The 142405-nt window shown below is 47.0% G+C and overlaps 1 non-coding gene and 43 pseudogenes across 1 annotated transcript; 20 read left to right on the forward strand and 24 right to left on the reverse strand.

Annotated features, from left to right (window-relative positions):
• Positions 1–7107: 7107 nt before the first annotated feature.
• LOC143950087 (5S ribosomal RNA) lies at positions 7108–7226 on the reverse strand (annotated as a pseudogene).
• A 99-nt stretch (positions 7227–7325) lies between these two features.
• LOC143949352 (5S ribosomal RNA) lies at positions 7326–7445 on the reverse strand (annotated as a pseudogene).
• Positions 7446–7545: 100 nt separating this feature from the next.
• On the reverse strand, positions 7546–7664 carry LOC143949776 (5S ribosomal RNA; annotated as a pseudogene).
• Positions 7665–7766: 102 nt separating this feature from the next.
• Positions 7767–7885, reverse strand: LOC143948761 (5S ribosomal RNA; annotated as a pseudogene).
• A 535-nt stretch (positions 7886–8420) lies between these two features.
• On the reverse strand, positions 8421–8539 carry LOC143950005 (5S ribosomal RNA; annotated as a pseudogene).
• Positions 8540–8639: 100 nt separating this feature from the next.
• Positions 8640–8758, reverse strand: LOC143949597 (5S ribosomal RNA; annotated as a pseudogene).
• Positions 8759–9293: 535 nt separating this feature from the next.
• Positions 9294–9412, reverse strand: LOC143949850 (5S ribosomal RNA; annotated as a pseudogene).
• Positions 9413–9511: 99 nt separating this feature from the next.
• LOC143948897 (5S ribosomal RNA) lies at positions 9512–9631 on the reverse strand (annotated as a pseudogene).
• Positions 9632–9732: 101 nt separating this feature from the next.
• Positions 9733–9851, reverse strand: LOC143949405 (5S ribosomal RNA; annotated as a pseudogene).
• A 321-nt stretch (positions 9852–10172) lies between these two features.
• LOC143948079 (5S ribosomal RNA) lies at positions 10173–10291 on the reverse strand (annotated as a pseudogene).
• Positions 10292–14028: 3737 nt separating this feature from the next.
• Positions 14029–14147, reverse strand: LOC143947815 (5S ribosomal RNA; annotated as a pseudogene).
• An 8424-nt stretch (positions 14148–22571) lies between these two features.
• Positions 22572–22690, reverse strand: LOC143948673 (5S ribosomal RNA; annotated as a pseudogene).
• Positions 22691–23705: 1015 nt separating this feature from the next.
• Positions 23706–23824, reverse strand: LOC143948824 (5S ribosomal RNA; annotated as a pseudogene).
• A 128-nt stretch (positions 23825–23952) lies between these two features.
• Positions 23953–24071, reverse strand: LOC143949753 (5S ribosomal RNA; annotated as a pseudogene).
• A 955-nt stretch (positions 24072–25026) lies between these two features.
• LOC143948588 (5S ribosomal RNA) lies at positions 25027–25145 on the reverse strand (annotated as a pseudogene).
• Positions 25146–26629: 1484 nt separating this feature from the next.
• On the forward strand, positions 26630–26748 carry LOC143947882 (5S ribosomal RNA; annotated as a pseudogene).
• Positions 26749–30492: 3744 nt separating this feature from the next.
• Positions 30493–30611, forward strand: LOC143947279 (5S ribosomal RNA; annotated as a pseudogene).
• Positions 30612–34310: 3699 nt separating this feature from the next.
• On the forward strand, positions 34311–34429 carry LOC143949658 (5S ribosomal RNA; annotated as a pseudogene).
• Positions 34430–36079: 1650 nt separating this feature from the next.
• LOC143949598 (5S ribosomal RNA) lies at positions 36080–36198 on the forward strand (annotated as a pseudogene).
• A 100-nt stretch (positions 36199–36298) lies between these two features.
• On the forward strand, positions 36299–36417 carry LOC143950006 (5S ribosomal RNA; annotated as a pseudogene).
• A 535-nt stretch (positions 36418–36952) lies between these two features.
• Positions 36953–37071, forward strand: LOC143948762 (5S ribosomal RNA; annotated as a pseudogene).
• Positions 37072–37172: 101 nt separating this feature from the next.
• Positions 37173–37292, forward strand: LOC143949982 (5S ribosomal RNA; annotated as a pseudogene).
• A 99-nt stretch (positions 37293–37391) lies between these two features.
• LOC143950088 (5S ribosomal RNA) lies at positions 37392–37510 on the forward strand (annotated as a pseudogene).
• A 20008-nt stretch (positions 37511–57518) lies between these two features.
• LOC143948516 (5S ribosomal RNA) lies at positions 57519–57637 on the forward strand (annotated as a pseudogene).
• Positions 57638–58326: 689 nt separating this feature from the next.
• LOC143948521 (5S ribosomal RNA) lies at positions 58327–58445 on the forward strand (annotated as a pseudogene).
• Positions 58446–58546: 101 nt separating this feature from the next.
• Positions 58547–58665, forward strand: LOC143948375 (5S ribosomal RNA; annotated as a pseudogene).
• Positions 58666–60270: 1605 nt separating this feature from the next.
• Positions 60271–60389, reverse strand: LOC143949611 (5S ribosomal RNA; annotated as a pseudogene).
• Positions 60390–60549: 160 nt separating this feature from the next.
• LOC143949066 (5S ribosomal RNA) lies at positions 60550–60668 on the reverse strand (annotated as a pseudogene).
• Positions 60669–60767: 99 nt separating this feature from the next.
• LOC143947764 (5S ribosomal RNA) lies at positions 60768–60886 on the reverse strand (annotated as a pseudogene).
• Positions 60887–61426: 540 nt separating this feature from the next.
• LOC143948788 (5S ribosomal RNA) lies at positions 61427–61544 on the reverse strand (annotated as a pseudogene).
• A 10864-nt stretch (positions 61545–72408) lies between these two features.
• Positions 72409–72527, reverse strand: LOC143948377 (5S ribosomal RNA; annotated as a pseudogene).
• Positions 72528–72629: 102 nt separating this feature from the next.
• On the reverse strand, positions 72630–72749 carry LOC143949573 (5S ribosomal RNA; annotated as a pseudogene).
• Positions 72750–76188: 3439 nt separating this feature from the next.
• On the reverse strand, positions 76189–76307 carry LOC143947805 (5S ribosomal RNA; annotated as a pseudogene).
• Positions 76308–92920: 16613 nt separating this feature from the next.
• On the forward strand, positions 92921–93038 carry LOC143948245 (5S ribosomal RNA; annotated as a pseudogene).
• A 108-nt stretch (positions 93039–93146) lies between these two features.
• On the forward strand, positions 93147–93265 carry LOC143948600 (5S ribosomal RNA; annotated as a pseudogene).
• A 6333-nt stretch (positions 93266–99598) lies between these two features.
• Positions 99599–99717, reverse strand: LOC143944596 (5S ribosomal RNA). The gene has a single exon (XR_013265042.1). It is a non-coding gene; the product is annotated as a 5S ribosomal RNA (ribosomal RNA).
• Positions 99718–100150: 433 nt separating this feature from the next.
• LOC143947627 (5S ribosomal RNA) lies at positions 100151–100269 on the reverse strand (annotated as a pseudogene).
• A 17248-nt stretch (positions 100270–117517) lies between these two features.
• Positions 117518–117636, forward strand: LOC143948983 (5S ribosomal RNA; annotated as a pseudogene).
• A 680-nt stretch (positions 117637–118316) lies between these two features.
• Positions 118317–118435, forward strand: LOC143946186 (5S ribosomal RNA; annotated as a pseudogene).
• A 374-nt stretch (positions 118436–118809) lies between these two features.
• On the forward strand, positions 118810–118928 carry LOC143948221 (5S ribosomal RNA; annotated as a pseudogene).
• Positions 118929–128294: 9366 nt separating this feature from the next.
• On the forward strand, positions 128295–128413 carry LOC143949903 (5S ribosomal RNA; annotated as a pseudogene).
• Positions 128414–128548: 135 nt separating this feature from the next.
• On the forward strand, positions 128549–128667 carry LOC143949772 (5S ribosomal RNA; annotated as a pseudogene).
• Positions 128668–139097: 10430 nt separating this feature from the next.
• On the forward strand, positions 139098–139215 carry LOC143950029 (5S ribosomal RNA; annotated as a pseudogene).
• A 100-nt stretch (positions 139216–139315) lies between these two features.
• LOC143947268 (5S ribosomal RNA) lies at positions 139316–139434 on the forward strand (annotated as a pseudogene).
• Positions 139435–142405: the final 2971 nt, after the last annotated feature.

Genomic DNA, 142405 nt, shown 5'->3' on the forward strand with positions numbered 1-142405 from the left:
TGTCTTCTGTATACACTAGCCTGTTTTTTGTACAAATTAGCCTCTCTGTAGCCGGTCTTCTGTATACACGAGCCTCACTGTCTACTCTTGGTTGTCTTTTGTATCACTAGCATCTCTTTATATATTATCTCTCTGTATACAAAAGCCTCTCTGTATACACTAGTCCGCCTGTATACACTAGCAAGTCTGCATACACTAGCCTCTCTTTGTAACCCATCCTCTCTCTCTGTATACCCTAGCCTCCATCTCTGCATACCCAGGACGTTCTTCTCTATAATCTAGCCTATCTGTATACACTAGCCGGTCTTCTGTAGACATTAGCCTCCCTGTATAAACTTGCTGGTCTACTGTATACACTAGTCCGTCTGTATACACTAGCAAGTCTGCATACACTAGCCTCTCTGTGTAACCCAGCCTCTCTCTCTGTATACCCTACCCTCCATCTCTGCATACCCAGGACGCTCTTCTCTATAATCTTGCCTATTTGTATACACTAGCCTGTCTTTTGTACACATTAGCCTCTCTGTATAAACTAGCGGGTCCTCTGTATACACTAGTCCGTCTGTATACACTACCAAGTATGCGTACTCTAGCCTCGATCTCTGTATACCTTAGCCTCCACCTCTGCATACCCAGGACGTTCTTCTGTATAATCTAGCCTATCTGTATAAACTAGCCTGTTTTTTGTACACATTAGCTTCTCTGTATAAACTAGCCGGTCCTCTGTATACACTGGTCCGTCTGTATACACTAGCAAGTCTGTGTAACCAAGCCTCTCAGTGTAACCCAGCCTTTAGCCTCTCTGTATAAACCAGCTGATATTCTGTATACACTAGTCCGTCTGTATACCCTAGCACGTCTGCATACTCTAGCCTCTCTGTGTAACACAGTCTCTCTCTCTCTGTATACCCCAGCCTCCATCTCTGCATACCCAGGACGTTCTTCTGTATAATCTAGCCTATCTATATACACTAGCCTGTGTTTTGTACACTTTAGCCTCTCTGTATAAACTAGCCGGTCTTCTGCATACACGAGTCTCTCTGTATACCCTTGGATGTCTTTTGTATACACTAGCTGCTCACATACATTAGCTCTCTGTAAACCCAAGCCTCTCTGTATACACTAGTCCGTCTGTATACACCAGCCTCTCTATGTAACCCAGCCTCTCTCTCTGTATACCCTAGCCTCCATCTCTGCATACCCAAGATGTTCTTCTCTATAATCTAGCCTATTTGTATACACTAGCCTGTCTTTTGCCCACATTAGCCTCTCTATATAAACTAGTTGGTCTTCTGTATACACTAGTCCGTCTGTATACACTAGCAAGTATGCATACTCTAGCCTCTCTCTCTGTATACCCTAGCCTCCATCTCTGCATACCCAGGACATTCTTCTGTATAATCTAGCCTATCTGTATACACTAGTGTATACAGACGGACTAGTGTATACAGAGGACTGGCTAGTTGATACAGACAGGCTAATGTGTACAAAAGACAGGCTAATGTATATAGATAGGCTAGATTATACAGAAGAACGTCCTGGGTATGCAGAGCGCTCAGCTTCAAGGGATTGCCATCGTGAGTAATATGAGGGACACTCCTCAACCCCGCCCCCACCTACCAGATCTGACTTTCATCTCCTTGCCCTCTCTGCCCCGGTCATCTGGTGGCAGTTTTATGCACTCCCTGGCCCCCACCCATTCATAATCCTTACCGACCTTTCCTTCCGCTGCTCACAGGAACACACTGGATGACTTGTCTAATTAACCAACTTGTACAAGACACCGCTATCCTCCTGTCTGACACCGGTCTGGCCCCCACCTACTCTTTGCCGACATTGCCTTCTGCAGCTTTCGGGGACACCCTGAATGACTTATTTATTGAGCCTATTGGTACGAGACACTGCTTCCCTCCAGTGTGACTCTGGACCCCCATGGAGGATTAACCCCTTACTGTTTGGGCGGTCCCAGCCTCCCTCTGGATGCTCTACACAGCCCCCGATGGCGATGCAGGAGAGACACTAATTGGCGGGCCCCAGGACTGCTGCTCGGGTGAAGTCTCCCGTTGGATGGAGGGATGGTGGCTCCAGCCCCTTGCCTGCCGGATTCTCCATGCACCGACCAGGGCTGCTCCTCTTTCATCTTGATGTGGTGACCATGGAGGGGAGGAGTTGAAATTTATGGCGTCCGGGTTGTTGCTGGTGTGAGTGCGCTAAAGGACTTGACATTTCCGCATGTTTGTCCCCTCTCCCTTGCTGCCCCTTTCCCTCCCTCCTTCCCCCTTCCCTCCTTCCCTTCCCTCCCCCCTTTCCCCCTTCACTCCCCCCTTTCCCCCTTCCCTCCCCCTTTCCCTCCCCCTTCGCCCCTTCCACCCCCCTTTTCCCGTCTTCCCTGCCCCTTTTGCCCCGGGGTGTGGACGGGGGAGAGAGGGTAAGGAGAGGACAATCTGCCAAAGGGAGAAATGCATTTGTTCGGGGGCTGCATGTACTTTTGGGGTATGGGACGGGGGGTGGTGGATTCCATTCTGTGATGCCTTTTCTGTTGTGATGGGCTCCCTCGTGCATGCCTACGTTTAGGGCGAGCTGAGGAGACCCCTCAGTGCTGACAGTTATATGCTCTACCTTTGTTTAGATTATACTATTGTTTTTTGGTTCTATGATGTTACTGATTGTCTTTTATTTGCATACCGGTATCAGATGTGACATTTACCACTGCCGGGACTGGGGGGAGTAGGATTTGGGGGCTCCCTCTCCGACCTGTCTACCCACCAACCCACGTAGGACAGCACTTTAAACCCAGTGTAAATCTGGTAAGTGCTATAGCATAATTGTGCTGTTTTAGTATACCCTTCCTGTACTGTTGAGTGCGGACAACCCTTAATTTTCCTCTCCCCCTGGGGTTGAGGTGTCCGGCCTCTTTTTCCCCTTACCTTTCCTTCCATTTGCCCTTCCTTTCTCCCCCTTAGTTCCCGCCATCCATTACCTACCCAAAACCTACCTTGGTTCAACTTTCTTTGCTTTTCTCTGACGTCCCCCTCCCCCTCCCCGAGGAGCGATGGCAGACTCAGTCAAGGTCACCTCTCTAAACGTTAAAGGACTGAACTCCCCTGAAAAATGGTGGATCCTCCTGTGAGAACTGAAGACTTCTTGTACTGATGTGGCCTTTATACAAGAAACACAATTTAAAAATACTAGTCTCCCCTTTCTATGGTCGAGATCCTAAGGTCTACCACTCTACTAACCCCTCCTCTAAGACCAAGGGAGTCTTCATTCTGATCTCTAGCAGGCTCCCCTGGGTTCTCCAGGATTCTCTGGTGGACCCTGGGGGCCGATATCTTTTTCTTAGGGGCCACATTGGAGAGCGCCTTTTTACATTTGCCACTGTGTACGCTCCCAATGATCACCAAGATACGTTCCTCAGAACAACCCTGCACAGATTATGTGACTTTCAGGAGGGCCAGTTGATATTAGGTGGGGACTTTAATGTCCCCTTTCGCCATCGGTTGAAACTTCTGCCTCTTGCTCCTCGCTCCTCATTTACTAAGTGTTTACTAAATGACCAATTAGTTGATGTCTGGCGTCTGCAACACTCTGGGGAAAGGGACAACTCTTTTTGCTCTTCCCCTCACAAATCATACTTGAGGATAGACTTCTTCTTGATTCCACATGACCAACTGCACTTGGTGAGCTCTTCCTCCATCGGCCATATTACTTGGTCTGACCACGCTCCTGTAGCCCTTACCTACACCCTCTCTAGGAACCCCTCACCTAGGTCTCTATTCTGGCACCTTAATGAGAGCCTCCTCCAGATACCGGAAGTTTTAGCAGATGTGACCAGGGAATTGGACCTTTATTTCCAAGAAAACTAAACGCAGGACTGCGACCCGGGGATAATTTGGGAGGCTCACAAGTCAGTACTCCGCAGGGTACTTATCAGGCATGGGGCGGGCATCAAACGAACATGGAAGGAACAGCTTGCTAATCTGTTTCGTGAACTTGCCTCTGTGGAAGCCAAACATAAACATGCCCCCTCACGGACCTTAGAGATTGAATTGGGGACACTCTGCACCCAGATTGCTGACCTACTCCATTATAAAGCGAAAGCGACACTCCAGTTTTGTCGTAAATTGACGTAGGAGTCAGGGAACAAATGCAGAAAAATCTTAGCCAGGTCGGTAAAGGAGTTGAAATCTGCCTCTTACATACCCCAGTTGATAGATGAGAATGGCCAGAGGGCCTCTACCCCAACCCAAATAGCCAAAGTCTTTGAAAAATGTTACTCTGATCTCTACAACCTGCCTGATTCAGGGTCCGGACAGGACAATATAGACAGATATGTAACCGGTTCTGGTCTACCAACCCTCTCATCGGACTCACGGGAGTACTTGGAGGACCTGATCACACTGGAAGAAGTCCAGACGGCCGTGGGACCTCCGAAGGTGGGTAAGGCTCCGGGCCCTGACGGATATACCGCACAATACTATAAGACCTTCCTCCCTATTCTCGGCCCGCGCTTGGTGAATTTATTTAATACTCTGAGCTCAAATGGGGATTTTCCTGAGGATTCCCTTAGAGTCCACATCTCGTTGATACCTAAGGAGGGCAAAGACCCGGGCCTATGTGGGAGCTACAGACCCATTTCCCTTCTAAATTCGGTCCTAAAACTATTCTATAAAAATCCTCGCCACGTGATTGGCACATCACTTGCAGTCCCTTATACATATTGACCAGTTAGGTTTTATTCCCACCAGGGAAGATAGGGACAACACCATTAAGGTGCTTACCCTGGTCCATAAAGCAAAGTCATCTGGGACCCCTTGTCTTCTCGTGAGTACTGATACCGAGAAGGCTTTTGATCGGGTCAAATGGACATTCATGTTCTTGGTCCTTCGCTATATAGGTCTGAGTGAACGGATGCTGGCATGGATAAGTAAGATATACTCACGCCCTTCAGCTTAAGTCAAAGCGAATGGGGTGCTCTCATCTCCCCTTGACATCGGGAATGGGACCAGACAGGGTTGCCCCCTGTCGCACTTGTCATTGGAACCCTTTCTCTCCACAATTCAACAAAACTCAGACATAACGGGACTCCAAATGGGTACTACTGAGTGCAAGATATCTGCCTACGTGGATCACATGCTGTTCTCGCTGACGAATCCCAGAGTTTCCTTGCAAAATCTCCTTCGGGAATTCCAGATATACGGGATACTTCTTGAAATCAGAAGCCATGGGGGTTGCAGTCCCCACGCAAACGTAACTAGACTTGCAGTCCAATTTTCGATTTAAATGGACCCGTACAGCCCTTAAAACTTCCCCCCACCCCTTGTCACTAAGATACGCAGTTTGCTTCACGGGTGGCATTCTGGCCTCCATTCCTGGTTCAGGAGATGCAATCTCATTAAAATGAACATACTCCCTAAATTTACCTATCTTTTCCAAGCTCTCCTGATCCAGATTTCAGTCCCGTTTTTTAAGCAAGCTCAATCCTTGCTCACTCAATTTAACTGGGCCCACGAAAATCCCAGACTTTTGCGGTCACAGCTGACATTGTCGAAACAACAGGGAGGGTTGGTTCTCCCTGACTTGTGTCGCTACTACCTGGCCTCCCATCTGGGGTGTGTATTGGACTGGAATCGAAACAAACTTTCTAAGCTCACTCCCGAATTCCGCTAAGAAGCGCCATGTGGTGCTATAAGGGTTTACCCACAGAATTGACGTCACATCCCACTATAGGGGCTTAGTTGAAAGTCAGTCACCTGATCGCTACCCATAACACACTCACGTCTTTGACTTCCCACCTATTCCCTATACGTGGCCATCCGAACTTTGAACCGGGGACCCACTTAGGAATTCCAACCTAGACAATGCGTCTAAATTCGTCATTGATGGAAAATGGCCTTCTTTCTCAACCCTAACAGATCCGACAGGGCTTTTCCAACTGCCTTTTTGGAGAGCGGCGCAACGACATCATTTTCTCCATTCCATCCCCAATCCTCAAACGTTCGCCCGCCCTCAGACGGAGTTTGAGACTCTATGCAGGAGCGAAGGCCCTTTGGCACACATTCTCTCTCAAACAGATTACCCACACTTAACCTGTCTGTCCAACTGGGAAAAGGACCTTAATTGCTAGTTTTCCCCAGCACAGAGACAACGCATTATCACTTTGGCTCTCAAAACCTGGCTGTGCACGAAGATACAGGAGACTAATTTTAAACTTCTCACCAGGTGGTATTTGACACCATCAAAGCTGCATAAATGTTTCCCCTCTTCCTCGAACATATGCTGGAGGTGTGGAGAAGAAGAGGGCACGTTGCTCCACATTTTTTGGTTCTGCCCCAGCTTGGTGGACTTCTGGACAGAGATCCGATGCATAACACAAAAATTCACAGACTTCTCCATCCAGGAAGACGCTGCATTCATTCTCTTGCACCATTCACAGATTCCCATTAAGAAGTACAAAAAAATCTATTTTATGGCATGTGATAAATGCGGAGAAATCCTGCATCCCTCTCTATTGGAAAAAATGTCCCCCCCCTTTCATTACTCACTGGCTTAGGAAAATAGAGGACATAAAAAAAAATGGAGGACTTGATCCTCACATCACAAGGTAAACAAGAATTTTTTTAACAAACCTGGGACATCTGGAATACCTTTATATTCTCGCTGGAAGGATGTCGCCTGCTATCGCCTTAGTGCTCTGAGCTTTCCTTGACTGGCCCCTTGGACAGTGGCTGCCATCGTGTCTCGTCCCCTCTTCTCCTTTCCTGATCTTTCACCCCTTCTCTTTTCTGCCTTCCTCCCCTATCTCTCACCCCCTCCACCCCCTCTCTCTTCTGGAAAAAGTGGAAAATTGGGAATTACGGCCCCACACCCCCCTCTGGATGGATTATGCAGGAGGGACCTGGGGTTTGTGTGACCCTGGATCTTGGTACAGTACTTTATTCGTGCCTCGATTCATTGTGATTGATGGAAGGCAGACTCACAGTTGCGAATATACCTGTATCAAGTATTGTTCAGCTGCTTTTTGCTCTGTATTTCTCTGTTGCATTATGTACTCGGGGGACCATCTTCCCCTGTTTGGAGAAAAAATTATATTTGAAAAAAAAAAGAAGCCTACGACACCTGGTATTCCCAGGCGGTCTCCCATCCTGGCATTAACCAGGCCCGACCCTGCTTAGCCTCCAAGATCAGACGAGATGGAACAGATTCAGGGTGATGTGGCCACAGCCAATACCTTCAGGCACTCTCAACTCTCTTGACAAACGCCAAGATGGTCACCTTGTTAACAAGCAGAAAAAAATAGGTCAACGGCAAACAACATAAAAAGAAGCCTACGGCATCTGGAAATCCCAGGCGGTCTCCCATCCAGGTACTAAACTGATCCCAACCCTGCTTAGCTTCTGAGATCAGATGAGATTGGGCTCTTTCAGGGTGATGTGGCCATAGCAGATTTTTTCAGGCACTCTCAACCCTCTAGACAAACACCAAGATGGTCACCTTTGGTAAACAAAAAAAAATAAACAAGTCAACACCAACAACATAAAAAGAAGCCTACAGCACCTAGTATTCCCAGGTGGTCTCCCATCCAGGTATTAACAAGGCCCGACCCTGTTTAGTCTCTGAGATCAGACGAAATCTGGTGCTTTCAGGGTTATGTGGCAATAGACGAGCTCTTCAGGCACTCTCAACCCTCTTGACAAACACGAAGATGGTCACCTTGGTAAACAAACAAACAAAAAAAACAAGTCAACGCCAACAACATAAAAAGAAGCCTACAGCACCTAGTATTCCCAGGTGGTCTCCAATCCAGGTACTAGCAAGGCCCAACCCTGTTTAGCCTCTGAGATCAGAGGAGATCGGGCACTTTCAGGGTGATGTGCCCATAGGCAATCTCTTTGGGCACTCTCATCCCTCTTGAAAAATGCCAAGATAGTCACCCTGGGAAACAAGCGAAAAAAAAACAGGTCAACGCCAACAACAAAAAAAGAAGCCTACGACACCTGGTATTCCCAGGCGGTCTCCCATCCTGGCATTAACCAGCCCTGACTCTGCTTAGCCTCCAAGATCAGACGAGATGGAACAGATTCAGGGTAATGTGGCTACAGCCAATATTTTCAGGCACTCTCAACTCTCTTGACAAACGCCAAGATGGTTACATTGGGAACAAGCAGAAAAAAATAGGTCAACGGCAACAACATAAAAAGAAGCCTACGGCATCTGGAAATCCCAGGCGGTCTCCCATCCAGGTACTAAACTGGTCCCAACCCTGCTTAGCCTCTGAGATCATATGAGATTGGGCTCTTTCAGGGTGATGTGGCCATAGCAGATTTCTTCAGGCACTCTCAACCCTCTTGACTAACGCCAAGATGGTCACCTTAGGAAACAAACAAAAAAAACAAGTCAACATCAACAACATAAGAAGAAGTCTACAGCACCTAGTATTCCCAGGTGGTCTCCAATCCAGGTATTAACAAGGCCCGACCCTGTTTAGTCTCTGAGATCAGACGAGATCTGGTGCTTTCAGGGTTATGTGGCCATAGGCGAGCTCTTCAGGCACTCTCAACCCTCTTGACAAACACCAAGATGGTCACCTTTGGTAAACAAAAAAAAATAAACAAGTCAACACCAACAACATAAAAAGAAGCCTACAGCACCTAGTATTCCCAGGTGGTCTCCAATCCAGGTAATAGCAAGGCCCAACCCTGTTTAGCCTCTGAGATCAGAGGAGATCGGGCACTTTCAGGGTGATGTGCCCATAGGCAATCTCTTTGGGCACTCTCATCCCTCTTGAAAAATGCCAAGATAGTCACCCGGGGGAAACAAACAAAAAAAAACAGGTCAACGCCAACAACATAAAAAGAAGAATACGGCACCTGGTATTCCAAGGCCATCTCCCATACAAGTACTAACTAGGCCCAACCCTTCTTAGCCTCAGAGATCAGAAGAGATAGGGTGCTTTCAGGGTGATGCGGCTGTAAGCGATCTCTTTAGGCACTCTCAACCCTCTTGACAAATGCCAAGATGATCACTTTGAGAAACAAGCGAAAAAAACAGGTCAACACCAACAACATAAAAAGAAGCCTGCGGCATCTGGAAAACCCAGGTGGTCTCCCATCCAGGTACAAACCAGGCCCAACCCTGCTTAGCCTCTGAGCCCAGACAAGATTGGGAACTTTCAGGGTGTTGTGCCCGCAGGCAATTTCTTTGTGCACTCTCAACCCTCTTGATAAATGCCAAGATGGTCACCTTGGGAAACAAGGGGAAAAAAACAGGTCAACGCCGACAACATAATGAGAAGTCTACGGCACCTGGTATTCCCAGGCTGTCTCCCATCCAGGTACTGACCAGGCCCATCGCTGCTTAGCCTCCGAGATCAGATAAGATTGGGCTCTTTCAGGTTGATTTGGCCGTAGGCACTCTCTTTGGGCACTCTGAAGCCTCTTGACAAAGGCAAAGATGGTCACCTTGGGAAACAAGCTAAAAAAAACAGGTCAAAGCCAACAACATAAAAAGAAGCCTACGGCATCCGGTATTCCCAGGCGGTCTCCCATCCAGGTACTAAACTAGGCCCGACACTGTTTAGCCTCCGAGATCAGACGAGATTGGGCGCTTTCAGGGTGATGGGGCCGTAGGTGATCTCTTCCGGCACTCTCAACCCTCTTGACAAACGCCAAGATGGTCACCTTGGGAAAAAAGTGAAAAAAAAAACAGGTCAAGGCCAACAACATAAAAAGAAGCCTACAGCACCTAGTATTCCCAGGTGGTCTCCAATCCAGGTACTAGCAAGGCCCAACCCTGTTTAGCCTCTGAGATCAGAGGAGATCGGGCGCTTTCAGGGTTATGTGCCCATAGGCAATCTCTTTGGGCACTCTCAACCCTCTTGACAAATGCCAAGATAGTCACCTTGAGATACAAGCGAAAAAAAAACAGGTCAATGTCAACAACATAAAAAGAAGAATACGGCACCTGGTATTCCAACGCCATCTCCCATCCAGGTACTAACTAGGCCCAACCCTTCTTAGCCTCAGAGAAGAGAAGAGATAGGGCTCTTTCAGGGTGATGCTGCTGTAAGCGATCTCTTTGGGCACTCTCAACCCTCTTGACAAATGCCAAGATGGTCACCTTGGGAAACAAGCGAAAAAAAAAAATGAATCAATGCCAACAACATAAAAAGAAGCCTACAATAACTGGTATTCCCAGGTGGTCTCCCATCCAGGTGCTAACCAGGCCCGACTCTTCTTAGCCTCCAAGATCAGACGAGATTGGGTGCTTTCAGAGTGATGTGGCCATAGGCTATCTCTTCAGGCACTCTCAACCCTCTTGACAAACACCAAGATGGTCACTTTGGGAAACAAGCGAGAAAAAAAGCAGGTCAACGCCAACAATCTATAAAGAAGTCTACGACACCTGGTATTCCCAGGCGGTCTCCCATCCAGGTACTAACAAGGCCCGACTCTTCTTAGCCTCCAACATCAAATGAGATCGGGTGCTTTCAGGCTGATGTGCCCATAGTCAATCTCTTCAGGCACTTTCAACCCTCTTGACAAAGGCAGAGATGGTCACCTTGGGAAACAAGCAAAAAAATAAAAAATAAGTCGGAAGCTAGAGACAATACGGCTCGAGTCCTCAGTTTAATCCATGCAGCGCATGTACAGGGAAAGCCCTTGCTTATGTTGTCAACGGACGCGGAGAAGGCCTTTAACAGAGTGGCCTGGCACTTTTTGCAGGCCACCCTGGAACATATAGGTCTTGGCCCCAACATGATGAGCTGGGTAATGTCGCTTTACTCCACGCCGTCGGCAGCGGTACGGGTGACTGGAACCACTTATGTGTCACGTTCGGAATGACCCGAATATTACTGGCATATCCAAACCCTCGGCACACCACAAAATTGCGGCGTACGCTGACGATCTAATTTTTTTCGTCTCCAATCCACACATTTCCCTTCCCAATATACTCGCGGCTCTCCGGCGATACGGCAGCCTATCAAACTATAAAATCAATTGCGCCAAGTCGGCTGTATTGAATATATCGGTCCCGGATGGTGAGGCCAAGAGGCTACGCTCCGCTTTTCCATTCTACTGAGCTGAAAAATGTATACGTTACCTGGGCGTTGACATCGCAGCGGATTTGGCGCAATTGTACCCGCTTAATTTTGTCCCTCTCCTGAATAGACTGAAATCTGATTTGGGAAACTGGCATGCTTTAACACTGACCTGGTTCGGGCGCTGTAATGCATTCAAAATGACAGCCCTCCCGCGGATCTTATACTTGTTCCAGACATTACCAATCCGGTTACCCCCAATTTTTTTCAGACAACTGCAGGTGCTGCTCCGGGACTTTATTTGGGCACGCAAACCGCCCAGAGCCCGTTTGCAATTGCTTGCCAGACCAAAGGACAAGGGGGGTCTGGGTCTCCCAGATCTGAGACAATACTACAGAGTGACTCTGCTAGCGAGAGTCGTTGATTGGCATTGTAATGGCCCACACAAGCAGTGGGTGGAGATGGAGATTGAGGATGGATCCATTCCCCTATTGACCTCCCCGTGGTTCCTGTCCTCCCTACCAAAAGACCTCAGAGATCACCCCGTAGTGGGAGCTACGTTGGCTGTTGTGCGGAGGTTGTTCTGCTGCACACACATTGCTCCCCTGCCATCACCAATGACTCCGGTTATAGGTAATCCAGACTTCCCACCGGGATTTACCAACAAGAAACTGCGACAGTTGACAGTGGTGGGGAAACAGCGTCTGGGAGAGGTGTGGCCCTCGGGAGGGCTCCCGACCACGCAAACTGTCGCCGAGCTTTCTGACCCTCCGCTTGACTTGTTTAGTGCTTATCAACTTTGTCACTTTCTTCTGGCCATACAAAGGGCCCCCTACACTCCTAGAGACCTGACGCCCTATGAATCCATCTGTCACAAAAGGGAACCTGTGCGACACACTCTCTCCCTCCTGTACAACCTATTGAGTAGTCAGGAGGAGGAGTCGACCCCACCATTTATCCACAAATGGGAGGGGGACTTAGGCATCACATTTACCCCACAACAGATAGGGAAGATCCTGCCCTTAGTACATAAAGCTTCCATCGCAAACCAATATCAAGAATCAGGATACAAGATAGTCTCACACTGGTATAGAGTCCCATACCTTCTGAATAAAATGAATAGATCGATCCCAGATGTTTGTTGGAGGTGCAATTCAGATACGGGGACCATGGGACACATTTTCTGGGCATGCTCGGCTTTGAGGAACCTTTGGGTGGAGGTGACCGGGACAATAAAAACTCTCACAAATGTAGATATCGCAGACAACCCAGCTGCGTGCCTTCTACACTTGACCGAACAGCCTGTTCGAAAATACAAAAAAACCCTCATGATGCAACTCCTGAATGCCGCCCGGGCCTGCATTCCCACACTGTGGAGGCAGCCTCAGCCCCCATCCAAGGTGCTGTGGTATTCCAAAGTCAATCATATTCTCCGGATGGAATTGACCCACCACCCTTCACAACACTGAAGAGGCATTTAGTGTTACATGGAGGCCCTGGAGGTATTTTACTGGTACTCGAGACTACATTCGGGAGGTGAGCAGTGCCCCTGTCCCAGAAAACGACTGAACATCTAACGCTTACCTACGTAGGCCATGTCTTTCCTGGGTGGCATTCCCCCCCTCCCTTTTTGTCTTTATTTTTCTTTTTTTCCCCGCCGCCATCCCCCCCCCTCCTCTCTCTCCATCTTTGCACTGTCTTCTCCCCACGTCCTCCCTTTTGACTATGCCTTGTCTCCTTACTAGCCTTTGGGACCCAGAAGAACCCCAGGGTTCTGGACACGACCGGCTCATATTTTACTCTGGTTCACATAGGTCATGATAAGCTGGCTCGCTGTGGTCCCAGTTGTTTTCCATGATTACATTTGTCCGAACAGAGCTGCACTAGTTATACTGTACTACATGTCGGAGGTGGGGTTTCTCTCTTTTCTGCATGAAACTGTAGGACTCCCCTCTGAGAACTCAGAGTTATTTGGCTGCCTATTTTTTGTTACCGTGTAATTGTGACCCTGGGTCATGCTGTATGGTTGACTGTTATATTTATGTTGTTCTACTTATACTTAATAAAAGAATTAAAAAAAATAAATAAAAAAGTCAATGCCAACAACTTAAAATAAAAGCCTATGGCATCAAGAATTCCCATGCGGTCTCCCATCCAGGTACTAACCAGGTCCCAACCCTGCTTAGCCTCTGAGATCAAATGAGATTTGACTCTTTCAGGGTGATGCTGCCATAGTAGATTTTTTCAGGCACGCTCAACCCTCTTGACAAACGCCAAGATGGTCACCTTGGGAAACAAACAAAAAAAACAAGTCAACGCCAACAACATAAAAAGAAGCCTACAGCAGTTAGTTAGCCTAGTATTCCCAGGCGGTCTCCCATCCAGGTATTAACAAGGCACGACCCTTTCTAGCCTCTGAGATCAGCGGAGATTTGGCGCTTTCAGGGTGATGTGCCCATAGGCAATCTCTTTGGGCACTCTCATCCCTCTTGAAAAATGCCAAGATAGTCACCCTGGGAAACAAGCGGAAAAAAACAGGTCAACGCCAACAACATAAAAAGAAGAATACGGCACCTGGTATTCCAAGGCTGTCTCCCATTCAAGTACTAACTAGGTCCAACCCTTCTTAGCCTCTGAGATCAGAAGAGATAGGGTGCTTTCAGTGTGATGCGGCTGTAAGCGATCTCTTTAGGCACTTTCAACCCTCTTGACAAATGCCAAGATGATCACTTTGGGAAACAAGCGAAAAAAACAGGTCAACACCAACAACATAAAAAGAAGCCTGTGGCATCTGGAAAACCCAGGCGGTCTCCCATCCAGGTACAAACCCTGCTTAGCCTCTGAGACCAGACGAGATTGGGCGCTTTCAGGGTGTTGTGCCCGTAGGCAATTTCTTTGTGCACTCTCAACCCTCTTGACACATGCCAAGATGGTCACCTTGGGAAACCAGGGGAAAATAACAGGTCAACGCCGATAACATAATGAGAAGCCTACGGCACCTGGTATTCCCAGGCTGTCTCCCATCCAGGTACTAACCAGGCCCATCGCTGCTTAGCCTCCGAGATCAGATGAGATTGGGCTCTTTCAGGGTGATTTGGCCGTAGGTACTCTCTTTGGGCACTCTGAAGCCTCTTGACAAAGGCCAAGATGATCACCTTGGGAAACAAGGTAAAAAAAACAGGTCAAAGCCAACAACATAAAAAGAAGCCTACGGCATCCAGTATTCCCAGGCGATCTCCCAATCAAGACACTAACCAGACCAGATCCTTCTATGGCACCTGGTCTTCCTAGGCAGTCTCCCATCCAGGTACTAACCAGGCCTGACACTGCTTAGCCTCTGAAATCAGACAAGATCGGGTGATTTCAGGGTGATGTGGCCGTAAGCATTCTCTTCAAGACACGCCCAACCCTCTTCACAAACGCCAAGATGGTCGCCTTGAGAAACAAACGAAAAAAACAGGTCAAAGCCAACAACATAAAAAGAAGCCTATGGGCTTACAGCGGACCTTAAAAGATGGGACCCACTAGCTCTGTCATGGTTCGGACGCTGTAATGTGTTGAAGATGAACGCGATGCCACGACTTCTGTATCTACTACAAGCCTTACCTATCAAAATACCCCAGACTTTCTTTCATGCGGTTCGCTCAATCTTTATCAAGTTCCTCTGGCGCGGCAAACATACGCGTATTGGTAGGGCAATGCTATTGCGACCGAAATTGCGGGGAGGTATTGGCTTCCCGGACCCTGCTCTATATTTTTTTTAAATCAAATAAGTTTTTATTGTAAAACACATATGGTACAAATCAAACATATGAGTAAAGTACAGTCTTACAGTAGCATTGGTTTTTACATCCAAAAGTACCGGTATACAGGAAATATAAAAATACAAATAGGTTCGGTTTGAAGACTGTTGAGACATGGAAAGTATCAAGAAAACGAAAAAATAAAGAAGAAAGGAGGTAAGAAGAAGGAACCAAAAGTAAAAACAAAAGTAACATTCTCTCATAGACCACTCCGTATCAGGAAACAACCTCATAGGTACCTTAAACATATACTGCGGCCCACAGCCCATCATACCGTCCCACTGGTGTCTCCCTACACCCCGTACAATTACCGGATGAGGGAGAGACATAGGATTAGACCCACCCTGGGAACATAACCATTTATGTACCTCCATATACCGGTCCTAGGACCTTCAGTCAACCCTGTAAAAGTCTGTCTTGTATAAGTTGGTGGGGAGCTAGTCCCGGGACCTCAAGCCAACCCCCCCACATGGCATTAAATTTGTGCGGTGCGTTTCTGTGTTGGTATGTTATCTTTTCCCCGATCAGCATCTGGTTCACCTGTTCTATCCATTGCTGCCTGGTGGGAACCCTGTGGGTCATCCACAATCTCGCTATCAATTTTCTGGCTACATATAGTAACCTGATAATGGCTGTATGGGTCGAGGGCGTCAATGATTCCTCATCCAGGGCCCCCAACAGGCAGACCAACGGACACCGCGGAATACTAACAGAGAACACTGAGGATATAGTGTCAAGAATTCCAGCCCAATATCGTTTTAGTTTCGGGCACCTCCAGAACATGTGCATAAGATCCCCATGGTCCCGCATACATTTAGGGCAAAGGGGAGACCCTCTAACACCCCAACTGTGCAGTTTAACTGGAGTTCTATAGGTCCTATGTAGTAAATATAGGTGGGAGAGCCTATGAGAGGTCGATACCGACACCAACGGAGCGGAGGACAAGCAAAGGTTCCAGGTCTCCGCGTCCACGGGCCCCAGGTCCGCCTCCCATCTCTGCCGACATGGGAGACGTGCCGGGTCCTGCACCGCGTCAAGAAGCATAGCATACCCCCTAGAGATCATGCCTTTACGGTCAATCTGCATGAATATCCCCTGCACCACAGGATGGTCTGTTAGAGAGAGCTGCACACTCCGTGCCTGTGTCTGCAGCGCATGACGTAACTGTAAATATTTAAAAAAATCCCTGCGTGGGATGTCAAACTCAGCTTGTATTTCCATGAAGGACTTCAGTACCCGTCCACTATACAGTTGCGAGAGATACTGAAGACCACTCCTACTCCAGTTACCAAATCCCTTGAGCTTAAAAAGTTCACCATAATTAGCATTCCGCCAAATAGGGGTGAGGGCAAGGAAGCCACGTATTCGTAGCAGTTTTTTAACATGAGACCACATGGTATTCAGCAGTATAATAGTCGGGGAACCCCTGTCCATATGAGGGAAGCCTGCCTCTAATCTAGACAATGCTGTGTCCGAGGCGACCGTGTCAGCAAGTATCCTTCGGATCGGGTCCAGGGGATCATCTGACCCCCACCCACCCAGGTGCTGGAGCTGCGAAGCCAAAAAATACATCCTAGCGTGTGGAAGTGCCAACCCCCCTTCGTCCTTATTATGTTGCAAGGTATGTAAACTAAGTCTGGCCGTCTTTCTACACCATATTAATTCCCTAAACTGAGAGTCAATTTTATCGAACCAACGTTTCGGGATCCAGGTCGGGGAATTATGACAAATATAGAGCAACTGCGGGGCCCACACCATTTTAATGAGGTTTACCCTGCCCACCACCGATAACGGTAGTTTGCACCAGATCTTACATTTATCCCTGAACTTAAGTAACAATGGCATAAGATTCAGTTTGGCATATTCCGTCACCTCGGGGGATATCTGCACCCCCAGATACTTAAAGGATGTAACCGTCTGGATCATGCTTGCACAAGGGGGTAAGGGAGCCGTTAGAGGGGACAAGGGCAGCAGCACAGATTTGTCCCAGTTAATCTTAAAACCTGACAGTGTACCAAATAGGGTAATCAGGTTCATGGTGGCCGTAAGGGAACCCTGTGTGTCCCCCAGGTATATAAGCGTGTCATCAGCGTATAGCGATACCACATCTATTCCAGTGGGCCTGCGGAAACCCACAATATCCGGAGCCGATCTCATTCTGGCTGCTAGTGGTTCAAGCGCCATGGCAAAGAGCAGGGGCGACAGAGGGCACCCCTGTCTCGTGCCTCTGTGCAGCACGAATGGGTCGGAGAGCTCCGCATTAGCTCTGATTCTAGCCGTAGGCTTGGCATATAACAGTCGGACCCAGCTAATAAATGTACTGCCCAGCCCCATCCGCTCCATCACTTTCCACAGATAAGGCCACTCAACACTATCAAAGGCCTTAGCCGCGTCCAGCGAGAGGACGGCCTGATTACCGGGGTTATCCACAGGGACCTGTAGGTTTAAAAATAAACGGCGAATATTTAGGGCAGTGGAACGTGAGGGAATAAAACCTGATTGATCCCTATGGATCAGTTTGTGTATTACCAGAGATAATCTCGTTGCCAAGACCCGAGCCAATAGTTTAACGTCTGTCGTGAGCAAGGGGATGGGCCTATATGCGTCCGGTGATGTTGCTACCTTACCCGGTTTTAGAAGTACAATTATGATTGCTTCGTTCATAGAAGCAGGTAGGACCCCCGTCTCTAAGGCATTGTTAAACACTTTTAAAAGGGTTGGCAAAAGAACACCGGCATAACGCTTGTATACCTCGGATGGGAGACCATCCGCCCCCGGAGCCTTGTTATTATGAGAATGTTCCAATGCAGAAGCCAATTCATCCTCCGTTAAGGGGGCGTTCAACAGCTCCCCATCCGACGCAGACAGGCATGGAATATCACAACCATTTAAAAAGTCCACAATCTCCCCATCACCAGGCTGCACCTTAGAGGAGTACAGATCTGCATAAAAGGATCGAAATACCTGCAAGATCCCAGGGGTATCCGAGTGGGTCACTCCCTGCGAATCGCACAGTGAGTGAGTCATAGGAGCGGAACACTGGGCCCTCGCCAGCAGAGCCAGCATATGGCCTGTCGACTCCCCCTCCTCAAAGTGTGTTTGTTGTAGGAAAAACCTTTTATTTTCTGCCAGTTGTAAAGTTACCTGTCTAGACATAGATTGCGCCCCCAACCAAGCCCTCTTAGTGTCCTCCGAGGGGTTGTCAACATAGGCCTGCTCCGACTCTCTAAGTGCTCTACCGACCTCCAGTTCCCAAGCTTTAGTGTTCCGTTTTATATCAGTTATAGTAGTGATAAATTGCCCCCTAAGAAAGGCCTTAGCTGCATCCCAGACTACATCTATAGATGCCGAGCCTAAATTGCCCTGCAGGAAAAGTTTAAGGGCATTTGCAATGGGGTCAGGCTGCGGGAACAGTGCAAGCCAAAAGGGGTTAAGCTTCCAACTCCTAGGTGCGAGGTCAGTAGACAGGGACATCTCAATCCACAAAGAGGAGTGGTCGGATACATGTCTAACCCCATAACCAGAATCTCTAATTAGGGGGAGGAGGGCGGAGTTCCCCAGTCCCAGGTCTATTCTGGACAAGCTCCCAAACGCTGGAGAGCAACAGGAGTATAAACGGGAGTGGGGGCGGGCTCTCCGCCAGACATCAACCAGCCCAAGTTCAGCTAACAGAGCTGCAAAAGGAGTATCGCCATTAGGGTGTGAGGGGACCACAGGAGGAGTTGGAATCTTATCCCACAGGCCGTTGACATAGTTGTTAAAATCACCCATCGCCAACAGGGGTATGCCGGGGAACTGTGCCATGAACCCAGCTAGGCGCCTAAGAATCTCCGCCGAATATGGCGGCGGGATATAAACATTGGCAATAATGCATTGCATAGTAGCAAGCTTACACAGCAAAAAAATGTACCTCCCCCGGATCAATAACCTGTTGGGAGCAAGAGAAACGTGCATGCTGTCTGATTAGAATACTCACTCCTCTTGCATAGGCAGAGTATGTAGAATGGTATTGGTGGATATACAGTCTGGAACCCAGGCTAAGAGTACCCGCAGGAGCAAAATGTGTCTCCTGCAGACACACAATGTCAGCTTTCATATCTTTAAGGTGCCTCAGCACCGCCAGCCTCTTCACCGGACTGCCCAGCCCCCTAACATTCCAAGAAAGAAATCTAATCTTAGCCATCAGAAATACAAAACATAAGTGCAAGTAGGAGTAACCATATTAACAGTCGTAAACCACCAGGGAGGAGGAAAAAGGCAATTAATACACATTTAGCAGCAACTAGCGACTGGGAAGTCGCATCACCTGAGATGTCCCAAATCTGGAGAGAAAAAAGTCCGACAGGAGCTGTCGCAGCTAGGAAGAGGCGCCCAGAGGGGTGCAGACAGGCCAGAAAATAGTCCTTGTCAGTTGCGATCCTGAGAGAGAAAAAATGAACCAAAAAGAAAAAGAAAAGAAAAACAGTTAAACAGCAAAAAACCGTGGCATCTTCTGTATTAAAGCCCATGGGGCTCACACACGGGAAAGATAGCAGAATAATAGGCCCCATCCGAAACTTGGGGGCTGGGGGAAGGCCATGGAAACACCCAGAGAGGACTCTCCCTGATGACAAACGGGGTTTCACATACGCAGGCATGTTGTAGTTCTAGTAGGGTTACAGTGGAACCACAAACCTCAGCCTTCTGCCGGTCCTGCAAAAGTGGAAGTCCAGTCAGCCTGTTTGAAAGTGCCGTTAGCGTGGAGGAGATCTTTGAAGTTTGGCGGCTTTGAGTGCGTTGTACTCCTGGTCAAGCCACTGTGCTGCCGCCGCGGGGCGATCAAAAAAGTGCGTTGAACCCAGGGCCGTAACTCTGAGCCTGGCTGGATATAGCATTCCATATTGAACGTTAAGGTCCCGAAGGCGCCTCTTAACTTCAAGAAATGTTGCACGCATTTTCTGGAGCTCTGCTGAAAAATCCGGAAATAGTGAAATCCTGGAATTCTCAATCTCCATCTTGTCCGACAACCCCCGCGCTTTAGAGAGAATGGTGTCCCTGTCTCTATAGTTGAGGAGTTTAAACAAGAAGGGCCTGGGACGATTGCCCGGAGGTAGGGGGCGAGACGGCACCCGGTGGGCATGTTCCACTGCAAAAAGCGGTGACAAGGATTCTTTACCAAAGGTGGCAATCAACCAATTTTCAATAAAGTCTACCCGGTTTTTACCCTCAACACGTTCCGGAATCCCCAAAGCGCGTATATTATTGCGTCTCATGCGATTTTCCATCTCATCAAGTCGCATAGCGTGCTGTTCAGTAAGATGGCAATTATATTTTAGATCCCTTTGCATGGGGGCCAGGTCATCCTCTACTGTGCTCAGTCTGCCTTCCAATGCAGCCGGTCTCTCTCTGAGCTTTTGCATGTCATGGCGGACAAACGTTATTTCAGCTTTAACCCCTTTAATGTCCTCAGAGAGGGCTGCAATAGAGTGATTACAGGAGGTGACAGCAGTGAATATGTCCCTTAGTGTAGGCTCATTTTCCAGCACTGGGGAGGGGATGGCCTGTGTGTCAGGCCTAACACTGTCCCTGGGTGTACTCACTGTTTGCCATGCTGCAGACAATCCATCCTCATCCTCCAAGGGGACTGTGTCATCTGCCTCAGGAGAGCCTCCAGGGGTAGCTTGAGTAGAGGGCTGGCCAGCCAGGGCATCCTTGTATGATTTACCGCCATAGAGGAGCTTCTGTGCTGCTTCCTTGTATTGGTCTTTGGCTGCACGCCGCGCGCCGGCGCAATCTTGGCCGGGGGGTCCGTCAGCCCCTTCCCTCCGGTATGGCGTCTGGACATCACAGCGGGGGTCCCGGGATGTACCGCGGTGGTCCGGGATGCTTCACCTAGCGGGGCAGGAGGTAGGGGCCCCGAAAACGGCGTTTCAGGGCAGACTGGAAGGATGGAATCACGGATGGCCGGCGGAGCTCAAGGTAAGCACGTCTTCCTACATCAGCCGCTAAGCCACGCCCCCCCCTGCTCTATATTACACAGCAACGTACATGACACGGGTGGTTGACTGGTGACGGCATGGGGAACTGACGCTATGGGTCACGCTAGAGCAGGAGATGGCGCGGGTTCCACTGGCTGGTCTGCCTTGGGCGGGGAGGCCATTGGAGTCCTGTGTGACTACTCACCCGTTAATTGGCCCCTCGCTCGCCGAGATGGATCGTTTTTTTCACCTTTCCCACCTGACTAACTTCCCTTCTCCTATGACCCCAATTATTGGACATCCTAGATTCCCTCCGGGCCTGTCTGACCAGGCCATTACCAGGCAAGCCTTGAAAGGGCTTCTGAGAGCAGCCCTATTTCTTGGACCCACGGGCTGGATTCCCACGGGGACCATACTGCTAGAGCAAGTACCTGTTGCATTGGATAGCTGGAGAGCTAGACAGCTCATCCATTTCCTCGGATCACTACCTAACCATTCGTTCTTCTCTAGACAATTCCACCCCTTCGAGGAACTTTGCCTGGATGATGGCCCAATTCGTGGTTCCCTCTCTAGGTCCTACCAAATCCTGACAGACGCACAATCCTCCACGGATCCGCCCTTCCTAGCTAAATGGAAAAGGGACTTACAAACTACATTCTCCAAACCACAGAAGGACAGAATACTCTTTTTCGCCCATAAGTCGTCACTCTGCAGTAAATATCAGGAGATCTCATATAAGCTGATCACACGCTGGTATCGTACACTGGTGGTGTTGGCCAAAATATTCCCCGGTCAATCTGACCGCTGCTGGCGCTGTGAGCAACAGGCTGGCACCATTCTCCACATTTTCTGGGAATGCCTTAAATTACAAACATTCTGGCAGCCTGTCCTGAGACTCATCCACAAGTTCACAGACATTTCCTTAGCCAATGATCCCACAGCAGTTCTTCTCAATCTAACTTCTATGTCGAGAAAGCGCTATCATAAGTCCTTACTTAAACATCTCCTCAATGCAGCTAGGGCCTGCATCCCAAGTCAGTGGAAACAGCAACTGCTCCAACGGTGACCCAGTGGTTCGCAAGGGTAAATGATATTGAACGAATGGAAGACCTGACTGCCACAATGAGGGATAAAACGGAGGAGCAGGGGAACAGATGGTTCTACTGGAACAGTTGTGCTTTTCGGAAGAATACCTCCGCGAGACATAGTAAGCTCATGGTGATCGTTGAAGATCGCTGTTCCAAACGTTGGACAGCTGATGAGCTGGTAAACCGAGGGCGTCTCTTGCTCCCTGGGAGGGGACCCCACCCTATCCACTCTACCCACGACACCCCCTTACCCCTTCTTTTCCTTTTCTGCCATTTCCTTCCCCAATCTTCTCTTTCCCCTTCTCCCTCCTTTCAGTTCTACTATTTCCCTTCTTAACTCAAAAAAGGGAAAAGAAAATGGTATGTTCCAACCCCATTTGACTACTACACAATACTCTTCCCCTATCTATGGATATTGAAACTCTTCGAGGGTAGCAGGGCTAGTATCAATAATATTTTAAGTGGTAGAGGATCCCAACGAGATGGAGCTTTAATCTCATCTTGATATGACCGCAAAGCTGTACACGTGCTATTCTCCTCGGACTTCTTACCATTGGCTCTGATATCCATGCAATATGATCGTTTGTTTGTAACTATTTGTATCACACATTCTTTGAAGTTGCCTTTGCATTGTATGTCGCATACTACTAAATAAAAAAATAAAAATAAAAATAAAAAAAGAAGCCTATGGCACCTGGTATTCCCAGGCGGTCTCCCATCCACGTACTAACCAGGCCCGACACTGTTTAGCCTCCGAGATCAGACGAAATTGGGCGCTTTCAGGGTGATGGGGCCGTAGGTGATCTCTTCGGGCACTCTCAACCCTCTTGACAAACACCAATATGGTCACCTTGGGAAACAAGTGAAAAAAAAAAACAGGTCAAGGCCAACAACATAAAAAGAAGCCTACAGCACCTAGTATTCCCAGGTGGTCTCCAATCCAGATACTAGCAAGGCCCAACCCTGTTTAGCTTCTGAGATCAGAGGAGATCGGGCGCTTTCAGGCTTATGTGCCCATAGACAATCTCTTTGGGCACTCTCAACCCTCTTGACAAATGCCAAGATAGTCACCTTGAGATACAAGAGAAAAAAAAACAGGTCAATGTCAACAACATAAAAAGAAGAATACGGCACCTGGTATTCCAACGCCATCTCCCATCCAGGTACTAACTAGGCCCAACCCTTCTTAGCCTCAGAGAAGAGAAGAGATAGGGCTCTTTCAGGGTGATGCTGCTGTAAGCGCTCTCTTTGGGCACTCTCAACCCTCTTGACAAATGCCAAGATGGTCACCTTGGGAAACAAGCGAAAAAAAAAACGAATCAACGCCAACAACATAAAAAGAAGCCTACAATAACTGGTATTCCCAGGTGGTCTCCCATCCAGGTACTAACCAGGCCTGACTTTTCTTAGCCTCCAAGATCAGACGAGATTGGGTGATTTCAGAGTGATGAGATCAGAGGAGATTGGGCGCTTTCAGGCTTATGTGCCCATAGGCAAGCTCTTTGGGCACTCTCAACCCTCTTGACAAATGCCAAGATAGTCACCTTGGGAAACAAGCGAAAAAAAAACAGGTCAATGTCAACAACATAAAAAGAAGACTACGGCACCTGGTATTCCAAAGCCATCTCCCATCCAGGGACTAACTAGGCCCAACCCTTCTTAGCCCCAGAGATGAGAAGAGATAGGGCTCTTTCAGGGTGATGCTGCTGTAGGTGAACTCTTTGGGCACTCTCAACCCTCTTGACAAATGCCAAGATGGTCACCTTGGGAAACAAGCGAAAAAAAAAAAAGAATCAACGCTAACAACATAAAAAGAAGCCTACAATAACTGGTATTCCCAGGTGGTCTCCCATCCAGGTACTAAGCAGGCCTGACTCTTCTTAGCCTCCAAGATCAGACGAGATTGGGTACTTTCAGAGTGATGTGGCCATAGGCAATCTCTTCAGGCAATCTCTTCAGGCAATCTCTTCAGGCACTCTCAACCCTTTTGACTAACACCAAGATGGTCACCTTGGGAAACAAGTGGAAAAAAAAACAGGTCAACGCCAACAACATACAACAGAAGCCTACGACACCTGGTATTCCCAGGTGGTCTCCCATCCAGGTACTAACAAGGCCCGACTCTTCTTAGCCGACAACATCAAACGAGATTGGGTGCTTTCAGGGTGATGTGCCCGTAGGCAATCTCTTCAGGCACTTTCAACCCTCTTGACAAACGCCAAGATGGTCACCTTGGGAAACAAGCAAAAAAAAATAAGAACTTAAAAAAAAAGCCTATGGCATCGAGAAATCCCAGGCGGTCTCCCATCCAGGTACTAACCAGGTCCCAACCCTGCTTAGCCTCTGAGATCAAATGAGATTGGGCTCTTTCAGGGTGATGCTGCCATAGTAGATTTTTTCAGGCACGCTCAACCCTCTTGACAAACGCCAAGATGGTCACCTTGGGAAACAAACAAAAATAACAAGTCAACGCCAACAACATTAAGAGAAGCCTACAGCACCTAGTATTCCAAGGCGGTCTCCCATCCAGGTATTAACAAGGCGTGACCCTTTCTAGCCTCTGAGATCAGAGGAGATTGGGCACTTTCAGGGTGATGTGCCCATAGGCAATCTCTTTGGGCACTCTCATTGGAAAAATGCCAAGATAGTCACCCTGGGAAACAAGCGAAAAAAAAACGGTCAACGCCAACAACATGAAAAGAAGAATACGGCACCTGGTATTCCAAGGCCGTCTCCCATACAAGTACTAACTAGGCCCAACCCTTCTTAGCCTCAGAGATCAGAAGAGATAGGGTGCTTTCAGGGTGATGCGGCTGTAAGCGATCTCTTTAGGCACTCTCAACCCTCTTGACAAATGCCAAGATGATCACTTTGGGAAACAAGCGAAAAAAACAGGTCAACACCAACAACATAAAAAGAAGCCTGCAGCATCTGGAAAACCCAGGTCGTCTCCCATCCAGGTACAAACCAGGCCCAACCCTGCTTAGCCTCTGAGACCAGGCGAGATTGGGAACTTTCAGGGTGTTGTGCCCGTAGGCAATTTCTTTGTGCACTCTCAACCCTCTTGATAAATGCCAAGATGGTCACCTTGGGAAACAAGGGAAAAAAAACAGGTCAACGCCGACAACATAATGAGAAGCCTACGGCACCTGGTATTCCCAGGCTGTCTCCCATCCAGGTACTGACCAGGCCCATCGCTGCTTAGCCTCTGAGATCAGATGAGATTGGGCTCTTTCAGGGTGATTTGGCCGTAGGCACTCTCTTTGGGCACTCTGAAGCCTCTTGACAAAAGCAAAGATGGTCACCTTGGGAAACAAGCTAAAGAAAACAGGTCAAAGCCAACAACATAAAAAAAAGCCTACGGCATCCGGTATTCACAGGCGATCTCCCAATCATGACACTAACCAGGCCAGATCCTTCTATGGCACCTGGTCTTCCCAGACAGTCTCCCATCCAGGTACTAAGATCGGGTGCTTTCAGGGTGATGTGGCCGTAAGTGTTCTCTTCAAGACACGCCCAACCCTCTTGACAAACGCCAAGATGATCCCCTTGAGAAACAAGTGAAAAAAACAGGTCAAAGCCAACAACATAAAAAGAAGCCTATGGCACCTGGTATTCCCAGGCGGTCTCCCATCCAGGTAATAACCAGGCCCGACACTGTTTAGCCTCCGAGATCAGACGAGATTGGGCGCTCTCCAGCTATCCAATGCAACAGGTACTTGCTCTAGCAGTATGGTCCCCGTGGGAATCCAGCCCGCGGGCCCAAGAAATAGGGCTGCTCTCAGAAGCCCTTTCGGGGCTTGCCTGGTAAAGGCCTGGTCAGACAGGCCCGGAGGGAATCTAGGATGTCCAATAATTGGGGTCATAGGAGAAGGGAAGTTAGTCAGGTGGGAAAGGTGAAAAAAACTATCCATCTCGGCGAGCGAGGGGCCAATTAACGGGTGAGTAGTCACACAGGGCTCCAATGGCCTCCCCGCCCAAGGCAGACCAGCCAGTGGAACCCACGCCATCTCCTGCTCTAGCTTGACCCATAGCTTCAGTTCCCCATGCCGGCACCAGTCAACCACCCGTGTCATGTGCGTCGCTGTGTAATAAAGAGCAGGGTCCGGGAAGCCAATACCTCCCCGCAATTTCGGACGCAATAGCATTGCCCTACCAATACGCGTATGTTTGCCACGCCAGAGGAACTTGATAAAGATTGAGCGAATCGCATGAAAGAAAGTCTGGGGTATTTTGATAGGTAAGGCTTGTAGTAGATACAGAAGTCGTGGCATCGCGTTCATCTTCAACACATTACAGAGTCCGAACCATGACAGAGCTAGTGGGTCCCATTTTTTAAGGTCCGCTGTAAGCCCATAGGCTTCTTTTTATGTTGTTGGCTTTGACCTGTTCTTTTCGCTTGTTTCTCAAGGCGACCATCTTGGCATTTGTCAAGAGGGTTGGGCGTGTCTTGAAGAGAACACTTACGGCCACATCAACCTGAAAGCACCTGATCTCCTCTGATTTCAGAGGCTAAGCAGTGTCAGGCCTGGTTAATACCTGGATGGGAGACTGCCTGGGAAGACCAGGTGCCATAGAAGGATCTGGTCTGGTTAGTGTCTTGATTGGGAGATCGCCTGGGAATACTGGATGCCGTAGGCTTCTTTTTATGTTGTTGGCTTTGACCTGTTTTTTTTACCTTGTTTCCCAAGGTGATCATCTTGGCCTTTGTCAAGAGGCTTCAGAGTGCCCAAAGAGAGTACCTACGGCCAAATCACCCTGAAAGAGCCCAATCTCATCTGATCTCGGAGGCTAAGCAGCGATGGGCCTGGTTAGTACCTGGATGGGAGACAGCCTGGGAAAACCAGGTGCCGTAGGCTTCCCAATATGTTGTCGTCGTTGACCTGTTTTTTTTCCCTTGTTTCCCAAGGTGACCATCTTGGCATGTGTCAAGAGGGTTGAGAGTGCACAAAGAAATTGCCTACGGGCACAACACCCTGAAAGCGCCCAATCTCGTCTGGTCTCAGAGGCTAAGCAGGGTTGGGCCTGGTTTGTACCTGGATGGGAGACCGCCTGGGTTTTCCAGATGCCGCAGGATTCTTTTTATGTTGTTGGTGTTGACCTGTTTTTTTCGCTTGTTTCCCAAAGTGATCATCTTGGCATTTGTCAAGAGGGTTGAGAGTGCCTAAAGAGATCACTTACAGCCACATCACCCTGAAAGCACCCTATCTCTTCTGATCTCAGAGGCTAAGAAGGGTTGGGCCTAGTTAGTACTTGAATGGGAGACGGCCTTGGAATACCATGTGCCGTATTCTTCTTTTTATGTTGTTGGCGTTGACCTGCTTTTTTTCGCTTGTTTCCCAGGGTGACTATCTTGGCATTTTTCAAGAGGGATGAGAGTGCCCAAAGAGATTACCAATGGGCATATCACCCTGAAAGCGCCCAATCTCCGCTGATCTCAGAGGCTAGAAAGGGTCGCACCTTGTTAATACCTGGATGGGAGACCGCCTGGGAATACTAGGTGCTGTAGGCTTCTTTTTATGTTGTTGGCGTTGACTTCTTTTTTTTGTTTGTTTCCCAAGGTGACCATCTTGGCGTTTGTCAAGAGGGTTGAGCGTGCCTGAAAAAATCTACTATGGCTGCATCACCCTGAAAGAGCCAAATCTCATTTGATCTCAGAGGCTAAGCAGGGTTGGGACCTGGTTAGTACCTGGATGGGAGAACGCCTGGGATTTCTCGATGCCATAGGCTTTTTTTTATGTTGTTGGCATTGACTTTTTTTTTTTTTTTTTTTATTCTTTTATTAAGTATAAGTAGAACAACATAAATATAACAGTCAACCATACAGCATGACCCAGGGTCATAATTACATGGTAACAAAAAATAAGCAGCCAAATAACTCTGGGTTCTCAGAGGGGAGTGCTACAGTTTCATGCAGAAAAGAGAGAAACCCCACCTCCGACATGTAGTACAGTATAACTAGTGCAGCTCCGTTCGGACAAATCTAATCATGGAGAACAACTGGGACCACAGCGAGCCAGCTTATCATGACCTATGTGAACCAGAGTAAAATATGAGCCGGTCGTGTCCAGAACCCTGGGGTTCTTCTGGGTCCCGAAGGCTAGTAAGGAGACAAGGCATAGTCAAAAGGGAGGACGGGGGGAGAAGAGAGTGCAAAGACGGAGAGAGAGGAGGGGGGGGTGGCGGCATGGAAAAAAAATAAAGACAAAAAGGGAGGGGGGGGGGAATGCCACCCAGGGCAGACATGGCCTACGTAGGTAAACGTTAGATGTTCAGTCGTTTTCTGGGACAGGGGCGCTGCTCACCTCCCGAATGTAGTCTCGAGTACCAGTAAAATACCTCCAGGGCCTCCATGTAACACTTAATGTCTCTTCAGTGTTGTGAAGGGTGGCGGTCAATTCTTCCACCTGGAGAATATGATTGACTTTGGAATACCACAGCACCTTGGATGGGGGCTGAGGCTGCCTCCACAGTGTGGGAATGCAGGCCTGGGCGGCATTCAGGAGTTGCATCGTGAGGGTTTTTTTGTATTTTCGAACAGGCTGCTCGGTCAAGTGTAGAAGGCACGCTGCTGGGTTGTCTGCGATATCTAGATTTGTGAGAGTTTTTATCGTCCCGGTCACCTCCACCCCAAAGTTCCGTAAGGCCGGGCATGCCCAGAAAATGTGTCCCATGGTCCCCGTATCTGAATTGCACCTCCAACAAACATCCAGGATCGATCTATTCATTTTATTCAGAAGGTATGGGACTCTATACCAGCGTGAGACTATCTTGTATCCTGATTCTTGATATTGGTTTGCGATGGAAGCTTTATGTACTAAGGTCAGGATCTTCCCTATCTGTTGTGGGGTAAATGTGATGCCTAAGTCCCTCTCCCATTTGTGGATAAATGGTGTGGTCGACTCCTCCTCCTGACTACTCAATAGGTTGTACAGGAGGGAGAGGGTGTGTCGCACAGGTTCCCTTTTGTGACAGATGGATTCATAGGGCGTCAGGTCTCTAGAAGTGTAGGGGGCCCTTTGTATGGCCAGAAGAAAGTGATGAAGTTGATAAGCACTAAACAAGTCAAGCGGAGGGTCAGAAAGCTTGGCGACAGTTTGCGTGGTCAGGAGCCCTCCCGAGGGCCACACCTCTCCCAGACGCTGTTTCCCCACCACTGTCAACTGTCGCAGTTTCTTGTTGGTAAATCCCGGTGGGAAGTCTGGATTACCTATAACCAGAGTCATTGGTGACGGCAGGGGAGTAATGTGTGTGCAGCGGAACAACCTCCGCACAACAGCCAACGTAGCTCCCACTACGGGGTGATCTCTGAGGTCTTTTGGTAGGGAGGACAGGAGCCACGGGGAGGTCAATAGGGGAATGGATCCATCCTCAATCTCCATCTCCACCCACTGCTTGTGTGGGCCATTACAATGCCAATCAACGACTCTCGCTAGCAGAGTCGCTCTGTAGTATTGTCTCAGATCTGGGAGACCCAGACCCCCCTTGTCCTTTGGTCTGGCAAGCAATTGCAAACGGGCTCTGGGCAGTTTGCACGCCCAAATAAAGTCCCGGAGCAGCACCTGCAGTTGTGTGAAAAAAATTGGGGGTAACCCGATCGGTAATGTCTGGAACAAGTATAAGATCCGGGGGAGGGCCGTCATTTTGAATGCATTACAGCGCCCGATCCAGGTCAGTGTTAAAGCATGCCAGTTTCCCAAATCAGATTTCAGTCTATTCAGGAGAGGGACAAAATTAAGCGGGTACAATTGTGCCAAATCCGCTGCGATGTCAACGCCCAGGTAACATATAGATTTTTCAGCCCAGTAGAATGGAAAAGTGGAGCGGAGCCTCTTGGCCTCACCATCCGGGACCGATATATTCAATACAGCCGACTTGGCGCAATTGATTTTATAGTTTGATAGGCTGCCGTATCGCCGGAGAGACGCGAGTATATTGGGAAGCAAAATGTGTGGATTGGAGACGGAAAAAATTAGATCGTCAGCGTACGCCGCAATTTTGTGGTGTGCCGAGGGTTTGGATATGCCAGTAATATTCGGGTCAGAATAAAAATTAGGGGAGACAGAGGGCACCCCTGCCTCGTCCCATTAGTGATGGGGAAAGAGTCCGAGCACCACTTGTTCACCCATACCGCTGCCGACGGCGTGGAGTAAAGTGACATTACCCAGCTCATCGTGTTGGGGCCAAGATCTATATGTTCCAGGGTGGCCTGCATAAAGTGCCAGGCCACCCTGTCAAAGGCCTTCTCCGCGTCCGTTGACAACATAAGCAAGGGCCTTCCCTGTACATGCGCCGCATGGATTAAATTGAGGACTCGGACCATATTGTCTCTAAGGTGACCATCTTGGCGTTTGTCAAGAGGGTTGAAAGTGCCTGAAAAGATTGCCTTCGGGCACATCACCCTGAAAGCACCCGATCTCGTTTGATGTTGGAGGCTAAGAAGAGTCGGGCCTTGTTAGTACCTGGATGGGAGACCGCCTGGGAATACCAGGTGTCCTAGACTTCTTTTTATGTTGTTGGAGATGACTTGTTTTTTTTTCGCTTGTTTCCCAAAGTGACCATCTTGGTGTTTGTCAAGAGGGTTGAGAGTGCCTGAAGAGATTGCCTATGGCCACATCACTCTGAAAGCACCCAATCTCGTCTGATCTTGGAGGCTAAGAAGAGTCGGGCCTGGTTAGTACCTGGATGGGAGATCACCTGGGAATACCAGTTATTGTAGGCTTCTTTTTATGTTGTTGGCGTTGATTCGGTTTTTTTTTCCGCTTGTTTCCCAAGGTGACCATCTTGGCATTTGTCAAGAGGGTTGAGAGTGCCCAAAGAGATCGCTTACAGCAGCATCACCCTGAAAGAGCCCTATCTCTTCTCTTCTCTGAGGCTAAGAAGGGTGGGGCCTAGTTAGTACCTGGATGGGAGATGCCGTTGGAATACCAGGTGCCGTATTCTTCTTTTTTTTTCAAATATATAATTTTATTGATTTCCAGAGGGGTCGAAGCTCCTCAGTACATATAATAAAACATATACACAGGGCAAGGATTACAAGAGAGGCAGTACAAAAACCAAGTCATGAGACAGGAGATAACAAATAGTATTCCGTTGCACATGCAACCAAAAGAAAGAAGGAGAATATTTATTAATAGCCCTTATTAACGTTCAGTTGGAAAGCACCGGAGCACAAGTCAACCCCTATGTCCCCCCCCTGTAAATAAGGGGGTGGGGACGTCCCGAGCTACTAAATAGGGGAGCTCGGGACCAAAAGGTAACAACAGCTAAAGACATAGGGGGGTCAGAAAAGGGAAGAGAGAAAAAAAAAAGGGGGGGGGAGAGAAAGGCAGAGATCAGGCGTAGAAAAGATTAAAAAGGTAAGAACTAGCATGGACACGACGGTGGCCCCAGCCCACCTCTCACTCGAGATGGTGGAGAAGGGTCAGGACGACAATAGACGCTGACCTTCGGCCGAAAATATAAACATGCACCAGATGTCCCAGGTCTTTTTAAAGACTTCTTGTTTGTGTTGCGCTGTGAGAATCACGTCCTCCAGCCTCCACACGTCCTCCACCTTCCTCAACCAATGTGCCACAGTTGGGGGAGAGTTTTGCTTCCAATACAGAGGGATGCACGCTTTGGCCGCATTGAGAAGATGGCAGACCAGGGATCTCTTATATTGTTTGACTGGTGTCGGGGAGTGGTGTAGTAAAAAGTAGGCCGCCTCATTCGTAACCTCATATGTCGTAAATTGCTGAGTGATGCGGCGTACCTCATCCCAAAACCCCCTCAGTCTAGAGCATGTCCAAAAGACATGGAGTATAGTACCCTCCTCTTCATTGCAGCGCCAGCACCGGTCTGAGGAGGAAGGGAAGCATTTACTCAGACGAGAGGGGGTTAAATACCAACGGTTGAGGACCTTAAAGTTAGTCTCCTGGATTTTGGTGCAGGATGAGGACTTAAGAGCCAAGGTGACAATGCGCTGCGCTTGTGCTGTCGAGAAAGTGCATTGAAGGTCTCGCTCCCATTTGGATAGACAGGCTAGGCGGAGCGGTTCCCGCGGTGTGGATAGCAAGGCGTAAGTCTGCGAAAGAATGTGGGTCAATGGTTCCGTACCGGAGCCTAAGAGCTCAAAAGGGGTTAAACGTTGCTCAAAGTCCCGCGGTCTTGGCAACGAATAAAGGAAATGGTGTAGCTGTAGGGCTTTCCAGAAGGGGAGTCGATATGTCCCTGCCGCTGCCGAAAGGTCTGTAATAGAGGGCCAGTGTCCATCGGCCAGAAATTTGGCCACGTGATCATGACCGGAGTCTCTAAGAGACTTGTAGTTCGTCTGGTCGAGACCCGGTTCGAACTTTGGGTGACCTAGAATGGGAAGTAAAAGGGATACAGATGACAAGAGGGACGCTTGAGCAACAGTACCGATGACTCTGCGTCAACGTCACCCCTATCAAGGGGTGTGTCTTCAATGTAGTCGGAAGGTCTTTGTAGCACCAGAGTGCTCCAGGCAGGGATGTATGGGTTTGGGATTGTTCTATACAGATCCAGAGCTTGGAGGTCCTATTTCTGCGCCAGTCAAGAATCCGTCCGAGATGAGATGCTAGATAGTAGCGACGAATGTCGGGGAGTGCCAAGCCTCCCCACTGTTTGGGAAGAGTCATTTGGGAATAACGCAGTCTGGGTTTCTTAGCAGCCCATACAAATTTGGTAAAGAGAGCCTGTACCTGTTTAAAGAAGGAGGGAGGAATATGTATGGGTAATGCGTGGATGAGATAGATAAATTTGGGTAAGACGGTCATTTTGAGAAGATTGCACCTTCCGAACCAGGAATGGAGACCCCCAGTCCATGATTCAAGGAGCAAACGGGTAGAGGTCAATAGGGGTGGGAAGTTAAGATCAAACGTCCGGGAAATGTCCGCAGGGATTTTCGTGCCCAGATACGTGAGGGCTGTGGTAGTCCATTTAAGCTTAAAACTGGCCTGAAGATCTGATAAGGTTCGGGTGGGGACTGCCAACCCCATGGCTTCCGATTTGGTAAAGTTGATTTTTAGATGAGAAAGCTTCCCAAACTTCCCAAACTCCTGAAGTAAATTCGGCAAAGATACGCGGGGGTTCGTTAGGGAGAATAAAAGGTCATCTGCATATGCAGAGATTTTATAGTGGGAATTACCGATCTGAAGTCCCGAAACGTCCGGATTATTGCGAATGGTACAGAGAAACGGTTCCAGGGAGATAGCAAAAAGTAGCGGGGATAGAGGGCAACCCTGTCTCGTCCCATTCCTGATAGGAAAGGGAGTCGACAGGACCCCATTGGCTTTAACTTGAGCTGAGGGAACCGAGTAAATACTGGTGATCCACTTCATCATTCTCTCACCTAGGCCTATATGTCTGAGAACAGAGAACATGTATTGCCAGTTAACCCTGTCAAATGCCTTCTCGGCATCAGTATTGACCAATAGGCACGGGATTTTACGGGAGTTGGCAACCTGGAGCAAGTTCAAGACCTTGATAGTGTTGTCTCTTGCTTCTCTGTTGGGTATGAACCCCACCTGGTCCAGGTGCACGAGGGATTGTAGATGGTGTGCTAATCTAGAGGCAATAATTTTAGAAAACAGTTTCAAATCCAGATTTAATAGGGAGATCGGTCTGTAACTGCCGCATTGGTGGGGATCTTTCCCCTCTTTAGGGATCAGCGATATGTGGGCTCTCAACGTGTCCCTGGGGAAGCCCGTGCCCGTACTTAAAGCATTAAAGAAAGACACCAGGTGGGGTCCCAGAATTGGCAATAGGGTCTTATAATATTGGACGGTGAAGCCGTCCGGGCCCGGGGCCTTATCCGCCTTCATTGCAGCCACAGCAGCCTGCAGTTCCTCAAGGTTGATCGGCGCTTCCAATACGGCCTGGGCCTCTGGGGATAGCGAGGGGAGTCGAGAGTCTGCAATATAACTGTCTATTTGTACTTGTGTGCAATTAGATCTAGGTAGATTATAAAGACCTGAGTAAAATTTGCCGAAGGCTGTGGCAATCTGCTGCGGGGTGGAGGCCCGTTGGCCCTGCGCATCTAGCACCTGGGGGATGTAGGACGCTGATTTAATCGCTTTGACCGACTTGGCCGCCGTATTCTTCTTTTTATGTTGTTGACATTGACCTGTTTTTTTTTCGCTTGTATCTCAAGGTGACTATCTTGGCATTTGTCAAGAGGGTTGAGAGTGCCCAAAGAGATTGCCTATAGGCACATAACCCTGAAAGCGCCCGATCACCTCTGATCTCAGAGGCTAAACAGGGTTGGGACCAGTTAAGTACCTGGATGGGAGACCGCCTGGGATTTCCAGATGCCGTAGGCTTCTTTTTATGTTGTTGCCGTTAACCTATTTTTTTCTGCATGTTCCCAAGGTGACCATCTTGGCATTTGTCAAGAGAGTTGAGAGTGCCTGAAGATATTGGCTATGGCCACATCACCCTGAATCTGTTCCATCTCATCTGATCTTGGAGGCTAAGCAGGGTCGGGCCTGGTTAATGCCTGGATGGGAGACCTCCTGGGAATACCAGGTGTCATAGGCTTCTTTTTGTTTTCAAATATAATTTTTTCTCCAAACAGGGGAAGACGGTCCCCCGAGTACATAATGCAACAGAGAAATACAGAGCAAAAAGCAGCTGAACAATACTTGCTACAGGTATATTCGCAACTGTGAGTGGGCCTTCCATCAATCACAATGAATAAAGTACTGTACCAAGATCCAGGGTCACACAAACCCCAGGTCCCTCCGGCATAATCCATCCAGAGGGGGGTGTGGGGCCGTCATTCCCAATTTTCCACTTTTTCCAAAAGAGAGAGGGGGTGGAGGGGGTGAGAGATAGGGGAGGAAGGCAGAAAAGAGAAGGGGTGAAAGATCAGGAAAGGAGAAAAGGTGACGAGACACAATGGCAGCCACCGTCCAAGGGGCCAGTCTTGGAAAGCTCAGAGCACTAAGGCGATAGCAGGCAACATCCTTCCAGCGAGAATATAAAGGTATTCCAGATGTCCCAGGTATTCCAAATACCACCTGGTGAGAAGTTTAAAATTTGTCTCCTGTATCTTCGTGCACAGCAAGGTTTTGAGAGCCAAAGTGATAATGCGTTGTCTCTGTGCTGGGGAAAACGAGCAATTAAGGTCCTTTTCCCAGTTGGACAGACAGGTTAAGTGTGGGTAATCTGTTTGAGAGAGAATGTGGGCCAAAGGGCCTTCGCTCCTGCATAGAGTCTCAAACTCCGTCTGAGGGCGGGCGAACGTTTGAGAATTGGGGATGGAATGGAGAAAATGATGTTGTTGCGCCGCTCTCCAAAAAGGCAGTTGGAAAAGCCCTGTCGGATCTGTTAGGGTTGAGAAAGAAGGCCATTTTCCATCAATGACGAATTTAGACGCATTGTCTAGGTTGGAATTTCTAAGTGGGTCCCCGGTTCAAAGTTCGGATGGCCACGTATGGGGAATAGGGGGGAAGTCAAAGATGTGAGTGTGTTTTGGGTAGCGACCAGGTGACTGACTTTCAACTAAGCCCCTATAGTGGGATGTGACGTCAATTCTGTGGGTAAATCCTTATAGCACCACATGGCGCTTCTTAGTGGAATTCGGGAGTGAGCTTAGAAAGTTTGTATCGATTCCAGTCCAATACACGCCCCAGATGGGAGGCCAGGTAGTAGCGTCGCAAGTCAGGGAGAACCAACCCTCCCTGTTGTTTAGACAATGTCAGCTGTGTCCGCTTAAGTCTGGGATTTTCGTGGGCCCAGTTAAATTGAGTGAGCAAGGATTGAGCTTGCTTAAAAAACAGGACTGGAATCTGGATCAGGAGAGCTTGGAAAAGATAGGAAAATGTAGGGAGTATGTTCATTTAATGAGATTGCATCTCCTGAACCAGGAATGGAGGCCAGAATGCCACCCGTGAAGCAAACTGCAGATATTAGTGACAAGGGGTGGGGGGAAGTTTTAAGGGCTGTATGGGTCCATTTAAATCGAAAATTGGACTGCAAGTCTAGTAGCGTTTGGGGGGGGACTGCAACCCCCATGACCTCTGATTTCAAGAAGTATCCCGTATATCTGGAATTCCCGAAGGAGATTTCGCAAGGAAACTCTGGGATTTGTCAGCAAAAGCAGCATGTCATCCGCGTAGGCAGATATCTTGCACTCAATAATACCCATTTGGAGTCCCGTTAGGGATGAGAGTGCCCAAAGAGATTGCCTATGGGCACATCACCCTGAAAGTGCCCGATCTCCTCTGATCTCAGAGGCTAAACAGGGTTGGGCCTTGCTATTACCTGGATTGGAGACCACCTGGGAATACTAGGTGCTGTAGGCTTCTTTTTATGTTGTTGGTGTTGACTTGTTTATTTTTTTTTGTTTACCAAAGGTGACCATCTTGGTGTTTGTCAAGAGGGTTGAGAGTGCCTGAAGAGCTCGCCTATGGCCACATAACCCTGAAAGCACCAGATCTCGTCTGATCTCAGAGACTAAACAGGGTCGGGCCTTGTTAATACCTGGATTGGAGACCACCTGGGAATACTAGGTGCTGTAGACTTCTTCTTATGTTGTTGATGTTGACTTGTTTTTTTTGTTTGTTTCCTAAGGTGACCATCTTGGCGTTAGTCAAGAGGGTTGAGAGTGCCTGAAGAAATCTGCTATGGCCACATCACCCTGAAAGAGCCCAATCTCATCTGATCTCAGAGGCTAAGCAGGGTTGGGACCAGTTTAGTACCTGGATGGGAGACCGCCTGGGATTTCCAGATGCCGTAGGCTTCTTTTTATGTTGTTGCCGTTGACCTATTTTTTTCTGCTTGTTCCCAAGGTAACCATCTTGGCGTTTGTCAAGAGAGTTAAGAGTGCCTGAAAATATTGGCTGTGGCCACATTACCCTGAATCTGTTCCATCTCGTCTGATCTTGGAGGCTAAGCAGAGTCAGGGCTGGTTAATGCCAGGATGGGAGACCGCCTGGGAATACCAGATGTCGTAGGCTTCTTTTTTTGTTGTTGGCGTTGACCTGTTTTTTTTTCGCTTGTTTCCCAGGGTGACTATCTTGGCATTTTTCAAGAGGGATGAGAGTGCCCAAAGAGATTGCCTATGGGCACATCACCCTGAAAGTGCCCGATCTCCTCTGATCTCAGAGGCTAAACAGGGTTGGGCCTTGCTAGTACCTGGATTGGAGACCACCTGGGAATACTAGGTGCTGTAGGCTTCTTTTTATGTTGTTGGTGTTGACTTGTTTATTTTTTTTTTGTTTACCAAAGGTGACCATCTTGGTGTTTGTCTAGAGGGTTGAGAGTGCCTGAAGAAATCTGCTATGGCCACATCACCCTGAAAGAGCCCAATCTCATCTGATCTCAGAGGCTAAGCAGGGTTGGGATCAGTTTAGTACCTGGATGGGAGACCGCCTGGGATTTCCAGATGCCGTAGGCTTCTTTTTATGTTGTTTGCCGTTGACCTATTTTTTTCTGCTTGTTCCCAAGGTGACCATCTTGGCGTTTGTCAAGAGAGTTGAGAGTGCCTGAAGATATTGGCTGTGGCCACATCACCCTGAATCTGTTCCATCTCGTCTGATCTTGGAGGCTAAGCAGGGTCGGGCCTGGTTAATGCCAGGATGGGAGACCGCCTGGGAATACCAGGTGTCGTAGGCTTCTTTTTTTTTCAAATATAATTTTTTCTCCAAACAGGGGAAGATGGTCCCCCGAGTACATAATGCAACAGAGAAATACAGAGCAAAAAGCAGCTGAACAATACTTGATACAGGTATATTCGCAACTGTGAGTCTGCCTTCCATCAATCACAATGATTCGAGGCACGAATAAAGTACTGTACCAAGATCCAGGGTCACACAAACCCCAGGTCCCTCCTGCATAATCCATCCAGAGGGGGGTGTGGGGCCGTAATTCCCAATTTTCCACTTTTTCCAGAAGAGAGAGGGGGTGGAGGGGGTGAGAGATAGGGGAGGAAGGCAGAAAAGAGAAGGGGTGAAAGATCAGGAAAGGAGAAGAGGGGACGAGACACGATGGCAGCCACTGTCCAAGGGGCCAGTCAAGGAAAGCTCAGAGCACTAAGGCGATAGCAGGCGACATCCTTCCAGCGAGAATATAAAGGTATTCCAGATGTCCCAGGTTTGTTTAAAAAATTCTTGTTTACCTTGTGATGTGAGGATCAAGTCCTCCATTTTTTTTTATGTCCTCTATTTTCCTAAGCCAGTGAGTAATGAAAGGGGGGGGACATTTTTTCCAATAGAGAGGGATGCAGGATTTCGCCGCATTTATCACATGCCGTAAAATAGATTTTTTTGTACTTCTTAATGGGAATCTGTGAATGGTGCAAGAGAAAGAATGCAGCGTCTTCCTGGATGGAGAAGTCTGTGAATTTTTGTGTTATGCATCGGATCTCTGTCCAGAAGTCCACCAAGCTGGGGCAGGACCAAAAAATGTGGAGCAACGTGCCCTCTTCTTCTCCACACCTCCAGCATATGTTTGAGGAAGAGGGGAAACATTTATGCAGCTTTGATGGTGTCAAATACCACCTGGTGAGAAGTTTAAAATTAGTCTCCTGTATCTTCGTGCACAGCCAGGTTTTGAGAGCCAAAGTGATAATGCGTTGTCTCTGTGCTGGGGAAAACTAGCAATTAAGGTCCTTTTCCCAGTTGGACAGACAGGTTAAGTGTGGGTAATCTGTTTGAGAGAGAATGTGTGCCAAAGGGCCTTCGCTCCTGCATAGAGTCTCAAACTCCGTCTGAGGGCGGGCGAACGTTTGAGGATTGGGGATGGAATGGAGAAAATGATGTCGTTGCGCCGCTCTCCAAAAAGGCAGTTGGAAAAGCCCTGTCGGATCTGTTAGGGTTGAGAAAGAAGGCCATTTTCCATCAATGACGAATTTAGACGCATTGTCTAGGTTGGAATTTCTAAGTGGGTCCCCGGTTCAAAGTTCGGATGGCCACGTATAGGGAATAGGGGGGAAGTCAAAGACGTGAGTGTGTTTTGGGTAGCGATCAGGTGACTGACTTTCAACTAAGCCCCTATAGTGGGATGTGATGTCAATTCTGTGGGTAAACCCTTATAGCACCACATGGCGCTTCTTAGCGGAATTCGGGAGTGAGCTTAGAAAGTTTGTTTCGATTCCAGTCCAATACACACCCCAGATGGGAGGCCAGGTAGTAGCGACACAAGTCAGGGAGAACCAACCCTCCCTGTTGTTTCGACAATGTCAGCTGTGACTGCAAAAGTCTGGGATTTTCGTGGGCCCAGTTAAATTGAGTGAGCAAGGATTGAGCTTGCTTAAAAAACGGGACTGAAATCTGGATCAGGAGAGCTTGGAAAAGATAGGTAAATTTAGGGAGTATGTTCATTTTAATGAGATTGCATCTCCTGAACCAGGAATGGAGGCCAGAATGCCACCCGTGAAGCAAACTGCGTATCTTAGTGACAAGGGGTGGGGGGAAGTTTTAAGGGCTGTACGGGTCCATTTAAATCGAAAATTGGACTGCAAGTCTAGTTACGTTTGCGTGGGGACTGCAACCCCCATGGCCTCTGATTTCAAGAAGTATCCCGTATATCTGGAATTCCCGAAGGAGATTTTGCAAGGAAACTCTGGGATTCGTCAGCGAGAACAGCATGTGATCCACGTAGGCAGATATCTTGCACTCAGTAGTACCCATTTGGAGTCCCGTTATGTCTGAGTTTTTTTGAATTGTGGAGAGAAAGGGTTCCAATGACAGGGGCGACAGGGGGCAACCCTGTCTGGTCCCATTCCCGATGTCAAGGGGAGATGAGAGCACCCCATTCGCTTTGACTTGAGCTGAAGGGCGTGAGTATATCTTACTTATCCATGCCAGCATCCGTTCACTCAGACCTATATGGCGAAGGACCAAGAACATGAATGTCCATTTGACCTGATCAAAAGCCTTCTCGGTATCAGTACTCATGAGAAGACAAGGGGTCCCAGATGACTTTGCTTTATGGACCAGGGTAAGCACCTTAATGGTGTTGTCCCTATCTTCCCTGGTGGGAATAAAACCTAACTGGTCAATATGTATAAGGGACTGCAAGTGATGTGCCAATCACGTGGCGAGGATTTTTATAGAATAGTTTTAGGACCGAATTTAGAAGGGAAATGGGTCTGTAGCTCCCACATAGGCCCGGGTCTTTGCCCTCCTTAGGTATCAACGAGATGTGGACTCTAAGGGAATCCTCAGGAAAATCCCCATTTGAGCTCAGAGTATTAAATAAATTCACCAAGCGCGGGCCGAGAATAGGGAGGAAGGTCTTATAGTATTGTGCGGTATATCCGTCAGGGCCCGGAGCCTTACCCACCTTCGGAGGTCCCACGGCCGTCTGGACTTCTTCCAGTGTGATCGGGTCCTCCAAGTACTCCCGTGAGTCCGATGAGAGGGTTGGTAGACCAGAACCGGTTACATATCTGTCTATATTGTCCTGTCCGGACCCTGAATCAGGCAGGTTGTAGAGATCAGAGTAACATTTTTCAAAGACTTTGGCTATTTGGGTTGGGGTAGAGGCCCTCTGGCCATTCTCATCTATCAACTGGGGTATGTAAGAGGCAGATTTCAACTCCTTTACCGACCTGGCTAAGATTTTTCTGCATTTGTCCCCTGACTCCTACGTCAATTTACGACAAAACTGGAGTGTCGCTTTCGCTTTATAATGAAGTAGGTCAGCAATCTGGGTGCAGAGTGTCCCCAATTCAATCTCTAAGGTCCGTGAGGGGGCATGTTTATGTTTGGCTTCCACAGAGGCAAGTTCACGAAACAGATTAGCAAGCTGTTCCTTCCATGTTCGTTTGATGCCCGCCCCATGCCTGATAAGTACCCTGCGGAGTACTGACTTGTGAGCCTCCCAAATTATCCCCGGGTCGCAGTCCTGCGTTTAGTTTTCTTGGAAATAAAGGTCCAAGTCCCTGGTCACATCTGCTAAAACTTCCGGTATCTGGAGGAGGCTCTCATTAAGGTGCCAGAATAGAGACCTAGGTGAGGGCTACAGGAACATGGTCGGACCAAGTAATGTGGCCGATGGAGGAAGAGCTCACCAAGTGCAGTTGGTCATGTGGAATCAAGAAGAAGTCTATCCTCAAGTATGATTTGTGAGGGGAAGAGCAAAAAGAGTAGTCCGTTTCCCCAGAGTGTTGCAGGCACCAGACATCAACTAATTGGTCATTCAGTAAACACTTAGTAATCCGCTTTCTAGAGGAAATGAGGAGTGAGGAGCAAGAGGCAGAAGTGTCAACCGATGGCAAAGGGGGACATTAAAGTCCCCACCTAATATCAACTGGCCCTCCCGAAAGTCACATAATCTGTGCAGGGTAGTTCTGAGGAACGTGTCTTGGTGATCATTGGGAGCGTACACAGTGGCAAATGTAAAAAAGCACTCTCCAATGTGGCCCCTAAGAAAAAGATATCGGCCCCCAGGGTCCACCAGAGAATCCTGGAGAACCCAGGGGAGCCTGCTAAAGATCAGAATGGAGACTCCCTTGGTCTTAGAGGAGGAGTTAGTAGATTGGTAGACCTTAGGGAAGGATCTCGACCATAGAAAGGGGAGGCTAGTACTTTTAAAATGTGTTTCTTGTATACAGGCCACATCAGTACAGGAAGTCTTCAGTTCTCACAGGAGGATCCACCATTTTTCAGGGGAGTTCAGTCCCTTAACGTTTAGAGAGGTGACCTTGACTGAGTCTGCCATCGCTCCTCTGGGAGGGGGAGGGGGACGTCAGAGAAAAGCAAAGAAAGTTGAACCAAGGTAGGTTTTGGGTAGGTAATGGATGGCGGGAACTAAAGGGGAGAAAGGAAGGGCAAATGGAAGGAAAGGTAAGGGGAAAAAGAGGCTGGGCACCTCAACCCCAGGGGGAGAGGGAAATTAAGGGTTGTCCACACTCAACAGTACAGGAAGGGTATACTAAAACAGCACAATTATGCTATAGCGCTTACCAGATGTACACTGGGTTTAAAGCGCTGTCCTACTTGGATTGGTGGGTAGACCGGTCGGAGAAGGAGCCCCCGAATCCTAGTCCCCCCAGTCCCGGCAGTGGTAAATGTCACGTCTGATACCGGTATGCAAATAAAAGACAATCAGTAACATCATAGAACCAAAAAATAATAATATAATCAAAACAGAGGTAGAGCACATAACTGTCAGCAATGAGGGGTTTCCTTGGCTCGCCCTAATTGTAGGCATGCACGAGGGAGCCTGTCACAACAGAAAAGGCATCACAGAATGGGATCCACCCCCCCCCGTCCCATACTCCAAAAGTACATGCAGTCCCCGAACAAATGCATTTCTCCCTTTGGCAGATTGTCCTCTCCTTAACCCCTCTCCCCCGTCCACGCCCCGGGGCGAAAAGGGGCAGGGAAGGGGGGAAAAGGGGGGGGGGGTGAAAGGGGGGAAAGGGGGAGGGAAAGGAGGGAAGGGAAGGGTGGGAAGGGAAGGGGGGAAGGGAGGGGGGAGACAGGGGAGAGGGGACAAACATGCGGAAATGTCAAGTCCTTTAGCGCACTCCCACCAGCAACCACCCGGACCCCATAAATTTCAACTCCTCCCCTCCATGGTCATCACATCAAGATGAAAGAGGAGCAGCCCTGGTCGGTGCATGGAAAATCCGGCAGGCAATCCACCATCCCTCCATCCAACGGGAGACTTCACCCGAGCAGCAGTCCTGGGGCCCGCCAATTAGTGTCTCTCCTGCATCGCCATCGGGGGCTGTGTAGAGCATCCAGAGGGAGGCTGGGTCTGCCCAAACAGTAAGGGGTAAATCCTCTAGGGGGGTCCAGAGTCACACTGGAGGGAAGCAGTGTCTCGTACCAATAGGCTCAACAAATAAGTCATCCAGGGTACCCGAAAGCTGCAGAAGGCAATGTCGGCAAAGCGTAGGTGGGGGCCAATGGGGGGGGGGGCGAGGGGCGCAACCAGGGGGAGGGGACAAACATGCGGGAATGTCAAGCCCTTCCAGTACAGCGCACTAGGTATCACTCAGACCCCCCAAAGTGCAACTCCCCCCTGTAAGGTCAAGACTCCAGAAGGAAAGATGAGCTGCCCTTGTCTGTACATGAAAGAACCTGCTGCCAAGGGGTTGGGGCCATCATCCCTTCCTCCAATGGGAGATGCCACCGGCATGACAGCCCCGTGTCCTGTCAAGTGGTGCCCCTCCGACAATGTCGTCGGGGTATATGTGGAGCATCCAGGTGGAGGCAGGGACCACCCAAACAGTGATGGGTAAAGCCTCCAAGGGGGACCGGTGTCAGACAGGTTGGTTAATTAGACAAGTCATCCAGTGTGTTCCAGTGAGCAGCGGAAGGAAAGGTCGGTAAGGATTATGAATGGGTGGGGGCCAGGGAGTGCATAAAACTGCCACCAGATGACCGGGGCAGAGAGGGCAAGGGGATGAAAGTCAGATCTGGTAGGTGGGGGCGGGAGTGAGGAGTGTCCCTCATATTACTCACGTTGGCCATACCTTGAAGCTGAGCGCTCTGCATACCCAGGACGTTCTTCTGTATAATCTAGCCTATCTGTATACATTAGCCTGTCTTTTGTACACATTAGCCGGTCCTCTGTATACACTAGTCCGTCTGTATACACTAGTGTATACAGATAGGCTAGATTATACAGAAGAACGTTCTGGGTATGCAGAGATGGAGGCTAGGGTATACAGAGAGAGAGGCTAGAGTATGCATACTTGCTAGTGTATACAGACGGACTAGTGTATACAGAAGACCGGTTAGTTTATATAGAGAGGCTAATGTGTGCAAAAGACAGGCTAGTGTATACAAATAGGCTAGATTATAGAGAAGAACATCTTGGGTATGCAGAGATGGAGGCTAGGGTATACAGAGAGAGAGGCTGGGTTACACAGAGGCTGGTGTATGCAGACTTGCTAGTGTATACAGACGGACTAGTGTATACAAAGAGGCTTGGATGTATAAAGAGCAGCTAGTGTGTCGGACCGTTTGACCTCGCTTCTGCCTTCTCCTGTGTACCGTTGCTGCCCGCCTGTTACCGACCCGGCTTGTACCTTGACCTCGCTTCTTCTGCCAGCTGTTCCAGTCTGACCACCTGTGCCTGCTGTTGTCTGCTGCCTGCCTGCCAGCTGTTCCAGTCCAACCACCTGTGCCTGCTGTTGTCTGCCGCCTTCTGCCAGCTGTTCCAGTCTGACCACCTGTGCCTGCCATAGTCTGCTGTCAGCTCCAGGGCCGGTTCTACTCTTCACCAGCTCGGCACTTGTGCCCTCTGAACTCTAGAATTCCTGTCCCCACTTCCAGGGATTCTCGAGCCAGAGGCTTACGAGAGGCCGCTCCCTGCATTCCGGGCTCCCTTCACCAGGTACGTGACACTAGTGTATACAAATAGGCTAGATTATAGAGAAGAACATCTTGGGTATACAGAGAGAGAGGCTGGGTTACACAGAGAGGCTGGTGTATGCAGACTTGCTAGTGTATACAGACGGACTAGTGTATACAGAGAGGCTTGAGTATACAGAGAGCTAATGTATAATGAGCAGCTAGTGTATACAAAAGACATCCAAGGGTATACAGAGAGACTCGTGTATGCAGAAGACCGGCTAGTTTATACAGATAGGTTAAAGTACAAAACACAGGCTAGTGTATATAGATAGGCTAGATTATACAGACGAAGGTTCTGGGTATGCAGAGATGGAGGCTAGGGTATACAGAGAGAGAGGCTGGGTTACACAGAGGCTGGTGTATGCAGACTTGCTAGTGTATACAGACGGACTAGTGTATACAGAGAGGTTTGGATGTATAAAGAGCAGCTAGTGTATACAAAAGACATCCAAGGGTATACAGAGAGACTCGTGTATGCAGAAGACCGGCTAGTTTATACAGAGAGGCTAAAGTGTACAAAACACAGGCTAGTGTATATAGATAGGCTAGATTATACAGAAGAACGTCCTGGGTATGCAGAGATGGAGGCTAGGGTATACAGAGAGAGAGAGACTGTGTTAGACAGAGAGGCTAGAGTATGCAGACTGGCTAGTGTATACAGATGGACTAGTGTATACAGTAGACTGGCTAGTTTATACAGAGAGGCTAATGTGTACAAAAGACAGGCTAGTGTATACAGATAGGCTAGATTATACAGAAGAACGTCCTGGGAATGCAGAGATGGAGGCTAGGGTATACAGAGAGAGAGGCTAGTGTATGCATACTTGCTAGTGTATACAGGCGGACTAGTGTATACAGAAGACCGGTTAGTTTATACAGAGAGGCTAATGTGTACAAAAGACAGGCTAGTGTATACAAATAGGCTCGATTATAGAGAAGAACGTCCTGGGAATGCAGAGATTGAGGCTAGGCTATACAGAGAGAGAGGCTGGGTTACACAGAGAGGCTAGTGTATGCAGACTTGCTAGTGTATACAGACGGACTAGTGTATACAGTAGACCAGCTAGTTTATACAGGGAGGCTAATGTCTACAGAAGACCGGCTAGTGTATACAGATAGGCTAGATTATCGAGAAGAACGTCCTGGGTATGCAGAGATGGAGGCTAGTGTATGCAGACTTGCTAGTGTATACAGGCGGACTAGTGTATACAGAGAGGCTTGGGTACACAGAGAGATAATGTATAAAGAGATGCTAGTGTATACAAAAGACAACCAAGAGTAGACAACTCGTGTATACAGAGACCGGCTACAGAGAGGCTAATTTGTACAAAAGACTGGCTAGTGTTTACAGATAGGCTAGATTATACAGAGGAAGGTCCTAGGTATGCAGAGATGGAGGCTAGGGAATCCCGAGAGAGAGCGTGTTACACAGAGAGGCTAGAGTATGCAGAGGACCGGCTAGTTTATACAGAGAGGCTAATACTCAAAGGCAGGCTATTTTTTACAGATAGGCTTGTGTATACAGAAGACAGTCTGGGGAATTCAGTGAGGCTAGTGTATGCAGAGAGGCTGGGACACCCTAGAATATTGTAAAAAGAAGGCAGGCTAGTGCATATAGATTACGGGCACGTGTATACAGAAGACAGAGAGGCTAGTCTATATAGAGTGGCTGGTGTACACAGAGAGATTAATTTATAAAGAAAGGCTAGCGTGTAAAGAAGACAGGACTTTATTTTTTGCTAATGCAACTACTTCTGAAACATGTAAAGAGTTACAGTGCTTTTTTCATATTTTGGTGCTGTTAAAAAGTGGTGTGTTGTCAGTGTTGATATCAATGTGACAGTTAATGTGGAGAACTACAAATATACAAAATAGAGCAAAAGAGTGCTAAGTTTATTTTGTTAAGTCATTGACTGATAGACGTTAAGTAATTGGCCGTTATTGGTTTGGCAGTACATGATTTATTTTGATGTAAGATAGTTTTATTCTCTACTTATAGCCGAGTTTTAGACGACTTTATTATTAGCATTATTCGTATTATTCATATTTATTATGCAGAGTGTAAGTATTGCAGTGAGACGATATTGCTTTTGAAAGATTGGTATTATTATACATAGCATTGTTAGCGGACCAATAGGACAATTTACATGGCTTAATATTGCAGAGCGTAATTTAACAGGAAATAGATCCAAAGCGTTAGTTGCTGTAGCTTCATAAAACTGAGAAATCGTTGCATTATTCTAAATTTAAAAGTTGTTCCGGTAGTACTGAGTAGACGATATTAGATGAGTGATCTACACATTTCGTTTACTATTGCAGAGAGATACCGGCTAAATGTTAATATTTTAATATGTGCTGCGTGTAAGGTAGAAATAAGATGGTTTTGTGTGAGTTGGTTTACCAGGATTTAGAGATAGTAATCTGTTTATTCTAATAATAAATATAGCAATATAACTCAGATTACTATTGAAATACAGGTCGGGTTTAAATGGAAATACACGAAATAACAGCAACGACGTGTGTAGGTTTTTATCAATCACGTTCATTACGTGTGTTTAATCATGTAGTGAATATACCCCAAATATAGCATAAGGATGAGAAAGGATAATAACTGGCAGAGGATGACATGGCAAAAAGACAAACTGCATTAGAAATGTGAATATGAATTTGAGATAAAATGTCAATCCCCGTTGGTTACTTACAGGTATTAATACTGTCAACACGGCTACGTACAGCAAAGTGTGAGCTAAGCAGCATTCTGCAATTTTCTGCAATATATAAGTGTGAGCTAAGCAGCTAAATATTCTGCAATAGCAGAAATTAAGTATTTCAGTTGAAAAGAGATCGGAAGCAATCGGTAGCTTCAAAATGACTGAGAAATCATCTCATTACTCTAAAAGTAAAAATTATACCGGTAGCACTGAGTGATCGTTGTAGTACAAATTCAGTTTCCTATAGCAGAGAGATACAAGCTAAATGTGAGAAGAGCAATTAAACTGTTCTCGGTAGCATTGCATTACTCTTAATATGTGCAGCGTGTAAAGAAGCAATAAGATGGTTTTGTATTATCCTAATATTAGCAGTATACGTAATAAAGGTGAGTAGGTAACCTGGATTTAGACATAGCAAACTCTACAATCTAATTAAGCAAAATTAGAACGGATAATATTGAGACAGTATATACAAGTCGAGTTTAAGTGGAAATACACAAAATATCTAGCTTACCTTTACATTGTTCAATAGAGCGTTGCAAAGTAATACCAAGGAGGAATGTCGGAATAGCAATTAGATGAGATGATTGCTGTAATCATGAAATATCAGCAAAGACGCGAATAGGTTTCTATCGTTTTTCAGGGTCCTTACGTGTCATTAAGAATGAGAAAGTATAATAACTGGCAAACTATGACATGACAAAGAGACAAATTGCATTAGAGATGTGAGATAGACATGAAATGTCAATCCCCATTGGTAATTTACATACAGTTAACGCGGCTACATACAGCTACATACAGCAAAGTGTGAGCTAAGCAGCTAAAGGGTATACATTATTTAAGAGTAAGTTGACGTAGCTTGAAAATTCCAACGTTAGTCCTAATTTAAAGGATATGCCGGTAGCATTGAGAAAGCTTATATTAGACTAGTTGATCTTTGCATTACACAATCTTCTTCTTCTTCTTATTATTATTATTAAGATCATAGTGCAGAGAGATACTCAGTTAATGTCAGAGATACTCGGTTAATGTCAGAAAAGCAATAAAACTGTTTACATCGTTAGCGAGCGATAGTTACATTACTTTTAGTATGTGCAGCATGTCTGGTAGCAAATGGATGGTTTTGTGAACATTTTGCATTACCGTACAATTAGCGGTAGAACTCATCGAAGTGAATAGATTTAACCGGATTTTGAGGTAGTAATCTCTATTTCTAATAAGAAATAAAGCAAAATAAGTCAGGATGGTGTGTCAGGACTGTCACATACTCAATGTGATTGTTGATGTGGAGAATTACAAATATGCAAAATAGAGCAAAAGCGTACATGGTATATTTTGATGTATGATAGTTTTATTGCATGCTTGATGTGGATGATTAAAATCGTGTAGTGAGTATAATCTATATTTAGCATAAGAATGAAAAGGCATAACATGGCAATGAGACAAACTCCATTAGAGATGTGAGCTAGATGAAATGATGAAATGTCTCTGTATAGCCAAGATTGTCTTATGTTATCACTTAGCCTACCCTCTAAATCCACTAGCCTCTCTATATACACCAGCATGTTTAAACTAGCCGGCCTTCTGCATACAATAGCCTCTCTTCGATATACACTAGCCTATGTTCTGAATACACTAGCCCGTCCTCTGTCTTCTGGTATGCCCTAGCCTGTCTTCTGTAAACACTTGTCTCTCTTTATAGCCTGTCTAGCCTTTCTTCTGTACACACTAGCTTCTATGTATACACTAACCAGGCTTCTATATACAATAGCTTCACTCTATGCACTAGCCTCTCTGTATAATCTAGCCTCTCTGTATACCCTAGATAGTGTTCTGCATACACTAGTCTCTCCGTAGAAGCCAGCCTTTATTCTGTATTCACTAGCCTTTCTTCTGTATGCTGTAGTCTTCTATATATACAACCTTCTCTGTACACCCTTGCATCTCTGTAAACACTGTATAAACTAGCCAGCCTTATGTATACACTCGCCGACTGTATACACTAGACTCTCTGAATACACTAAACCCTCTGTATACCACAGCCTGTCTTCTGGATACACTAGACTGTAAAAACTAGCTAGAATACACCACCCTGTCTTCTGTACCCTCTAGACTCTCTGTATACTCTACCAATTCTTCTGTATACACTGTCAGCTTTGATATATATCCAAGCCTGTCCTCTGTATACACTAGTTTCTCTATATGCACTGTCCTATCTGTATACTAAAGGGGAGAAAGGAAGGGCAAATGGAAGGAAAGGTAAGGGGAAAAAGAGGCTGGGCACCTCAACGCCAGGGGGAGAGGGAAATTAAGGGTTGTCCACACTCAACAGTACAGGAAGGGTATACTAAAACAGCACAATTATGCTATAGCGCTTAATAGATGTACACTGGGTTTAAAGCGCTGTCCTACTTGGATTGGTGGGTAGACAGGTCGGAGAAGGAGCCCCCGAATCCTAGTCCCCCCAGTCCCGGCAGTGGTAAATGTCACGTATGATACCGGTATGCAAATAAAAGACAATCAGTAACATCATAGAACCAAAAAATAATAATATAATCAAAACAGAGGTAGAGCACATAACTGTCAGCAATGAGGGGTTTCCTTGGCTCGCCCTAATTGTAGGCATGCACGAGGGAGCCTGTCACAACAGAAAAGGCATCACAGAATGGGATCCACCCCCCCCGTCCCATACTCCAAAAGTACATGCAGTCCCCGAACAAATGCATTTCTCCCTTTGGCAGATTGTTCTCTCCTTAACCGCTCTCCCCCGTCCACGCCCCGGGGCGAAAAGGGGCAGGGAAGGGGGGAAAAGGGGGGGTGGAAGGGGGGAAAGGGGGAGGGAAAGGAGGGAAGGGAAGGGTGGGAAGGGAAGGGGGGAAGGGAGGGGGGAGACAGGGGAGAGGGGACAAACATGCGGAAATGTCAAGTCCTTTAGCGCACTCCCACCAGCAACCACCCGGACCCCATAAATTTCAACTCCTCCCCTCCATGGTCATCACATCAAGATGAAAGAGGAGCAGCCCTGGTCGGTGCATGGAAAATCCGGCAGGCAATCCACCATCCCTCCATCCAACGGGAGACTTCACCCGAGCAGCAGTCCTGGGGCCCGCCAATTAGTGTCTCTCCTGCATCGCCATCGGGGGCTGTGTAGAGCATCCAGAGGGAGGCTGGGTCTGCCCAAACAGTAAGGGGTAAATCCTCTAGGGGGGTCCAGAGTCACACTGGAGGGAAGCAGTGTCTCGTACCAATAGGCTCAATGAATAAGTCATCCAGGGTACCCGAAAGCTGCAGAAGGCAATGTCGGCAAAGCGTAGGTGGGGGCCAATGGGGGGGGGGGGGCGAGGGGCGCAACCAGGGGGAGGGGACAAACATGCGGGAATGTCAAGCCCTTCCAGTACAGCGCACTAGGTATCACTCAGACCCCCCAAAGTGCAACTCCCCCCTGTAAGGTCAAGACTCCAGAAGGAAAGATGAGCTGCCCTGGTCTGTACATGAAAGAACCTGCTGCCAAGGGGTTGGGGCCATCATCCCTTCCTCCAATGGGAGATGCCACCGGCATGACAGCCCCGTGTCCTGTCAAGTGGTGCCCCTCCGACAATGTCGTCGGGGTATATGTGGAGCATCCAGGTGGAGGCAGGGACCACCCAAACAGTGATGGGTAAAGCCTCCAAGGGGGACCGGTGTCAGACAGGAGGATAGCGGTGTCTTGTACAAGTTGGTTAATTAGACAAGTCATCCAGTGTGTTCCAGTGAGCAGCGGAAGGAAAGGTCGGTAAGGATTATGAATGGGTGGGGGCCAGGGAGTGCATAAAACTGCCACCAGATGACCGGGGCAGAGAGGGCAAGTGGATGAAAGTCAGATCTGGTAGGTGGGGGCGGGAGTGAGGAGTGTCCCTCATATTACTCACGTTGGCCATACCTTGAAGCTGAGCGCTCTGCATACCCAGGACGTTCTTCTGTATAATCTAGCCTATCTGTATACATTAGCCTGTCTTTTGTACACATTAGCCGGTCCTCTGTATACACTAGTCCGTCTGTATACACTAGTGTATACAGATAGGCTAGATTATACAGAAGAACGTTCTGGGTATGCAGAGATGGAGGCTAGGGTATACAGAGAGAGAGGCTAGAGTATGCATACTTGCTAGTGTATACAGACGGACTAGTGTATACAGAAGACCGGTTAGTTTATATAGAGAGGCTAATGTGTGCAAAAGACAGGCTAGTGTATACAAATAGGCTAGATTATAGAGAAGAACATCTTGGGTATGCAGAGATGGAGGCTAGGGTATACAGAGAGAGAGGCTGGGTTACACAGAGGCTGGTGTATGCAGACTTGCTAGTGTATACAGACGGACTAGTATACAAAGAGGCTTGGATGTATAAAGAGCAGCTAGTGTGTCGGACCGTTTGACCTCGCTTCTGCCTTCTCCTGTGTACCGTTGCTGCCCGCCTGTTACCGACCCGGCTTGTACCTTGACCTCGCTTCTTCTGCCAGCTGTTCCAGTCTGACCACCTGTGCCTGCTGTTGTCTGCTGCCTGCCTGCCAGCTGTTCCAGTCCAACCACCTGTGCCTGCTGTTGTCTGCCGCCTTCTGCCATTTGTTCCAGTCTGACCACCTGTGCCTGCCATAGTCTGCTGTCAGCTCCAGGGCCGGTTCTACTCTTCACCAGCTCGGCACTTGTGCCCTCTGAACTCTAGAATTCCTGTCCCCACTTCCAGGGATTCTCGAGCCAGAGGCTTACGAGAGGCCGCTCCCTGCATTCCGGGCTCCCTTCACCAGGTACGTGACACTAGTGTATACAAATAGGCTAGATTATAGAGAAGAACATCTTGGGTATACAGAGAGAGAGGCTGGGTTACACAGAGAGGCTGGTGTATGCAGACTTGCTAGTGTATACAGACGGACTAGTGTATACAGAGAGACTTGAGTATACAGAGAGCTAATGTATAATGAGCAGCTAGTGTATACAAAAGACATCCAAGGGTATACAGAGAGACTCGTGTATGCAGAAGACCGGCTAGTTTATACAGATAGGTTAAAGTACAAAACACAGGCTAGTGTATATAGATAGGCTAGATTATACAGACGAAGGTTCTGGGTATGCAGAGATGGAGGCTAGGGTATACAGAGAGAGAGGCTGGGTTACACAGAGGCTGGTGTATGCAGACTTGCTAGTGTATACAGACGGACTAGTGTATACAGAGAGGCTTGGATGTATAAAGAGCAGCTAGTGTATACAAAAGACATCCAAGGGTATACAGAGAGACTCGTGTATGCAGAAGACCGGCTAGTTTATACAGAGAGGCTAAAGTGTACAAAACACAGGCTAGTGTATATAGATAGGTTATATTATACAGAAGAACGTCCTGGGTATGCAGAGATGGAGGCTAGGGTATACAGAGAGAGAGAGACTGTGTTAGACAGAGAGGCTAGAGTATGCAGACTGGCTAGTGTATACAGATGGACTAGTGTATACAGTTTATACAGAGAGGCTAATGTGTACAAAAGGCAGGCTAGTGTATACAAATAGGCTCCATTATAGAGAAGAACGTCCTGGGAATGCAGAGATGGAGGCTAGGCTATACAGAGAGAGAGGCTGGGTTACACAGAGAGGCTAGTGTATGCAGACTTGCTAGTGTATACAGACGGACTAGTGTATACAGTAGACCAGCTAGTTTATACAGGGAGGCTAATGTCTACAGATAGTGTATACAGATAGGCTAGATTATCGAGAAGAACGTCCTGGGTATGCAGAGATGGAGGTTAGTGTATGCAGACTTGCTAGTGTATACAGGCGGACTAGTGTATACAGAGAGGCTTGGGTACACAGAGAGAGATTAATTTATAAAGAAAGGCTAGCGTGTAAAGAAGACAGGACTTTATTTTTTGCTAATGCAACTACTTCTGAAACATGTAAAGAGTTACAGTGCTTTTGTCATATTTTGGTGCTGTTAAAAAGTGGTGTGTTGTCAGTGTTGATATCAATGTGACAGTTAATGTGGAGAACTACAAATATACAAAATAGAGCAAAAGAGTGCTAAGTTTATTTTGTTAAGTCATTGACTGATAGACGTTAAGTAATTGGCCGTTATTGGTTTGGCAGTACATGATTTATTTTGATGTAAGATAGTTTTATTCTCTACTTATAGCCGAGTTTTAGACGACTTTGTTATTAGCATTATTCGTATTATTCATATTTATTATGCAGAGTGTAAGTATTGCAGTGAGACGATATTGCTTTTGAAAGATTGGTATTATTATACATAGCATTGTTAGCGGACCAATAGGACAATTTACATGGCTTAATATTGCAGAGCGTAATTTAACAGGAAATAGATCCAAAGCGTTAGTTGCAGGTAGCTTCATAAAACTGAGAAATCGTTGCATTATTCTAAATTTAAAAGTTGTTCCGGTAGTACTGAGTAGACGATATTAGATGAGTAATCTACACATTTCGTTTACTATTGCAGAGAGATACCGGCTAAATGTTAATATTTTAATATGTGCTGCGTGTAAGGTAGAAATAAGATGGTTTTGTGTGAGTTGGTTTACCAGGATTTAGAGATAGTAATCTGTTTATTCTAATAATAAATATAGCAATATAACTCAGATTACTATTGAAATACAGGTCGGGTTTAAGTGGAAATACACGAAATAACAGCAACGACGTGTGTAGGTTTTTATCAATTACGTTCATTACGTGTGTTTAATCATGTAGTGAATATACCCCAAATATAGCATAAGGATGAGAAAGGATAATAACTTGCAGAGGATGACATGGCAAAAAGACAAACTGCATTAGAAATGTGAATATGAATTTGAGATAAAATGTCAATCCCCGTTGGTTACTTACAGGTATCAATACTGTCAACACGGCTACGTACAGCAAAGTGTGAGCTAAGCAGCATTCTGCAATTTTCTGCAATATATAAGTGTGAGCTAAGCAGCTAAATATTCTGCAATAGCAGAAATTAAGTATTTCAGTTGAAAAGAGATCGGAAGCAATCGGTAGCTTCAAAATGACTGAGAAATCATCTCATTACTCTAAAAGTAAAAATTATCCCGGTAGCACTGAGTGATCGTTGTAGTACAAATTCAGTTTCCTATAGCAGAGAGATACAAGCTAAATGTGAGAAGAGCAATTAAACTGTTCTCGGTAGCATTGCATTACTCTTAATATGTGCAGCGTGTAAAGAAGCAATAAGATGGTTTTGTATTATCCTTATATTAGCAGTATACGTAATAAAGGTGAGTAGGTAACCTGGATTTAGACATAGCAAACTCTACAATCTAATTAAGCAAAAACGGATAATATTGAGACAGTATATACAAGTCGAGTTTAAGTGGAAATACACAAAATATCTAGCTTACCTTTACATTGTTCAATAGAGCGTTGCAAAGTAATACCAAGGAGGAATGTCGGAATAGCAATTAGATGAGATGATTGCTGTAATCATGAAATATCAGCAACGACGCGAATAGGTTTCTATCGTTTTTCAGGGTCCTTACGTGTCATTAAGAATGAGAAAGTATAATAACTGGCAAACTATGACATGACAAAGAGACAAATTGCATTAGAGATGTGAGATAGACATTGGTATTTTACATGTAACCATTAATACAGTTAACGCGGCTACATACAACAAAGTGTGAGCTAAGCAGCAGGTATACATTATTTAAGAGTAAGTTGACGTAGCTTGAAAATTCCAACGTTAGTCCTAATTTAAAGGATATGCCGGTAGTATTGAGAAAGCTTATATTAGACTAGTTGATCTTTGCATTACACAATCTTCTTCTTCTTATTATTATTATTATTAAGATCATAGTGCAGAGAGATACTCAGTTAATGTCAGAGATACTCGGTTAATGTCAGAAAAGCAATAAAACTGTTTACATCGTTAGCGAGCGATAGTTACATTACTTTTAGTATGTGCAGCATGTCTGGTAGCAAATGGATGGTTTTGTGAACATTTTGCATTACCGTACAATTAGCGGTAGAACTCATCGAAGTGAATAGATTTAACCGGATTTTGAGGTAGTAATCTCTATTTCTAATAAGAAATAAAGCAAAATAAGTCAGGATGGTGTGTCAGGACTGTCACATACTCAATGTGATAGTTGATGTGGAGAATTACAAATATGCAAAATAGAGCAAAAGAGTACATGGTATATTTTGATGTATGATAGTTTTATTGCATGCTTGATGTGGATGATTAAAATCGTGTAGTGAGTATAATCTATATTTAGCATAAGAATGAAAAGGCATAACATGGCAATGAGACAAACTCCATTAGAGATGTGAGCTAGATGAAATGATGAAATGTCTCTGTATAGCCAAGATTGTCTTATGTTATCACTTAGCCTACCCTCTAAATTCACTAGCCTCTCTATATACACCAGCATGTTTAAACTAGCCGGCCTTCTGCATACAATAGCCTCTCTTCGATATACACTAGCCTATGTTCTGAATACACTAGCCCGTCTTCTGTCTTCTGTATGCCCTAGCCTGTCTTCTGTAAACACTTGTCTCTCTTTATAGCCTGTCTAGCCTTTCTTCTGTACACACTAGCTTCTATGTATACACTAACCAGGCTTCTATATACAATAGCTTCACTCTATGCACTAGCCTCTCTGTATAATCTAGCCTCTCTGTATACCCTAGATAGTGTTCTGCATACACTAGTCTCTCCGTAGAAGCCAGCCTTTATTCTGTATTCACTAGCCTTTCTTCTGTATGCTGTAGTCTTCTATATATACAACCTTCTCTGTACACCCTTGCATCTCTGTAAACACTGTGTAAACTAGCCAGCCTTATGTATACACTCGCCCACTGTATACACTAGACTCTCTGAATACACTAAACCCTCTGTATACCACAGCCTGTCTTCTGGATACACTAGACTGTAAAAACTAGCTAGAATACACCACCCTGTCTTCTGTACCCTCTAGACTCTCTGTATACTCTACCCATTCTTCTGTATACACTGTCAGCTTTGATATATATCCAAGCCTGTCCTCTGTATACACTAGTTTCTCTGTATGCACTGTCCTTTCTGTATACACTCGACTCTCTCTATACACTAACCTCTCTATATACACTAACATCTTTGTATATACTAGCCTCTCTTTAAACTAGCCTCTCTGTGTACCCCAGCCTCACTGTTTACTCTACCATCTCTGTATACTCAAGCCTATCTGCATACACGAGTCTGTATTCTGTATTCACTAGCCTTTCTTCTGTATGCTGTAGTCTTCTATATATACTAGCTTCTCTGTACACCCTTGCATCTCTGTAAACACTGTGTAAACTAGCCAGTCTTATGTATACACTCGCCGACTGTATACACTAGACTCTCTGAATACACAAAACCCTCTGTATACCACAGACTGTCTTCTGTATATACTAGACTGTAAAAACTAGCTAGAATACACCAGTCTGTCTTCTGTACCCACTAGACTCTCTGTATACACTACCAAGTCTTCTGTATAAACTGTCAGCTTTGATGTATACCCAAGCCTGTCTTCTGTATACACTAGCTTCTCTATAGGCACTGTCCTTTCTGTATACACTCGACTCTCTCTATACACTAACCTCTCTATATACACTAACATCTTTGTGTGTACTAGCCTCTCTTTAAACTAGCCTCTCTGTGTACCCCAGCCTCACTGTTTACTCTAGCATCTCTGTATACTCAAGCCTATCTACATACAGGAGTCTGTATTCTGTATTCACTAGCCTTTCTTCTGTATGCTATAGTCTTCTATATATACCAGCTTCTCTGTACACCCTAGCACTGTAACAGTGCTAGGTTCCTGTACTACAGAAACAGAACACCAGCAATAAGGTGTATACTGTGCAGGAGGCACACAACACCCACTCTAACTTCTGCACGTATTTCTGCATGTATTGCAGAAATTGAACACCAGTAATAAAGGGTAGCTTCAGGTGTGTGTGCAGGAGGCACATAACACCCACTGTAACAGTGCTAGGTTCCCAAGCAGTAAAGACACTGTCCCTGCGTATCGTCCTCTTTCCCTGACCACCGCAACACACTATACAATGCCGCCGCGCTGGCGGCCTTATATAGTGTGGGGTGTGTACTAAACCCCCCCGAGCTATAATTGGCCACAGGAATCCTGCCTGTGGTGAATTGTGGCTCTCCTCACAGAGGATGTCACATCTGTTCTTATTATATAGAACCTATTATGCTCCTCGTAAACTTTTTCAATTTGGCAGAACAGCTGGACGCAAGTTGCCCCCGGTGCGGGAACATGGGAGGAGACATTATGCACATGTTTTGGAGATGCCCGAAGTTGATCCGCTACTGGACGGAGGTGACAGGAACCATTGATCGGTTGTTTGGAACCTCCACCAGGATGGAGGCGAAGTATTGTCTCCTGGGATTAGTTGAAGGAGTTGGAAACCTGGGAAGCAGCCAGATGACAGTTCTGAGATGCCTACATCAGGCAAGAAAACTGATTGCCCAACCCTGCTTAGCCTCTAATGTTGGCAATGACTTGTTTTTTTCGCTTGTTTCCCAAGATGACCATGTTGGCGTTTGTCAAGATGGTTGAGAGTGCCCAAAGAGATCGCCTATGGCCCCATCACCTTGAAAGTGCCTGATCTTGTCTGATCTCGGAAGCTAAGCATTGTCGGGCCTGATTAGTAACTGGATGGGAGACCAACTGGGAGTACCAGGTGCCGTAGGCTTCTTTTTATGTTGTTGGCGTTGACATGGTTTTTATTTTCCGCTTGTTTCCCAAGGTGATCATCTTGGCATTTGTCAAGAGGGCTGAGAGAGCCCAAAGAAATCTCCTACGGCCACATCACCCTGAAAGCGCACAATCTCATCTGATCTCAGAGGCTAAGCAGGGTCCGGCCTGGATAGTACCTAATTACAGGTGCCGTAGGAATCTTTTTATATTGTTGGCTTTGACCTGTTTTTCTTTCTCTTGTTTCCCAAGGTGACCATTTTAGCATCTGTCAAGAGTTTTGAGTATGTCCCGAAGCGTTCGCCTAAGGTCACATCACCCTGAAAGCGCTCGATCTCAGAGGCTAAGCAGGGTCTGGGTCAGATGGGAGACCGCCAGGGTCTATGTTGTTGGCATTGACCTGTTTTTTTTCACTTGTTTCCCAAGATGACCATCTTGGCATTTGTCAAGAGGGTTGAGAGTGTCAAAATAGAACACCTATGGCCACATCACCCTGAAAGCGCACAATCTCATCTGATCTTGCAGCAGTGTACGGCCTGGTTAATACCTGTATGGGAGACCATCTGTGAATATCAGGTCCCGTAGGCTTCTTTTTATGTTGTTGGCGTTGACCTGTTTATTTTCGCTTGTTTCCCAAGGTGACCATCTTGGTGTTTAACAAGAGGGTTGAGAGTGCCCAAAGAGACCACCTACGGCCCCATCACCCTGAAAGCACCCGATCTTGTCTGATCTCGGAGGCTAAGCAGTGTCGGGCCTGGTTAGTACCAGGATGGGAGAACGTCTGGGAATAACAGGTGCCGTACGCTTCTTTTTATGTTGTTGGCCTTGACCTGTTTTTTTTTTCACTTGTTTCCCAAGGTGACCATCTTAGCGTTTGTCAAGAGGGTTTAGAGTGTCCGAAGAGATCACCTACAGCCCCATCACCCTGAAAGCGCCCAATCTCGTCTGATCTCGGAGGCTAAACAGTGTCGGGCCTGGTTAGTACCTGGATGGGAGACCGCCTGGGAATACCAGGTGCCATAGGCTTCTTTTTATGTTGTTGGCTTTGACCTGTTTATTTCGCTTGTTTCTCAAGGCGACCATCTTGGCGTTTGTCAAGAGGGTTGGGCGTGTCTTGAAGAGACCGCTCACGGCCACATCACCCTAAAAGCACTTGATCTCGTCTGATTTCAGAGGCTAAGCAGCGTCAGGCCTTGTTAGATGGATGGGAGACTGCCTGGGAAGACCAGGTACCATAGAAGGATCTGGCCTGGCTAGTGTCTTGATTGGGAGATCGCCTGGGAATACCGGATGCCGTAGGATTCCTTTTATGTTGTTGGCTTTGACCTGTTTTTTTAGCTTGTTTCCCAAGGTGACCATCTTGGCCTTTGTCAAGAGGCTTCAGAGTGCCCAAAGAGAGTGCCTACGGCCAAATCACCCTGAAAGAGCCCAATCTCGTTTGGTCTCAGAGGCTAAGCAGGGTTGGGCCTGGTTTGTACCTGGATGGGAGACCGCCTGGGTTTTCCAGATGCCGCAGGCTTCTTTTTATGTTGTTGGCGTTGACTTGTTTTTTTTGTTTGTTTCCCAAGGTGACCATCTTGGCGTTTGTCAAGAGGGTTGAGCGTGCCTGAAAAAAATCTACTATGGCCGCATCACCCTGAAAGAGCCCAATCTCATTTGATCTCAGAGGCTAAGCAGGGTTGGGACCTGGTTAGCACCTGGATGGGAGACCGTCTGGGATTTCTCGATGCCATAGGCTTTAGTTTTAAGTTGTTGGCAATTTAATTTTTTTTATTATTTTATTAAGTATAAGTAGAACAACATAAATTTAACAGTCAACCATACAGCAGGACCCAGGGTCACAATTACATGGTAACAAAAAATAGGCAGCCAAATAACTCTGGGTTCTCAGAGGGGAGTCCTACAGTTTCATGCAGAAAAGAGAGAAACCCCACCTCCGACATGTAGTACAGTATAACTAGTGCAGCTCCGTTCGGACAAATCTAATCATGGAGAACAACTGGGACCACAGCGAGCCAGCTTATCATGACCTATGTGAACCAGAGTAAAAAATGAGCCGGTCGTGTCCAGAACCCTGGGGTTCTTCTGGGTCCTGAAGGCTAGTAAGTAGACAAGACATAGTCAAAAGCGAGGACGGGGGGAGAAGAGAGTGCAAAGACGGAGAGAGAGGAGGGGGAAAAAAAAGAAAAATAAAGACAAAAAGGGAGGGGGGGAATGCCACCCAGGGCAGACATGGCCTACGTAGGTAAACGTTAGATGTTCAGTCGTTTTCTGGGACAGAGGCGCTGCTCACCTCCCGAATGTAGTCTCGAGTACCAGTAAAATACCTCCAGGGCCTCCATGTAAAAATGCCAAGATGGTCGCCTTGAGAAACAAGCGAAAAAAACAGGTCAAAGCCAACAACATAAAAAGAAGCCTGCGGCATCTGGAAAACTCAAGCGGTCTCCCATCCAGGTACAAACCAGGCCCAACCCTGCTTAGCCTCTGAGACCAGACGAGATTGGGCGCTTTCAGAGTGTTGAGCCCATAGCCAATTTCTTTGTGCACTCTCAATCCTCTTGACAAATGCCAAGATGGTCACCTTGGGAAACAAGGGAAAAAAAACAGGTCAACGCCGACAACATAATGAGAAGCCTACGGCACCTGGTATTCCCAGGCTGTCTCCCATTCAGGTACTAACCAGGCCCATCGCTGCTTAGCCTCTGAGATCAGATGAGATTGGGCTCTCTCAGGGTGATTTGGCCGTAGCCACTCTCTTTGGGCACTCTGAAGCCTCTTGACAAAGGCCAAGATGGTCACCTTGGGAAACAAGCTAAAAAAAACAGGTCAAAGCCAACAACATAAAAAGAAGCCTACGGCATCCGGTATTCCCAGGCGATCTCCCAATCAAGACACTAACCAGACCAGGTCCTTCTATGGCACCTGGTCTTCCCAGGCAGTCTCCCATCCAGGTACTAACCAGGCCTGACGCTGCTTAGCCTCTGAAATCAGACGAGATCAGGTGCTTTCAGGGTCATGTGGCCGTAAGTGTTCTCTTCAAGACACGCCCAACCCTCTTGACAAACGCCAAGATGGTCGCCTTGAGAAACAAGCGAAAAAAACAGGTCAAAGCCAACAACATAAAAAGAAGCCTATGGCACCTGGTATTTCCAGGCGGTCTCCCATCCAGGTACTAACCAGGCCCGACACTGTTTAGCCTCCGAGATCAGACGAGATTGGGCGCTTTCAGGGTGATGGGGCCATAGGTGATCTTCCGGCACTCTCAATCCTCTTGACAAACGCCAAGATGGTCACCTTGGGAAAAAAGTGAAAAAAAAAAACAGGTCAAGGCGAACAACATAAAAAGAAGCCTACAGCACCTAGTATTCCCAGGTGGTCTCCAATCCAGGTACTAGCAAGGCCCAACCCTGTTTAGCCTCTGAGATCAGAGGAGATAGGGCGCTTTCAGGGTTATGTGCCCATAGGCAATCTCTTTGGGCACTCTCAACCCTCTTGACAAATGCCAAGATAGTCACCTTGATATACAAGCGAAAAAAAAACAGGTCAATGTCAACAACATAAAAAGAAGAATACGGCACCTGGTATTCCAACGCCATCTCCCATCCAGGTACTAACTAGGCCCAACCCTTCTTAGCCTCAGAGAAGAGAAGAGATAGGGCTCTTTCAGGTTGATGCTGCTGTAAGCGATCTCTTTGGGCACTCTCAACCCTCTTGACAAATGACAAGATGGTCACCTTGGGAAACAAGCGAAAAAAAAAAACGAATCAATGCTAACAACATAAAAAGAAGCCTACAATAACTGGTATTCCCAGGTGGTCTCCCATTCAGGTACTAACCAGACCGACTCTTCTTAGCCTCCAAAATCAGATGAGATTGGGTGCTTTCAGAGTGATGTGGCCATAGGCCATCTCTTCAGGCACTCTCAACCCTCTTGACAAACACCAAGATGGTCACTTTGGGAAAAAAGCAGAAAAAAAACAGGTCAACGCCAACAACATAAAAAGAAGTCTACGACACCTGGTATTCCCAGGCGGTCTCCCATCCAGTTACTAACAAGGCCCGACTCTTCTTAGCTCCAACATCAAACGAGATCGAGTGCTTTCAGGGTGATGTGCCCGTAGGCAATCTCTTCAGGCACTTTCAACCCCCTTGACAAACGCCAAGATGGTCACCTTGGGAAACAAGCAAAAAAATCAAAAATAATTTGGAAGCTAGAGACAATACGGTCCGAGTCCTCAATTTAATCAATGCGGTGCATGTACAGGGAAGGCCCTTGCTTATGTTGTCAACGGACGTGGAGAAGGCCTTTGACAGGGTGGCCTGGCACATTATGCAGGCCACCCTGGAACATATAGGTCTTGGCCCCAACATGATGAGCTGGGTAATGTCGCTTTACTCCACGCCGTCGGCAGCGGTACGGGTGAGCGAGTGGTGCTCGGACTCTTTCCCCATCACTAATGGGACAAGGCAGGGTGCCCTCTATCTCCCCTAATTTTTATTCTGACACTGGAACCACTTATGTGTCACGTTCGGAATGACCAGAATATTACTGGCATATCCAAACCCTTGGCACACCACAAAATTGCGGCGTACGCTGACGATCTAATTTTTTTCATCTCCAATCCACACATTTCGCTTCCCAATATACTCGCGGCTCTCCGGCGATACGGCAGCCTATCAAACTATAAAATCAATTGCGCCAAGTCGGCTGTATTGAATATATCGGTCCCGGATGGTGAGGCCAAGAGGCTACGCTCTGCTTTTCCATTCTACTGAACTGAAAAATCTATACGTTACCTGAGCGTTGACATCGCAGCGGATTTGGCGCAATTGTACCCGTTTAATTTTGTCCCTCTCCTGAATAGACTGAAATCTGATTTGGGAAACTGGCATGCTTTAACACTGACCTGCTTCAGGCGCTGTAATGCATTCAAAATGACGGCCCTCCCGCGGATCTTATACTTGTTCCAGACATTACCGATCCGGTTACCCCCAATTTTTTTCAGACCACTGCAGGTGCTGCTCCGGGACTTTATTTGGGCGTGCAAACCGCCCAGAGCCCGTTTGCAATTGCTTGCCAGACCAAAGGACAAGGGGGGTCTGGGTCTCCCAGATCTGAGACAAATACTACAGAGCGACTCTGCTAGCGAGAGTCGTTGATTGGCATTGTAATGGGTCCCACAAGCAGTGGGTGGAGATGGAGATTGAGGATGGATCCATTCCCCTATTGACCTCCCCGTGGCTCCTGTCCTCCCTACCAAAAGACCTCAGAGATCACCCCGTAGTGGGAGCTACATTGGCTGTTGTGCGGAGGTTGTTCCGCTGCACACACATTGCTCCCCTGCCGTCACCAATGACTCCGGTTATAGGTAATCCAGACTTCTCACCGGGATGTACCAACAAGAAACTGCGACAGTTGACAGTGGTGGGGAAACAGCGTCTGGGAGAGGTGTGGCCCTCGGGAGGGCTCCCGACCACGCAAACTGTCGCTGAGCTTTCTGACCCTCCGCTTGACTTGTTTAGTGCTTATCAACTTCGTCACTTTCTTCTGGCCATACAAAGGGCCCCCTACACTCCTAGAGACCTGACGCCCTATGAATCCATCTGTCACAAAAGGGAACCTGTGTGACACACCCTCTCCCTCCTGTACAACCTATTGAGTAGTCAGGAGGAGGAGTCGACCCCACCATTTATCCACAAATGGGAGAGGGACTTAGGCATCACATTTACCCCACAACAGATAGGGAAGATCCTGACCTTAGTACATAAAGCTTCCATCGCAAACCAATATCAAGAATCAGGATACAAGATATTCTCACGCTGGTATAGAGTCCCATACCTTCTGAATAAAATGAATAGATCGATCCCGGATGTTTGTTGGAGGTGCAATTCAGATACGGGGACCATGGGACACATTTTCTGGGCATGCCCGGCCTTGAGGAACTTTTGGGTGGAGGTGACCGGGACGATATAAACTCTCACAAATGTAGATATCGCAGACAACCCAGCAGCGTGCCTTCTACACTTGACCGAACAGCCTGTTCGAAAATACAAAAAAACCCTCACGATGCAACTCCTGAATGCCGCCCGGGCCTGCATTCCCACACTGTGGAGGCAGCCTCAGCCCCCATCCAAGGTGCTGTGGTATTCCAAAGTCAATCATATTCTCCGGATGGAAGAATTGACCGCCAGGGGGCGTGGCCTGGACAGCAATGGAGTAGGGCGCTTGTGACCTGAGCTCCTACCGCGATCTCCTGCAGTGATCCTGGGTGCCCACTGACTATTTTACCTGCAACTTTACCGGTGTAATACCCGTTACTTTCCCGTGTATAACTTGGGACGATGTCTCCGATGAAGAAGCAGTCTGCAGCGGCGGCACCCATACGTCCTATTCTCGCGGGGTGTCTGTATTGATATCTAAGACGGCACAGTTTTCCTTGGTTTCTTTACAGACAGACCCACAGGGCAGATATATATTTATACACTGCTTATTGCACGGCGAATAGTACATTATTCTCGAATATTACGTACCCCAGCCCTACGATCATCGACTAATTACAGAAGGATTATTTTTTATGGCTCAACACCCTAATGTCCCAGCGATTTGGCTGGGAGATTTTAATAAGGTTTTGAATCCAGGGGTGGATAGAATGAGCTCTACTCGAGGGGACCATCCACAGGGGGACACTGGCCTAGGTTTCATGTTTCAGGAATTCTCTCTTACAGATCTATGGCGATTTAAATATCAGGCTAAACGTGTTTACTCCTGTTTCTCTGCAACTCACTCCACCATGTCACGCATTGATTATATTGCTGTGTCCGCCCAGTTGTTACCCAGGCTAGTAGACACAGGCTATTATGCTAGATCATTGTCAGACCACGCCCCTTGCTGGGCAACTTTTTCCTTGACCCGGCCTACTGGATCGAAACCATGGCAGCTTCACCCCTTCTGGTTAACCGCCTTGAGTGACAGCGAAGACTTAGGGGATGAATGGTGGTTTTTCTTTACTACTAATCAGGGAACGGCTCCGGTTGATTGTACCTGGGAGGCTTTTAAACTGCACGTACGCTCCACTTTAACACACCGGATTAACCGGTTGAAGCACACCTCCAAGACTTTGCTGTCTAATGCCCTAAGGGAGCTGGACTCGGTGACCACTGACTTCACCACTGACCCCACACCTGCTAAGGCCCAGATATTAAGACACCACACAAGGATAGTAGATCACCTCCACACTGAACAGGCTAAGCAAAAGTTGTTTTTTGTTAAGCAACGGGTGTTTGAACAGGGAGAGAGGGCGGGAAAGTTGTTGGCCTACTTGGCGCATCGGGACTCCAAGCCCCCGGTGGTGGTTTCGTTGACTGACAATGGGGGTGCGGAGGTGACTGATCCGCCAACAGTGGCCACCATGTTTCGTGCTTACTATGCTGCGCTCTATGAGTCGCAGGTACATAGGCCGAGGACTGAGACGGGGGCATACCTCCGAGCTGTCTCTCTTCCCCACCTGTCCGAGGCTCAGGTTGAGTCTCTTGAGGCCCCGATATCGGCAGATGAGATTAGGCTAGCGGTGGCATCCCTTGCAGCGGCTAAGGCCCCTGGACTGGATGGTATTCCTCTGGATTTTTATGCCCACTACTCTGAGATACTAGTGCCAGAATTGTTGAGATTATATACACACATATTTGAATCCGAGTCCCTACCTGATACTCTAAGGCAGGCAGTTATTATAGTGATACCCAAGCCAGGAAAGGATCCCCACTCCCCGGATTCCTACCGCCCCATCTCGCTGCTCCAAGCAGATATTAAAATTTTGGCTAAAGTACTTGCCACCCGTTTGAGTGGCATCATCCTATCACTTATTCACCCTGATCAAACAGGATTTATGCCCGGGAAAAACACGGCCATTAATATCCATCGGTTATATATGAATATCCAGGCTGAGCATGACAGAGTGGGATCAAGGGTGGTGGTGTCACTGGATGCCGCTAAGGCGGTTGATTCCATTGAGTGGAATTATCTTTGGGAATGCTTGGGTAAATTTGGGTTTGGCCCCAATTTTATTAAATGGATTACTCTCCTATACTATCGCCCAATGGCTAGAGTAGCGGTTAATGGATGGGTGTCGGACCCCTTTCAGTTGGGCCGTGGCACATGTCAGGGTTGTCCGCTCTCTCCTATGCTATATGCTTTGGCGGCAGAACCGTTGGCTGCTGCACTTCGGGCACACCCGGCTGTAGTAGGCCTCCGACGCGGCTCTCTGGTGGAGTCGGTGAGTATGTATGCAGATGATACTTTACTGTATTTAGAGGACTCGGGTCAGTCGTTGGGAGCTGCCCTGGGGGTCATAGAGGAGTCTGGTGGTCATTCCAGTCTGCGTATTAATTGGACCAAGTCACAGGTTTTACCCATCGACTTGTTCCCCCCGGACCGGAGTGCGGCTTCTCTCCCGCTCTCCAGGGTATCCTCCATCCAGTATTTGGGAGTGCAGGTTACGAGGGAGCCCAGGGAGTATATTCATCTCAATCTTGAACCACTGCTTCTGTATGTGCGGGAGAAGACTAAGGCATGGTCCCGTCTCCCCATTGGGGTTATGGGACGGATCAATATTACTAAAATGATCCTCCTGCCGAAACTCCTTTATGTACTTTGGCATTCCCCTGTCATGGTCCCTGTGGCGTTCTTTAAAACATTAGACGGTGTCTTAAACACCTTTATCTGGGGCCCCTCTAGACATAAGTTGACATGGAACACACTTAAAAACCCGACCTCTATGGGGGGATTGGCTCTCCCTGATTTCCACACATACTACATAGCAGCCCAGGTTTCCCATTTTTATCACCTCCATAGAGCGGATAGTCACAGATACCAGGCCTTAGTGGGCGCGAGGGCTGAATCCCCTGTTGACACTCCACTTCAGATGATTTTTCGGGGTGGTGGGGTTAGGGATGCCCGGTTCCGGATCCTGCCACACCACCGGAGTATTTGGAAGCTAGCCCTTAGATTACTGGGAGCTCACTATCACCACTCACATACACCGTTATGGCGCAACCCCCTACTTCATGAGTTGTTTGGCTTACCAGATGTAGACTTGTGGGCTTCTAGGGGGATACTTTATCTGCACCAGGTGGTGTCTCCTATGGGCGTAAGGGATTTTCTCTCCCTACAAGTGGAATTTAACATAGCCCCTCATATGCACTTTCGCTACTTGCAATTGCGACACGCGCTCCGTGCGCAATTTGCTCAGGACTTCCCGAATGTACAGTCGTTGGCTTTGACAGATGTAATTATGGGGGACGAGCCGACTAAATTGATCTCGACTCTATACAGACTACTCCGGGCCCGCTTGGTGGCGCAAATCACTGAACGGGCTAGGTTGAGATGGGAAGAGGATATAGGTCCCTTTGATGGGGAGGAATGGGAGGATGCCCTTGAGAACATTAAACAGGCTTCGCTTAACCTACCTGACCGACTAACGCAGTACTATGTGATGCACAAGTCCTATCTCACCCTTGTCCGGATAGCTAAGTATCACCCTGACTATGACCCGAAGTGTCCCAGATGCTCTTGTACGACTGGTACTTTCTACCATCTTCTCTGGCAATGCCCAATGGTCCAGGAGTATTGGGGGCAGATTGTCAAGTTTCTACATTACCACATGGGTTCACCCCTTCAACTTGACCCTAAGAGTTGCCTACTCAGCATATTTCCTGATACCTCTGTTCTGTTCCGTCACCTATGAAGTGGCTGATGTTTGTACCTACTGTAATGCCTTGTTATAACTGAGTTGTTCAATAAACTTGTGCTGTTTTAACAAAAAAAAAAGAAACTGAAGAGGCATTTAAGCCGCGTACACACGTAGCCATCTGTCCGACGTACTTAGTCTGGCGGACTTCCCGCCAGACTGTCCGTCGGACTTTCCGAACGGGCTACTTGCCCACACGGCACTTTTTCAGTGGACTAATACGGCGTACTAAGTCCGCCGTACTATCCGCCCTACTTTTGAAATGAACGGACTCGCCCACACACGCGGAAGAAAGTCCGCTCATTTCGAGCGCGTCTCCAGGTAGGCGGGGCCCGCAAAGGATACGACGCTGGACCCGCCGCCTGGCTCATTGTGAGCGGAGGACTCAGCGAGGCAACATCTGAAGAAGAAGAAGAAGAAGAAGAGAAGGACAGAAGAACGGATGGCGGCTGCGGCAGAAGACTGGGCCACCGCCTGTAAAAGAGCTAGAAGAAGGCGCGGTGGCCCGGCAGAAGACCCGAAGAGGGGGACAAGACCCCCGAAGTCGGAAGAAGAGGCCAGCGGCGAGGAAGAAAGCCGGGCTCCTCCGCTAGCAAAAGAGCTACAAGAAGATAGCGGAGGAGTCCGGCGAGAAGACCCCCGAAGACGGAAGACCCCCGGAGCTGTGCAATAAACTATTTTAACCCTTGTGTGTTGTGTTTTTTTTGTACTTTATTTTACAGGTGAATGGGTAGGGGTACATTGTACCCCATACTCATTCACATAGGGTGGGGGGCCGGTATCCGGGGGCCCCCTTATTAAAGGGGGCTCCTGGATTCTGATAAGCCCCCCGCCCGCAGACCCCGACAACCAACGGCCAGGGTTGTCGGGAAGAGGCCCTTGTCCTCATCAACACGGGGACAAGGTGCTTTGGGGTAGGGGTGCCGCGTGGCCCCCCCTTTCCCAAGGCACCCCCCATGTTGAGGGCACGCGGCCTGGAACGGCTCAGGAGGGGGAGGGCGCTCGCTTGTCCCCCCTTTCCTGGCCGGCCGGGTAGCGTGCTCGGACAAGGGTCTGATGTGGACTTGGGGTTCCCCTTTAAGTCCATACCAGGCGGCGGGTCCAGCGACCTATCCTTCACGGGCCCCGCCTACCTGGAGACCCGCTCGAAATGAGCGGACTTTTCTCCGGGCGGGAAAAGTCTGTTCATTTCAAAAGTATGGCAGACTGGCACACACACGGCCGGATTGTCCACCGAAATGCGAGTCCGGCGGGAAGATTGGAGTGTAAAACTACTTTCTAAGTCCGCCGTACTTTCGGGTCAAAAAAGTATGCCGGAGGCTACACACGGGGGGATTATCCGACGGACTTGAGTTTGCCGGACTTTTCCACCCGCTTGTTTGATCGTGTGTACACGGCATTAGTGTTACGTGGAGGCCCTGGAGGTATTTTACTGGTACTCGAGACTACATTCGGGAGGTGAGCAGCGCCCCTGTCCCAGAAAACGACTGAACATCTAACGTTTACCTATGTAGGCAATGTCTGCCCTGGGTGGCATTCCCCCCCCCCTCCCTTTTTGTCTTTATTTTTCTTTTTTTCCCCGCCGCCACCCCCCCCTCCTTTCTCTCCGTCTTTGCACTCTCTTCTCCCCCGTCCTCCCTTTTGACTATGCCTTGTCTCCTTACTAGCCTTCGGGACCCAGAAGAACCCCAGGGTTCTGGACACGACCGGCTCATATTTTACTCTGGTTCACATAGGTCATGATAAGCTGGCTCGCTGTGGTCCCAGTTGTTCTCCATGATTACATTTGTCCAAACGGAGCTGCACTAGTTATACTGTACTACATGTCAGAGGTGGGGTTTCTCTCTTTTCTGCATGAAACTGTAGGACTCCCCTCTGAGAACCCAGAGTTATTTGGCTGCCTATTTTTTGTTACCATGTAATTGTGACCCTGGGTCATGCTGTATGGTTGACTGTTATATTTATGTTGTTCTACTTATACTTAATAAAAGAATAAAAAAATAAAAAAATAAGTCAATGCCAACAACTTAAAAAAAAAGCCTATGGCATCGAGAAATCCCAGGCGGTCTCCCATCCAGGTACTAACCAGGTCCCAACCCTGCTTAGTCTCTGAGATCAAATGAGATTTGGCTCTTTCAGGGTGATGCAGCCATAGTAGATTTTTTCAAGCACGCTTATCCCTCTTGACAAACGCCAAGATGGTCACCTTGGGAAACAAACAAAAAAAACAAGTCAACGGCAACAACATAAAAAGAAGCCTACAGCACCTAGTATTCCCAGGCGGTCTCCCATCCAGGTATTAACAAGGCGCGACCCTTTCTAGCCTCTGAGATCAGCGGAGATTGGGCGCTTTCAGGGTGATGTGCCCATAGGCAATCTCTTTGGGCACTCTCATCTCTCTTGAAAAATGCCAAGATAGTCACCCTGGGAAACAAGCGAAAAAAAACAGGTCAACGCCAACAACATAAAAAGAAGAATACGGCACCTGGTATTCCAAGGCCGTCTCCCATTCAAGTACTAACTAGGCCCAACCCTTCTTAGCCTCTGAGATCAGAAGAGATAGGGTGCTTTCAGGGTGATGCGGCTGTAAGCGATCTCTTTAGGCACTCTCAACCCTCTAGACAAATGCCAAAATGATCACTTTGGGAAACAAGCGAAAAAAACAGGTCAACACCAACAACATAAAAAGAAGCCTGCGGCATCTGGAAAACCCAGGCGGTCTCCCATCCAGGTACAAACCAGGCCCAACCCTGCTTAGCCTCTGAGACCAAACGAGATTGGGCTCTTTCAGGGTGTTGCTCTCCCAATCAAGACACTAACCAGACCAGGCCCTTCTATGGCACCTGGTCTTCCCAGGCAGCCTCCCATCCAGGTACTAACCAGGCCTGACGCTGCTTAGCCTCTGAAATCAGACGAGATCGGGTGCTTTCAGGTTGATGTGGCCGTAAGCGTTCTCTTCAAGACACGCCCAACCCTCTTGACAAACGCCAAGATGGTCGCCTTGAGAAACAAGCGAAAAAAACAGGTCAAAGCCAACAACATAAAAAGAAGCCTATGGGCTTACAGCGGACCTTAAAAGATGGGACCCACTAGCTCTGTCATGGTTCGGACGCTGTAATGTGTTGAAGATGAACGCGATGCCACGACTTCTGTATTTACTACAAGCCTTACCTATCAAAATACCCCAGACTTTCTTTCATGCGGTTCGCTCAATCTTTATCAAGTTCCTCTGGCGCGGCAAACATACGCGTATTGGTAGTGCAATGCTATTGCGACCGAAATTGCGGGGAGGTATTGGTTTCCCGGATCCTGCTCTATATTACACAGCAATGCACATGACACGGGTGGTTGACTGGTGCCGGCATGGGGAACTGAAGCTATGGGTCAAGCCAGAGCAGGAGATGGCGTGGGTTCCACTGGCTGGTCTGCCGTGGGCGGGGAGGCCATTGGAGCCCTGTGTGACTACTCACCCGTTAATTGGCCCCTCGCTCGCCGAGATAGATAGTTTTTTTCACCTTTCCCACCTGACTAACTTCCCTTCTCCTATGACCCCAACTATTGGACATCCTAGATTCCCTCTGGGCCTGTCTGACCGGGCCTTTACCAGGCAAGCCCCGAAAGGGCTTCAGAGAGCAGCCCTATTTCTTGGACCCACGGGCTGGATTCCCACGGGGACCATACTGCTAGAGCAAGTACCTGTTGCATTGGATAGCTGGAGAGCTAGACAGCTCATCCATTTCCTCGGATCACTACCTAACCATTCGTTCTTCTCTAGACAATTCCACCCCTTCGAGGAACTTTGCCTGGATGATGGCCCAATTCGTGGTTCCCTCTCTAGGTCCTTCCAAATCCTGACAGACGCACAATCTTCCACGGATCCGCCCTTCCTAGCTAAATGGAAAAGGGACTTACAAACTACATTCTCCAAACCACAGAAGGACAGAATACTCTTTTTCGCCCATAAGTCGTCACTCTGCAGTAAATATCAGGAGATCTCATATAAGCTGATCACACGCTGGTATCGTACACCGGTGGTGTTGGCCAAAACATTCCCCAGTCAATCTGACCGCTGCTGGTGCAGTGAGCAGCAGGCTGGCACCATTCTCCACATTTTATGGGAATGCCCTAAATTACAAACATTCTGGGAGCCTGTCCTGAGACTTATCCACAAGTTCACAGACATTTCCTTAGCCAATGATCCCGCAGCAGTTCTTCTCAATCTAACTCCTATGTCGAGAAAGCGTTATCATAAGTCCTTACTTAAACATCTCCTCAATGCAGCTAGGGCCTGCATCCCAAGTCAGTGGAAACAGCAATCTGCTCCAACGGTGACCCAAGTGTTCGCAAGGGTAAATGATATTGAACAGTCAGGAAGACCTGACTGCCCCAATGAGGGATAAAACGGAGGAGCATGGGAACAGATGGTTCTACTGGACCCAGTTTTGCTTTTTGGAAGAATACCTCCGTGAGACATAGTAAGCTCATGGTGATCGTTGGAGATCGCTGTTCCAAACGTTGGACAGCTGATGAGCTGGTGAGCCGAGGGCGTCTCTTGCTCCCTGGGAGGGGACACCACCCTATCCACTCTACCCACGACACCCCCTTACCCCTTCTTTTCCTTTTCTGCCATTTCCTTCCCCAATCTTCTCTTTTCCCTTCTCCCTCCTTTCAGTTCTACTATTTCCCTTCTTAACTCAAAAAAGGGAAAAGAAAATGGTATGTTCCGACCCCATTTGACTACTACACAATACTCTTCCCCTATCTATGGATATCTAAACTCTTCGAGGGTAGCAGGGCTAGTATCAATAATATTTTAAGTGGTAGAGGATCCCAACGAGATGGAGCTTTAATCTCATCTTGATATGACCGCAAAGCTGTACACGTGCTATTCTCCTCGGACTTCTTACCATTGGCTCTAATATCCATGCAATATGATCGTTTGTAACTATTTGTATCACACATTCGGTGAAGTTGCCTTTGCATTGTATGTCGCATACTACTAAATAAAAAAAAAAAAAAAAAAAAAAGCCTATGGCACCTGGTATTCCCAGGCGGTCTCCCATCCAGGTACTAACCAGGCCCGACACTGTTTAGCCTCCGAGATCAGACGAGATTGGGCGCTTTCAGGGTGATGGGGCTGTAGGTGATCTCTTCGGGCACTCTCAACCCTCTTGACAAACGTCAAGATGGTCACCTTGGGAAACAAGTGAAAAAAAAAAACAGGTCAAGGCCAACAACATAAAAAGAAGCCTACAGCACCTAGTATTCCCAGGTGGTCTCCAATCCAGGTACTAGCAAGGCCCAACCCTTGTTTAGCTTCTGAGGTCAGAGGAGATCAGGCGCTTTCAGGGTTATGTGCCCATAGGCAATCTCTTTGGGCATTCTCAACTAGACATGTGCATTCGTTTTCGTCCGAATGCATTTTCGTCCGAATTTCAGCTATTTTCGTTTTCGTTTTGACAAACGATAACGAAAGCACAAAATCCGAAAAACGAAAGATCCGACATAAATAAATGCTTTATTTTCGTTTTCATTGTTACAACAGTTCGATATAGAATAGGAGATTCGACATGACTCTGACAACAATCTGTGTCTATAGAACCTGTGTTCGAATGTGCCTAACCTTACCTCTATTAGTCCAAGATTATATAGAGAAAATATTCGACAGAGAAAAAAGATTTGACAGAGAGAAAAGATTCTGCAAGATACTGTCCTAAAAAGTGTTTGGGGACCCGGGTCCTGCCCCAGGGGACATGTATCAATGCAAAAAAAAGTTTTAAAAACGGCCGTTTTTTCGGGAGCAGTGATTTTAATAATGATTAAAGTGAAACAATAAAAGTGTAATATTCCTTTAAATTTCGTAGGGGGGGGGTTGTCTATAGTATGCCTGTGAAGGGGCGCATGTTTCCCGTGCTTAGAATTGTCCCTGCACAAAGTGTCATTTATGCAGGAAAAAAAGTCCTTTAAAATCACTCGCAGCTATTATGAATTGTCGGCTCCGTAATACAGAGAACACTCATTGAAAGTCATTGATAAAAAAATAAATAAATAAATAAAAAAAAAAAAGCGTGGGGGTCCCCCAAATTTAATTACCAGGCCCTTCAGGTCTGGTATGGATATTAAGGGGAACCCTGCCTCAAATTTAAGAAAAAATTTGACGTGGGGTTCCCCCTAAATATCCATAACCAGACCCTTCAGGTCTGGTATGGATATTAAGGGGAACCCCGCGTCAAATTTAAAAAAAAATTGACGTGGGGTTCCCCCTAAAAATCCATACCAGACCCTTTATCCGAGCACGCAACCTGACAGGCCGCAGGAAAAGAGGGGGGGACGAGAGAGCGGCCCCCCCTCCATCCTGAACCGTACCAGGCCACATGCCCTCAACATTGGGAGGATGCTTTGGGGGTCTGTGACCCCTCAAAGCACCTTGTCCCCATGTTGATGAGGACAAGGGCCTCATCCCCACAACCCTGGCCGGTGGTTGTGGAGGTCTGCGGGCGGGGGGCTTATCAGAATCTGGAAGCCCCCTTTAATAAGGGGACCCCCAGATCCCGGCCCCCCCCCTGTTTGAAATGGTAAGGGGGTACAAAAGTACCCCTACCATTTCACAAAGAAAGTGTAAAAAATGTTTAAATAAAACAAACACACTTTTGAAAAATTCCTTTATTAAAAATAAAAAAATAAAAAAAAGATTCCAGCGGCGGTAATCCACTCTTGCTATCCATCGACGGACGGTCATATCTCCAGCGATGTCTAATATCATCCAGCGCAGCGCAGCATCCTTCTTCTGTCTCCGTGGAGGAGACACTACAGGCATTCCGGCGGCTGACGTTTGTTATATACGGAGGGCGGGGCCACCCGTCACCTGACCCCGCCCCCCTCTGACGCAAGGGGAAACCCAGGGTTCCCTGTGACGTAGGGGTGACCCGCACCCCTCTGATGTAACACAGGCAGGTTTCCGTTACATCAGAGGGGGGCGGGGTCACCCCTACGTCACGGGGAACCCCGGGTTTCCCCTTGCGTCAGAGGGGGGCGGGGTCAGGTGACGGGTGGCCCCGCCCTCCGTATATAACAAACGTCAGCCGCCGGAATGTCTGTAGTGTCTCCTCCACGGAGACAGAAGAAGGATGCTGCGCTGCGCTGGATGACATGAGACATCGCTGGAGATATGACCGTCCGTCGATGGATAGCAAGAGTGGATTACCGCCGCTGGAATCTTTTTTTTATTTTTTTATTTTTAATAAAGGAATTTTTCAAAAGTGTGTTTGTTTTATTTAAACATTTTTTACACTTTCTTTGTGAAATGGTAGGGGTACTTTTGTACCCCCTTACCATTTCAAACAGGGGGGGGGGCCGGGATCTGGGGGTCCCCTTGTTAAAGGGGGCTTCCAGATTCTGATAAGCCCCCCGCCCGCAGACCTCCACAACCACCGGCCAGGGTTGTGGGGATGAGGCCCTTGTCCTCATCAACATGGGGACAAGGTGCTTTGAGGGGTCACAGACCCCCAAAGCATCCTCCCAATGTTGAGGGCATGTGGCCTGGTACGGTTCAGGAGGGAGGGGGGGCCGCTCTCTCGTCCCCCCCTCTTTTCCTGCGGCCTGCCAGGTTGCGTGCTCGGATAAAGGGTCTGGTATGGATTTTTAGGGGGAACCCCACGTCAATTTTTTTTTAAATTTGACGCGGGGTTCCCCTTAATATCCATACCAGACCTGAAGGGTCTGGTTATGGATATTTAGGGGGAACCCCACGTCAAATTTTTTCTTAAATTTGAGGCAGGGTTCCCCTTAATATCCATACCAGACCTGAAGGGCCTGGTAATTGAATTTGGGGGACCCCCACGCTTTTTTTTTTATTTATTTATTTATTTTTTTATCAATGACTTTCAATGAGTGTTCTCTGTATTACGGGAGCCGACAATTCATTATAGCTGCGAGTGATTTTAAAGGACTTTTTTTCCTGCATAAATGACACTTTGTGCAGGGACAATTCTAAGCACCAGAAACATGCGCCCCTTCACAGGCATACTATAGACAACCCCCCCCTACGAAATTTAAAGGAATATTACACTTTTATTGTTTCACTTTAATCATTATTAAAATCACTGCTCCCGAAAAAACGGCCGTTTTTAAAACTTTTTTTTGCATTGATCCATGTCCCCTGGGGCAGGACCCGGGTCCCCAAACACTTTTTAGGACAGTAACTTGCAAATTAGCCTTTAAAATGAGCACTTTAGATTTTGAACGTTGGAGTCCCATAGACTTTAATAGGGTTCTAAAGTATGCTATATACTAGCTCCGTCGAATCTTCTTTATACATTCGACAGACACCATAAGCCTTCAAAGACAGATTCGACCGTGATTCATGTGGATTTTCGGACGAATGCAATTTTTGAACGAAAAATGAAATAAATAAAAACGAATTTCGGGAGTAACTAAATAAATTAAGTTTTCAGACGAAAACGAAATTCCGAAACGAAATATTTTACTCTGCACATGTCTATTCTCAACCCTCTTGACACATGCCAAGATAGTCACCTTGAGATACAAGCGAAAAAAAACAGGTCAATGTTAACAACATAAAAAGAAGAATACGGCACCTGGTATTCCAACGCCATCTCCCATCCAGGTACTAACTAGGCCCAACCCTTCTTAGCCTCAGAGAAGAGAAGAGATAGGGCTCTTTCAGGGTGATGCTGCTGTAAGCGATCTCTTTGGGCACTCTCAACCCTCTTGACAAATGCCAGGATGGTCTCCTTGGGAAACAAGCGAAAAAAAAAAACGAATCAACGCCAACAACATAAAAAGAAGCCTACAATAACTGGTATTCCCAGGTGGTCTCCCATCCAGGTACTAACCAGGCCCGACTCTTCTTAGCCATCAAGATCAGACGAGATTGGGTGCTTTCAGAGTGATGTGGCCATAGGCAATCTCTTCAGGCACTTTCAACCCTCTTGACAAACGCCAAGATGGTCACCTTGGGAAACAAGCAAAAAAAAAAAATAAGTCGGAAGCTAGAGACAATACGGCCCGAGTCCTCAATTTAATCCATGTGGCGCATGTACAGGGAAGGCCCTTGCTTATGTTGTCAACGGACGCGGAGAAGGCCTTTGACAGGGTGGCCTGGCACATTTTTTTTTAACAGAAATTTTTTTTAGACAAATCAGCATTACATTGCAAAGAATAGTAAATCCGATATTACACAGTTGTAGAAAGGAAAAAACCACCTTCATCCAGTAATCATTCTTAAATTAATTAACCAGCAGTACAGATAACAGGAGTAACCATTACTCTATCATAAATACAGGACATCCCCAGCGGAACTTCACAGCCATCAAGCACGTACCTGACATTTGCGCGAGCCCACGGAAGGGGGGGGGGGCAGGGAGGAAATGGTCGGGAGAGAGAGAACAGGGCGGGGTGGGGATCCACCACCGTCTCAGCTCAACTCAAAGTTAGGGGGAGGGGGAACCAAGATCAGCGGACGCGTCTATCCAGGAAGACCAAATTTTATCAAATTTCTCTGGGCATTGTCTACTTTCATAGGTCAACTTATATAGGGGGAGCACCAGGTTCACTGATCTCCTCCACGAGGCAGGGGTAGGGGGGTCTTCGAGTTTCTATCTCAATAGAATCTCGCGTCTGGCATAATACAATGCGAAGGTAAGGCACAGTTTGCAGTACCTGTCCCCCTCAACGTCTGCCAAATGGCTCAATAGTAGGGTTTGAGGGTCGACCAGAAGGTTCGACCCGGTCACAGCATTTAGCGTAGAAACCACTTCCTCCCAGTAGGGCTGGATTTTGGGACATGACCAGACCATGTGCCAGAAAGTGCCCACCTGCTGTTTACACCTTTGACAATTAGGGTCCCTTTGGGGGTAAATACGCGCCAGCCTCTGCGGGGTGAAGTAGGCCCTATGCAGGAATTTAAATTGTATAAACCTGTCCGAACTCCACTTCTCCCGGGATTTGGTCAAACTAGTGTCATGTTCCACCGTGAGGTAAAGATATAAGGTCGACAGGGTTCTCCCCATCACCCTGGAAGTCAGTAGATGTTCAATGGAGTCCGATTCCAGAGTCAGAGGGGCAGGAAACTGAGCCCCAAAGGCGTGCTTCAGTTGCCAATATCTGAACTGGAAAGAAAGTGGAAGCTCATATGTACGTCTCAGTTCTTGGAAAGTCATTAGCCTACCCTGATAAACTATGTGCTTTAAAGTGACGATTCCTCTTTTCGCCCACAGAGAAGGGTCTGGGATACTATTCAGGTGAGGGAGCATGGGGTTGCCCCATAGGGGCATATGTGGGGAGATGTGGTTGGGCTTTCCATAGCTCCTCCTTGTCTCCCGCCAGACCCTCACCGTGGTACGCATCAAGCCCGTCATGGAGGAGCTCGCCCTAAGCCCCCGAAATGGTAGGTTACTCAGAGCTGCATAGGAGCCAAGGATGGCTGCCTCCAGGGTGACCGGCGGGTTTTGTGTGGGCTGGGAGAACCACCACCGAATTGTGACCAAAACGGCCGCCCAGTAGTAGATCTGAAAGTTTGGGAGCGCCAGGCCCCCCCCCTCCCCAATAGTGGGAGATATAGTATATGCTTAGCTACCCTGGGGGGTCTCCCAGCCCAGACAAAGGATATCAACAGACTCTCCAGTCTCTGGAAAAAAGTCCTGGGAATGTGGATGGGGGTATTACGAAAGAAGTACAGGTACTTGGGGAGATAGATAATTTTTAACAAATTGACTCTGCCCACTGGGGATAAAGGGAGAGATCGCCATGCCGCGCACCTAGCCCCTAATTGTGTCATGAGTGGCTGTATATTGTCCTCCAGATAGTTCTGAACTCTACCACTGACCTTAATCCCCAGGTATATAAAACATTCCACTCATTTAAGCTGTGGATAAGGCATGCGAGGGGTCGAGGAGTGGAGTGGGAAAACAACCGGTTTGTCCCAATTGATGCGGATACCTGAGTACTGACCGAATCGATTAATCAGTTCCAGTGCAGTGCCCAAAGAAGACGACGCGTCCACTAAATAAAGCAGAGCATCATCTGCATACAAGGACAGCTTTTCCTCGATGGGTCCTACTTGTATCCCCTTTATCCCAGTATCCGCTCTCAGCAAAATAGCCAAGGGCTCCATCGCAAGGACAAATAAGGCTGGTCAGAGGGGGTGCCCCTGTCTCGTACCCCGTGCCAGCTGAAACTGCCCGGAGAGACAGCCATTGGTACGGATTCTAGCAGAGGGGCTGTGGTACAGCATGCGGATCCAATTCGTAAATCCTGGGCCAAATCTGAATCGCGAGAGCACCTCCCATAGGTAACCCCACTCAACAGAGTCGAAAGCCTTCTCCGCGTCGAGCGAGGCCACTACACCCGTCTCCCCCCGGCCGCTATCTATGTGCGTGAGTAGGCGTCTGATATTAATGTCTGTGCCTCTGCCTGGCATAAAACCTGTTTGGTCACTATGGACAAGGGCCGTGATGACTAAGTTAGTCTGTTGGCCAGGATTTTGGCCAGTATTTTCGCGTCCACATTTAACAGTGATATAGGGCGGTATGACGAACACAAGGTGGGGTCTTTCCCCGGCTTGGGGATCACCACTATGATCGCCTCGCTCATGGTGTCGGGAAGTTTATCAATATGCGACAACGTAGAGAATAGATGGTAGAGTCTTTCAGAGAGCTCCGTAGCGTAGTGCTTATAGAATTCCACCGGGATTCCGTCCGGTCCCGGCGTCTTACCCGCCTGCATAGATTTAAGCGCCTGGAGAATCTCCAGAACCGTGATAGGGGCGTCCAGCCTATTTCGGTACATTTCCGTGAGGATTGGTATATCTATGTCGGCCAAGTAGGTCGTTAGTTCTTCCTTACTGTAATCCGACCTAGAGGTGTAGAGAGATGTATAAAACTCCGCAAAACAGTTATTAATCCCGTCTGGGGTGTGAAGCAACTGACCGGATTTGTCCCTGATATGTGAAATGCTCAACCCCCCTGCCTGTTCCCTGGAGAGCCAGGCCAGCATCCTCCCCGACCTCTCCCCCTGCTCAAAGATCCGCTGGGACTGAGCTAGCATTCTCTTCTGGGTGAGAGAGGTATGAAGATCAACAGCCTCCCTGGTCAGGATTTGCAGTTGCCAATAATGTTGGGGGTCCTAAGTGCGGACAAAAAGATCCTCCGCGCAGACCGCCTCTCCCTCAGCTTTTTTTAGCTCTGCTCTATGTTCCCTGCGTATTTTGCCAATGATAGTCTGATAGTGCCCCCTCGTGGTAGCCTTAAAGGCATCCCAGACTACCGTGGCCCCAGCCGAACCTGCATTCTCCTCCCAATAGCTGTTCAATTCGGTCCTAAAATGAGCATCCACAGCGGCATCTGAGATCCAGAACCTGGAAAGTCTCCACAGTATAACCGCTGGTCCCAGGGAAAGATCCAATGTCAGAAACAGAGGTGCATGGTCCGATATCCCCCTGGGCAATATTTGTATGTCTACGACCCTTGGGAGGACTGGGCTCCGCGCAAAGACCAAGTCAATGCGGGAGAATGTTTTATGGGTGGCAGAGTGACATGTGACTCTGGAGAGACGCAGGGCCCTGCGTCCCCTAACTGAGAAACTGCGCTTGTCCTCCATCAACTACCGGTGGAGTTTCCCTGCCGCCCTGATCGCACACAGAGATGGGAAGACGGCGGTTCTGCGGTTCCCAGAAGATCTGGAAAAATTCTGCATGGATGTGAGCATATCCCCGCCGGATTTACCGGGTTGGCAGGAAGGCATCCCACCCCTACTGAATAATCCTGAGGAGCCATGGCAGAGAGTCTCCCGTCCCCTCTTTTAGCCCAGCTAATATGCATGCATAGATGGCACGTCTGATGGCGCTCTTCTGTCCAGTATTCCGCACTGATGGCGCGGCTTCCCTGGTCCCGCAAGTATAACAAGTTGTTTATGTTACCTTTCATTTTTATTTCTGTTTTGGTGTTTAACGTCATACTCTCTCAGCTGCCTACGGGGTGTCTAATTTAATGGGAACGAAGTGTTGGAGTGCCTACGGGTGGTCCTGCACCGGGGACACTTGGGACATGCCTCTGACTGTCTCTACCTCATGACACTTGGATCCCCTATTGTGAACGTTGTTGGCTGGTGTTCTCGGTTCTTGTGTTTCCCTAAGTGTACATGAACTCTGTGCTATTTCTTTCATTTATGTGTTATTATATAATTTGTAATTTGGGGTTGGAGCCGGAGCTGCGGCCTGCGACTTCTGTTTTAGACGGTTGCGGGTTGCTGCTGCCTGGCCACATGTGTTTTCCCTCCGGGGGGTGTTGGGCGGATCTTGGTCCCCGGGCTCCGGCCGTTTCGATGGCTGGGGCTCCGGGGGGGGGGGGGGGGGTGGCCCGGTCAATTGCTCCTTTACTGCACTGCAATCTGCTGTGTGCGCATGCCGCGGTAGACCCAATTGGGTCTGGGTTGTGTGTGCTGCAGGGGTTGCAGGTCATAACCTGTAATACTTACCTTCTCACTACTCTCCTTCTCTTTCCTCTCCTTTTCACACTTTTTCTTTCATCCCCCTGCCCTTTACTTCCCCTGCCTCTGGTCCTGTTTCCTGGTAACGGGCTGTATTTGGAGTTCTCTGACGGATCCCCATGGCCGCGGTGGAATTGTTATCGTTAAACGTGAGGGGCCTCCATGCCCCTGGTAAACGTCATAGCCTATACCGGGAACTGGGTCGCCTGCGGGGGGACATTGTCTTCTTGCAAGAGACCCATCTTACCCACACCACTTCGGTGAAATTATTCTCCCCGCAATACCCAGTCTGGTATTATAGTCTCTCTGATGTGCATAAGGCAAAGGGTGTGGCCATTGGGTTCCGTGGAGGTACCCCTTTTAACATGCTAGAGATGTTGAGTGACCCTCACGGATGCTTTCTGTTCCTCAGGGGCAGCCTGGTCGGGATGCCATGTACGTTGTCGACCCTCTATGCTCCTAATCGAGATCAGGCCACTTTTATTGCCACTACGCTTGCGAAATTGAGGGACTTTGCTAGTGGATGTGTTATCCTGGCTGGAGACTTTAATGTCCCCTTGGAACCAGTGTTTGATACGTCCGTGGGCAGGTCTTCGGTTCCTCGTAAGCGTCTTGCATACATTCGTAAACGCTTGTGTGACACCCAGTTAATGGACACATGGAGGATAATGCATCCGCGAGCAAGAGACTATACGTATTACTCGAGCGCCCACCAATCCTATTCCAGGATTGATTTTTTTTTCTTGATCACCACCACCTTTCCCTATTGACAAATTCATTAATTGCTTCATCAACCATATCTGATCATGCCCCCATTTTGCTTACCATTAATATCTCTTTGTTGCCCCGAAAACCAGCCAATTGGAAATTAAATGAGAACCTTATTAGTGAGGAGGCAGACAAAATACACATGCAAGAGGAACTAAATCAGTATTTCAAAGATAATACCCACCCAGACATTTCCCCAGGAGTACTGTGGGAAGCCCATAAGGCCCATATGCAAGGTAAATTCATGGAGTTGGGCTCCAGAAGGAAAAAGGAATTTGAGCAGCAACAATCTAAACTATTGTTAGAAATTAGCGCCCTTGAGTCAAAACACAAGGCCAGTCTCGCTCAAGCCACACTACATAACCTAACAATGAAGAGGGAGGAGTTGAAGGCCATGTACCATGAGCAATGGAAACGGGAAGCCCGTAGGGTGTCACAAAAATTCCATGAATGGGGTAATAAACCGGGGAGGCTTTTGGCTCGTTCCCTACAACAGGCAAAAACCAGGGCTTTCATTGATAAAATTAAGACAGCTTCTGACGCTCTCACGCATGAGACCACAACTATAGCCAAGGAATTTCATGCTTATTAACAACGCCTATACCATGTCCCTCACGCTGTGCCGGACTTGGTGGTTAGGAGAACTCTGATCCAAGAATATCTACAGCAGGCCAACTTGCCCAAACTGAACTCTGACGCCCTCGCCTCATTGGACGGAGAGTTTTCTGTCCAGGAGTTCAAAGTAGCACTGAAGGCTATGGCGAGTGGCAAGGCCCCTGGACCGGATGGCTTTACGGCCTTTTACTATAAGGCCTTTGCGGAGACCCTGCTGCCGCGCCTCACCTCTTATGCTAACACGATCTCACAGGGGGGGACACCCCGTCCGGAGACGCTGCGTGCACATATCTCGGTGATTCCTAAGTCAGGGAAGGACCCTAGTTTATGCGGGAGTTATTGACCTATATCTCTCTTGAATCTAGACGCTAAACTGTATGCCAAAGGTATAGCAAACAGGCTTCTACCCCTACTTCCACGCTGGGTTTCCAGTGATCAGACTGGGTTTATCCCGGGTAGGGAGGTATGCGACAATGCTCTCCGCACCCTGTCCCTGATGGTTTGTGCTAGGTGGTCCGCCCAGCCCACCCTGTTACTTTCTACAGACGCGGAAAAGGCGTTTGACAGGGTGGACTGGGAGTATCTCATGGCGACCCTGTCTCACTTGGGAATCAGCCAAACTTTTCTATCTCACATTTTAGCACTATACCATTCCCCTACAGCTCAAATTCGTGTTAATGGTACCCTAAGTGAATCATTTACACTCTATAATGGTACACGTTAGGGCTGCCCCCTCTCGCTCTATCCCTGGAACCCTTCCTCTCTACAGTTAGACACAATCCAAACATCCATGGGATCACTGTTGGTGATCGAGAACACAAATACGCTGCTTATGCGGATGATATTCTGTTCTACATACAACAACCCCTGATTTCCCTTCCCAATCTGATGTCTGCCTTCTCACAATTCGGTCTCATATCTAATTTTTAAATGAACATGTCCAAATCGGAGATTCTTAACGTCTCTATCCCCGGGGAAACTGTGGTTCGTCTTAGAGACTCCTTCCCTTTTAGCTGGCAAACACACAAAATGAAATATTTAGGCATCTACCTCACACCTAAACCCCAGACTCTATTTCGCGTTAACTATATACCCCTTCTTAATGCAATTCGAATGGACTTACAAAGATGGTCCCAAGTCGCACATTCGTGGTTAGGGAAAATTAGTGTGATTAAGATGAATATCCTACCCCGGATTCTGTTTTTATTCCAGATGATTCCAGTGGGTATTCCAGCTAGTTTTTTAACACTCATAGATTCACTGATCTGCAGATATGTTTGGAACAGAAAGCGTCCGAGACTGTCCCGAGGCCTTCTAACCAGACCTAAACGGCTGGGGGGCCTGGCTTTACCTAACGTGAAACTTTACTTTTTAGCCGTTGTATTCAACAGGATATCAGACTGGAAATATCACAAACATTCTAAACTATGGGTTGCCCTTGAATTGGCGCTCAGTGGCACGGACCTCTACACCCAAGTGTGGATTCCCAGGAAACATAGGTCGTTAGCACTTAGCTCCTCTCCTCTCACCTATTCTACTCTACAGATCTGGGACTCGATATGTAAACAGCACAAGTGGTTATATCACTCTCCCATTATGCCTCTGACGGGTCATAATTACTTCCCACCAGGAAACATTGACCCCAGAATTCATTCCTGGAATCTGGGTAATACAGCCCTGCTACACCACGTCGCCAACCAGGATGGCATTGTGCCTTTATCTCAACTAATTCCTCCCTCACGGGCAACGCCCATGGATCACTGGACCTACCATCAACTGGCTGCCTTTGTACACTCCCTGCTGAAACCATTGCGCTCACTGGCTGATTTAACACCGATTGAATCGGCCTTCATGGAGGACCAGCCGATGGAGAGGCCTTTACCGCCCAGAGCCCATTTGCAATTGCTTGCCAGACCAAAGGACAAGGGGGGTCTGGGTCTCCCAGATCTGAGACAATACTACAGAGCGACTCTGCTAGCGAGAGTCGTTGATTGGCATTGTAATGGCCCACACAAGCAGTGGGTGGAGATGGAGATTGAGGATGGATCCATTCCCCTATTGACCTCCCTGTGGCTCCTGTCCTCCCTACCAAAAGACCTCAGAAATCACCCTGTAGTGGGAGCTACATTGGCTGTTGTGCGGAGGTTGTTCCGCTGCACACATATTGCTCCCCTGCCGTCACCAATGACTCCGGTTATAGGTAATCCAGACTTCCCACCGGGATTTACCAACAAGAAACTGCGACAGTTGACAGTGGTGGGGAAACAGCGTCTGGGAGAGGTGTGGCCCTCGGGAGGGCTCCCGACCACGCAAACTGTCGCCGAGCTTTCTGACCCTCCGCTTGACTTGTTTAGTGCTTATCAACTTCGTCACTTTCTTCTGGCCATACAAAGGGCCCCCTACACTCCTAGAGTCCTGACATCCTATGAATCCATCTGTCACAAAAGGGAACCTGTGCGACACACCCTCTCCCTCCTGTACAACCTATTGAGTAGTCAGGAGGAGCAGTAGACCCCACCATCTATCCACAAATGGGAGAGGGACTTAGGCATCACATTTACCCCACAACAGATAGGGAAGATCCTGACCTTAGTACATAAAGCTTCCATCGCAAACCAATATCAAGAATCAGGATACAAGATAGTCTCATGCTGGTATAGAGTCCCATACCTTCTGAATAAAATGAATAGATCGATCCCGGATGTTTGTTGGAGGTGCAATTCAGATACGGGGACCATGGGACACCTTTTCTGGGCATGCCCGGCCTTGAGGAACTTTTCGGTTCCCAGCAGCGTGCCTTCTACACTTGACCGAACAGCCTGTTTGAAAATACAAAATAACCCTCACGATGCAACTCCTGAACGCCACCCGGGCCTGCATTCCCGCACTGTGGAGGCAGCCTCAGCCCCCATTCAAGGTGCTGTGGTATTTCAAAGTCAATCATATTCTCCGGATGGAAGAATTGACCGCCACCCTTCACAACACTGAAGAGGCATTTAGTGTTACATGGAGGCCCTGGAGGTATTTTACTGGTACTCGAGACTACATTTGGGAGGTGAGCAGTGCCCCTGTCCCAGAAAATGACTGAACATCTAACGTTTACCTACGTAGGCCATGTCTGCCCTGGGTGGCATTCCCCCCCCCCCCCTCCCTTTTTGTCTTTATTTTTCTTTTTTTCCCCGCCGCCACCCCCCCTACTCTCTCTCTCCATCTTTGCACTCTCTTCTCCCCCCGTCCTCCCTTTTGACTATGCCTTGTCTCCTTACTAGCCTTCGAGGCCCAGAAGAACCCCAGGGTTCTGGACACGACCGGCCCATCTTTTACTCTGGTTCACATAGGTCATGATAAGCTGGCTCGCTGTGGTCCCAGTTGTTCTCCATGATTACATTTGTCCGAACGGAGCTGCACTAGTTATACTGTACTACATGTCGGAGGTGGGGTTTCTCTCTTTTCTGCATGAAACTGTAGGACTCCCCTCTGAGAACCCAGAGTTATTTGGCTGCCTATTTTTTGTTACCATGTAATTGTGACCCTGGGTCATGCTGTATGGCTGACTGTTATATTTATGTTGTTCTACTTATACTTAATAAAAGAATAAAAAAAAAAAAAATAAGTCAATGCCAACAACTTAAAACTAAAGCCTATGGCATCGAGAAATCCCAGGCGGTCTCCCATCCAGGTACTAACCAGGTCCCAACCCTGCTTAGCCTCTGAGATCAAATGAGATTGGGCTCTTTCAGGGTGCTGCGGCCATAGTAGATTTTTTCAGGCACGCTCAACCCTCTTGACAAACGCCAAGATGGTCACCTTGGGAAACAAACAAAAAAAACAAGTCAACGCCAACAACATAAAAAAAAGCCTGCAGCATCTGGAAAACCCAGGCGGTCTCCCATCCAGGTACAAACCAGGTCCAACCCTGCTTAGCTTCTGAAATCAAACAAGATTGGGCGCTTTCAGGGTGTTGTGCCCATAGGCAATTTTTTTGTGCACTCTCAACCCTCTTGACAACTGCCAAGATGATCACCTTGGGAAACAAGCGGAAAAAAAAAACATGTCAACGCCAACAGTTACTAATCAATCCCGACAATGCTTAGCCTCCGAGATCAGACAAGATCAGGCACTTTCAAGGTGATGGAGCCATAGGCGATCTCTTCGGGCACTCTCAACCATCTTGACAAACGCCAACATGGTCATCTTGGGAAACAAGCGAAAAAAACCAAGTCATTGCCAACATTGGAGGCTAACAGGGTTGGGCAATCAGTTTCCTTGCCTGAAATAGGCATCTCAGAACTGCCATCTGGCTGCTTCCCGGGTTTCCGACTCCTTCAACTAATCCCAGGAGACAATACTTCACCTCCATCCTGGTGGAGGTGCCAAACACCCGATCAGTGGTTCCTGTCACCTCCGTCCAGTAGCGGATCAACTTCGGGCATCTCCAAAACATGTGCATCATGTCTCCCCCCATGTTCCCGCACCGGGGGCAACTTGCGTCCGGCCGTTTGGCCAAATTGAAAAAGTTTACGAGGAGCATAATAGGTTCTATATAATAAGAACAGATGTGACATCCTCTGTGAGGAGAGCCACAATTCACCACAGGCAGGATTCCTGTGGCCAATTATATCTCAGGGGGGTTTAGTACACACCACACACTATATAAGGCCGCCAGCACGGCGGCCTTGCATAGTGTGTTGCGGTGGTCAGGGAAAGAGGACGATAGGCAGGGACAGTGTCTTTACTGCTTGGGAACCTAGCACTATTACAGTGGGTGTTATGTGCCTCCTGCACAGTACACACCTGAAGCTTCCCTTTATTACTGGTGTTCAATTTCTGCAATACACGCATCTGCAGTGCAGAAGTTAGAGTGGGTGTTGTGTGCCTCCTACACAGTATACACCTTATTGCTGGTGTTCTGTTTCTGTAATACAGGAACCTAGCACTGTTACAGTGCTAGGGTGTACAGAGAAGCTGGTATATATAGAAGACTACAGCATACAGAAGAGATGCTAGAGTAAACAGTGAGGCTGGGGTACACAGAGAGGCTAGTTTAAAGAGAGGCTAATATATACAAAGATGTTAGTGTATATAGAGAGGTTAGAGTGTATACAGAAAGGACAGTGCATATAGAGAAACTAGTGTATACAGAAGACAGGCTTGGGTATACATCAAAGCTGACAGTGTATACAGAAGACTGGGTAGTGCATACAGATAGTCTAGTGGGTAAAGAAGACAGGCTGGTGTATTCTAGCTAGTTTTTACAGTCTAGTGTATACAGAAGACAGGCTGTACAGAAAAGCTAGTATATATAGAAGACTACAGCATACAGAAGAAAGGCTAGTGAATACAGAATACAGACTCGTGTATGCAGATAAGCTTGAGTATACAGAGATGCTAGAGTAAACAGTGAGGCTGGGGTACACAGAGAGGCTAGTTTAAAGAGAGGCTAGTATATACAAAGATGTTAGTGTATATAGAGAGGTTAGTGTATAGAGAGAGTCGAGTGTATACAGATAGGACAGTGCATATAGAGACTAGTGTATACAGAAGACAGGCTTGGGTATACATCCAAGCTGACAGTGTATACAGAAGACTGGGTAGTGTATACAGATAGTCTAGTGGGTACAGAAGACAGGCTGGTGTATTCTAGCTAGTTTTTACAGTCTGGTGTATACAGAAGACAGGCTGTGGTATACAGAGGGTTTAGTGTATTCAGAGAGTCTAGTGTATACAGTTGGCGAGTGTATACATAAGACTGACTAGTTTACACAGTGTTCACAGAGATGCAAGGGTGTACAGCGAAGCTGGTATATATAGAAGACTACAGCATACAGAAGAAAGGCTAGTGAATACAGAATACAGACTTGTGTATGTAAATAGGCTTGAGTATACAGAGATGCTAGAGTAAACAGTGAGGCTTGGGTACACAGAGAGGCTAGTTTAAAGAGAGGCTAGTATATACAAAGATGTTAGTGTATATCAAGAGGTTAGTGTATAGAGAGGGTAGAGTGTATACAGAAAGGACAGTGCATATAGAGAAACTAGTGTATACAGAAGACAGGCTTGGTTATACATCAAAGCTGACAGTGTATACAGGAGACTGGGTAGTGCATACAGATAGTCTAGTGGGTAAAGAAGACAGGCTGGTGTATTCTAGCTAGTTTTTACAGTCCAGTGTATACAGAAGACAGGCTGTGTTACTCAGAGATTTAGTGTATTCAGAGAGTCTAGTGTATACAGTTGGCGAGTGTATACATAAGACTGGCTAGTTTACACAGTGTTTACAGAGATGCAAAGGTTTACAGAGAAGCTAGTATATATAGAAGACTACAGCATACAGAAGCAAGGCTAGTGAATACAGAATAAAGGCTGGCTTTTGCAGAGAGGCTAGTTTTTTCAGAACACTATCTAGGGTATACAGAGAGGCTAGATTATACAGAGAGGCTAGTGCATAGAGTAAAGCTATTGTATATAGAAGCCTGGTTAGTGTATACAGAGAAGCTAGTGTGTACAGAAGAAAGGCTAGACAGGCTATAAAGAGAGATAAGTGTTTACAGAAGACAGTTTGGGGTATACAGAGATGCTAGTTTTTACAGAGAGACTAATGTATACAGAAGAGAGGCTAGGGCATACAGAAGCCAGAAGACGGGCTAGTGTATTCAGACCTAGGCAAGTGTCTATCGAAGACAGGCTATTGTATGCAGAAGACCGGCTAGTGTAAACATGCTGTTGTATATAGAGAGGCTAGTGAATTTAGAGGGTAGGCTAAGTGATAACAGAGGACAATCTGGGCTATACAGAGACATTTCATCATTTCATCTAGCTCACATCTCTAATGGAGTTTGTCTCATTGCCATGTTATGTCTTTTCATTCTTATGCTAAATATAGATTATACTCACTACACGATTTTAATCATCCACATCAAGCATGCAATAAAACTATCATACATCAAAATGAATCATGTACTCTTTTGCTCTATTTTGCATATTTGTAATTCTCCACATCAACTGTCACATTGAGTATGTGACAGTCCTGACACACCATCCTGACTTATTTTGCTTTATTTCCTAAAAATCCGGTTAAATCCGGTTAAATCTATTCACTTCGATGAGTTATACCGCTAATTGTACGGTAATGCAAAATGTTCACAAAACCATATATTTGCTACTAGACATGCTGCACATACTAAGAGTAATGTAACTATCGCTCGCTAACGATGTAAACAGTTTTATTTCTTTTCTGACATTAACCGAGTATCTCTGACATTAACTGAGTATCTCTCTGCACTATGATCTTAATAATAATAATAGGATTGTGTAATGCAAAGATCAACTAGTCTAATATAAGCTTTCTCATTGGTACCGGCATATCCTTTAAATTTAGACTAACGCAACTATTTCTCTGCCATTTTCAAGCTAAGCTTTTAATCTCTTACCGTTGAACAGCGATACTTCCTCCCTGCAATATTATGCCATTTAAATGTCCTATTTGTCGCCTATATTATACAACTCTCTGAAAAGCATATATGTAGACAATTAAACTAGTCTTACATCTTAATAAAACAGTTTTTTTGCTCAACCAGTATCTCAGAACATAAGCAAATAAACGTTTCCACTGTTTGACTCTTTTTCTGTATTACTTATTTTTCTCCACCTTAACTGTCACCACTGGCGTAACTAGAACCTTCAGGGCCCCGATGCAAGAAACAATGAAGGGCCCCCCTGAACCCCATCCAGGGCCCTTCCCTCCAAATCTGGCGGTTGAACTCCAGGGCGTGGTCACAGGTATGACCTTTGTGAGCCCTGTAGTTCCACCACTGGTATCAGTAGTTTTGTTTTTATAATTTTTTTTTAATTTTTAGGTGCCCCATTGGGGGACTGTCCCTAGGCAGGATGGGGTCCCCGTTCCCAGAAGAGATGAGGCCTTTTTCTCCAGGGCAGATGAAGTTACTGCCACCAGGTGAGAAGGGGTCCCAGTCCCCAGGGGAGGTGGGGGTCCCTGTCCCCACGTAAGAAGGGGTCCCTGTCCCCAGGGGGAGAGGGAGGGGGTATATAATGGTGTGTGGGGGATGGGGTCCTCTCACTCACCATGACCAAGCTGTAGGCCGCGCACTCATCCATGCTGGCCTGGGCTCCATCCAGTGTGCTGGATGGGCGATCAGCATATCGCCCAGAAAGACCTTTCATCATCTGTGTATGACGGGGGAGGAGGGGGGCTGGCAGACAAGCCTGCAGTGTCCTCCGGGGAGCTGGCTCTCATAGGGCTGCACTGCATCTGTGTGCTTAAAGTTTGTTTACCCGGGAGAAGTATGCAGTGCAGTGTGGGCCGGACTCGGAAGGGGGGGGGCGGGACTCTGGCTGGGGAGAACAGACATCGGACTGAGCGGCAATGCATGGAGCAGGATAGGGGTACTCTGAGGAGCCGGCTGAGGACACAGGTCATGCGGGGAATGCACCACTAAAGAGCAGCCAGTGTGATAGTCAAGCATGGAGCTCTGCTAGTCACCCTCCACCTCCAGCCACCCGTGTGCATGGTGCACTGGTACCCCTAGCTGCCTATGCTGCTGCTGGCCATATGTAGAGGGGGCTGCATGGGCCCCCTGCATCACAGGGCCCGGTTGCGGTCGCGACTGCTACACCCCCTATAGTTACGCCCCTGACCCCTGCCCTACACCTGATAGATGTTATAGGTTTGTAAGAGGTGGGTACTGGGGGGTAGGTTTGGGTGGGCCTAAAAATCATATAAATCATGGCTCCTGTATATCCTGGATCAGGGATAAGGCTAGTAAGGGGGGTATCACTTGATAAATTGACCACCCAATGCCTGCAATATTGTAAGGTAGTGAACGGGCCCCTGCTTTCAGGGTAGTATGATGTTTAGTAAAGTATATAGAATTACTAGCTCCTCTATGATGATATGAGGTCTGCAATATGAAGAATAGTTCATATAAGGCATAGAGGTAAGCGCCAATATAAATGTCGCAGCAGGGCACAAGATTGGATCAGTCACTAAAATATACCAAGTGCTCCGTTCGATGTATACTTTACCGATAGGTGTCTCGGGTTCTTCTGGGCGCTCATTCGGCCGTGGTAGTGTTCAGTTAGAGAGTAAAAGGCTACAACTATATGGGATCCGAGCAGGTCTGGTGTCTAGTCGAGTGCGTGCGTTGAATGCTCTCTCGTCTGACGGGTTGGAGGCCCAGGACTGTTCCAGGTAGAAATCATGGTGGTAACCGGAGTCAGGGATATTGAAGCTAGTGTAAGTGTCTGTAGTCTTTCAAGGCAGGTGAGTAAGGGAATGGTCCATATGCATGGCAGAGGAAAGGAGAGCGGCACTAGGCAGGGTATGAAGCATATAGGCTAATCCACCGTCGCATGGGGGTCCCAGAGCTCTCGTGAGGCGACAGGTCTAGCGGTCCCTGCGTGCTCTGCGAGGTAGCGGGACCGAAGTCGGGCTCGTCGGTGTGTGGCGGGGTCGGTGTCCCCCAAGTGGTCTGAAGGTGGATGGCAACCTATGTCTGCGAGATCTGGACAGTTGAGTTTCCATGAGATCTTCAGTGCTCCGGGTGTTGGGTGAAATGTGGACCCGAAAATCAGGCTTGCAGAGCGAACAGAAACTTCCAGCGATAGCGGATGTCTCTCTGCCTCAGCACGTCAAGTAATGGGCGCAAGTCTCTTCGATGTTTCAGCGTGATCGCCGAAAGATCCTGATATATCTGGATCAAATGGCCTTCAAATGTCAGGTTCAGATTGCTCCTAGTTTTTTTAAGAACCTCTTCTTTGAGGGTATAGTCGTTAACATAACAGATGACCTCCCGTGGGGGATCAGAATCTTTGCCCTTAGGCCTAAGGGCTCTATGTATCCTCTCCATAGCTATAGGTGTACCGGAGGTTCAGACTAGCAGCTGGCTGAAATAGGGATGTGACCGCTGGGAGGATTTGCTCGGGCTCCATCGACTCCGGGAGGCCTCTAAACCTCAGATTGTGTCTTCGTCCCCTATTGTCGATATCTTCGACATGGCGCTGGAGGTCTCTGAGCTGCCAGGTGTGTGTCGACTTTGCCTTGAGCCATCTGCAATTAATGCTGTTGTTGTTAGCTCCATGGAGTTTACTCTCCCTGTGATTGCTTGTATCTCGTGGCGGAAGTCTGAGATGGCGGCGGTTAGAGTGCTCTTTATATCAGCCGCGACAGTCCTCAGGTCGTGGATATTTAGTTGTTGGTGATGGGGAGATGAACTGTCTGCCATAGTGTGCTGTGGATCAGTCGGCGTCAGGGTAATCCCGATGTGGTTGGTGGTGGGAGAACAGGCCGCCATGTTGGCCCCCTGGTTCCTGAAAAGATGCGGTATTCTCTTGGTATTACGGGATCCCAGGTCCCTTGGTGAGCGGGATCTAGATGCAGAGGGTCCGCTTGAGGAGGTCCCCATGATGTGACAGTGTTTTTCAGGTAAAATCCTCGGTGATCGATCTTTTTTAGGCTGAGGTAAGACGGAGCAAAAAGCTTAAGCAGCCATCCTCTCTCTAGGCAAGCCACGCCCTCCCGGCTTTTTTTTAAATATGTTGTTGACGTTGACGACCTGTTTTATTTTTCTGCTTGTTTGCCGAGGTGACCATCTTGGCGTTTGTCAAGAGGGTTGAGAGTGGCCAGCAAGATTGCCTACGGCCACATCATCCTGAATACACCCGATCTTGTCTGATCTTGAATGCTAAGCAGGGTCAGGCCTGGTTCGTACCTGGATGGGAGACCCCTGGGAATACCAGGTGCCGTAGGCTTTTTTTTAATATGTTGTTGGCGTCGACGACCTGTTTTATTTTTCTGCTTGTTTGCCGAGGTGACCATCTTGGCGTTTGTCAAGAGGGTTGAGAGTGGCCAGCAAGACTGCCTATGGCTACATCACCCTAAATGCGCCCGATCTCGTCTGATCTTGTATGCTAAGCAGGATCAGGCCTGGTTAGTACTTGGATGGGAGACTGCCTGGGAATACCAGGTGCCGTAGGCTTTTTTTTTATTTGTGCTTGGAGACTCTTATAACAATGATGAAATGGGAATGACAGATACTGAAAGAAAGTGACCTGAAGTTGTGCCGTGGTCACGTGGTCAGTATGCCTAAAAGGGGGCATTCCCAAGTAGTACTAAAAAAGAAAAGGGGATACAAAGAAAAAGGGGGAACGAGAGGGTGGGACAACCTCCGGAAACATCCAACAGGGCAGGGAGGAACCGAGGCCGTCTTATAACGGCGAGGCTCCTCCCACAAATGACAGATACCTTCATTTTTTAAGAAGGTAGAACAGATAGTGAACACCTTTATATGGGCCGGGACAACCCCAAGAATAGCACAAACTACCCTCCAATTGCCCCTGTCACTTGGGGGTCTAGCCCTTCCCTGTCTGAAGGAATATTATTGGGCAGCGGTACTGGTTACGGTGCGGTGGTGGTTCATGCAGCTCCGCTCCAACCCGTCTGTTAATCTGGAGGCGGCAATTTTAGGCTCCTATCCTGCATTGAGTAACTTAGTCTTTAGAGGGCCGAAGGCTCACCCTGAGGTCACTACCCCTATGCGAACTACGCTTCGGGTTTGGAATCAGGTTACAACTCGATTGAACCCGCCCGCCGCACTGTCGCCATACACCCCACTGTGGGAAAACCCAAAGTTTAAACACCTCAGCTCGGTCCCGGACCCTGCCCTTTGGGCTAGGTATGGTGTCACAACTCTGCAACAGGTGATGCCGAGGGGATCCCTTATCCCCTTTGATTCCCTTAGAGAAGAATACCAATTCCCCTTCAGAATGATTTTTCGCTACATACAATTACGCCACACACTGAGAGCACAATTTCCTTCAGGAGTAATCTTACACTCCCACATTGTCGAGAAATTTCTCATGGCCCAGGAGGCGGATCGTGTCCTCTCCTCTCTTTATCTTTGGATCTCGACGGGGTCGGCCAGGGGGGGACCTAGCCTCTTCCAGAAATGACAGGAGGACCTCCCCACCCTGGAGACTGATGATTGGGAAGAGGGGATACAACAATATTTGCCATTGATGATATCAGCTAAGGACAGGTACATACGGTTGAAATTTATTCATAGGGCATACTATACCCCGCAACGCCTTTCCAGAATATACCCGGGATACTCGGATAGATGCCCGAAGTGTACCACTTTATACATGTGGTGTGGGAGTGCCCGGTTATAAGACGATTTTGGGAAGGTGTGGTGCGGGAGATCAACGAAGTTGGGGACCTCTCGTTGGGGTTAGATCCGGTAGTTTTACTGCTGGGCGTGTGTGACAGGGTGGCTCCAAATACATATAAACAGCTGTTTGGGTTTTATACGGCGTTCTATGCCCGAAAGACTATTCTTATGCAGTGGAAGAAATCAGACCCACCTAGTGTAGCCCACTGGAAATCCCTGATTGATTCTGCCCTCCAGCTGTACAAGGTACAAAGTTTACTAAGATCTGGGGATGTTGGGTGCAAGAGAGAAGCGCACTATGAGACACAGGGCTGACCTGTATTGATGCGTTGGTCCCCTCACCCCGACCTACTGTAGATGGTTAGGTGCTGTATTATGATCAAATGGCCTGACCCTTTATAGCAGCCAAATTAAGGAGTTGTCCCCTACGAATACTGGGATAAGTGCAGTGCGGATATGTTTTGTGGAATATGACTGCTAAATCTGAATGTACGCTATACTACATAGCTTGATTCTGCTCTGATCCTTTTTTTTTTCTTTTTTTTTTGTGCTTGTTACATTGTATTTTATATTTTATATGTAAAAAAAATGATGTGATGCATTGCTGTATCCGTTAAGAGACCAATAAAAATGTTTCTGTTAAAAAAAATAATAATGCATGCCAATCAGTGATGCCCATTGTGGGCACTGATTGGCATACATCGTGGGCACTGATTGGAATCCCTGGTGGTCTAGGGTGGCATACCTGCTGCTGGGCATCCCTGGTGGTCTGGTGGAGTCCCTGGTGGTCCAGTGTGCAGCACAGACCCCCCCCTCTCAGAGGAGCAGCCGATCGGCTCTCCTCTACTCGCGTCTGACAGACGCGAGTGAGGAACAGCCAATCACCGGCTCTTCCTATTTACACTGTGATCAGCCATCATTGGATCAGACTGACACCCCGCAACAATGATCGCCGTGATGCGCACCCCCGGGGGCGCGCAGCGGCTCAAAATCCTGAGGACGGTCTATGACGTCCAGTCAGGATTTTGAAACCACTTTGCCGCCGTCATTTGACAATGGGCGGGTGGCAAGTGGTTAATGTGGACTAGAATATAAGTGTCTTAAATATCGTATATTGTATATAACATCCAACGTTAATCAAGGATCAATAAAAGTCCAAAAATTGTGCAAAACTGTATATCTCTTGTGTCCATAAAGTGCAGAGTGCAAAAAAAATCCAAAAAATATGTGCAAATAATGCAAAAAAAAAAAAATATGTATATGCAAAAAACTGTGGAAAAAACTGAGCAAAGCAAAGCTGTTTTATATATGCCAAATAAGGCTACCAGCTATATAAATAATGTGCTCAGTCAATATGTATCAGTTCACAGGAACCATGAGGTAGATCAAAAACAGATTATAGGTGAGTCACCTATAATCTGTTTTTGATCTACCTCATGGTTCCTGTTAACTGATACATATTGACTATTTATTGGTGACCTGCTACTCAGGTAAAGTGAAAACACACAGATTTCAATAGGTGCTGTCTTAAATTCAGTGACTTGAGTCTTGCAGTATTTTTTGGTGACTCTGGTGTAGCACGACTCCCATTGTAAAATCACCAGCTAGGGGTACGTTTTGTCTTAATCTTTGAGACTTCTGATGTAGTGTTTTTGTTTTTTGACCCACCCCTCTCTCCTCCCTAGTTATCCTTGCTGCCTAAAAGCTTACTCCCCAGCACATCCCATCCACACCCGAGCATAGTGGAAATGCATGTTCCTGCTTCACTTTTTTTTGTGTTTTTCCCATGTAAACAAGCATCACTTGAATGGGCTGCCCTATAAGCGACAAACGCCCCAAAGTAGTTTAAAGAAACTTTTTGGTCATGGAGCATTGCGCGTTTTGGCAGCAAAACCTTTCTGCATGTTACCAAAAAGGCAACAAATGTGCATAGCGTATGCACTTCCATTTAGGCAGTGTCTGAATCCATCTACACATTTCTGAACACGCAACCCACCCAGAAAATGCAGTTTGCTGTGCGGTTTGAAAACGCGCTGCAACGCCCACTGTTCTGCTTTGCGTTATTGAACTGTTGTATAACACTAGTCAGACAGATTAAAAATAACTCTGAAGTCAAGAAAGACGAGACATCAGATCTGTATGTATTCTTTTTTCCAAATAACTTTGTAAAACTACAACATAAGCATAAACAAATGTGTCATTGCATTAAAACCATTATACAGCAGCCTCACTCTATCAGTGAAAGTACTCACGGACAATTCCACCATTAGCCCAGGAATAGTTAAGAGCTCTACTGCATTCAGTCAGCTTGGATCAAGGAGAAATCATGAAATTAAGGAAGTACAGTTCCAGCTTTCACTGTGAAGAAAATATCACTTCCTGTCAAGCTGTGGCAAAATAATAACTAACTCTGACCACTAGATGGCAGCAACGTGAAACCAACATTGCAGTATAATCTGTAACAGCACGTAAAAAATATGGGAAGAACACTCTGTCTGGCATAATTTATTACGTCACTACCTAAATAACTACTGCTATGCAGAAAAAACATATAAACAGCAAAATGGAATCCTACCTAGTCCAAGATCAAAACTGTCAGTTACAGGTCTGAGATAAATTCTGGCGGTCTCATTTTTCACAATCTTGACCTCCACCTTTCTAACCTTGCCATCCCTGCTTAGAGCATTAACAAGTCCTACGGGCCACTCATTCCTGCCCTCTTGGCTGTCCTTCAACATAACATCACCCACTTTTATATTTGGACGATCCTCAGTCCATTTCCTAAGGCGTTGCAGATTTGACAGATACTCTTTTCCATCTTTTCCAAAATATGTCTGCCAAGCATTGTACTTCCATTGTTTTGCATGAAATTGTGTTGTACTTATGGTTCCAGATGGAGCAGACAAAGAGTTCACCTTTTGAGCCAACAACATTGCTGGGTTAAGGGCCATAGGTGTATCTGAGTCTGAGGACACAGGAACTATAGGCCTGGCAATAGCCGTAACCTCTGCCATAAAGGTGCGTAAAGTCTCATGGGTCAACTGAGCAGGTTTGATTTGTAGCAACATAGCATCCAAGAATCGACCTGGCAATACCTATAAGTCTCTCCCAGATGCCACCCATATGTGAGGAGTGTGGAGGATTAAAGACCAATGTACATCCTCCGTCTTGGAGAAAGTCTTGCAATTGTGATTCGCTGTCACAATTGTTAAGTTCTTTGCAGGCTCTCACTCCCCCCCTGTTCTACCCCCCCCCCCCCCCCAGTGCTCTCCACTCCTCCCAGTGCTCTCCCCCCTGTTCTTTCCCCCTCAGTGCTCTTCACTCCCCCCAGTGCTCTCCCCCCCTGTTCTTCCCCCCCCGTGCTCTCTACTCCCCCCAGTCCTCCCCCCTGTTCTTCCCCCCCAGTGCTCTTCACTCCCCCCCTGTTCTACCCCCCGTGCTCTCCACTCCCCCCAGTGCTCTCCGCCCTTGTTTTCCCCCTCCCCCTTGTTCTTCCTCCCCCCAGTGCTCTCCCCCTGTTCTCCCCCCCAGTGCTCTCCACTCCCCCCAGTGCTCTCCCCCCTGTTCTCCCCTCAGTGCTCTCCACTCCCCCCAGTGCTCTCCTCCCTGTTCTTTCTCACCACCCCAGTGCTCTCCATCCCTCCATTCTCCCCACCCCTGTTCATTATGGCCCCCTGGTGCTCTCAAGCTCCACCCATCTCTCTCCAGCCCCCCCCCCGTTCTCTCTACCCCCGTGCTCTCTACTCTTGTTCTTTTTGGCTCCCCCCAGCACTTTCCACTCCTCACCCCTGTACTCTCCACTCCCCCCTGCATTTTGCCCCCACCCATGTGCTCTCCAACCCTGCCAATGCTCTCCACCTCCCATAATGCTCTCCAATCCCCCGTGCTTTTCCCCCTGTTCTTTCTGGTCCCCACTGGTACTCTCAAGCTCTCACCCCTACTCTTTGTACCCCCCCAGTACTCTCCAGCCCCGTGCTCTCCATCCCTGTTTTTCTGCCCCCCCCCAGTGCTCTTCGCCACCCCACATTCTTAGCCCCCTCAGTGCTTTCAGCCCACCATGCTCTCCACCCCTGTTCTTTTTGGCCCCACCAGTACTCTCAAGTTCCCCCCAGCACTCTCTGCTCCCCACCCCTGTGATCTCCACTACCCCCTGCTCTTTGCCCCCCCCATGTGTTCTCCAACCCTGCCAATACTCTCTGCTCCTCCTTCTCTCCACCTCCCACCCAGTACTCTCCACTTCCCCAGGACCAGAGGACAGGCTGACTGGGGCTGGAAAATGGGGATGGCTGAAGGTGCAGGTCTCCAGGGACCACTCCATCTCACAGCAAACAGATCCTCTGGAAGGAGCACTGTCCCCATCCAAAACGAGAACAGACCCTGCCTGCTGCTGGCCGTCATGGATATCCTGCTGGCATGCAAGGTACCGTACTGAGCATCAACAACACACCTTCCCACAGACAGGGACTGCAGACTGGGACATGGGGCACAGGAGGGGCTGCATTCATGGGCTCAGTAAGGCTGCATTCATGGGCACAGTAAAACTGCATTTGATGGGCACAGCGAGGCTGCAATAATGGGCACAGTGAGGCTGCAATGGTGGGCACGGTGAGGACGCATTTGTGGGCACAGTGAGACTGCATTCACAGGCAGAGTAAAGCTGCATTTGGTGAGCACCCGTCCCCTTTACCTTAGTATATTCTTTCTGTGGAAGGTGGTCCCCCCCCACGTTCTGAGTTCCTGGGGTCCCCCTTGATAATTGTCCACTTACCACTTTTAACTGGAATTTGCATATATATATATATATGCCTATGTGACTTCATATCTATATATAATACACTCTTCATCAAATGTTCTTTAAAATGTATGGCTTTCCCTTTCATGAACAAGAAAATAATGACGTTATGCTGTTGGGCTGGTTTTTATTCCCAGTCCGGCCCTGGCGGTCTCCCATCCGGGTACTAACCAGGTCCGACCCTGCTTAGCATCCGAGATCAGATGAGATCGGGCGCATTCAGGGTGATGTGGCCATAGGCAATCTTGCTGGCCACTCTCAACCCTCTTGACAAACGCCAAGATGATCACCCCAGCAAACAAGCAAAAAAATAAAACAGGTCGTCGACGCCACCAACATATTAAAAAAAAAGCCTACAGCACCTGGTATTCCCAAGCGGTCTCCCATCCAGGTACTAACCAGGCCCGACCCTGCTTAGCAGCTGAGATCAGACGAGATCAGGTGCATTCAGGGTGATGTGACCGTAGGCGATCTTGCTGGCCACTCTCAACCCTCTTGACAAACGCCAAGATGGTCACCTCGGCAAACAAGCAGAAAAATAAAACATCAGGTACTAACCAGGCCTGACCCTGCTTAGCATCCGAGATCAGACGAGATCGGGCGCATTCAGGGTGACATGGCTGTAGGCGATCTTGCTGGCCACTCTCAACCCTCTTGACAAACGCCAAGATGGTCACCTCGGCAAACAAGCAGAAAAATAAAAACAGGTCGTCGACGTCAACAACATATTGAAAAAAAGCCTACGGCACCTAGTATTCCCAGGCGGTCTGCCATCCAGGTACTAACCAGTCCCGACCGTGTTTAGTATCCGAGATCAGACGAGACAAACGCCAAGATGGTCACCTCGGCAAACAAGCAGAAAAATAAAACAGGTCGTCAACGCCAACAACATGTTGAAAAAAAGCCTACGGCACCTGGTATTCCCAGGCGGTCTCCCATCCATTTACTAACCAGGCCTGACCCTGCTTGGCATCCAAGATCAGACGAGAATGGGTGCATTCAGGGTGATGTGGCCATAGGCGATCTTGCTGGCCACTCTCAATCCTCTTGACAAACGCCAAGATGGTCACCTCAGCAAACAAGCAGAAAAATAAAACATCAGGTACTAACCAGTGTAGTTCAGAGGTACCCAACCTGCCTCTTACTGCTATACCACTTGTACTCCAACATCCCCATTTCTTACCCTTCTAAAATGATGAGACCACACCTTAATTTTGGAGTATAAATGGCCATAGCAGCCTATTTATTATTCACACCATATAAATAACTCCAATATCAAATATATACCAAAATATCACCTCCGTAACAACTTGTTTAACTCCAGTCTGTTGGTCTTTGAGGGCACCCCCGAACTCCAACACATATTCCACCAATACACAGCGGGACCTTTATTCACACGATAGGTCTCCAGCGGATAATCAGCTCGGAGACAACCCCCTTCCCGCAGTGCAACCATTACAGTATTCCAGCTAACCTTTCGCTGGAATACACCGGAGGGGCACATACTACCGATGAGCCCCCCACCCCTTTCCATCACATATGTTTACTGCCACCGTCAAAGACCAACAAAACACCGCCACAGCCTGCAAGGATGACACCTTACCCTTAAGGGCTCCCCCACACCCCCGGGGGCCCGCTGGATCCCATCTTGCAGCCCCAGAGCCCAGAAAACAATCCCCACTCCCTAGAGGTGTATTCTAACACCCTCAATTACAGGCCCACATTAGTTTCCCCCTCTACTTGCCTGATCACCAGGCACCCCATTCTGAGCCACAGCCTCCCCACCACCTGAGTGTTAGACAACTGTACGAAGTCGTAAAATATCTGACTTAATGTCCGAGATCAGCTCCCTGATCGTTCGAACCCAAAAGCATTACCCCTTGCATGCATAACCCAGATGGCCGGCGGTTTATCCCGCCATGCCTAACGTTCCATTTCCCATACCACCTTTCTCCACCTCAACCCCCCTACACCTAGCCAGTGAACACATGCCTCCCTCCTCTAACTACCCAACTGTCTGCCAACGGATCTCGCATCTGCTCTCCTGGCCCCCCAACAAACATACAGATAACAAAGAAAATCCAGACAAGGCGTATAAGTCCTCCATCTGGACAAAAAAAAACGCCAAACAAAGGCAGCACCAACTTTAAAGTAAACCAATGTACCCCTTACCACAAACAACACAGCTTGTATATACAGACTACTCCCCCACTCGTGTTTTATTTTTATTTATTTATTTTTATTATTTATTCCACCACCACATGAAGGCATAGGTAAGTGCGTAATCGCTTTGCTTCCCACCTACCATTCCTCCTTACTGCTGCCTCATCCAACCCACATCTGGCAGCTTCTACAGCCGTCCCGATGCGGAAGGAGTGTGAAGCGTATTCTGCACCATCTAACCTTGCGTCCCAGTGGCATTTTCAGAACACCGATTCGAACTGGAACCTCGACCAATACTTCCCAGCCTTGTGCCCCATGAACTGCCCCCCATGCCATCTGTTCCAAACCCTAGAAACTCCCTAAACGTTTTATCTCTTTTTTTTTTTTACCCTGAATCCTGGTAACACAAACAGCAGCACCTCCACCCCTCTAACCCTTTGATCATTTTTTTATTCATTTTTTTTTCAATTGTCCAACCCAAACTCTTTTTTTTTCAATCCACCCTGCACCGCAGGTTAAACAAAAGCCAAAAACCCACCAGTTTCCGCTCAATGGCAGATACCGACCCCCGTTTACCAAGTTCCTAGAACCATAGTACCACCAACAAACTTACCCCCCACATAGCCATGTTTGACCTCAGACTCTTGCACCCAACAACCCACCCTTCTTTTCATACCTTCACGTAAGCCGCCCATGTGGACTCACTGGCTGACCGCCCTGTTACCTCCCGTGGTGACTCCAGTGCCATTTCCCATACCCAGCCCGAGTAGGGAATTCCTCCCCCTCTGTGGCCGGCTAACTCCCACCAAAAATAGATGCAAGGAGTAAGCCCCCCGTGTTTCCGAAGCCTGCAAGATGAATAGCATATAGAAAATGTTCAACTGCACCTAACGCACCACAAAGTGGCGTAGCTGCCGTATGACCAGTTGTGACAACGCGGACATGTGGTTGACCACGTAAACCACACCCACATAATCACAATTCAATGTCAGGTTCCTGCATGACCCTTACCCCAGCTCCATAGCCGGAACCACTGGAAAAATTCCAATAGCACACGTTTACGAATGAACACCCCACTTCCACCCAACAAAATTGGGGCCAAATTTCCTCTCTCTATTGCCCCTGAAAGAAAAAATTTCCCCCAAACCTGTTTACCCTGCCGTTTTCGTGACCCCTTTTCCCATTGACCTGGCATCCACCTATCGTCCATTATATGTGGCCAAGAACTCATACCAAACCTTCTACCCTCCCTATGTTCCACATTTAACTGTTTAAATTAGCCAGGGCCTGAAACCCCCACTGTAGCAGACGGCAGCCGTCGGCCAAAACCCACTCATCAGAATAAAACCGACAGGTATAATTGAACTTACCCAGCAACGAATGCAAAGTCCTCAACTGTACCTCACGCCGTCCCTGGGCCTCCCCCACCCCCTTCTATAGTACCTCCACCTTGGTCACTGGCAGATGACCCTCCGTAACCCCTGAAACAATCACAATGCCAGAACAAAATAGTACAATATCCCTCGTCGGCCCCCCGTGTTTTGCAGCCAATGGCACTAATGAACCTACCTGCAATGTGCTGCAATGTATAAAGTATAATCGCACACACATCGGAAGAAGGCGGCCCAACACACAAAAACGTCCAAGCCATGTACGATTGAATCAGGGACCGACACGTCTCTACCCCCCCCCCCACTCCGGTAATTACCTAAACATCTAACCATGGCCCACTAAATTGAGCAACCTATGGGCAGGCATCACCTGCAGACCTGTGTTTACCTATAAATACTGACATTCATATGTAAATAGCAGTCACATGCATATGTAAATAGCCAAGGCCAACGGCATTCATATGTAAATAAAGGCAGCATTCATAAGTATATCATACCCCACTGCAGTGTGTGTGCTGTAACCTATTGCAACCAGTGAGCAGTATTACTGTACAGTAATCTCTAGCAGCGAATCAACAAGCAGAAATGTGCTGTAACCTCTAGCAACTAATCAGTGAGCCTTAAGGAGTGCTGTAACCTCTAGCAACCAGTCAGAAAGCAGTAATAATATGCTGTAACTTCTGGCAACCAATCACAATCGCTGCCTGATCTGATACAGTAAAGTGATTTTAAGTCTTGCTGCTATTTATTGTATGTCTCAGAGAAGGTGGAGAGCGAAATTGCATGGAGGGGGGGGCCCTAAGAAAATGTTTGCCCAGCGTCCAATCAATATTAAAGATGGCCCTGGGTATACCCCCCTGAAGGAACTGCTTCGGGGGCCTCGACTACAGAAACCACATCCAGAAGCCGCTATCCTTTGATCCCCATTAAGAGGCGGCCATACCTACCTGCGCGGTCTAAACTGCTCATCATCCCGTAGCCAATCAGATCCCCCTTTTTAACGTGTGCAATGGCCTACATATAACAGAACAACAGGTTCTTCCCCCCCGTGGCAATCGCATAATGGCGACCGCCTTCCACAAAATCAATCGGTACCTCCTCTTACCTTCATCCCTTTTCCCTTAATCTTCCTGCATGTCCCTACACACTTAAAATGTAAATTCCCCCCCTTTTACTTTTATTTTTTTTAACGGGGGCCATAACGAGAAGATCTCCACACACTTACCTTTTCAAATCATATCCCGGAATTCCTATTTAATTGTGTTCCCAGGGGACCCTCAAAGCACCCGTACATCTGAAATTTTTTTTATTTTTATTTATTTTTTGCATCTGCAATCCTTACCATCTCCATCCTACCATTACCTGACAACCCCACCACTGCACCACTGTCCCCAAACTGCAGACGCACCGCCCGCCATTTGTGGGCCAGCATCCACCACCTCTGTTCCCGGAGGAGCAACTGCCGCCGACATTGCACCCCCCTTTCCAACCCCCCAACAAATCCTGTAATGCAACTTAAACGAAAAACATTTAGACATTATTTGACTTACCGGGCTGACTGGAACCCCAACAGCCGCCGTGCTTGCCTCCATTGCTGGCTCGCATTCCTGCGGCTCCTCCTCCTCGCACACTGTCAGCTCGCCTTCTGACCTGTCATCCTAGACCAGGACCGGTGGTGTCATCAGCCCCCCAGGCAAAGAGGTCCTGGGGGCCGTGGAGTCCCTCTGTTGTAGTGCCTGTCTCACCCCCGAAGCTCTGCCTCCTGCCATGGTTCTACAAATGCCCTCACATACTGTGACCTGGAAGGTCAACCTCGTCCTTCCACCGCCATCTTGTGCCGCCCGTATAAGCAACGCCCACCCGCGGAGCTCCGCCCCCTTAAAAACCTTTTTTTTTAATATAAGCAGCCTGACGGTCATACTAATTAGTCTCCCTCGCCGAGCCTTCCTCCCCGCGCAGCGATGCAGGCAGAGGAGGTAGTAGTCCTGCAATTCACGGGCGGGGAAGCAGCACCATAACCCACCCACCGAGCAGCACGTGGCCCCACCCACCGAGCTGGGCTGGTGGCGTGGAGTCCGCCCAGACCCTGCTCAGGCAGGCGGCTGGGTATTCTTTGCTGGGGGACCGGATTGTTCTCCCTAGAGTGCTCCTTGCCTGCGCGGGGCCTCAGATGAGGGCCCTGGTGAAAACAGAGTGCCAGAGGCCGCAAACTCTGCATGCACAGCAACCCTCACCTCCCAGCCTCCGTCCACTCACCTGGTCATCCATAAAGACCCTCATCTGAGTGACATCTCAGCCATGTTGGAGGAGCAGAGCAAAAAACTGCCTCCTCCTTTCTTTCTCCACAACTTTCTGTTCCCCAGCCAAGTCCCACCTCCTCCTTATATATTACCACTCCCCCTTGGACTTTACTCCCTGTCCCCTCCCCTCTTATCTCTTCATATTAACCCCTGCATTGTCTCCCCTAAAAACATGGTCATGCCCGGCCCTGCACTACTTTTTCTTTTCTGTCTTTTCCGTTTCGGGCCTCACTATATCGTTATGATATCATATTGTCGTTCCCCGAAGTAAGTTGGGGTCTGTATTCTATAATGTGCAGCATCCATATAGCGATGGGCAAACAAGTAATGAAATGAATTAACCCTAACCGGGGCTTAGTGGCGGCTGTTTGACTAGGGGGAGTGAGAGCTACATAATCTTAACAACTAGGGACGGCTTGTCTACCCCTGCCAGTGGCGTAACTAGAATCTTCAGGGCCCTGATGCAAGAAACCATGAAGGGCCCCCCTGAACCCCATACAGGGCCCTTCCCTCCGAGTCTGGCGGTTGAACTCCAGGGCGTGGTCACAGGTATGACCTTTGTGAGCCCTGTAGTTCCACCACTGGTATCAGTAGTTTTTTTTTATAATTTATTTTTTATTTTTAGGTGCCCCATTGGGGGACTGTCCCTAGGCAGGATGGGGTCCCCGTCCCCAGAAGAGATGAGGCCCTTTTCTCCAGGGCAGATGAAGTTACTGCCACCAGGTGAGAAGGGGTCCCAGTCCCCAGGGGAGGTGGGGGTCCCTGTCCCCACGTAAGAAGTGGTCCCTGTCCCCAGGGGGAGAGGGAGGGGGTATGTAATGGTGTGTGGGGGATGGGGTCCTCTCACTCACCATGACCAAGCTGTAGGCCGCGCACTCATCCATGCTGGCCTGGGCTCCATCCAGTGTGCTGGATGGGCGATCAGCATATCGCCCAGAAAGACCTTTCATCATCTGTGTATGACGGGGGAGGAGGGGGGCTGGCAGACAAGCCTGCAGTGTCCTCCGAGGAGCTGGCTCTCATAGGGCTGCACTGCATCTGTGTGCTTAAAGTTTTTTTACCCGGGAGAAGTATGCAGTGCAGTGTGGGCCGGACTCGGGGGGGGGGGAGCGGGACTCTGGCTGGGGAGAACAGACATCGGACTGAGCGGCAATGCATGGAGCAGGATAGGGGTACTCTGAGGAGCCGGCTGAGGACACAGGTCATGCGGGGAATGCACAACTAAAGAGCAGCCAGTGCGATAGTCGAGCATGGAGCTCTGCTAGTCACCCTCCACCTCCAGCCACCCGTGTGCATGGTGCACTGGTACCCCTAGCTGCCTATGCTGCTGCTGGTCATATGTAGAGGGGGCTGCATGGGCCCCCTGCATCACAGGGCCCGGTTGCGGTCACGACTGCTGCAACCCCTATAGTTGCGCCCCTGGCCTGCTGCTACAGTTTCTGACTCAGCAATAAGAATTTAAGAAGAATTAAAAGAAAGTGTAAAGACATGGTCTGGTTAACAGTTTCATGGGAGGATTGTTATAGGAAGTTAAAGAATGGAGAAAGAAGCCAGCGCTAGAATTAATGAATAGTGGATCTTAAAGAATCTAAGAGATTAATAAGGATAGCGGTAAAAATAGTAAATGTATAACAAGTTCCCATACCTAAGAAAGCAGCACTGCATATGGAAAGTATTGAAGTGCAGGTTGTAGCTCTTCAAATTAAACGAGAAAGACAAAAAAGACTTTGTTAAATATATATGATGCCAATTTTCCTACTTCGAATCAGCAGGTATTTTCTTGGTTAAGATAAGTAATGATCTAATTACTGCCAACGTCACTGAACCTCTATAGGTAAGAGGTGATGTATCGCCATACTCCCCTAGCAGTCTGCTAGACAGAGAAAATATAAGAGTAACTATAGTTTTAATGCCTGAAGGGATGGGAGTAAAACATACTTGAAGCAAAGGGAGATGTTAAAATTGCTCCTTATGCCAGAACTTTATTAACCCTAAACAGGAGGGATTACAAGAAGCCCACAAGGGGCTTATGAATCCAGCAGTCTGGATTACTGGAAATTCTCACCAGACTATATGAAAGTGGCCGCGGTGAAAAGTCATGGGGATTTAGCCCTGTCAGTACCAAGAATTTTTCAGTATCTTGAGTAGAAAAGTCACCGGAGGAAGCTGCCTGGTGATTACGAATAGATAATAAATAAATAAATAAAAAATTAAAATTTTACTGTATGAAGGAGACTCAATCCTCCACTAGTATTAGGTCTTTTACAAGTATTATTAAAGCGACATACAAAGGGTAGTTATAAATTTATTGAGGACAAATTAACCCCAGCAGTGAAGAAAGAAATGAAAGAAATTTTACTGACAACCCCAAATCTTGGGCTACCTGACTATAGTAAACCTTACTACCTATTTTGTGTAACAAGCCAATGAATATGCTAAAGGAGCAATCTACGAATAGCCATCCAGTGCCATGCCTATGTTGTTTCTGACTGATTTACCTGTTGATTTACACATTTTGTCTGCCTTACAGGAAAACTCATCTCACAGACCATCCTGGTGCTCCAAAGGGGCTGTTTGTGATGAGGATGGCCTGTGGACTATGAATGGAAAAATGGTTGCTCCTCCAACTCTGTTTCCTTATTTGTTTGCTTTGAGCCATGGGCCTTGCCATGTCTCAACAGGAGGGATGTGTTGGGTGGCGAACAAACACTGGTGGGCTCCAGGCTTTCATACATATGCTGCTATATAGATTAATGAATGTGCAATATGTCAAATTCATAACATTGCAAAACCAGTGCCCACTCATATGAAGCATATTCCACATACTGAGGAGCCGTTTCAAATTGTGCAGATTGACTTCTCAGATATGCCCCCTTGCCCGAACAGTAGTAAAATGTCTCATTAGAGAGTTAATCTCAAGATTTGGTATAGGGGCTGTTATTTCCTCAGATAGAGGTACACACTTTGACAATAAGCTAATGGCAGAAGTGGTGGCTATTTTGGGAATAAAACAACAGTTGCACACACCATATAGGCCACAAGCTAGTGGGATGGTTGAACGCACTAACCAGACTTTAAAGAGATATCTTGCAAAAATAACTGCTAACGGGAAAAGCACATGGGTAGAAGCCTTAGCTACCATTAGGACCACCCCTAAGGAGAAGCATGGACTATCACCTTTTGATATACTATTTGGGTGACCGCCTCTGAGACTTCCTGCACCCTTGGTACCCCCAGAGACAGTAAATTTGAGTAATGGTCAAGATACCATGATAGACTATGTGCGCAGACTGGCAAATGTGTTTTCTGATACTTTTTCCAGAGCCAAAGCAGGACAACCAGTGGATACAAGTGAAGGAACACATGTACATCAAGAATCGAATACCCTGGACCACTTTGTCCCCTAAGTGGAAAGGACCGTTTCAAATCATTCTTGTATCTCCAACTGCTGCAAAGCTGAAGTACTACAAGTGGGTTCATGGTTCCCATTGTAAAAAGACTATAGGTCCGATGGAACATACAGATCATTCTGCTGTTAGCAGGCATTCTTCTTTACCCTTGCCTTCCAGGTCATCACCGCCAATCACTCGTGCCAGAGCCAGAAGACTGCAGAATGAATCTCCTGGGGCCTAGACCGAATGTGGCGTTGTGGAGCGTTATCCTCTGTGGTGGAGCGGTAGTGTGGATCACAGTCATGGCATTTGAATGGACATACCATAAAGAAAAAGGTAAGATACATGACACCTACCTTTTCAATGCCACCGTAACAAGTGAAAAATTGCAATCTGAAGAGAGCCGTAATCCCAATCAAAGAACAAGAAGAGACACTCATGGGTATCATGCTAAATTGGGTGAACCCTTTTATAACTCCTTTGTGTCCAGGCAGCAAAAAGACTGAACATTTCTAATTGCTGGATATGCACACATGCACCTATATCACATAAGACTAAACCCTTATTAGGTGTGCCCAGCACATTGGCCGAAATAGAGAACAATGCCCACTTTGAAGATGTAAGCAGACCTATGGTTGACAGAGTTGTTTCGCTACTGTTGTTCACTAATGCTCCAATGAAAATTCCCTCGGTCTGTATAAACTTCACTCGAGAATATTCATCTGAACTGTTTACTCAGGGTTTCCAAAGTACTACCAGACCAATTGGGAACTCCAACTGTATGAACAATGCTGAGATCAGATATTGGTTTAATGGTAAGGATACAGCATGGAGCACGGATCGAATTCAGGAACTACATGACTACACGCACCGTCAGCATTCTAGACAGAACAATATGAAATTATTAATGTGTTTGCAGAGGTATAATTTCAGGGAGGCTTGTGCAGCTCCCCCAGGTTATTATTTTATATGTGGGAAGAAAGCATATAATTGGATCTCTTTAAATTCTATGGGGGTTTGTTATTTTGGTAGAGTAATACCTGCCACTTGGTATATGAGTAACAATGAGTTTAAGGAGTCCCAAATCCGTAAAATCCCCATCCATCTCCTAAAAAGAGATTTAGCTTCTCAGTCAGAACCTGGGGGGAAGGAAGAGAATCATGATGAGGTTAAAGGTCCTGATATGAACAAGGAGGGTGAGACTAACATATAACTTATTGTTGAGGAAAAATACTTATACTAGTGATATTGACGCTAATGTAGAGTCACATGACAAGGAGATAAAGCCAATATTCTCCATACCATGGGTAAATAGATGTTGTATCAAAAAGGCATTCAGTTTTATCATTGATTTAGCTGACTTGATTGATAATATTACAGCATTGCATCATAGGAACTTTGTGACTCTTGCCACAGAGCTAAAAATGGTTAAAAAGGAGATTTTGCAGCACCGGTGTTGGATTATCTTACAGCAAGCCAGGGAGGAATATGCGCCATAGTGGGAACAGGCTGTTGTAACTACATTGGAAGTGATACTAAAGCAGAAGATGCCATCATTTCACATGTGGAACAGGTGCAACAGCTCAAGCTCAATATTCGGAAAGAGCATACTGAAACTGCTTGGGTTGAAGGAAGTTGGGAAAGCTGGCTTTCCTGGCTTAATCCTGTCAACTGGTTTTCAAGCATTGGAGGCTGGTTTGCTGGTATATTACATGGTATCCTTTATATTGTTGGTATCATAGTACTTATAATCCTTATAATCAATTGTGCACCTATGTTATTCAAATGTTGTTTGAAGATAACTACAACTTCTTGTAGTGCTATTTCGAAAGCTTGTACTAATACTGGTTCTTTTGAGCCCCAAAGGTCAAGAGTCAGGACTGCTCATGAGATGGTAGCTCGTATACCTGGAGGTCAACCCAGAGACATAGAGGAAGTCTAAAGAGGAATACCCAAAGAATTAGAAACATAGGAGGGCCTGTGAAGATATGAAGACATATGCAACACATATCTATATAAGTTACTCAGAGATCCCCTTCAATATAAGAATTAATTTATTTTTCAAATGTTTCTCTATTCTTTGAGTATTTGTCAAATGTTTCCACACATATGATTGCTTGTGTATTCTGTTCTCTGGATGACATGAAATGTTCTGCCAGTAAGATAACAAAAGATATTATTCCCAGAAATGTTGTGAAATGTTGGTATGGAAAGTCCCTGTTTATAACAAACTTTACCCTTTTAATAATTAATCACTATCCTGTCAAATTGACCTTTATTTTGTTTATCTTGTTTTTGTGTTTGGGTCAAGATGACCATATGTAATGTGGGACCAATTATTATGAAATGTATTACGTACTCTGTAACTTGGTTCTGTGCCCGCCATAAGCGGTAATGTTATAATTTTCTTATAAAAAGCTGTAACAGTTTGTATTCTGTACCACAACCCCTTGGAAGGTGTGGTCCTCTGTACAGTGAGTATTTCTGAAGTAAACATGCATTGAGACGAATGCTACTTTGTAGATGTCCTTTATTTCAAAGCTCATCATAACACTAGATTATACAGAAGAACGTCCTAGGTATGCAGAGATGGAGGCTAGGGTATATAGAGAGAGGCTGGGTTACACAGAGAGGCAGGAGTATGCAGACTTGCTAGTGTATACAGATGGACTAGTGTATACAGTAGATCGGCTAGTTTATACAGAGAGGCTAATGTGTACAAAAGACAGGCTAGTGTATACAGATAGGCTAGATTATACAGAAGAAGGTCCTGGTTATGCAAGAGATGGAGGCTAGGGTATGCAGAGAGAGAGGCTTGGTTACACAGACTTGTTAGTGTATACAGACGGACTAGTGTATACAGAGGACCGGCTAGTTTATACAGAGAGGCTAATGTGTACAAAAGACAGGCTAGTTTATACAGCTAGGCTAGATTATACAGAAGAACGTCCTGGGTATGCAGAGATGGAGGCTAGGGTATACAGAGAGAGAGGCTAGAGTATGTAGACTTGTTAGTGTATACAGACGGACTAGTGTATACAGAGGACCGGCTAGTTTACACAGAGAGGCTAATGAGTACAAAAGGCAGGCTATTTTTTTACAGATAGGCTTGTGTATACAGAAGACAGTCTGGGGAATTCAGTGAGGCTAGTGTATGCAGAAAGGCTGGGACACCGAGACTATTGTAAAAAGAAGGCAGGCTAGTGTATATAGATTACGGGCACGTGTATACAGAAGACAGAGAGGCTAGTCTATATAGAGTGGCTGGTGTACACAGAGAGATTAATGTATACAGAAAGGCTAGCGTGTAAAGAAGACAGGACTTTATTTTTTGCTAATAAAGTAGTTACTTCTGAAACATGTAAAGAGTTCCAAAGCGTTAGTTGCATTAGCTTCATAAAACTGAGAAATCGTTGCATTACTCTAAATTTAAAAGTTGTTCCGGTAGCACTGAGAAGACGATATTAGATGAGTGATCTACACATTTCGTTTACTATTGCAGAGAGATACCGGCTAAATGTTAATATCTTAATATGTGCTGCGTGTAAGGAAGAAATAAGATGGTTTTGTGTGAGTTGGTTTACCAGGATTTAGAGATAATAATCTGTTTATTCTAATAATAAATATAGCAACATAACTCCGATTAATATTGAGACAGTATATACAGGTCGGGTTTAAGTGGTTAAACCTACACACGAAATAACAGCAACGACGTGTGTAGGTTTTTTATTAATCAGGTTCATTACGTGTCTTTAATCATGTAGTGAATATACCCCAAATATAGCATAAGGATGAGAAAGGATAATAACTGGTAAGAACACAAACTGCACTAGAAATGTGAATATGAATTTGAGATGAAATGTCAATCCCCATTGGTTACTTACAGGTACTATACTGTTAACACGGCTACGTACAGCAAAGTGTGAGCTAAGCAGCTAAATATTCTGCAATAGCAGAGATTAAGTATTGCAGTTGAAAAGAGATCGGAAGCGTTAGTTGCAGTAGCTTCAAAATGACTGAGAAATAATTTCATTACTCTAAATGTAAAAGTTATCCCGGTAGCACTGAGTGGACTGATATTAGATGAGTGATCGTTGTAGTACAAATTCAGTTTCCTATAGAGATACCAGCTAAATGTGAGAAGAGCAATTAAACTGTTCACGGTAGCATTGCATTACTCTTAATATGTGCAGCGTGTAAAGAAGCAATAAGATGGTTTTATATTATCCTAAAATAGCAGTATACGTAATAAAGGTGAGTAGGTAACCTGGATTTAGACATAGCAAACTCTACAATCTAATTTAGCAAAATTAGAACGGATAATATTGAGACAGTATATACAAGTCGAGTTTAAGTGGAAATACACAAAATATCTAGCTTACCTTATCTAGCTTACCTTTACATTGTTCAATAGAGCGTTGCAAAGTAATACCAAGGCAGAATGTCGGAATAGCTAAAGGGTATACATTATTTAAGAGTAAGTTGACTTAGCTTGAAAATTCCAACGTGTAAATCGTTCCATTCATTTTGTTACGCACGAAGACGGCTTACACTGACTGTTTTCCGTTTCCACTGGAAAGAGAATGCTAGTAAATCGTAAATTTATCAGCTAAACTCTGAGATTATGATTAATTTCACAGTTCTGTGACAGTTAAGGTGGAGAAAAAGAAGTAATACAGAAAATAGAGTCAAAAAGTGGAAACGTTTATTTGCTTATGTCATGACAGCTGATACTGGTTGAGCAATAAAACTGTTTTATTAAGATGTAAGACTAGTTTTATTCTCTACATATATGCTTTTCAGAGAGTTGTATAATATAGGCGACCAATAGGAAATTTAAATGGCTTAATATTGCAGGGAGGAAGTATCGCTGTAAGAGATTGATAGCTTAGCTTGAAAATGGCCGAGAAATAGTTGCGTTAGCCTAAATTTAAAGGATATGCCGGTATCAATGAGAAAGCTTATATTAGACTAGTTGATCTTTGCATTACACAATCCTATTATTATTATTATTAAGATCATAGTGCAGAGAGATACTCAGTTAATGTCAGAGATACTCGGTTAATGTCAGAAAAGCAATAAAACTGTTTACATCGTTATCGAGCGACAGTTACATTACTTTTAGTATGTGCAGCATATCTGGTAGCAAATGGATGGTTTTGTGAACATTTTGCATTACCGTACAATTAGCGGTCGAACTCATCGAAGTGAATAGATTTAACCGGATCTTGAGTTAGTACTCTCTATTTCTAATAAGAAATAAAGCAAAATAAGTCAGGATGGTGTGTCAGGACTGTCACATACTCAATGTGACAGTTGATGTGGAGAATTACACATATGCAAAATAGATTTTATTTTATTGCATGCTTGATGTGGATGATTAAAATCGTGTAGTGAGTATAATCTATATTGAGCATAAGAATGAAAAGGCATAACATGGCAATGAGACAAACTCCATTAGAGATGTGAGCTAGATGAAATCATGAAATGTCTCAGTATAGCCCAGATTGTCTTCTATCACTTAGCCTACCCTCTAAATTCACTAGCCTCTCTATTTACACCAGCATGTTTACACTAGCCGGTCTTCTGCATACAATAGCCTGTCTTCGATATCCACTACCCTATGTTCTGAATACACTAGCCCGTTTTCTGTCTTTTGTGTGCCCTAGCCTGTCTTCTGTATACATTAGTCTCTCAGTATAAACTAGCATCTCTGTATACCCCAAACTGTCTTCTGTAAACACTTGTCTCTCTTTATAGCCTGTCTTGCCTTTCTTCTGTACACACTAGCTTCTTTGTATACACTAACCAGGCTTCTATATACAATAGCTTGACTCTATGCACTAGCCTCTTTGTATAATCTGGCCTCTCTGTATACCCTAGATAGTGTTCTGCATACACTAGCCTCTCCGTAGAATACAGCCTTTATTCTGTATTCACTAGCCTTTCTTTTGAATGCTGTAGTCTTCTATATATATACTAGCTTCTCTGTACACCCTTGCATCTCTGTAAACACTGTGTAAACTAGCCAGTCTTATGTATACACTCGCCGACTGTATACATTAGACTCTCTGAATACACTAAACCCTCTGTATACCACAGCCTGTCTTCTGGATACACTAGACTGTAAAAACTAGCTAGAATACACCAGCCTGTCTTCTGTACCCACTAGACTCTCTGTATACACTACCCATTCTTCTGTATACACTGTCAGCTTTGATGTATACCCAAGCCTGTCTTCTGTATACACTAGTTTCTCTATATGCACTGTCCTTTCTGTATACACTCTACCCTCTCTATACACTAACCTCTCGATATACACTAACATCTTTGTATATACTAGCCTCTCTTTAACCACTTGCTTACTGGGCACTTAAACCCCCCTCAGTCCCAGACCAATTTTCAGCTTTCAGCGCTGATGCACTTTGAGTGACAATTACGCGGTCATACAACACTGTACCCAAATGAAATTTTTATCATTTTTTTCCCACAAATAGAGATTTCTTTTGGTGGTATTTAATCACAGCTCGGAGTTTTATTTTTTGCTAAACAAACAAAAAAAGATGCAAAAAAAAAAAAAAAAAAATCATGTTTTAATAGTTTGTTATAAAATTTTGCAAACGGGTCATTTTTCTCCTTCATTGAAGTGCGCTGATTAGGCGGCACTGATAGGCTGCATTGGTGGGCACTGATGGGCTGCATTGGTGGGCACTGATGGGCTGCATTGGTGGGCACTGATAGGCTGCACTGGTGGGCACTGATAGGCATAGTTAAGGCGGCACTAATAGGCACAGATAAGGCGGCACCGATGGGCACAGATAAGGCGGCACTGATGGGCAAAGATGGGCACAGATAAGATGGCACGGATGGGTGGCACGGATAAGTGGCACGGATGGGTGGCACGGATGGGCACTGATAGGTACCACAGATAGATGGGACTGATGGGCACTGATAGGTGGCACTGATAGGTGGCTCTGATAGGTGGCACTGCTGGGCACTGATGGGCGGCACTGCTGGGCACTGATGGGCGGCACTGCTGGGCACTGATGGGCGGCACTGGGGTGCAGCACCTGAGGCAGATTTTGGGTGGCACTGTGGGTGGCACTGCTGGGTGGCACTGTGGGTGGCACTGCTGGGTGGCACTGTGGGCACTGCTGGGTGGCACTGTGGGCACTATGGGCACTGCTGGGTGGCACTGACAGGGGGGCACTTACTTTATTTCAGGATGGCACTGCGGGTGGCAGGTGGGCACTGGCAGGGGGCAGGTGTCTTTTTAAATTACTGGCCGTGATCGGGACTGATGTCCCGAACACGGCCGCCGGCGATCGGCTTTTTTTTTTCTCCTCGCGCTGTCAGCGCGAGGAGGAATACTAGCCGATTACCGGCTCCGTTTTATCACATGATCAGCTGTCATTGGCTGACAGCTGATCACGTGATAAGGGGTCGGGATCGACCCCTTACACGGATCGGTGATCAGGCGAGTCTCACGGACTCGCCGATCACAGAGCGCGCCGCGCGCGCCCCTCAGGGGCGCGCAGGCCGCTCGTAACCGGGACTACGTCAATAGACGTAGTCCCGAAAATGTGGGTCCGCGCTATTGCCGTCATTTTGCAATAGCGCGGATCCCAAGTGGTTAAACTAGCCTGTCTGTGTACCCAAGCCTCACTGTTTACTCTAGCATCTCTGTATACTCAAGCCTATTTTCATACACGAGTCTATATTCTGTATTCACTAGCCTTTCTTCTGTATGCTGTAGTCTTATATATATTAGCTTCTCTGTACACCCTTGCATCTCTGTAAACACCGTGTAAACTAGCCAGTCTTATGTATACACTCGCCGACTGTATACACTAGACTCTCTGAATACACTAAACCCTCTGTATACCACAGCCTGTCTTCTGTATACACTAGACTGTAAAAACTAGCTAGAATACACCAGCCTGTCTTCTGCACCCACTAGACTCACTGTATACACTACCCAGTCTTCTGTATACATTGTCAGCTTTGATGTATACCCAAGCCTGTCTTCTGTATACACTAGCTTCTCTATATGCACTGTCCTTTCTGTATACACTCGACTCTCTCTATACACTAACCTCTCTATATACACTAACATCTTTGTATATACTAGCCTCTCTTTAAACTAGCCTCTCTGTGCACCCCAGCCTCACTGTTTACTCTAGCATCTCTGTATTCTCAAGCCTATCTACATACACGAGTCTGTATTCTGTATTCACTAGCCTTTCTTCTGTATGCTGTAGTCTTCTATATATACCAGCTTCTCTGTACACCCTAGCACTGTAACAGTGCTAGGTTCCTGTACTACAGAAACAGAACACCAGCAATAAGGTGTATACTGTGCAGGAGGCACACAACACCCACTCTAACTTCTGCACTGCACATGCATGTATTGCAGAAATTGAACACCAGTAATAAAGGGTAGCTTCAGGTGTGTGTGCAGGAGGCACATAACACCCACTGTAACAATGCTAGGTTCCCAAAAGCAGTAAAGACACTGTCCATGCGTATCGTCCTCTTTCCCTGACCACCGCAACACACTATACAATGCCGCCGCGCTGGCGGCCTTATATAGTGTGAGGTGTGTACTAAACCCCCCCAAGCTATAATTGGCCACAGGAATCCTGCCTGTGGTGAATTGTGGCTCTCCTCACAGAGGATGTCACATCTGTTCTTATTATATAGAACCTATTATGCTCCTCGTAAACTTTTTCAATTTGGCCGAACGGCTGGACGCAAGTTTCCCCCGGTGCGGGAACATGGGAGGAGACATTATGCACATGTTTTGGAGATGCCCGAAGTTGATCCGCTACTGGACGGAGGTGACAGGAACCATTGATCGGGTGTTTGGAACCTCCACCAGGATGGAGGCGAAGTATTGTCTCCTGGGATTAGTTGAAGGAGTAGGAAACCCGGAAAGCAGCCATATGGCAGTTCTGAGATGCCTATTTCAGGCAAGAAAACTGATTGCCCAATTGAGATGGTTGAGAGTGCCCAAAGAGATCGCCTATGGCCCCATCACCTTGAAAGTGCTTGATCTTGTCTGATCTCAGAGGCTAAGCATTGTCGGGCCTGATTAGTAACTGGATGGGAGACCAACTGGGAATACCAGGTGCCGTAGGCTTCTTTTTATGTTGTTGGCGTTGACATCGTTTTTTTTTTCCGCTTGTTTCCCAAGGTGATCATCTTGGCATTTGTCAAGAGGGCTGAGAGAGCCCAAACAAATCTCCTACGGCCACATCACCCTGAAAGCACCCGATCTCATCTGATCTCAGAGGCTAAGCAGAGTCCGGCCTGGATAGTACCTAATTACAGGTGCCGTAGGAATCTTTTTATATTGTTGGCTTTGACCCGTTTTTCTTTCGCTTGTTTCCCAAGGTGACCATTTTAGCATCTGTCAAGAGTTTTGAGTATGTCCCGAAGCGTTCGCCTAAGGTCACATCACCCTGAAAGCACTCGATCTCAGAGGCTAAGCAGGGTCTGGGTCAGATGGGAGACCGCCAGGGTCTATGTTGTTGGCGTTGACCTGTTTTTTTTCACTTGTTTCCCAAGATGGCATTTGTCAAGAGGGTTGAGAGTGTCTAAATAGAACACCTATGGCCACATCACCCTGAAAGCGCACAATCTCATCTGATCTTGCAGCAGTGTACGGCCTGGTTAATACCTGTATGGGAGACCATCTGTGAATACCAGGTGCCGTAGGCTTCTTTTTATGTTGTTGGCGTTGACCTGTTTATTTTCGCTTGTTTCCCAAGGTGACCATCTTGGTGTTTAACAAGAGGGTTGAGAGTGCCCAAAGAGATCACCTATGGCCCCATCACCCTGAAAGCGCCCAATCTCGTCTGATCTCGGAGGCTAAACAGTGTCGGGCCTGGTTAGTACCTGGATGGGAGACCTCCTGGGAATACCAGGTGCCATAGGCTTCTTTTTATGTTGTTGGCTTTGACCTGTTTTTTTCGCTTGTTTCTCAAGGCGACCATCTTGGCGTTTGTCAAGAGGGTTGGGCGTGTCTTGAAGAGAACGCTTACGGCCACATCACCCTAAAAGCACTCGATCTCGTCTGATTTCAGAGGCTAAGCAGCGTCAGGCCTTGTTAGATGGATGGGAGACTGCCTGGGAAGACCAGGTACCATAGAAGGATCTGGCCTGGTTAGTGTCATGATTGGGAGATCGCCTGGGAATACCGGATGCCGTAGGATTCTTTTTATGTTGTTGGCTTTAACCTGTTTTTTTAGCTTGTTTCCCAAGGTGACCATCTTGGCCTTTGTCAAGAGGCTTCAGAGTGCCCAAAGAGAGTGCCTACGACCAAATCACCCTGAAAGAGCCCAATCCCATCTGATCTCGGAGGCTAAGCAGCGATGGGCTGGGTTAGTACCTGGATGGGAGACAGCCTGGGAATACCAGGTGCTGTAGGCTTCTCATTATGTTGTCGGCGTTGACCTGTTTTTTTTCCCTTGTTTCCCAAGGTGACCATCTTGGCATTTGTCAAGAGGGTTGAGAGTGCACAAAGAAATTGCCTACGGGCACATCACCCTGAAAGTGCCCAATCTCGTTTGGTCTCAGAGGCTAAGCAGGGTTGGGCCTGGTTTGTACCTGGATGGGAGACCGCCTGGGTTTTCCAGATGCCGCAGGCTTCTTTTTATGTTGTTGGCGTTGACTTGTTTTTTTTGTTTGTTTCCCAAGGTGACCATCTTGGCGTTTGTCAAGAGGGTTGAGCGTGCCTGAAAAAATCTACTATGGCCGCATCACCCTGAAAGAGCCCAATCTCATTTGATCTCAGAGGCTAAGCAGGGTTGGGACCTAGTTAGTACCTGGATGGGAAACCGCCTGGGATTTCTCGATGCCATAGGCTTTAGTTTTAATTCAATCTTATTTTCATTGAGATATAAAAGCAAGATAGGAGGGGGAAAAGTACAGAATATTCTAACATATTCGTTTTACATTGTTACATAAACATAAAAAAGGAAACCACAAATAAATCCACTCTACTACAGTGGTGTCAAACTATCACGAGGTTAAAGTGTTTGTTTTGAGCTTCGATTTAGGTAGTATGGTAGAAGAGCCTGTGGTCCTACAATGATTAGTCTAAGTTAAAGTGGGTGTGTGCGCACCACTATCTTCCCAGCGAGTGATGCCCACTCATTACAGGTAGACTAGGGCTATTGTTCTCATTCTGGTAACGTTCACTCTGGGGGGGAAGCTCTGTATATGCCACGATTCTGGTCTAATGAGACTGGAGGTCATAACTTAAGTAATCGGGTATTACTGCAACTTGTATAGGGGAGGGAAGAAAGGGGGAAGAGAGTGAGGAAAGAGGGGTCAGGACAGTAAAGAGCTTAGGGATCAAAAGGTATACATTCCACCCTGATCACACAGGTGTATCGGTAGAGTCCTCTGTGGCCCATGAGATAAACTCTGAAGAATATCGAAACATCGACCATGAGGTCCAGGTCTTAGAGAATTGTTCCTCCCTACCCGTTTCCTGCGAGAACATTCTTTCCAAACTATTAATTCGGTCCACTTCAATTGCCCAATCCCCCAGGGAAGGCATGCTCGTCGACTTCCAATGTCTGGGCAACACCGTTCTAGCAGCCGCCAAAAAGTGACGCAGAACGTCTTTCTTGACTGACTTAAGTGGTCCCGGGAGCAGAGATAGCAGAGCCATCTCAGGAGAGGGTGCGATGGAGGTCGCCATGAGTTTACAGTACAAGGCAAGGATCTTTTGCCAGAACTTCCTCACAGGGGGGCATGCCCACCAAATGTGAAGTAACGTTCCCTTAGATGACAAGCAACGCCAGCAAGTATCCGGAAGTGTCGAGTTGATTCGGTGCAAAGTCGAAGGGCATCTGTACCAGCTGGTCAACAGCTTGAACCCCTTTTCTTGAGAATTGGAGGCTATGGACATTTTGTGGGTCAGTATGAAGCACTTTTGCCAGTCTACAGGCGAGACGGAGTGGTCCAGGTCTTCCTCCCATGCATGTGTGTATGGGGGAAGGTCAGGATTATAAGCCACATGTAAGAGGGAATATAATTGAGAGACTACATGTGTAGGAAGGGTGGCCTGGAGCAACATGCCTTCCAAGTCCGTTAAGTCAGCGAGTACATTAGGTAACGATGGGAAAGTGCGAATGAAGGAAATCACCTGTTGTCTCTGCAGCCAGTACGTAGAGGCATGAGAAGATGGGTCAGAGGGAACGTCATGAGTCAGAGAGGGGTCTGAACGTAGGACTTGGGCAAGTCGCCTGTGGTCCTCCTTACATCAAGGTCCAAAACTCGCATCTCGTAGAGCCGGTGGAAAAGCCGGAGTTCCAAACAGTGGAGTCATGGGTCCCTGCATGGGAGATAGGGTCTTGGAGGAATTCATTCGGGTCCAGATTTGTATGGTTTGTCGGGTGAGGTTGCTCAGTGGTACCTCTCCTTTCAGGAATTCAGTAGGTGTCCATGGCAATGCACAGAGATCTATTGGGTTAATATGGCTCTCTATTTGTACCCACAATTTGGAGGAGGAATGATGGAACCAGTTAAGTATACGCATGAGCACAGCTGCTCTATAACATAAGGAGGCATCCGGGGCTCCTGCTCCGCCACGAATCTTGGGGAGTGATAAGGTCTCGTAGCATATCCGGGGATGAGCCCCTCCCCAAATAAAGGAGGAGAATAGTTGGCGGAGCTTCCTGAAAAACCAGGAGGGTATGGAAATGGGAATTGTTTGGAACAAATAGAGAAATCGAGGGATTACATCCATTTTTAGGGCATTTACTCTGCCTAGCCACGATAGGCATTTCTTTGCGTAGTTTGAGAGATCCGTCTTGGTTCTAAGCAGCAGGGGTGCATAATTCAAAGAGAATAGATGGGACCTTTCCGTGGATATTTGGATTCCGAGGTAGAGGATGGAGGTAGAGCCTGTTTTAAATGGGTACCTAGCGGATATCTGGCGGAGGACCTCTTGGGACAGTGAGATGTTCAGGATTTCTGATTTAGTATGGTTTACTTTGAAATTGCTCAGCATGCCAAACCTCTTGAATTCCTGCATTATATGTGGTAAAGATAGGTGGGGTTGGGTTACAAACAATAGCAAGTCATCCGCGAAGAGCGCCAGCTTAGAATGAGTGGGGCCTATCGATACACCTGAGATGTTGGGGTTATTGCGTAAGGCTATTGCTAGGTGTTCCATGACAAGGACATATAGAAGGGGAGATAAAGGACAGCCATGTCGTGTCCCATTGTTAATGGCAAATGTAGGTGACAGTGAACCATTTACCCGAATTCTAGCGGAAGTTGAGGAGTAAGGGGCCATAATTCGTGATAGCATTTTGGGACCCAGGCCTATCTGTTGCAGAGACATCGGAAGGAATTGCCAGTCAACCCGGTCGAATGCCTTTTCGGCGTCGACCGTCAAAAGGCATAGAGGGATTTCGTGGGTGCGGGCATAGTCGGTAAGAAGCAGGGTTTTCAGGGTGTTATCCCTTGCCTCGCGGCCACTTACAAAACCCACCTGGTCCAGATGTATAAGGTGGGGGAGTAGCAGTTGCATTCTAGTAGCTAATATTTTGGCATATATTTTCAGGTCCACTCCAATTAATGATATGGGCCTATAATTTGCACACAAGGTAGGGTCTTTGTCTGGTTTGGGGATAATGGTGATGTGGGCTTCAAGCGTTTGTGGAGGAAACGCTGAGCCTTCTGATAGAGAGTTAAACACCTTAGCCATAAAGGGGGTCAGTGGAGGAGCAAATGTTTTGTAGAATTTAGGGGTAAAACCGTCGGGTCCTGGGCTTTTACCGGAAGGGGTGGCCGCTATCGCTCCCACTTCCTTGTCTGCTGTGATTACTTTCTCTAGCTCTTCTGCAGTATCGCCATCTAATATAGGGAGCTCAGTTTCCTCAATATAGGACTGTCCATCGGGCGCAGGGGTGTGGGATGGGCTAGATGGGATACCGGTCGGTAGGTTGTACAGTGTTTGATAGAAATCTCTGAATGTTTGTGATATCTTGGAGGGCTCATTAAGCTTTTCTCCAGAAGGGGCCCGAATATGAGGTATAAATGTGGAAGGCATGTTTGGATGGAGGGTGCGGGCCAACGGCCTACCACATTTATCTCGAAATTGGTACTGATGTAAAGCAAGTCTGTCCGCATAAGTACGAGCTGAGGCCTCGTATAGGTCCCTGAGTTGGGATCGGGCCAGTGAGACATCTGTCAAAGTCACCAGCGTAGGGGCTCGTTTATGCTGGGTCTCAAGGTCCCGAAGATTTTGTGTTGCTGAGGTTATTGCAGCTGAACGAGTCTTTTTCAAGCGGGTTCCCACCTGAATGAAGAGTCCTCGCAGAACAGCTTTAAGCGCCTCCCATTGGAAGGGTAGCAAGGTGGTGTCTGTGGCATGATCTAGCAAGAAATTAGAGATAGTTTCCGAGACCTTGTGGGAACACTGAGGCCGCGTACACACGGGCGGACTGTTCGTCCAACTTTGTCCGCTGAACAGTGTTTCAGCGGACAGTCCGCTCGTGTGTGGGCTTCAGCGGACAGTTTCAGCGGACAGTCTGACGAACAAAGTTTTTCGGAATTTCCGTAAGACTGTCCGCTGAAACTTGGTTTGAGCGAACAGTCCGCTCGTGTGTAGGCTTGTTCGGCAAACTAAGTCTCGCGCATGCTCAGAAAGAATTTACACGGCGAAGGTTGCATTGCAGTGTATCGGACGCCGAATTTCTCGTCCCGTCGTACGTGCCGTTCACGTCATCGCGCAAGTTTTCAGCGGACTGTTCGTTCGTCGTGTGTGGTCAAGTCCGCTCATGCAAATTTTGAACGGACTGTTTGTCAAACTGTTTGACGAACCTAGTTGGGCGGACAGTCCGCCCGTGTGTACGCGGCCTCAGGGTTCGTGAGGAGGGAATCATTCATCCTCCATGTCCATTCCCTCACCGGTGTGGAAGGGATAGATAATGTCAGATATATAGGTGAATGGTCAGACCAGACCATTGAGTCTATGTCACATTCAGGTGACCAATCTAAGCAGCTATGGTCAAGAAGGAAGTAATCGATACGACTATAGGAGTGATGGACCTGTGAGAAATGGGTATAATTCCGATTTGTTGGAAACAGAACCCGCCAGATGTCGATTAGACGGAGGTCGTATATAGCCCGTTTAAAAGCCCTCAACTTAGTAAAGGAGATGGATGAGCGAGAGATGGACGAGTCTAAGAGGGGCATTAAAATCCCTGCCTATAATTAATTTACCTTTCGCAAATTCTGACAAGAGCTTCAGGTATCGCAGCGCAGTCGAGATTTGGTTAGTGTTTGGTAGGTAGAGGTTGGCTATAGTAAATTTGGTGCCCCATAGGGAGAACTTTATGAACACATACCTTCCCTGAGGATCCGACAGCTGGTCTATCAGATCAATCGGGAGCGTTTTGTGGAAGGCAATAGAAACGCCTTTAGTTTTCTGAGAGGGGTTTGTACTGTGGAACCATCTGTTAAAGTACCTGTTGGAGCAGGAAGGGGTGGAGTTTGTGTGGAAATGTGTTTCCTGTAACAGTAATACGTTGACCTGCTGTTTATGCATGTGGTAAAGGATTTGTCCTCTCTTGGATGCAATATTGAGTACAATGTAAATGGCAACACTTCAAGCGAGGACGAGATAGTACTGTGTGAGCCATAGTGGAATGCGGATAAGAAAATCAGGTTATAGACAGTGGGGGGGGGGGGTATAGTAGGAGAAGGAAAGGGGGAACTTATAAGGTAGCAGAAAACTAAAAAAGGAAAAGAAAAGGGAAAAAAAAGGGGAAAGAGGGCTCCTAGGCAAGGAGCCTGGTAAATCTAAGGGGTCCACGAGAACGGGACACCACGTGAAAGTTCACGTAAACTAGCACTATTCGTGCCCGGCCTATTGAGGGTGAAGGGTCAAAGCGAAGAACCTGAGCCATGAGCCCAGTAGCACGACAGGCATGTAAAACTTTACTGAGGCACATTAGTATAACAATATATTAATACAGAACACACATCAGATCCTCCACGAAGGGGGAGACGGTCCGCATGGGCAAATAGCTCCACATCAGTCCAGTCTCCCCCCTCCGCAGAGGAGACAACAGTCCATGAGACACCTCACGGGAAGGGAGCAAACATTGTCAACATATGTTTCCACATACTCCAACGGGGGGCCAGAGATCCATCTGTGTAATACTACAGAGAGCACATTAGGGTGAAACTACCCGGTGTGTAAGAAACCGTGAGTATATAACTAAGGAAGCCCACGTGGATAGCGGCAAGGGACCGTGGACCCAACCGGTCCATCAGCCGCCCCTCCACCCATATCCAGGTGGGCCATTACCGCTAAACATCTAGAGAGTAGACCTTACATTAAAGTAGATTAGGAACTCAACATTTACATAACTAGATCAAGCATGAGCAACCCGCTGTTCCATTGCCTCTCCCGAACCCCAGCCAGTCACAATACACTAGCAAAGGGCAGGGAGAAGGTCCGTCAATTAAGTGCACCAGCTGTATTGAGGTATTTAGTATGCGGTCTACCACCCCATTTCCCATCATGGCATAACCAACAGAGTATATGGAGAAACAAGTAAGATGAAAGGAGGGGAGAAACCACAAAAAAAAAGGAATAACATCCCCAAAAAACAAAAAATGCTGCCCGACCAGAAGGCAAGGGATAGGTATAATACTGAGATGGCACTAGTCATACAATGAGCATCGAAATAGGTCCAAAAGGTTTCTTGAAGTTACTTTAATCTTCCGAAGAGGTAGGGTGATGTGGTCCAGGATCAACAGAGTGCGATGCATACCTCGGATGTCTGCGGCGTTGTGGGAGAGGATCACATATTTGTACCCTAGCGCAGTCGTCTGGGGGGGTCCAGCCAGTTAGGTACATCAGTTGGATCTTGCTCCAAAAAGCTGAAAAAGGCTGGAAGTTGATCTGGATCAGAGAGGACAAATTTATGCTCGGCCCTGGTCACCTTGATGCTGAAGGGGTGCCCCCAAGTGCAGGTTGCTCCGGCTTGGCGTATCAGGTCTAGCAGTGGGCAGACCATTCGGCGCATGTGGAGAGTGTTGCGAGAAAGGTCTGAGTATAGGTGGATAGTTGAACCGTCAAAGTCCACAGGACCCAAACGCCACGCTTTGCGCATAATTTCTTCTTTAAGGGTGAAATAGTGGACCCTGCATAGGTCACGTGGGCGGTCACTATGTTCCCTCCTGGGCCCCCCCACTCTGTGTACCCGGTCTATCTCAATAGGGGACATAGTCTCTCTTCCCAGGACTAGGTTGAGGATGGCAGTGACAGATGGTTTCAAGTCCGTACCCGCCGTGGCTTCCGGTATGCCTTGTAGTCATATATTATTCCTGCAGCTCCTATTCTCCCCGTCTTCTATGCGCAGTTGATGTTGACGTATACGGTGCAAGTGTTCTTTGGAGGCCCACTCAAGAGACGTGATGAGGGCAGCATGGTCAGATTGAGTATCAGTTAGGGTAGAGATTGCGGTCTGATTGGTAGAGACCTGCTGTTGGATGGCCTGAAGGTCCTTGTGGAGTGAGGACTCCATTTTGACTGCCCAGGATTCAAACTCTGCTCGGAAGGCCGCTAGAAGAGTCGAGGCTTCAGACCTAGGTAATTCTCCTGATGTTGGAGGGGCCACGGCTCCAGGGCCTGCCCCTGGAAGAGGGACAACAGTGGTGCCGGATCTGGATGCTACACTTGGAAGGACCGAGTGCTGGGTCGGGGGGTCATCTGATTCCTCTCCGCTGTCCGTTGTCGGCTGAGTAGGAGGAGGAGGTTTGCTCTTCCCTGGATTACGCGCTGGTGCCATCTTGTCTCTGGGAGTGCGGGGATCAGACTGAGACGTATCGAGCAGGTATCGCTGGATTGTACCCTGTTGGAGATCCGCTGACTCAGTAGATCGAGAGCTGTGCGTGGACATGCTGTTCAGGTATGTGCAATGTCTGAGGTATAGCCTGTCTGCTACGGGTGATCACGGGGCTCAGCTGGACATTTCTTTAGCTAGACATGGTCGTTCCGTGTCTCTGCGGAGTTGAACAGACGGAGACCCCAGGTGGGCACTATCTGATTGGGCTGCTTTGGTGGCTGTGTATGTAGAGATCCAGGTTCGTAAGGATGAGGGAGCTCAGGAGTGTGGGTGCATACAGCAGCCTGGGTGAACCAAGATGGCCACCTTCCTGGGTTTCTGGATCCGTAGCAGCAGCCTATGTAATAAGGGGGGGTTGGTCCTCGAGGATATCCCTGTCTAATTCAGCAGGCACACGGCCAGGATTTGCAGGGGGTCAGTGAGTCTAGAATGGGGCCCAGAAGACACGGAGGTGTAGCAAGATGGCCGCCCCTCTAATTCTCTGAAGCCAGGGCCTCGACAGCAAATGCAACCAGATAAAAGTACATGCCCCCTTAATAACCCCTTTAGGGGTCTCTGGTGGTCTGGCTAGAGTGTTCCTGAGGGTGGATGGGGACGGATTGAGCCCAGAGAAAACAGAGAGGCCTCCGGGTGTACCAAGATGGCCGCCGTCACTTACCAGGACCGTATTGGATGATCCCAGGGCCACTCAGGGAGGACTTCGGGCTCTAAATGGCAGGCTGGATGTCCCCGGCAACCCGCAGGTGGTAGAAACTGCCGCTGGGCTTTGTAGTCCACGGGAGCTCGGCCTCCGGGTGGAGCAGGATGGCCGCTGCTCCACGTTGCAGGCCGAAGCCTCGGACTGTCCTGCTGGGTGGCCGGAGCTCCGTGAACGGCGCACCCGAGCTAGAGGTATGCCCCAGCTCCTCCTGGTATGCCCAGGGCCTCCGGTGGGGTCCGTTCCGCTCTGGTGGATGGGAAGGCTCTGGGTGTGCGCTCTAGTAGCGGAGCTCACCCCAGGCACGTCCACTCACGTCTCCGCTCGGCCACGCCCCCCGCATAGGCTTTAGTTTTAAGTTGTTGGCATTGACTTATTTATTTATTTATTTATTTTATTCTTTTATTAAGTATAAGTAGAAATACATAAATATAACAGTCAACCATACAGCATGACCCAGGGTCACAATTGCATGGTAACAAAAAATAGGCAGCCAAATAACTCTGGGTTCTCAGAGGGGAGTCCTACAGTTTCATGCAGAAAAGAGAAAAACCCCACCTCCTACATGTAGTACAGTATAACTAGTGCAGCTCCGTTCGGACAAATGTAATCATGGAGAATAACTGGGACCACAGCGAGCCAGCTTATCATGACCTATGTGAACCAGAGTAAAAGATAGGCCGATCGTTTCCAGAACCCTGGGGTTCTTCTGGGCCCCGAAGGCTAGTAAGGAGACAAGGCATAGTCAAAAGGGAGGACGGGGGGAGAAGAGAGTGCAAAGACGGAGAGAGAGGAGGGGGGGTGGCGGCGGGGAAAAAAAGAAAAATAAAGACAAAAAGGGAGGGGGGGGAATGCCACCAATGGGCACCCTTGCCTCGTCCCATTAGTGATGGGGAAAGAGTCCGAGCACCACTCGTTCACCCGTACCGCTGCCGACGGCGTGGAGTAAAGCGACATTACCCAGCTCATCATGTTGGGGCCAAGACCTATATGTTCCAGGGTGGCCTGCATAAAGTGCCAGGCCACCCTGTCAAAGGTCTTCTCCGCGTCCGTTGACAACATAAGCAAGGGCCTTCCCTGTACATGCGCCGCATGGATTAAATTGATGATTCGGGCCGTATTGTCTCTAGCTTCCAACTTATTTTTTATTTTTTTGCTTGTTTCCCATGGTGACCATCTTGGCGTTTGTCAAGGGGGTTGAAAGTGCCTGAAGAGATTGCCTACGGGCACATCACCCTGAAAGCACCCGATCTCATTTGATGTTGGAGGCTAAGAAGAGTCGGGCCTTGTTAGTACCTGGATGGGAGACCGCCTGGGAATACCAGGTGTCATAGACTTCTTTTTATGTTGTTGGCGTTGACCTGTTTTTTTTTTCGCTTGTTTCCCAAAGTGACAATCTTGGTGTTTGTCAAGAGGGTTGAGAGTGCCCAAAGAGATTGCCTATGGGCACATAAGCCTGAAAGCGCCCGATCTCCTCTGATCTCATCACTCTGAAAGCACCCAATCTCGTCTGATCTTGGAGGCTAAGAAGAGTCAGGCCTGCTTAGTACCTGGATGGGAGACCACCTGGGAATACCAGTTATTGTAGGCTTCTTTTTATGTTGTTGGCGTTGATTCGTTTTTTTTTTTCGCTTGTTTGCCAAGGTGACCATCTTGGCATTTGTCAAGAGGGATTAGAGTGCCCAAAGAGTTCGCTTACAGCAGCATCACCCTGAAAGAGCCCTATCTCTTCTCATCTCTGAGGCTAAAAAGGTGTTGGGCCTAGTTAGTCCCTGGATGGGAGATGGCTTTGGAATACAAGGTGCCGTAGTCTTCTTTTTTTTTTTTCAATTTCTTTATTTATTTATTTTTTCCCTTTCCATTTTTTTCTCAAGTAAACAAGAATAGAATTTTACATAAACAATCTAAGAGTCATACATCAAGTTTCCATATTCATACATAATAAACAAAAATAGCATAACAATTCATTCTATTCCCTTCGCTTCTTACTCCCCTTATAGTGTAATGTATAAATCCACAGAGAGAAGGTTAGTGGTAATATATATAATATATCGGGACAGTATCATAGAAACTTCTCTCTCAGTCCCACATACCCCATGTCTGATCCTAGGTTGGTACTGTTCCCAATCAGATCAGAGTTGTATTGTTATCCTCTTCTTTCTCATCTTCCCCCCCTAATATTTTCCCCCCTATTCTCCCCCCCCCCCAAAAAAAAAAAGGGGGGGAACCAAGCCAAAGAGAGGGGGAGGGGGGGGGGAGAGAGGGGGAGTTCCCATCTCCTTCCCCAAAATCTCCCCCCCCACCCCCCTAAATCGCATCGATCCGTCTCCTTCCCTCCCCCGAGGAGATATAGAGGTTCCATGGTGTCCATATTTCCAAGTACGTTTTCCTTCTTTTCCTAGCTGTCCATATTAGGTCTTCCATCCTGTTCACCTCCTCAACTTTCTTCAACCACATGTTCACACTGGGGGGTTGTATTTGTTTCCACCTAAGTGTTATACATGACTTGGCTGTATTTACCAAGTGACACAGGATGGAATTCCCACCTATATTTCCTGAGGTCTCTGACAAGTTCAGAAGGAATACTGCTGGGTGCTCCCGTATTTCTACTTCGCTAAATTTTTGAACGATCTCTCGTACATCTTTCCAGTATTTCTTAATTTTTGGACATGACCAAAATATATGTAAAAAATTTCCCACTTCTTTCTGGCACCTCCAACACTTATTTGATATATGAGGGAAATATTTTTGAAGTTTTTCTGGTGTTCTGTACCACTGTGCAATCATTTTATAATTAGTTTCCTGTAATTTTGTTGCTGTTTTAAAAATCGATTGTATCATCTTTTTCTTCTGCTCCTCGGAGAAAATCCTTCCTAAGTCTATTTCCCACTTCCGAAAGAAGGGTAACTGAAAATTTTCTACGGGTTTAATCAGTAACGCATACATTTTCGAGATTACATGCGTAATTGGTTCCTTTTCCGTACAGAGTTTCTCAAAATGGCATATAGTCTCGATCTAATAACTCTGGCTCTATCTCTGTTCTTAGAAAATGTCCTAATTGTGCCGCCTGCCAGAAATCTAATTGAAAGGGGCCTTTTCTATCTATCATCTCCTGCATTGTTGGCCATTTACCTTTTTTCACGAAATGCAAGGCTTGGTATATTCCTTTTTTAATCAACTTATCAAAAGGTCCTTTCTGTATGCCTGGTATAAATCGGGGGTTGCCCAATATAGGGACTAGAGGGGAGTTCTGTGTCGATATCTTATTCTTAGCTAAGAGATGGTAGCATATCTGTAATGTGGGTCCTATTGTAGGGTGTAGCTTCGTGTCTGAGGTCAAATTTCTGTAGCACCAAGGTGCTCTATGTAATAGCTCCCTACATTGTGCTTGCTCTAATTTTACCCATATTTTCTGATCTCCATGTCGACACCAGTCTAGTAATCTACCTAGATGTATTGCCTGGTAATATTTATATATGTCTGGTGTTGCTAATCCCCCGTATTGCTTTGGTAATGTTAATAATGTCCTCCGTATCCTTGGTTGTTTGTCTGCCCAGATAAATTTCATAAGTAATGTTTGTATAGTTCTGAAAAATTTTCTTGGTATTAACATTGGGATTGCCTGGAGGAGGTACAGGAGTTTTGGCAAAATATTCATCTTGATTATATTATTTCTTCCAAACCAGGAATGTATTCCCCTGTGCCATCTCTCCAGGCATCCTCGTACCATCTTCAATACTGGTGCGAAATTTAATTCATATATCTTATTGAGGTCTGTTGTGATCGTTATTCCCAAGTATTTCAAGCCATAGTCCGTCCAGTTAAATTTATAATTTAATTTTATTAGTCTCATCATTTTCTCTGGGACTGCTATCATTAAGGCTTCTGACTTGGAGCAGTTTATTTTAAAGTAGGATAGTGTACTGTATGTCTCGATTTCCTTACATAGATTTGGGAGCGAGATTATCGGGTTCGTCACTGTAAAAAGCATATCATCTGCATATGCTGCAACTTTATTATGGGTTTCTCCTATGGTTATTCCTTGGATATCCCTGTTGAGCCTTACTCTGCATAGAAGTGGTTCAAGGGTCAACGCAAATAACAAAGGGGACAATGGACATCCCTGTCTGGTCCCATTTGTTATTGGGAAAGATGTAGATACCACTCCATTTACTCTTACTTGAGCTGTAGGTTTTTCATACAGGCTTGTTATCCAGCCCATCATTTTCCCTCCTAGCTTTATATGTCGGAGTACCGAGAACATAAACCCCCACCCCATCCGATCAAAAGCCTTTTCTGCATCTGTTCCCAGAAATATACAGGGGGTCTCGGTAGAGTTAACTGTATGTATTAGGTTTAAGGCCTTAATAGTATTGTCCCTTGATTCTCTTGTTGGGACAAATCCCACTTGATCTTGATGAATCAAAGAGGGCAAATACTGTTGTATCCTCAAGGCTAGTAGTTTGCTAAATATTTTCAAATCTGCGTTCAGTAAAGATATTGGCCTATAGCTTCCACATTGTTTCGGGTCTTTACCTTCTTTCTGTATCACTGTAATTGTAGCTTTAAGTGTATCGGAGTGGAAAGTCGATATGTCTCCTGTTTCATTAAACAATTTAACCATATATGGACATAATTCTGGCATAAGCGTCTTATAATATTGGGCTTTCCCACTTTTTATCAGTTTTATCGTGTTTTGTACTTCTTCTAGTGTGATTGGGGATTCCATCTCCTCCCGTGCAGTACTTGTCAGAGTCGGCATTTCACTTGAACTTATGTATTCATTTATCTTAGCTTGATCTGATGCCCTCAAGTTCAGATTATACAATGAGGAGTAGAAATCGCCAAGCACACCAGCAATCTGTTCTGGCACCCGTTCTTCCTCCCCACCTTTTTTTCTAATTATAGGTATGTATGTCTTGGTTTGTATTTCCCGTAATGCTCTCGCTAGTTGTTTTCCGCATTTATTGCCGGATTCATAGCTACACTTACGTCCTATCTGAATTGCCATTTTAGCTCTGTACTGTAGCAGATCTGTAACTTGCCTACGTATACTTATTAATTCTTGTTCAACTTCTAAGTTCTGGGCATGTTTATGTTGGGCTTCTAGGTGTTGCATTTTTACTAATAATTCTGTTAGCTTAGTTTCTCTTTCCTTCTTAATCCCTGCTCCATGCTTAATCAATACTCCTCTGATTACTGCCTTGTGCGTTTCCCAGATTGTTCCCGAGGAACTTTCTGGGCCTTCATTCTCCTGAAAGAAGAATTTTATCTCCTTTCTAACATCCTCCAGGACTAAAGGATCCTGAAGAAGGCTCTCATTAAGTTTCCACATCCTAGAGGTTAAATGTTTTTTCCCCGTTAAGTTATATTTAAAAAAAATTGGAGCATGATCTGACCAGGTAATTAGACCAATAGTGGCTTCCTTAACTGAGGATAATTGTTTATGCGGGATAAAAAACATATCTATCCGTGAGTACACTCTATGCGGATTGGAGAAAAAAGAATAATCTCTTTCCTTGGGGTGTAATAATCGCCATATATCTACCAGTTTTGTTTCTGTTAATGCCTGGGCTATCCTCTTTCTTGTTTTAGGTGTCACTGATGATGTCCCTGATGAGGTATCTTCACTGGGGATTAATGGGATATTAAGGTCTCCCCCCATAATCAACTGTCCTTCTTCAAATTCCATAAGTTTGTCAAGTATCTCTTTAACAAAGAGGTCTTGTTGTATATTGGGGGCATAATATGTTGCTAATGTAACTCCTACCCCTCCTATAGTCCCCTTTACAAAGAGATACCTTCCCTTTGCATCTATCATGGAATCCCTATGATTCCATGCTACTGTTTTTGATATCATGATGGTAACTCCCTTCGTTTTGGAAATCGGGTTAAGTGCATGGTAAACCGTTGAATACCCCGTAGACCTCAGCAGAGAGAGATTATTTTCTCTGAAATGTGTTTCTTGAATAAACGCTACATCTATCTTCAGTCTCTTTAAATCATGGAATAACATTCGTCTTTTTTCCGGGAACGTTCAGTCCCTTTACATTCAGGGACATTATTTTTAAAATTTTCCATATCTCCTCGGGGAAAGAGGCAGAGACAAATAAAGGTGCAAAAAAAGAAAAAAAAAGGGGGAAAGAAAAAAAAGGAATAAAAAAAAAGGGGGGGGGAGAGCCCCCTCCCACCCCCCTCCCTCCCGTCTAGTCTACCACTCCCTCCCTCCCTCCCTAACTACCAATCCCTGGGTTGGCCGTTTACCAACGGTCTCCCCACGAATCTCAAAGCTCTACTGCTTTTAACTACTCAATTTCCGGACCCTCCTGGTTATGAGTGTTTACCTAATGGGGTTTTGTGGTTGTGCTTGGCTGCTCCTGGGCGAGCTTCCCCCGTGCCCTCCGCCAGTCTTTTATAATATCATGTTTTCTACTATCACCTGTTACTTCTCTACACAAATTGTGTCTACTCCAACATGGCTCTTTTGAAAGAGGGGGGTAAAAAAAAAAAAAAAAGGAGACAGAGGCCATAATATAGGCAAAGTTAATTATGTCTGTCCATTCCCATCTACGTATATACTTTTACATATATACACCTATACCCTTGCATATACATATATGGGCTCACACATCCACAGCTGCGCCTGTATTTGCAAATTCATACATGTTCCCACCTCTATATTTATTTATCCAAAGCTTAAGCCTCCCCTGTATATATATAATATAATTTATATCAATCCCCCCCTTTCCCATTTTCCATGTCTCCTCTCCGTTTCTCTCTTCCTTCCTCCAAGAGCCATATTGTGTATTGACATTGTTCCAAAAGAACCGTACATTAATACAATAAAACAACAATACAATATAATACCTTACATTCCTCATCCCCAAAAAAAAAAAAAAAAAAGGAGAGGGGAGGGGAGGCAAGGTGGGGAGAGGGAGAGGGAGAAAAGGAAAAGAGGGGGGGGGACGGAGCCGGAGGCCACATCTTATAAAGTTATTTTATTCATCCTTAGGTTCAGGTAGGGGGGTCTGGTCCCAATCCGTAAGCCCTCTGTTTCCCCCAGGTCCCTAGCTATGTGCTTTATTTTATTAGTGGTGATATTAAAGGTTACTGATATTAGTGATTAGTGATTAGTGATTGACCGTGTTAATTAATTATCCAAAAAAAAAAAAAAAAAAAGAACCCACAGTTTCTTGTGTTCTAATTCTGTGTTCTCTCCCCCCCTGCTCATTATCCCTGCTTATCCCGCCCTCTCATCCCTCACAAGTCTAGACCATCCCCTGTGCGCCATCATACACATATACATTTACTGACCCTCCACATCCATTACTCCCCCCCCCCCAAAAAAAAAACAAGAGGAAAAAAAAAACAAAAATTTATGTATTATATATTAAATCCCCCCCTCCTCCCAACACATCTAAAAAAAAAAAAAAAAGGAAAAACCACTGCAACCCCAATCTTCCCATTTCCGCCCTCTCTATCTCTCTTTATCCCTAGTGAATTATAATACTCTCCTAAGTGACCACCTCTTCTAGGAACCTAGGTCATGTAAATCCCCCCCAGGGACCCGAACCCCCCCCCCTTTATTATAATTATCTAATCTTATTATTTGTGTATTTATCTTAGACTCTCCACCTTTAACCCCCCCCCCGTCCCCCCACCCACCCGCTACCCCCACCTCGCCTCCTATTATCGCCATTCATCCCAATCCAAAAAAAGAAATTAAGAGCATATCTCTCTCCTCCCATACTTCTCAAGAGTGATTAGACAAGTTGAAAACCTATGGGTTGAGGCTACGAGAAAAAAAAAAAAAGAAAGAAACAAAGAAGGGGAAAAGCCCCAGCAGGCGCACCAAAAAAAAAAATAAAGGAAAAAAAAAAAAAAAAAGATAGGTTCAGGGATATGAGTTAATTTAGCGTAGTTTCTAACACAAGTCTCATTGTACTGTAATATGTCTTTCTCATCTTTCCCACTCCCTCTCTTTCCCTCCTGTACTTTCTGGTTTTTCTCTCTGTAGCTGAGAGAGTGGGAGTCTCCAGTTCGGCACCATAAACGGCTCCACACCTATAAAGGCGAATAACTTTGGAAGATCGCTGTATAGTCTCAGCAAGAGGGTATTTCCATCTGTATGTATGTCCCTCCCGCCGTGCACAGTCCAAGACAATACGCAACTGTGCTCTGCGCTGTAATGTGGCCCGGGATAAGTCAGGTAGGAGCTTCACTACTGAACCCTCTATCTCAATATTGCCAGTCACCCATGCCTTCCTCAGCAGAGTCTCCTTATGCGCATATCTATGGAGGCGGCAAATTATATCCCTGGGCCTTTGCGGGTCTGCTGGTTTAGGCCCTGGCGCCCTGTGTACTCTGTCCAAGTCCATGTTGGGCGGGACATTACCCTCTAAAATCATGTGAAAAATGCTTATTACCTTCTCCTGTAAGTCCTCCTGCTCAGCGACTTCTGGAACATCTCGGAGCCTCAAGTTGCAGCGGCGACTGCGATCTTCAAGTTCCTCGATCTGAAGCTGCATCTCCACCAACATCTCACCCTGCTCTTTGCTCTCCCTTTCCACTCTCTCCATTTTTCCTTCAAATGAGGACACTCTTACCTCCCCCGCTATCAAGCGGTCGGAAATTACCTGGATCTCAGTATGTACTTGCTGAATCTCAGCACGGTGTGTCTCCTCCACTCTCTTAATGAGAGCCTCTATATCGGCTTTCGTTGGTAGAGCCTGGATTAAGCTCTTCAGATCCTCCGCTTCCAATCATATACTACGAGGGGTGACTCCTCCGTTTTCCTCTTTGCCGTTCCCGGCCTCGGTTGGGCTTTTCATCTCTCCCCTGTTCATCCGCGCACTCACCTCCGCTTCCAATCGTTTAATACGAGGGGTAGCTCCTTCGTTTTCCTCTCTGCCGCTCCCAGCCTCGGTTGAGCTTTTCATCTCCCCCCTATTCGCTCGCACGCTCACCTCCACTTCCGATTGTTTAGTGCGAGGGGTAGCTCCTTCGTTTTCCTCTCTGCCGTTCCCAGCCTCGATTGCGCTTTTCATCTCCCCCCTGTTTGTCCGAGCACTCGCCACCTCGCGGGGTTTAGCTACGTCCGTAGTCTCCGCGATGTGCCCGGCAGCTGACATCCGCCTCGGGGAGAAATACTTCTGTATAGCGGGTTGTGGGGCACTACACCCTGCAGCTCTGCGCAAGGTTTTTGTTTCTCTCTGTCTAGGTGCACTCATTCCGGGATCCTCAGGTGCAAATCACCTATGACTGGCGGTTCAGCTAGGAGCACAGACTCTGCACGCCCTCACTCAGCCATGCTCAGACCACTCCCCCCAGGATATTGCTTCTAATCTCCCCGTAGTCTTCTTTTTATGTTGTTGACATTGACCTGTTTTTTTTCGCTTGTTTCCCAAGGTGACTATCTTGGCATTTGTCAAGAGGGTTGAGAGTGCCCAAAGAGATTGCCTATGGGCACATAAGCCTGAAAGCGCCCGATCTCCTCTGATCTCATCACTCTGAAAGCACCCAATCTCGTCTGCTCTTGGAGGCTAAGAAGAGTTAGGCCTGGTTAGTACATGGATGGGAGACCACCTGGGAATACCAGTTATTGTAGGCTTCTATATCGGCAGATGCGGAAAAGGCATTTGATAGGGTCGACTGGACATTCCTGAGAGCAACGCTACAGCATATAGAATTGAAAAAGGGGATACAGAATTGGATTGATAGTTTATATTCCTGCCCAAAAGCTAGGGTAAAAATAAATGAGACAATGTCTGAACCATTCTGTATAAGGAATGGAACACGTCAGGGATGTCCACTCTCCCCTATCATATTTATTCTTACATTAGAACCCTTTTTGAGAACAATCCGGGCTAACCCGGATATTGAGGGCATTTCAATAAGAAAAAATGATGAACATAAATTGGCCGCATATGCGGACGATCTGATGTTTTTTATAACCTCCCCAGGGATTTCTTTACCTTCTTTGTTACTGGAGCTTCGCAGATATGGAGAGATATCTAACTTTAAAGTAAATTATAGCAAATCGGAAGCGATGGGAGTAGAAATGAATAATGAAATGAAATCTCAGCTAGCGGCGCATTTCGCGTCTAGATGGACGGATTCCCACATATGTTATTTAGGGACTAAAATATCAAACAAGTTGAACAGACTGTTGGAACTAAACTTTATCCCATTAATACGTCAGATTAAGCTAGATCTAGAACGTTGGGACAAAACGGTTTTTACATGGTTTGGGAGAATCAATATAATCAAAATGAACGTAATGCCGAGGTTGTTATATTTGTTCCAAACTCTACCGATAAAGCTCCCGGGAACATATCTGAGAGATTTGAGATCAAGATTCATAAAATTTATATGGGCAGGTAAAAAAGCGAGAATACGTAGGGATATTCTGATATTACCTAAAGAGAGAGGAGGGGTAGGATTCCCAGATCCAGTAGGCTACTATGAGGCATCACATCTAACACGGGTAATAGATTGGTGTAGAATCCAAAAAGAAAAACCTTGGATCGATATGGAACAAGCAATAATCCCGATACCATTGGAAGGAATAGTGTGGCTCTCAGATGTAGAAATACCACAGGAAGTACGGAGACATCCGACAGTGGGTGCCACACTACAGGTAGTCCAAAAGCTATTTAAGAAAACCAGGATATCAGAACATCCAAGCCCTATGATACCAGTACTGGGCACTCCTGGTTTTCAGCCAGGTTTAACAGATAAGGTTTTTAGGGATTTAAGACGAAAGGGAATCAGTAGGATTATACATTTCTCAATTGATAATCATGTAATGTATAAGGAAGAGATCGAACAAGAATTTAGGGAGGACTTGGACCCATTTAGGCGAGTACAGTTAAATGCGTTTCTGCGAATAAGTAGGCAGAGAATACCGGTGATCAGGATACTATCTGAGTTTGAACAGATATGCTTAAAAGGTGAACCACTGAAACATTCCCTCTCATCAATGTACGTATTGCGGATGGAACAAGAAGTTTCACAAGACCTAACTTTTATACGAGCATGGGAGAGGGACCTGGGAGTCACTTTCTCAGACTTACAGAAAAATAAGATCTTCATGTTCACACATAAGGCGTCGATAGCAACTAGATACCAAGAAGGGGGCTACAAAATTTTGTCTAGATGGTATAGGACCCCAGAAGTATTGCACCGGATATACCCACAAGTATCAAATTTGTGCTGGCGCTGCCAGAGAGCCGAGGGAACCTTATTACATATATTCTGTGAGTGTACCGGGGTAAAAGATTTCTGGAAGATGGTATCGGAAACAGTAAAGGAAATAACAGATGTGTCTCTTGGGGAAAATCCGGCGGCTTTTCTATTGCACGATGTTCCGTTATCTATAGAAAAATATAAAAAATCTCTCTTAAGGCATTTGCTTACAGCAGCAAAAGCATGCATCCCAGTTTTATGGAAAACGACGCTGGCTCCAACCGAATCACAATGGATGAGCAGGGTATCGGAGATCCAACAAATGGAAAATCTGACTATGATACTGAAAGAGCAAGAAGATAGGTATCATGAAGTATGGAAACCCTATATTTTATATAGGGAACAAAACCAGTAGATGCTGATCCCTGTTTGTTTTCGGTTTTTTTCTTTTTCTTTCTTGGGGAGGGGTGGGGGAGGAGGGGGATGAGAGAGGGGGAGGAGGTGAAAGGAGAACATTTTATTATTTATTTATTTATTTATTTATTTATTTTTCTCTCTCTTCGTTTTCTTATTTTCTGTTGTTTTATTATTTGCTTCTTTTTCTTCAAAGATAAATAACCAGGGCTATACCAGGTTAAGGGGGGAAAAAAAAAAAATAATAATAGTGAATATAAGGAAATAGGTAATGTAATAGGAGAAATCTAGCACGATGAAATTATGAACGGCTTGGTTTAAATATAAGATGTAGATGTGTATGTGTCTAGAAATGAAAGACTATACTATATTATGAAAATAAAGAATTTATAAAGAGGGTTGAGAATGCCCAAAGAGATTGCCTATGGCACATAACCCTGAAAGCGCCCGATCTCCTCTGATCTCAGAAGCTAAACAGGGTTGGGCCTTGCTAATACCTGGATTGGAGACCACCTGGGAATACTAGGTGCTGTAGGCTTCTTTTTATGTTGTTGGCCTTGACCTGTTTTTTTTTCACTTGTTTCCCAAGGTGACCATCTTGGCGTTTGTCAAGAGGGTTGAGAGTGCCCGATGAGATCACCTACGGCCCCATCACCCTGAAAGCGCCCAATCTCGTCTGATCTCGGAGGCTAAACAGTGTCGGGCCTGGTTAGTACCTGGATGGGAGACCGCCTGGGAATACCAGGTGCCATAGGCTTCTTTTTTTATTTTTTATTTAGTAGTATGCGACATACAATGCAAAGGCAACTTCACAGAATGTGTGATACAAATAGTTACAAACAAACAATCATATTGCATGGATATCAGAGCCAATGGTAAGAAGTCCGAGGAGAATAGCACATGTAAAGCTTTGCGGTCATATCAAGATGAGATTAAAGCTCCATCTCGTTGGGATCCTCTACCACTTAAAATATTATTGATACTAGTCCTGCTAACCCTCGAAGAGTTTAGATATCCATAGATAGGGGAAGAGTATTGTGTAGTAGTCAAATGGGGTCGGAACATACCATTTTCTTTTCCCTTTTTTGAGGTAAGAAGGGAAATAGTAGAACTGAAAGGAGGGAGAAGGGGAAAGAGAAGATTGGGGAAGGAAATGGCAGAAAAGGAAAAGAAGGGGTAAGAGGGTGTCGTGGGTAGAGTGGATAGGGTGGGGTCCCCTCCCTGGGAGCAAGAGACGCCCTCGGTTTACCAGCTCATCAGCTGTCCAACGTTTGGAACAGCGATCTCCAACGATCACCATGAGCTTACTATGTCTCGCGGAGGTATTCTTCCGAAAAGCGAAACTGGGTCCAGTAGAACCATCTGTTCCCATGCTCCTCTGTTTTATCCCTCATCGTGGCAGTCAGGTCTTCCATTCGTTCAATATCATTTAACCTTGCGAACCACTGGGTCACCGTTGGAGCAGATTGCTGTTTCCACTGACTTGGGATGCAGGCCCTAGCTGCATTGAGGAGATGTTTAACCACTTCAATACAGGGCACTTTCGCCCCCTTCCTTCCCAGCCCAATTTTCAGCTTTCATCGCTCTAGCGCTTTCAGTGACAATTGTGTGGTCATGCTACACTGTACCCAAATTAAATTTTTATCATTTTGTTCGCACAAATAGAGCTTTATTTTGGTGTTATTTGGTGTTATTTATTCACTACTATTTTTTGCGATATAAGCGCAAAAAAAGCGGAAATTTGGAAAAAAAACAATATTTTCTTTTTTAAAAGAAATCCAATAAAATCAAATTTTGTCATAAATTTAAGCCAAAATGTATTCTGCTACATGCTTTTGGTAAAAAAAATTCCGTTAAGTGTATAATAATTGGTTTGTGTGATCACGGACATATGTACGCAAATGATCATGTACATATGTGTGCAGGTGATCACGTACATATGTGTGCAGATAATCATTGGGACATGTGATTTTAGTGGGACATATGCGGGGGACATGTTTTTATTATTAGGGACATGTGTTTTTATTATTTGGGGACATGTATGTTTTGGGGACATGTGTGTTTTGGGGACATATGTGGGGATTGTGTTTACACTGTGTTGTGTGTTGTGTGTTTACACTAGACTCATGATCAGTGAGTAAAAAGCTGTAAAAAACAGCTCATACTCACTGATCATCAGCCGGCTGCAGCGTTCTGCTCTCCTCTCCTCAGCGATGACTTCCGTGTGAGGAGAGCCGATTGCCTAGCAACCGGCTCTTTGTTTACATCACATGACGGCCGTGATTGGACACGGCCATCATGTGATCAGGAGGGCCAATCACAGAGCCCTCCTGCCGATCTGAGATGTGCCGTGTCCGGGTGACACGAGCACATCGGGATCGCGCCACTGCGCGGGCACGCGCGCGCGCGATCCCGCTCCTTCTGAAGGACGTTCCTGATGCATATATACGGCCGGGTGGGAAGTGGTTAAGTAAGGACTTATGATAACGCTTTCTCAACATAGGAGTTAGATTGAGAAGAACTGCTGCGGGATCATTGGCTAAGGAAATGTCTGTGAACTTGTGGATGAGTCTCAGGACAGGCTGCCAGAATGTTTGTAATTTAGGGCATTCCCAGAAAATGTGGAGAATGGTGCCAGCCTGTTGCTCACAGCGCCAGCAGCGGTCAGATTGACCGGGGAATATTTTGGCCAACACCACCAGTGTACGATACCAGCGTGTGATCAGCTTATATGAGATCTCCTGATATTTACTGCAGAGTGACGACTTATGGGCGAAAAAGAGTATTCTGTCCTTCTGTAGTTTGGAGAACGTAGTTTGTAAGTCCCTTTTCCATTTAGCTAGGAAGGGGCGGATCCGTGGAGGATTGTGCATCTGTCAGGATTTGGAAGGACGTAGAGAGGGAACCACGAATTGGGCCATCATCCAGGCAAAGTTCCTCGAAGGGGTGGAATTGTCTAGAGAAGAACGAATGGTTAGGTAGTGAACCGAGGAAATGGATGAGCTGTCTAGCTCTCCAGCTATCCAATGCAACAGGTACTTGCTCTAGCAGTATGGTGCTCGTGGGAATCCAGCCCGTGGGTCCAAGAAATAGAGCTGCTCTCAGAAGCCCTTTCAGGGCTTGCCTGGTAATGGCCTGGTCAGACAGGCCCGGAGGGAATCTAGGATGTCCAATAATTGGGGTCATAGGAGAAGGGAAGTTAGTCAGGTGGTAAAGGTGAAAAAAACTATCCATCTCGGCGAGCGAGGGGCCAATTATCGGGTGAGTAGTCACACAGGGCTCCAATGGCCAGTGGAACCCACGCCATCTCCTGCTCTAGCTTGACCCATAGCTTCAGTTCCCCATGCCCGCACCAGTCAACCACCCGTGTCATGTGCGTCGCTGTGTAATATAGAGCAGGGTCCGGGAAGCCAATACCTCCCTGCAATTTCGGTCGCAATAGCATTGCCCTACCAATACGCGTATGTTTGCTGTGCCAGAGGAACTTGATAAAGATTGAGCGAACCGCATGAAAGAAAGTCTGGGGTATTTTGATAGGTAAGGCTTGTAGTAGATACAGAGTCGTGGCATCGCGTTCATCTTCAACACATTACAGCGTCCGAACCATGACTGAGCTAGTGGGTCCAATCTTTAAAGGTCCGCTGTAAGCCCATAGGCTTCTTTTTATGTTGTTGGCTTTGACCTGTTTTTTTCGCTTGTTTCTCAAGGCGACCATCTAGGCGTTTGTC

Source organism: Lithobates pipiens, unplaced genomic scaffold (genome assembly GCF_037356315.1).
Source record: "Lithobates pipiens isolate NorthernLeopardFrog02 unplaced genomic scaffold, aLitPip1_a1.2 Scaffold_30, whole genome shotgun sequence".
NCBI lineage: Eukaryota > Metazoa > Chordata > Amphibia > Anura > Ranidae > Lithobates > Lithobates pipiens.